At 36.2% G+C, this 144,179-nt stretch overlaps 1 protein-coding gene across 3 annotated transcripts; it reads right to left on the reverse strand.

Moving 5' to 3' along the window:
• Positions 1 to 7,000: 7,000 nt before the first annotated feature.
• Positions 7,001 to 116,747, reverse strand: LOC138699198 (transcription factor 15-like). Of its 3 annotated transcripts, none has more exons than XM_069825200.1 (5): positions 116,254 to 116,746; positions 115,915 to 116,075; positions 47,916 to 48,046; positions 17,832 to 17,956; positions 7,001 to 7,356 (listed from the first exon to the last, which is right to left on the reverse strand). In XM_069825200.1, the coding sequence occupies exons 2-5, from the start codon at positions 116,067 to 116,069 to the stop codon at positions 7,207 to 7,209; spliced, it is 561 nt and encodes a 186-aa protein (XP_069681301.1). In that variant the 5' UTR covers positions 116,070 to 116,075; positions 116,254 to 116,746; the 3' UTR covers positions 7,001 to 7,206. The 3 variants fall into 3 exon arrangements, with proteins under 3 accessions (XP_069681301.1, XP_069681300.1, XP_069681302.1); XM_069825199.1 differs by having other exon boundaries at positions 7,002 to 7,356; positions 115,915 to 116,107; positions 116,254 to 116,745; XM_069825201.1 differs by having other exon boundaries at positions 7,240 to 7,370; positions 115,915 to 116,747.
• Positions 116,748 to 144,179: the final 27,432 nt, after the last annotated feature.

Below are 144,179 nucleotides of genomic sequence, written 5' to 3' on the forward strand. Positions count from 1 at the left end.
GGCGGAGGCCCAAGGCCCTCACTCCCGCGGTCTAGTTATTACTTACTTACTGGCTTTTTAGGAACCCGGAGGTTCATTGCCGCTCTCACATAAGTCCGCCATTGGTCCCTATCCTGAGCAAGATTAATCCAGTCTCTACCGTCATATCCCACCTCCCTCAAATATATTTTAATATTATCCTCCCATCTACGTCTCGGCCTCCCCAAAGGTCTCTTTCCTTCCGGCCTCCCAACTAATACTCTATATGCATTTCTGGATTCGCTCATACGTGCTACATGCCATATCCAAAATACTTTGTTATTATTTTTATTAAATCCAAGTGGTATTTTCTAAGGAGTACTATTCCTGTTCTTCACCGACTTATACACACAAGTACACGAATAAATGGATGTAAACACAGAATACCGATGTAGCGTGAACTGTTGACTCATAACTTGCTCTCCGTACCGAGCGAAGCTTGTATGAACGACGCACACCTTACTTATGTTCGAAGTAATCAAACGCAAGGAGTAATGTTTGAGCAAGATCATGACACAGGGACCAAGAGCAATTGGATCGAGTTACGCAATAAGAGACCAACCGACAAAAATCTGTTTTCGAGATATTGCCACTGAAGTAAATCTGGTTATTTATTTAACATTTTACACAAGAAATATTATAAGTAGAACGCACCTTGGTTGGCTATGTACAGATCTCGGATTTTATCTCTGCCGGTGGGCGACGTCATAGTTTGCGGTATAGAGGAAGAGGGAAAGCAGCGGTTTACTAGTCTGTGAAAAAAAGTTCGCCTAAATGCTTAACCCTGAGTATCTCAGTATTTTTACAATTATTTTAACATTAACTGTATTAAGAGCTCAATATTACGAAGCATTATTATGGTTTTCGCAATATGAAAATTAATCATTGTAGACCTACTAAATAAATAAATTGCAGTAAAGCATACCTGTACGTCTTCTTTAAGGATTACTGCAAATGTGCAACTCCATCCTCACCATCACCGTCCTGCTCTTCCTCCAAGTTCATAACAGTCTTACGACGTTCGCGATTTTTATCTCATGTTGTCTCTCTTCTCCTTTCTCAATGGCGGATAGTTCTTGTTTAATCATAGGCCTACTCACCGTTCTCTCTGATATGCCTGTGGCAGCTGCTGTCCTTTCTTGTGATTTAGCGACAGGAATACTAAAGTCATCACGATCTGCTTCATTCTTCATAAACTTTAATACATTAGCCACCAACTCCCGACTTTGATCACTCAGTTTTTTGTTTTTAACTTTGGACACGGTCGGTGAAAAATTGGAAATTAAAATGACTACCAGTACACAATTTACAACACTTCGAACTATTAGTAATTACTAGACTTCGTGGAATTGCCACGAGAATCGCAAGGTTTACTGCGCTCGCGGTATAGACTGTATGAGAAGGGGACGTGCAACGGATGGAGTATGCCTCTGATGTAAATACTGAGCAGTATACTGCGGTTACAATAAAACCTGTATCCTGCATTCAAGAAATATAATGAATGATCATTGAAGTAAGAAATGTCTAAACATGTAAATATACAATTATTTAATAGCGAAATATATTAACTCTTAAAAATTTAATATAAGATATTCACATCATCCTTGAATATGTGCATTGCAATGAACAGTTACTACATTTTGAGCGACTGCAAAGTAACCTCCTCCGATGGTCACTTAAACAGTTGTTATTTTGGTAAAATGTACGTTCAACATCACACGATGTAATACGTACATATTTGAAGAACGGAAAGTCACTACTTTTTAGTACACCAACTTCAGATGTCTTGTCGTGACCTGATGGTACATCATTTATAATACGAAGTTGTGAATAGGCAGAATTTTTAGCAATAATGTTTCTCAACTTACATTTCACTTTTTCTGAAATTAATGAATTTTTATTTTGGATAACGGTTTGTGATACTTTATCCACTATACGAGGCCTGTCTAAAAAGTATCCGACCTTAATTTTTCCCGCGTAAAGTTGTGATTCTAAGGCGGCGCCACTGTGCATGGTGGAAGGAGGAACCGTAATGCGCATGCTTGAATTTTTTCACCGCATTCGCTTGTGCCAGTCACTGGCTGGTGGTCGCCAAGTAAGGTGCTGTTCTAGTTGTTTGTCGGATTTAGTTTTCTCGCAAGATGACTGAACGAATTGAGCAAAGATACTGCATCAAATTTTGTCAAAAGCTTGGTGATTCTCAAAGTCAAACAATTCGTAAGATTCAGCAGGTGTTTGGGGAAGATGCGATGGGTGTAACACAAATTAAGGAGTGGTTCAACCGATTCAAAGATGGCCGCACATCAGCGGAGAGTGAGCAGCGTTGTGGCAGGCCCCAAACTGCTCGGAGTGCAGCTGTTGTTGAGAGGGTGCGAAATTTGGTCATGGCAGATCGTCGTTTGACCGTGCGGGAGATTGCCGAAGAGGTTGGAGTGAGTAAAGATTCTGCACATGCAATTTTGTGTGATGATTTGAACATGAACCGAGTGGCTGCGAAATTCGTGCCGAAGTTGTTGTCCCCGGAACAAAAAGACCTCCGTCGTGACGTTGCACAGGACCTTCTGGACACCGCCAACACTGATCCTGGGTTTCTGAACACCGTGATAACTGGAGATGAGTCATGGGTGTACGGGTACGACCCAGGAACAAAAAGACAGTCGTCGCAATGGAAGCATCCCGAGTCTCCAAGGCCGAAGAAAGCGCGGCAGGTGCGAAGCAAAATCAAGGTGATGCTGACTGTTTTCTTTGATGTCCGTGGAATTGTGCATCACGAATACGCACCGGAAGGACAAATGGTGACAAAGGAGTACTATCACGATGTTCTCTGGCGACTCCGTGATGCAGTTCGGCGCAAAAGACCAGACATGTGGACGGCGAACAACTGGCACTTGCATCACGACAACGCCCCCGCACATTCATCCCAATTGATACACACTTTCTTGGCCAAACATGGAATTACAACCGTTCACCAACCTCCCTACTCTCCAGACCTGGCTCCTTGCGACTTCTGGTTGTTTCCAAAATTGAAGACACCACTGAAAGGATCCCATTTTGAGAGTAGAGAAGAGATAATGCGGAATGCGACGACGGAGCTGAACACCATTCCAAAAGAAGACTTCCAGAGGTGTTTCCGGCAGTGGAAGGATCGGTGGGCTAAGTGTGTGCAAGCACAAGGAGCCTACTTTGAAGGGGATTAGGGTCCCAACCCCGTCAGGTATTTGAAATATTTTTTCTGGCTAAAGGTCGGATACTTTTTAGACAGACCTCGTATTAAGGGCTTTTAAGAGTTGTAATTTAGACGATTCTAACAGGATGATGCTTTTGGACACGATTTTAAAATTAGAATCAATGAACAGAATATCTTTCAATAGCTGTTCAGAAGGCAATGATTTTACAGCTGCAACAGCGGAACTGTCTGTGCTATCCAATTCATCAATTACTCCATTATTTTTGCCGTAATGTTCTGCATAAGAATTAACAACATCCAACTACGTTTCCCAACGGGTCAAGACTGGCTGCGGGGTAAGGGTATTCCAGGGGCAAGTATTTGGAACAGCAACACTCTCATTGTAGTATGTTTGACTGCACTGAACAAATGTTAAGCTTTGACTATTCCAACAACAGTAATGCAAAAACAAGTGCTTACATAGGTATACATTAGCTGTAGCTGCTCTACCTATTTAAACCGGTCACAACTCTTAACATGAACTGCTTATACTACGAGACCGGGCGGTCGCTCACCTCCTCTATACTACCGTACATCGGCAACCTGATTGCATGCTGCGTGTGGCAATTCAACGAAATCTAGTAATTACGAAACTAAAACAGTAACTGCTATAAGCTAGACTTCTATAACACTATAATAATAATAATAATAATAATAATAATAATAATAATAATAATAATAATAATAATAATAATAATAATAATAATAACTCTGGCAATATTGCAAACCCGAATCGACTTCCGACACACACATTACTAACAGGAAAAGAGTTCTGTTGGGAGCAAGGCGACCAGATGTTTTTTGTTTTGCTTTATTAGTACTCAACGCCCTCAACCATGACAAGCGCTTGAATCCCAACTGTCATTCACCGGCAGAGATAAAATCCGAGATCTGTAAAGATTCAGCAAAGGGAGAGTTGACATTGACGTCACAGCCGAGTAGTATCCGTACAGTAGTCTACGTTTCAGTACACAAGGAGACGTGCAGTGAAAAGGAAATGAAGCTCAATGAATCACATTCATTCTAAGTTTAAGCTGTGTATTACTGAAGTGCAGTGTAATACGACGAAAACGATGCCGAAAACAAAAACCGCAAAAATTAAGCGTTAATAGAAGAATATGGTAGTGAGTAGGCGTACCTTAGAGGAAACGAGGAAAATATTACTTGTATATTATGCAATATAGAAATACAGGTTCACGAAACAAGATTTTTACGTAGACATTGTACATACCAAAAACATATGGCACATATTGGTTTACTATCAGCAAAGGAACAGAGAACTGAAATGCCATCCACGTTATATTCGCTGTCGAATGAACAATCAGAGTTCTTCAGAGACTTAGGTTAGATGTTAATAAATGCAAAAATTCCGTTGCATAAAGTAAAAAATCCTCACTTTAGTGGATTTATTGAAAAATATACAGGGAAGAAGGCTCCATCAGAAACAACTCTGCGTCAAAATTAATTGCCTTTCTGCTACGAAAGAGTTGTTAGTAATATTCGACAAAATATAGCAGATAACAAAATTTGGCTCAGTATAGATGAAACCATCGATGTTATCGGTAGGAACGTGGGAAATGTGCTTATAGGAATTCTCTCACCCAATGACCATGGCAAGAAATATTTACTCACAACAGAGGTACTGGAAAAGATTAACTGTGAAGTTATTATGAATCTGTTTAATAAATCGATGTCTATTCTCTATCCCATGAATGTCAAGCAAAAAAATGTGCTGCTTTTTCAAACCCCCCCCTTTTACTTCCAAATTATATTTTATATGAGACTGCATCACATATTCGACCAATTTATTGCAGGTTCATCACTATACCATGTACAAGACCTGTAGAATTTAAAATAATAAGATCATATGGCGTGCCACAGAAATTGAGTTAGGTTGTCATCCGGTGACAGGTTCGCCATCCCTACCAGAGCAATTGTATCAATATATTATGTTTGCTATACTATAAGAAGCTTATAATATGCTGATATTTCAATCTTTATCTGTCACGATTATTGATGTGTACACGTTTTCTTTTCACTTGCCTATACAACGTAGATCTGTGTTTACGAATTACCTAGCGACGACCTTGAGGTCGCACAGTCAAGAGTTGCCGGAAGTATGTGTGCAGTGTACCTTACGACTCGTCCAACTAAAGTGCGTTCTTTACTTATTACACTCATACTATTACAAAACATACCACAAATAATAATAAAAAAGGATAAGCGATTTTTAATAACAGACCAGCAGTTGATTTAATATTGCAAAGCAAAATAAATAAATGAATTTTATGCAATAAAAGAATTTTGCTTATAAATGTCAGCAGAATGTAGATATCGCATTCTTGATTTTTTCTGAGTTAAATAATCAAGTCAACAACAGATTTATGCAAATATCTCCATTTTTTTTTCAAATTGTCGGTTGGTCTACTATTGCATAACTCCGTCCAATTATTCGTCATAAGGGCTCGAAAGCGCCTCCTTTGGAAAGCTTAAGACATTAAAATGAATATTAATCTCATGAATTTTAAGGTCATTTTATAGAAAATATATTAAATCGCAATATGTCTTCAGTTTAGATAACAGAGAATAAATATTTTTAGCATTCATGTACCTGGGCTGGACTTCCTTGCATACTAGAACGTATAAGGGACAGTCAAGAAAAGCTGGTTCGAGCTACGCGCTCGATCCACATGCGAGCACAAAAGTGTATTGATGCAGAAGGCAGTATATTTAAAAATCTCTGTAAGCACTGCTTTCGACTACAGTAGCACCAGGTACATCATGTAACTGTCAACATAAAGTGTGAATTTTCTGGTTATGGACTTCTAAATGTGATTCAGAGCAGTGAAAGCGTGGCTGTTCTGTAGATTAATATAGCCATAGTTCTGAAGCGGTTCGAAATCAGACTCAGACTCATATCAACTTCTTTTACTTAGTTAGCACTGCTTCAAAAGTATTATTCTAAAGTTACGACCTTTCCTCGCGATTCATTCTCTGCATATAATATTTCATTCGTGTAGCATTTCTATAGCGAAACGGTTTCAATTTACTTAAATTGCAATTACGTACACAGTGGTCGAGAAAATGGCGTAACCGTTTTTATTTCGCAAAGATTTGTGTTGGCGTGTTAGTAACCTTTGTAACCGTGCAATGGGAATAAAAACCGGTATCGCACAACGGAGAAGTTGCGAGCAGCTGTAGAAGATGCCTTCAAGTACGCACGTGGCTCCTATTTATCTATACAAAACATCTGCCTGATTATGACGCAAAATTCACTTGTACTACGACAATGACGGTCTCCATACCGTACCCTTAAACCATGGTTAAGTGTCCATATTAAGCATTCAATAGTAGGGTAACAGTCACTGACATAGCTCAGTCGGTTAAGGCGCTTGCCTGTCAATCCGGAGTTGCACTGGGGTGTGGTTCGATTCCTGCTTGAGCTAATTACCTCGTTGAATTTTTTCTGAGGTTTTCACCAACCGTAAGGCAAAAGTCAGGTAATCTATGGCGAATCCCCGGCTTCATCTCGCCAAATATCATCTCGCTATCATCAATCGCATCCAAGCAAAAATAACCTCATAGCTGATACAGTGTCGTTAAATAACCAAGTTCAAAAGTATCTACAAAATATCGCAAATAAAGGGAGTATTCCCAATTCTCGGCCAATCCGTGGTGCAACGCTCAAATATATCATACTTAGGAATATTAATGTTCAACAATAGACTAATGTCATGCGTAATAAAATCGACTGATTTTTTTTACTAGTATTATTAAGAACTGAGAAGAAACACAAACATCAGGTGTTCAAAGAGTGAAGTTCCAAAACAGCTCCGTTCATTGACAAACTGCTGCAACTTGAAGGATTTGAATAAACAGAAAACACAACATAGTTCTTTTCCTACAATGTCTGGTATTTATTATTTTATCACAATTAACGCAAATAAGAGTCTCATTGCTTCTTAGTAGAAGAAAGTGTTCATCTCTGATGTATCAATGCTTCCTGGTGTTTGAGGTGGGTAGAAGACAATTGCCTGACTGCTAACCAGGGATGAATGCGTTGGCACTGAGAAGCTGAACTGCTCCACTACTCCCTGGGCCGGGGATGCTTTCTGAAAGAGAACAGCTAGTTGGTATTTATTAATAATAATAATAATAATAATAATAATAATAATAATAATAATAATAATAGACAGGAAAGAAGGACAGTCATGTTCTATCATCTATTTCTTAGGCGAAGCAATGATTTATATAGTGGACTGGTAACAATTACGCAGATGTCGGATCTATAAGAATTCTGGTACACTGAACAGCTTAATAACTTTTTCTTACAAAAGGAGACCGAAAGTTAATATAAGGTGAGTGAAAAAATATTTCGTTAATTCAATATACATCGATAAACTTAGGGTTGCCATACGTCCTCGATTGCCCGGACTACACAATTTTACACTGTGTCCGATGGTCCGGGGGCAGTTGAAAGAATTTCGTCGATTATCATCGAAACTTGCAGAATTAAATATTAATTCTGAGTTAAAAGAAATAAAATCAAAGTCACTAATATCCTGTTTGTGAACCGTACTGATGACAATATAAATAAATCAATGTCATTTATTACAAAAAAAGTACATATGGAATACCTTAAACAAATCCATTAAAAACTATTATACAGCGTGTAATAAGGCGCAATGCACACAGAGAAGACGTGGCTCGGACATCGGGCGGAGGCATTATGCCTTTTCGAGTCTCTCATATAAACAAATGTATCAATGCACACAGAGAGGACGGGATGGGGGAGCGCCACTCCGAAGTCTGCGCTACGTCTTTTTTCAGTCACGAGCGACCTTTCAAAGCGACACGTGGCGTCTGACTTCATTACAAAATGTGCTACGATTTTGAATTTAATATTCAATTTTGTGAAGAGATTGAAAAGTATCCACTATTATATGACTTCAATCGCTTAGATTATTGTACAGGACAAAGCATGGCAAAACGATCGCAAGAAAATTAAACGAAACAGGTAAGTTTATTAACAACTTATTATTAGTTTCATTGAACACAAAGCATGAATTAGTGTTTTTTTTAGCAGAAACATCACAAAATGCAAGTGTTTAATCAAACGCAATATCTATCTTGTAATGAGATGAGAGCGCGCTCTTTGAAGTATTTGCAAAGATATTCCCTGATGTATTGCGGAGTTAGCCTTCTTGGTTGTGGTACTTTCACGGAGTTACTTATTATAACATTGTCATTACCAGGTCTTGAAAATGTTTTATCACACTTATGACATTGTGCAACACGCACATTGCTTGGACGATCACATCAACTTTAGAAGAGTGACAACAAATGGAGGTAGTCAGTGCTCTGAATTTCGATGTCGACATACCGAATGTACATTCTATGGATTTTCGTCCTCTAGACAACCTAGTATTAAATATTCTTCGGTCGTCCGTTAATTTATTGTTTCCGAGAAAAAGGTTTCATTACATTTCTTCTAAGTGGGAACGCTTCATCTGCTGCAAAATAATAAGGAATATTTATTTTTCTCCAGGTAGTGGAGCTGATTCAGGTAAATGGAGACGTTCTTGTTGCATAGCTTTCCAAATTGACTACACTGAAATGCCCGTCCATCACTGTTTCGTCCGTATTCACCAATATCCACGTCACAAATAGGCCATCCGCATCTGCCACTTCTAGCAATAGGCCTACTATAGAAAAGAATCCTTTATAGTTCACAAAGACAGAACCTGAATTTGGCGACGCTTTCATTCCAATGTGCTTTTCATCTATACTCCCAGTACAATTCAGTAAATTTTATAGTCTGTACTAGAAACGTTGAGCTATGTCCACACATATCTCTGTAGTAGGTGTAGGCATGAACTCTGGCTGTAATTTGTCCCAAATAACCTGAGAGGTTTCATGCGCAATGTTTCGTATCGTCGACTGTCCTTTGAGAAAACAGAATGATAGTGCTTTAAATGAATATCAAGTCGAATAGTACCTGCAAAGGAACGAAGACTGTTATTTAATTAATTATTAACACATTTTAAAATTTAATAGTTATTGATGTGTCATTCTGGCAAAATAATACTTAAATTAATTTGTCGATCCTTAAGTGAATTTAATTTGTTTTCAGTAAGTGACAGCAAGGAGCGCTGGAAAAATATTAGATGACGGTACTGCAAATATGTATAATAAGAAAAGAGCTCAGCCCTCAGGTTCTAGAGTTAAACCAGTTTAAGGCCCAATTGTATAAAACTCCCTGACTAAAGATCAACTTTGATCGAAGATCGAAAAGTGAACCGAGCTCAGACACTTCTTCTATTGTATAAAACTTTTCTGCGATCAAATTACCTTGCTTCAAATGCAATCTAAGTTCACGTGAAAAGGATTTGGCAACATCGCATAAACAGGTGAAATACGTGATGCGCGGACCATGTTACACAGGTTTGTTCAGTGTTGCCAATCTAGTGACTTTAACTCTTTTTCAACTACAATTTCTTTTAACTTTTATATTTCTTAAATAGGGATTTAGTGACCTTTTTAGCATCCCATAGTGACAAAATTTGATCTTTCTTTGTTGATAATGAGAAATCTAGCGACTTTACAACTACTTTTTGGCGACTTTCCGTATTACATTGTTGGAGACACTGGTTTTTTGTGCTATGTAAATAATGGCGGACAATAAGAAGGTTGGCTGTTCTCCAAGTTGTTATCATGTTATGGTGTTTGATAGTGCTAAACATAATAAAGCTTTATAAAACGACAATTTTCCTTTAGTAATACAGTTAATTGAACATTTATGAATGTACCTGTCATATCCATTAATAATTAATGGTTGTTATAAACATAATATAATTATAGGTTATGTTATTTGATACTGCTGAACACGATAGAGCCTTATAAATATAAGAATGTTTTTGTATTAAGGCAAGAAATTGAAAGAAATATATATAAATGTACCTAACATATCTATTAAAATTAATAATAATGGATATTTTATTTGCACAATCTGTCACTCGTATATTTCAAACAGAAAAGAAATAACTGAACTTGGATCATCTAACTTAATCGGAGAAATTTCTGCAGTCAAAGTTGACTTTAGTTTGAGACAAATTAATCTCAGATTAGACTTTATACAACACAAAATTCCAAGTTCAGCTGAAACAAGGATCAATTTAACCTCTGATCTAAGATTAAATGGTTTATACAATCGGGCCTAAGAGTATTATCTGGCACCACCACACACTTTTTTAAATCTCGCCCTTCCAAAGACAACACAATGGCAAAACAAATGCAAGAGAAACCAAACGACGAAGAGGATAACCATGCAGTCTTCCACGACGACGATAATGATAATGATGAGCATGATCCGTTGCCCCAATCTCTTCTTCCAACAACATCATTTGTTTCTCCTCGGATCGTTCCTCCTAGAAAGTCGTCTCCATCAGTAGCCAGTGATAAGTATAAGAAGAAAAGAACACGAACTTTGAGTGATGTAAATGATACTGCTTGTAACAACTCTGAAGAAAGAAGAAAGATTTTGTTGAACAAGAATGTTACCGAACATGATCCAGATATGGCATTCTTGCAAAGCGTTTTACCAGACATAAAAGCTTGAATTGTCATCAAAAACGGACATTTAAAATGGGAATCCTGCAATTAGCAGAACAAATTATTGAACAAAATACTTCTAACTATTCCACGGACAACTGTACTCTTAGCAGGGAAGTGATCGCTCAATCAAGTCATAAGTTTGGAATCAGTCAACGCAACTCCAACATACTCGTATGCCACTTTATCAACATCGTTTGCAAACATCACTGCTTCAGGTCGGTAAATATAAGAAGCATTGATTTCTATGCGGAAGAATATGACAGAAAATAGTTTCAACTTCAGTGAATTTTTAAGTTATCACGATTAAGATGTGTGAAAGTTTGCTCCTCAGAATACTTTATTGCTTCCTAGGAGTTCAGAGATGCTGCAAAAATATGGTATGAGACTTATAATTTGTAGAAGATGATACATTCTGAAATGTGCAACTTTCTTTTGTCAAAATAATGGAATAAAGTAAAAATAAGTATTAGGCTGATAGTAACATAAAAATATGTCAATTCTTATAGTAGTTAATATAATATTTTGTTTATAAATTTACACCTCTAACCAAACAATTCTAAAAAGTAGGAATTTCACCCATCATCTCCCTTAAATGGGGCTTCCAAGATTTCTTGTATTATGTAATATAAAAACAAAATATTTGGAAATTAAGGGTTTTTTTAACTTATCTCAATGTTATCAAAAATCTCTCCTCTGGAAAAATAGGCTGTCTCCAATGTGTAGCTTTTTTAAGGCTGTCCGTTAATTTGTGTAATATGGTATACATGGGACATTCTATAAAAAGTCTGGCAACTATCCGGATAGATGTTCCATTCTTTCATCACATCGAATATGCCATATTTTCTTCCCTTTTTCAACCACAAAGGGTCCACCCAAAACCTTCTCTGTGTTTGAATATTTGCAAATTGTGAAAGGTCCGGGGTTCGGTCCCAGGTGGAGACAGGATTTTTTCTCGTTGCCAAACTTTCAGATTGGCCCCGAGGTTCACTCAGCCTCCTGTAAAATTGAGTACCGGGTCTTTCCCGGGGGTAAAAAGGCGGTCAGAGCGTGGTGCCGACCACACCACCTCATTCTAGTGCCGAGGTAATGGAAAGCATGGGGCTCTACCTCCATGCCCCCCAAGTGCCTTCATAGCATGTTACGGGGATAGCTTTACGTTTTTACCTTTGTACGACAGCCAGGGCATCCTCATCTTCTGAAGAAGACATTACGAAAGCTGTGCGACGCGCAAGTGTCGCAAGACTTCTGACTCTTCAGTATGCTTTGCTCACGTCATGTCCGCGTCGTGTCTCCGCCAGACTACCGAGCCACGTCCTGACCACGTCTTCTCTATGTGCATTGCGCCTTAGGCGCAACTCACACAGAGAAGACGTGGCTCGGTCATGGGGCGGAGACATGATGACTTTTCGAGTCTCTCCCATGTAAACAAATGTATCAATGCACACAGAGAGGACGGGATAGTGGCACGCGACTTCGAAGTCAGCGCTTCGCCTCTTTCGAGTCACGAGTGGCCCTTGAAAGCGACACGTGCCGTCTGACAGTGAAAGAAAATTCGCGCCGATTTTGAATTTGACATTCAATTTGTGAAGGGATGGTGTAATATTATATATTCTATTTTTTATTTTCAGGTTATTTTACGATTCTTTATACTTTTTAGGTTATTTAGCGTCTGAATGAGATGAAGGTGATAATACCGGTGAAATGAGTCCGGGGTCCAGCACCGATAGTTACCCAGCATTTGTTCATATTGGGTTAAGGGAAAATCCCGTAAAAAACCTCAACCACGTAAATTGTCCCGACCGGGAAACGAACCCGGGCCACCTGGTTTCGCGGGGAGACGCCCTAACCCAGCGTTGTCAGACACAGCCTAAACGGAGCGGAGCGCTCCACTATAACTCGTTGCGTGCTCCGGTGCTTCCACAGACATAAGCAAGTTCACGCTCCGACTAGGCGCCTCTAGCACCACAACCGGTTTCGTAGCTTACAACTCTGACACTACTGCTCTAACCATTAATATGGTATAGAAGCATTGGTGGGACATTAATAAAAATTCTGGAAACGGTCGGGATACATGTTCAATTCTTTCATCACATCTTCTACTCCAAAATATCTGAGAACTCGCTTTGAATATGTTACAACTTTGCGGAATCAACATAAGACTTCATTATCTATTCCTCGTCACCGTACCTCTTTCTATTCATTCTCTTTCTCCATGTCAGTTTGTCCCCAATGGAACTCTTTACCTCTTCATGTCAGGGATTGCCGAACAGTTAATCAATTTAAATTAAGAATTAAAATTACATACTTTTACATGGAATTGATTTGTGAGTGTTAGCCGAATTTGATAGGTTGTTCTATGTATTTGTATAAATTGTCATTTAGGCCTATTATAAAGTGGCAATAGGATATAAATTGTAAATAATTATGTATCATGTTTAGTCAATATTTCATTATACAGTATGTAAGTGCCTTAATGTGCATGGTAACGAATTTATATATATATATATATATATATATATATATATATATATATATATATATATATATATTACTACGTTTTATTGTTTCAATGTATAGGCTGTATTTCACTTCTGGTAGTGTGGAAGAGAAAGTCCCATGGCCTTAACTCTACCAGAATAAAAAATAAATAAATGCGTGCATAAATAAGTGCATAAGTGCATAAATAAATGCATAAATAAATAAATGAATGAATAAATAAATACATGCATGCATAAATAAATAAATAAATAAATAAATAAATAAATAAATAAATAAATAAATAAATAAATAAACTTGCATACATAAATAAATAAAACAAATAAAAATAATTATTAGGTTATTTTACGATGCTGTATCAAGATCTCAGGTTATTTAGCGTCTGAATGATATGAACGTGATAATGCTAGTGAAATGAGTCCGTGGTCCAGCATCGAAAGTTACCCAACATTTGCTCGTATTGAGGGAAAACACCGGAAAAAACGAAACCAGATAACTTGCCCCGAGCGGCATTCGAACTCGGGCCAAATAAAACGAGTTAAATAAGATATGGCATACATTCTTCCTTTTTTCAAACCACTAAGGGTGCACACAAAATCTTATCAGTGTTTTTTAATATTACCAAATTGTACGAGAGCCAGGGCATCCTCATCGTCTGAAGAAGACATTACGAAAGCTGTGCGACGCGCAAGTGTCGCAAGGTTTTTTGACTCTTCAGTATGCTTTGCTCATGTCATGTCCGCGTCGTGTCTCCGCCCGACGTCCTAGCCACGTCCTGTCTACGTCTTCTCTGTGTGAATTGCGCCTAAGGGGTATAAGTGTCATTATTTTAACTGATGATTATTCACGTCATGAGGAAGAAAAATGTCCTCACATTTTTTTTCTAATTGCAATATTTAACTAATTATTAAAGTTTACAATATTAGGCGTTTGACAAAGTTGCTGGATGGGGAGGAGGGAGTTTACAAGTGCACGGTCAGTTCAGGCGGATACAGACATACCGGTACAAAACAGATGCTCTGTTCTAATGCAGGACGGACCGTTGTTTACATAAAACAAACAGCAAATACAAACTTTCAATCTCATTAATAGAACTTTACGGTAAATTTCTATTTTATTTAACAATATTGGTCCATTTTTTATTGTACGTCTAAAAAATAAACAATAATGGTTTACTGCACAAAATCACACGAACTTTTTTTAAATGCAACATTTTAATCTCTTCAGCTTCCATAAAGCAATACTATTTTAAAATAAATTTCTGTTTGTGTGATTTTCGAAACGAGATAAGAGACTTCTAGTTTCTAATATTCGTTGAGAAACCGCTACAAAAATTCGCCGAATAGGTAACCTTCGTTGCGGAAAATATTGACGGTACATATTCTTGCCTCACTTGAATTACGACGACTTTCTCCATAAATTAATAACATATGATATTCCTAAACTGTGAATGACATTGTAACTTATTTATCGAATACTTAGTACCAAACTGTCATCCGCTCGGCAGTAGACATATGGACAGGGAGCTTGAACTCAGCTGACATGTACAGTTTCCCTGGAAAAGGATGAGACGATTGAATATTCCTAAGTCTCAGATGTAAGACACTGCGCATGATCAGAGACCAGAGCACTGATACACAAGATAACGAATATTGAGTTACTTATATTCAGGCTATTTGGTTTGTTACTAGCATCGTCCCGAAATTCACTTCAAAAACTGCAAAAAATATGATAATATTACGTAAATAAAATATAAATATATACATAAATCGTGTAGTTAAATCGACAATGGACCTTCATGACTAGATCGACACTTCGCACAGAAAGAAAAGCTTTCATGTCGTTTCAATAGCTCAGACGGTAAGACTTCTGCGTATTGTGTAGAAGAGTGCGAGTTCGATTCTTAGTCTACACAACGATTTTTTTTGTCTAAATAACGTTGAAATAGCTAAGTAACGTTGAAATAGAGTTTTACAAAGTCCTGAGATTAAGTGTTAATGATCGCAACAATACAAAATTACAAGTTATAATATTATAAACGTTAATCTAATGAATGCATTTATACACACACATATACAATGTAAATGCATATATATTAAAAACTAACAATTAAAATGAAATTTAAAAATATATATAATAATAGACAAACTTTTACAAAGGTTTAGAGTCCTTAGGCTATGTCATTTGTTGAGTAATTATTAGAATATTTTATTAATAGCTTTTCCATATGTGTAAGAAATGCACTCGCACAAAACAATTTTTGTTAAAAGTATGGCTTTGGATTATTTCATTCTCACACCTTCAGTTAATTTTAATTATTTTATCTACGTGTTTGCAATAGTGTTTAATTTAATGTGCATTCAATTTGATTCTTGTTATGATTGAATGAAAAAGCACTGTTGCAGTTATTGACTAATTACATATATTAATACTAATTATTAAATGCATCTGTTAAGTAACCAATTGCAAAATCTTTAATGTTTAAGTTGTCAATAATATTTCTGTACTATATACTATACTACGTTAAAAGAATTTGCAATATATTTGGGATCCTCTACTTTATAATCATTGGTCTTAATGAAAAAATATTTTCTTTCTTAGGATACCTACAAGTTTAAATTTAATAATACTCCGAATAGGTTTAATTGCATTATCTGAATTTTGTACTTTTCTATTCAAATATATTTTATTTCCCTCTTTCATAATTTTTGATAAATTACACTGTACTTCTTGCAGTATTTAAGAACATGAGGATCATTACATTGCAACTCGTTACATATAGATTCTTCTTTTTAATACATGAGATTTTGAAGTCCCTGCGTTATCTACATGTTTTTACTTTTGAATTTTTTCACAACATTGAGTGGAGAACATCTACTGAAATGATTATGAAATTAAGTGAAAAATTCAATACATTTACTCTTAATATCAGTAGTACCAGTTTCATATATGTTTTTCCAAGATTCATTTTGTAGACATAAATGTAAATAATCACTAGATACAGCATTTACGATCCTTTCTTAGTTTTTAAATTAAAGGGATGGCTGCAGAGATAGCAGTTGAAAGCTTGGAACATTCCATAATCTTAACTCGGCTGATATCCCTCGAAACCATATTAGCGAACCAACGCCGAGAAAGCCTCAAATCATACATATTTTGAAATTGTTCAGTGACATTGGAAACACTTAGAATTTGTTTATTATGTTCAGACAAGCCATTGATTATAGGTTCTGTCGAATAGGAATTCAGTCTATTTCTGTGTACAAAAGATTTATCAATGGATGTGCTACTTCAGCTTAGATTTAATTTGATTAGTTTCGCAACAATTGGACTTCCCGTTATATCCTGTTATTTAGATATTTAATTTAGGGTTGATTTATTAACTCTTACTATGCAAGATGCCTCTTATTTCAATATTTCTATATCACGTTAAATAGTCATTGTCTACACTAAAGTATTATCGTCATCCCTCATTTGTTCTCTGCAGTGTAAAAAACTAGTTACCTAGCATATTGAATATACACAAAACTATTAATTAAACTGAGTTACCTAGCATATTGAATATACACAAAACTATTAAGGCTTATTCTGTAAATAATGGTGTAAACCTGCTCGAAATGCTTTAGGATCGAAAATGTATTGATAGTGTAATATTTATTTCATATTTTGCCAAAATGTTCTTCATATTGTGCAGATCTCTACACTCTTTATCTACACTCTTTATCTACAAACTTATGTAGTCTTAACAAGATTTGCTTGCAGACATTTTCCCTTAACGCGGGGACTTCGTGGATGATAAACCGCCCTCAAAAGTTTATCGTTCTAAAGGGCTTCATACACACAGAGACTTAACTGGACAGAAATCTGTACAAACTTAAACCCACAGACAATATTTTCCTCATGTATCGGCGAAAAGTAATGAGACTTTTGGTCTTGGGGTAAGTGTCCAGAGTTCTGCAGCTGCTTGAAGTTTTCTGACTGTCGAGCTCCCCAAATTAAGCGGAGAGAAAAGTAAACATAGAAACAAACGATACTGCTATCAGGTGGTCATGACTTCGTCATTGTTTCATTTTAAGCCAGTTCTCTATACCGAAATGACGGCAAGCTATGAAAGTACAGACTTGAGAAGCTATTCTCAAGCATTTCTATTAATGTTAAATCATTAAGGAAAAGTAGTTCTCGAGTAATCATATTTCTCCACTGATAATTATCGATTTCAATGACCTCTTATGGACTTCTTACTAAACTATAAATTTAGGAGGTAAGTTTGATCCTGTATGGACAATCATCCATTTCAGATATACTTCCCTGACGTAAGTCTGTACAGATAAGCATCCTCTAAACCTAACATCGTAACAGTTCGACCAACGAGGAAAAAGGAATATAAACAGAATAAGTACAAGAGAAAAAAATACGTTAATGGTAAATGTTCAATTTTTAAGTGATAATGTACAATGGTCTCTTAATGATAACTTACCATTTTCTTTTGACTCGCAAGACAGAAGGTACAAACAGGAGATCGCTGAACTCCCAGCACGTTGTGCTCGGGTGAGAAGTCCTGTGAGTGGAAATTAGGTCTTAGGCAAGGCTGATCAACTGGTCCTATAACACAAAGCAAATTTCAATTACATTTTTATTTCCTATTAACCAGGGTCGGCTCTAGATGGGAGTAACAAGTTAGCGCTACCTCCAGAAATTTTATAAGTAAATAATGCGTGTAATAATCAGTGACGACTTACCAATAGGCCTATATAGGGCCTACTTTTCTAAACATAATATGAAATGCCCCTATTATCTGTAGAGGACTTGTATGTCCGTCTGTACTAGCCTTGTTAACTCTGTGTCTGCTAAGGGACTCGAAGGCTAGAGGGGCAGGTGCGGGGAGGAACTCTGGAGGCGTGCCTTTGCTTAAGGTTATATACTGTATATGTATACCTTACGGCCTTAACTCTGCCAGCTAAAATAAATCATTATTATTATTATTATTATTATAATTATTATTATTATTATTATTATTATTATTATTATTATTATTATTATTATTATTATTATTATTATTATATATTTTATTTCAAGGAGTGCAGTTCGGTGGCTCCTTTGAACACCCACTTACAGATTTATGACTTCCTACACAAAAATTCCATCCTGTCCCCTCGTCCCAACATTGCACAGTTGCCACAATCCTGGTGACCTTCGAAATTACGCAGTGAAAGTGACGGGATTCTTGAAATTCGGAAAAGATGCGGCAACTCTGCCTCCACGTGGATTTGACGGGCACCTGTCAATTCTTCTGAACGAGGGTTGTGATTTGTTACTAACAAGAGAAGACAAGATTTCCGTCACAGTAAGGAAGATATTTATTTATGACACTTATTTATTTTTTTCACAACTCCGTGCTACAGTATTGGTGTTGAGTTGACAACACTGGACTGCAAGTGCAAATAAACTGAAGAAGGTTCAAAATTGTGAGTAGTGGGGGAGAGAAAGGGAGAGAGATGAAAAAGAGAGAGATAGGAATGCAGGGAGGGAAATGAATTACCGAGGCTGAGAAGGAATTGGGGTTCAGTTCGCATATCTTACGGGGGCACAGATCCGTTGGTCCCACTATACAAGTGCAGTTATAGCAGGTGTCAATCCTTCAAGTGATAGGAACGAAACATTTAAGAAAAAGCTAAACACAGAAATTGTGAAAGAAATTTTGATATCTTCCCAACCTAGTGATGTAAATGATAACTCCGACAAAAATGAAGTGCGTTTTGCAGAAAACGCTCTCGAAACGCTTCAAAGAAATTATAATGATCTATTACAGGAAAATAAAAATCTTAGGGACAAAATAAAGAAATTAGAAAGCGACTTAGACTCTTTATCTGCCCGTTATTCGGAACTGAACAATATGATGAACCTAAAACAAGACGATTTTAATAATAGAATGAAAGAAACACTTTCAGACTTCCTTTTAGAAAATCAATTAGAAATAGTAACAAAGAAGAAAAGCAAAGCAAGGTGGTCGGATGAAGAAATTTCCAAGGCCTTTACATTACGATATTTTAGTTTAAGAGCATATAGATATGTAAGAGAAAAACTGAAATATCCCTTGCCAGGAATTTCTACCTTGCAACGTTGGGCAGCAAATTTGTGTTTGACAGACGGGCTTCTCAAAAATGTGATAGAGATTATGCATATCACAAGTGCAACTAACAGCACCCGCGACCGTGTCACAGTGTTATCATTCGATGAAATGAAAGTCACATCTCTCCACGAATATGACAGAAAAGAAGACAAAATCATGGGGCCTCATAATTATATGCAAATAATAATGGCCAGAGGCCTGTTAAGTAATTGGAAACAACCAGTTTATATAGGATTTGATAAGAAGGTAACAAAAGCCTTACTGAATGAAATCATAACTGTATTGCATGAAGTCAATTACAGTGTAGTTGCCTGTGTCTCGGATTGTGGGGGAGGAAACATGGGGCTATGGAAAGAGCTAGATATCAGCACAGAAAAAAACATATTGTTTTCATCCTGTCACTGAAGACAGAATTTTCTTTTTCGCTGATGCTCCTCACCTACTTAAATTAGTAAGGAATTAGTTTATCGATACAGGCTTTTGTCTGGATGATGGAACAATTTATTTCAAAAGAGCCAGTAGTTGACCTCATTAGGAAAACGAATTCTGAAATCAACAGCTGTCATAAGCTCAATTCCCATCATTTGACTTGCGAAAGGGTACAACGACAGAATGTGGATTTAGCTACTCAATTATTTTCATATGACACGGCAGTGGCATTAAATAGATATTTGCCTGGGGACAACCATCAGCTAGCAATAAATGTCGGGAACTTCATTCAATTAATAAACCACTGGTTTAGCATTATGAATACCTACTACCCCATAGCACAAATGCCACTATCACAACCATATGGCAGGAACCTAGAGGCCCAGGATGAGGTCTTGAAAAATACAACTAACACTATATCTGGAATGAGATGCTTAAATAAGCGTACAGCACAGATATTTCAGAAAGGCATATTAATTTCAATAAACTCATTAATGTCATTATACGCAAGTCTTAAGGAAAAGTATGACATTATCTACATTCTTACATATCGACTAAACCAAAACTGTCTAGAGAATTTATTTTCTCAGATACGTACACGAGGCGGGCTCCATGACCACCCTTCACCCTTGAATGCCGTATATAGAATTCGTATGATTTTACTGGGTAAGAATCCTGGCATTGTACAGAAGAATACGAACACACTTCATGATGCTAATTCAGACTTAAGTGAAGAATATTTACTTTCAAGAGTTCTGAAAGAAGCAAACATTGAAAGCAATGTATTTTTTGGCGATCTACCAGGTGGAGAGGAAGAAATGGAGACAGAAAATCCGGACAATTCTTTGGATATTTCAGAACCATCAACCAGCCGTGCCGGTACTAATATTTCAGAAAGCGATGGACTGCAATATATCGCTGGATACTTGGCAAAGAAACATTTAGATAAATTTCCAGAACTGGGTCTTCACACATACAAGGCAGCAAATAATTTTCACTCCTACAGCATGCCTTCATGGGTCAGGAGTTTATCATTTGGCGGCTTAGTTGAACCATCAGATAACTGGTTAAAACAATGTGAAGAAATGGATATGCTATTTTGCAAGTTTCATGGTGATTCTTTCAAATCAAGCAGGAACATTGTAATGAAAACAGTTAATTTCCTTTCTTCGAACAAGCCAAATATTCCTTCTGTATTAGTGCGGAGCTTCGCCAGACAACGAATATTCATTAGAATCTGTTATCTGAACAAGGTTATGAAGGACAGAATCTCCACTACTTCTACGAAGAGAAAATTTGATGGTGATTCAGGAAGAAAAATAAATAAGAAAATTAAGAAAATTATTGGATAAAATTCTTGTTGTAATAGAAAATGAAATTATTGTAATGTTGTATCCTTTTTATGTTGTATATAATATTTTAAAAGGACTGTTTATTGTGTTAACATTGAACACTTAGAAGCATTATATCGGTACTACAGTATTTCGCTCACCAGAACTAGGAAGCGTAGCAAAACAAAACTCAGTGAAAATGAGTTTTTATAGTGCCTCGGCTGACTTCAGTGAAAAATCTCAGCAGAAGGAATCATTTGGTAAGTGATTTGAACGTACAAAGTATGTTTAGTTGCATGTTAATTGTTATTATCGTCATGCGAATTGAAGTTCAATACACTTCAGCCGAGAAAATTCAAACGCAGCATACTGGGTGACGTTTTCCCGCCAACGCTCTCATTGGTCAAAAATTATGACACACACACACACACACACACACATATATATATATATATATATATATATATATATATATATATATATATATATATAACCTTAGCCTTTGCTAGCAAACAGTTTATGACTTATATACACAATGAGTTCTCGCCTTGAAATCACTACCTTCTGGATCGTATTGATATATGTACGTTATACCGCGTTTTATGCTTCGGGTGTGTATGAGTTTCTCTTATCTTGTTTTTTTTGTTTTTTACTTGGTTACTTAACGACGCTGTATCAACTGCGAGGTTATTGGTGATAGTGAGATGGTATTTGGCGAGATGAGGCCGAGGGTTCGCCATAGATTACCTGACATTTGCCTTACTGTTGAGAAAAACCTCGGAAAAAACTCAACCAGGTAATTAGCCCAAGCGGGAATCGAACCCGCGTCCGAGCGCAACTCTGATCGGCAGGCAAGCGCCTTAGTCGACTGAGCTACACCGGTGGCTTCTTGTCTTGTTAAAAGTGATAATTATAAGAGAGTAAGTAATTGCTAGTGTACAGAAATTAATTCCATTAGTAGTTTACAATCGCAACCATTTCTTTTAGGTCATTAGAGGTGAAAATAGAGAAATAAAAATACTTGGTAGACCAACATCTGCTATTAAGCTTTCGCAAACAATTTCTACGAAGGGTAGGACTTTTAACAGAATTTTTAATGCTAATATGTTCGAAAAACATGACTGGTTATGCAGCTGTGATGTCAAGAATGCTTATTTTGTTTTCTGTGTGTATTATTTAGTGACGAAGAAGTGCGGTCTGAAACAGGAATGATTGATGTGCGTCATCTAAATGAAAGAGTTAAGAAACATGAGTCATCGTCAACCCACGTAAAAAATGTCCTTAGTTTAGCCCTCATGGGAAATGTAAATATTACTGCTCAGTTGGACGGTGTCTATAGAAGAAACATTGAACTTCACAATCGGAAAGTAGCCAATAATATATACGCGCTAAATACCATCATCAATTGTATTAGATTCTGTGTCTCCTTTGAATTAGCACTGAGAGGTCACGACGAAATGGATTCGTCTTCTAATCCAAGCATAGAGGAAGGTTGCCTATATTGGACCAGTTTTTTGTTTTTTAATCCCATGTCTTTAATAATGATTAAATTAAATCAAAATATGTTCTAGTACATTCTACATTCTATGTACTTTCATCCTATAGTGTTATATTTTAAATTACACAATTCCTAATAAATATAAAAAGGTAAAACCAAAATCATGGAAATGGTCCAAATTGGGAAACCGGTTGCCTAATTTGGACTCATAGTGTCCCAATTTGGACCTCGCAAAAATACATTAGTAATAGTAAACAAATAAGTAGAAGAAGGGTATTTATTATAAATATCTTTAATTCACCAAATTTTACGTTAAAAATGTATCAGCTATTAACATTTGGCGAAAGAAGTTACACAATTCTCTGAAGGTTGATGAGAAATTAAAGAAAAACAAGATAAATTAATTACAGAAACACTATTGCATTCAAGCTGATTGTTACAGTCATAATATTTCTCTTTGTACTGAAGTAGTTTTATATTAGTTGCTTGTCTCGGTTACATAGCCTATTTCAAAATTAGAGGAAGACTCATAGGAAAAAAAAAAATGCAAAATGTTACATAGAATTGGAAAGTCCCTGTGAATAAGGAAACGTAGACATAAAAAATAAAAAGCTGACATGATTTCCTCTTGCGTTTGAAAGTCACCAGTGACAGTATAAAGAACCCTGCCGCATTGACAACACAGACTACTGTGGTGTTTACACCTCTTTCATCACTTACGGTTCCAACTTGGTGTTTCTCTTTCTGAGCTATAACTTTCTGTTGCCTCTTTTGCACCGTTGTATATCCAGATTCGTCAACTTTGAACACAGTATTTGCTGTGATACCATTCTCATCGACAGTTTTTTTTTCAGCAGGTCGGAAAACTGGATAACACTGTCCCTATTGAACTCCTTAGCTCGGGCCATTTATGCTCCTTCTGGGTGACGGAAAGAAAGTTTTGAGTTTCGCTTCATAGAAGCACAGAACCACTTCTTTCCGGTCATTTTTTCTTCTTGTTAAAAGTGTAGGGAACATAATATTTTCCTGCGATATCAAAAGCAAGCTTATGTATATCTTTGATTGTCAACCCATAAAACCTTTCTTCAAACAAGAGAATGTGGTCGGCAATAATTTTTTCCATATCTCAATTGAAGGTTGCTTGCCTTCCGAAGTACTTCATTGGAAAACGTTTTTGCAATCAGCATATATCTTTGCTGTAGTCTATGGCACTCCATATACGCGAGCACACTCGTTGAGTCCATAGTCGCCATTCCTTTATGCTGCTACCGCCATCTTCAAAGCATCATTTCATTTCCGGTAAGTTCCCCTTTTTGACATCTTGGAAACATAAAGACACAGAATCCCCCAATATGCTACTTTTTCTTTAACGTTGACCATAATATAATGCTTTATATTCATGTTGAAAAAAAATACTAACAGTTTCCTAAATTGGACCAGTCCAATCCAGGCAACGCGCAGAGGTCCAACCTAGGCAACTTGTTCACTTATGCAAATATACATCACTAAACAAACACATGAAATTAAAAACTAGTTTTAAAACACGCAGATAGTAGCCAATGAAAAATACTTGTAATGTATAGTATAGAAATTGTTATTTCTTACTCCTACTTTATATAGAAGCTTAAGTTAATCCGTAGCGTAAAAATTGTAAGCGAAAACACCAAAACACGTTAACGGCAATCCTATTCGCTAATATGGCTGCAACTCACTGAACTTCAAGATGAGTACCTCAGGCAGCGTCAGCAAGCAGTGGTGCCAAATGAAATGTTTGAAATACTTCTATATATGGAAATACAACTGCGGTCCAATTTAGGCAACGGTCCAAATTCGGCAACGGTCCAAATTCGGCAACGGTCCAAATTCGGCAACTCTCCCCTATTTCGTGGTCTCATAAATATTCAGTGCTGAGCTAGACAACGCTCTAAAGACCCACCTAGAAAATTCAACGGTTTTCGAGGGGACGTCAAAAACCAATCAAAACGAACTTTTGGCCTTTATGCTAGAAGTCTGTCACGAAGAGATTTCAGGACAGATAAAAGCTACGGACTTTCTAGCTATTATTGCAGGTGAAACAAGTGATGTCTCCAACAAATTTCAGATATATGCACAACAACAAACCTGTTGAAAGATTCTGGGACTTCATTGTTCCTACTGGTCATGATGCACCGTCTTTGGCTGAAAGCATAACACATGAGCTTGATCGTCATTTAGGAGTTTGTCTCAGAAAACTGATCGCTCAAACATATGATGGTGCTTAAGTCATGAGTGGTTCATTACGTGGTGTTCAAGCATTGGTCAAGCAAACTTATCCAGACGCAGCTTATGTTCATTGCTTTGTGCATCAGCTTAATTTGATCATGAAAAATGCCGCATCAGCGAATTGCAATGTGAAAATATTTTTTGCTAATCTTCAGGGCCTCTGTACATTTTTCTTATGTTCTCCACAGCGCACAGCAGTTTTAGATGAAGTAATGAAAAAAAACGACTACCAAGATCTGTTCCAACTAGATGAAACTTTCAATCAAGGAGTGTGAATACCGTATATGAATACAGAGATTATCTTATTGACTGTATGAGGGCAATAATTCAGGATGAAAATACATTATCAAACCCTTCTACCATTTCACAAGCCTTGGTTTCCAAGACATTTTCAAGAACGGAAATTTTGTATTCTAGCTTTCATTTTTTCTTCGAATAATACCTCATATTGACATTCTTTTCAATCAAGTTCAGAAGAGAACTTGTGAGCCATCATATCTCCATAAACAAATCCAAGCATTTAAGCATGTAGTTTCTAGCATCCGGGACAGTGCGAAAGTTTCTTTTGTGCAGGAGAGTACAATGAAAAAAGGAGGATTGAAGATAACTCGGAAACAAAAAATCAGGAGGCCAAAGAAATCTGTGATATTATAGTACAACAAACTAAAATTCGTTTTGAATTCAAAGGTCATCTTTCAGCAGCTATGCTATTTCTACCTGACAGATTTTCAGAATATAATACTGCTTTTCCTGAAAATCATCTACAAGCAGCATACAGGAATTATAACTTCTTGGACATGAAGAAACTCCGTACCGAATTAGCTGCTATATACGAAAGAGAAGAATTTAGGAAAATTACGGGTGCGATTGTCCATGTTTGACTTCATAAATGACAATAACTTAAATGAAGCATTTAGTGAAAGCGTAAAACTCCTAAGTACTGCTCACCATTTCCATGACACATCCGAGGCAGAACGAAGTTTCTCTACTCTGAAGAGAATAATAACATTTCAGCGCAACACAGTAACGCAGGAAAGACTTTCGGCCCTTGCCATGCTTTGTGTGGAACGAGACCTTATTATGCAAATATCTGATTTCAATCAAAGAGATATTGACAAATTTGCTGCCAGCAAGGATAGGAGAATGGATTTTCTCTTCAAATAGGTGTCATATAGATCTAAGTCTACTTTTGTTAAAGTAAAGTAATTAAGATATTTACCAAATCAAACTGCATGGTGCTCGACAACCACTTAGCGTAGTTGTAGTCAGGAACGTATTTAAGGGGGTCCGGACTCCCCAAGTGTATTGGAATTTCAATAAATGAATAAATAAAAAATAAATAAATAAATAAACTAATAAATTAATTAATCTATACTAATAATAAATCTGTAGCCGAAATTTTTCTGGTAATTTTCGATTTTCCAAAAATAATTGGTCCTAACATATATAATTAACCGCCCTGAAACCGAAAATCGCTTTTTTGAAATTTTTGTTTTTATGTCTGTCTGTCTGGATGTTTGTTACCTTTTCAAGCGATAATGGCTGAACCGATTTATATGACAATTGGAATATAAATTAAGTTCGTTGTAACTTAGAATTTAGGCTATACGGCATTTAAAATATTTTATTTAAAAGGGGGATTATAAGGGGGGTTTGAATTAAATAAATCGAAATATCTCCCTTATTATTAATTTTCATGAAAAATATTACATAACAAAAGTTTCTTTAAAAATAATTTCCGATAAGTTTTATTCTATACAAAATTTTGATAGGATTGATATTTAATGAGATAAATGAGTTTCAAAATTACAATAACAACACCATCTAAGGCAGTGTAATGAAATAAAAAACAAATGACTTCGTCTATAAGGGGCTTTGGACAATAACAATCGAAAGCTATGAAACATAGCCTACAGAGAATGTTTCTGTGTTTGTATGAAGTACTATCGGAAGCTAAATTAACCGATTTGTATAATTAATTATTAATTCACCATTGGAAAGTGTAGTTTCTCTAGATGGACATAATGCTATAATGTTATTACAGTACCTAATTTCTGAGTGAATCGAGGACAGGTAAGATTAAAATAGATTCTTATGCACAGAAAACTTGATAGGCTATTCTGTACATTCGTTTCCTATATTTCCTAAACTAATTTTTATGACCAAATGAGTGGTCTCTGGAACAAAATGATCGCATTTTAATTTTTTTAATTCAATTTAAATTAAGTAACATAATAAACGATTTATCCTTCTATCAAATACGAATGTTCCCTGGATCAAATGTCCTATTTTAATTATGTAATTACTTTATATTTATTTCTAATGGGTGCAGCGGAGCGCACGGGCACGGCTAGTAAATAAATAAATCTATACTAATAATAAATCTGTAGCCAAAATTTTTCTGGCAATTTTCGATTTTCCAAAAATAATTGGTGTTAACATGTATAATTAACCATCCTGAAACCAAAAATCGCTTTTTTGAAATGTTTGTTTGTATGTCTGTCTGTCTGTCTCTCTGGATGTTTGTTACCTTTTCAAGCGATAATGGCTGAACTGATTTATATGAAAATTGGAATATAAATTAAGTTCGTTGTAACTTAGATTTTAGACTATATGGCATTCAAAATACTTTATTTAAAAAAGGGGTTATAAGGGGGCTTGAATTAAATAAATCGAAATATTTCCCTTATTATTAATTTTCGTGAAAAATATTACATAAAAAAGTTTTTTAAAAATTCATTTCCGATAAGTTTTATTCTATGCAAAAGTTTGATGAGACTGATATTTCATGAGATAAATGAGTTTTAAAATTTGTATAACAACGCCATCTAAGGCGCTGTAATGAAATAAAAAACAAATGACTTCATTTATAAGGGGCCTTGGACAACAACAAACGAAAGCTATTAAACATAGCCTACAGAGAATTTTTCTGTGTTTGTATGAAGTAGTATCGATTAAAGGATATGTTGTTGTTATTGTTGTTGTTTTCTAATACCAGGCGTTTGACAATAAAGTCATTTGACCTCTTGCACTCGAATATTTTTCAAAGATATTATCATGACCAGCCACTGAAGCACAGATTCTGAGGTGTTCCGAATCCATTTCTTGGTTTGAGTTGCACAATGGGCAGTTAGGGGACTGATATATTCCAATTCTATGCAGGTGTTTAGCCAAACAATCATGGCCTGTTGCCAATCTAAATGCAGCTACAGACGATTTTCGTGGTAAATCGGGAATTAACTGTGGATTTTGATGCAGAGAGTTCCATTTTTTCCCTTGGGATTGTGTTATCAAATTTTGTTTGTTGAAGTCTAAGTATGTAGAGATTTAATAAATCTTTTCACAGAGTAATACGTAGATTTAGTAACAGGTCTGTAAGTAGCAGTGCTGCCCTTCTTTGCTAAAGCATCCGCATTCTCGTTTTCCAGGATTACACAATGGGATGGTATCCATTGGAATACGATTCTTTTATTGAGTGATATTAATTGAGAGAGCATTTTAGTTATTTCTGCTGTTTGAGATGAAGGTGTGTGTTTAGAGACTATTGATAGAATAGCTGCTTTGGAGTCTGACAATATAACTGCATTCCTAAATTTATTGATGTGGCATAGAAGATTCCTGAGACTTTCATTTATTGCAATGATTTCACCATCAAAACTTGTTGTTCCATATTCAAGAGATCTATAAAGTGAGAAGAGACAGCACGTAACACCTGCACCGGCACCTTGTTCTCTGGAGATCAAGGATCCGTCAGTGTATAAACGAAGCCAGTTTTGTGGAGGGTACCTAATATTAATTGTCTCTAAAGACAATTGTTTGAGTATTTCAGTGTTTACTTCTGATTTCAGTATTTCTTCTGTTAAATTTAGATTATATTCTATATTTAATAGAGTTAAAGGGTTTGGTTTAATTTGTAAGTTTTCTTTCAAATTCAGGATATTGATTTTCTGTTTTAATTCTTGAACAATGGATATGAATGTTTTTTTAGTTTTCAATCTAAAAAGAGGACTGTATGAATGCCAATTGTTTCCTGGTAATCTGATAAGTTTTTAATATAGAATCAGTGCTTTTTCTTCTATTGTCATTTTGATGCTGTTAATATTAGTGAGGAATCTCATAGAATCTATTGGAGTTGTTTTGATTCCACCAGTAATGAGACTGAGAGCTTGGTTTTGAACATATTCTATGTCGTTTATGAAAGGTGAAGTAATTAAAATTTCTCCGCAGTATGTCAGCACTGACTGTATAAACATTTTGTATGTAGTGTTCAAAGTATTCCTAGAGCATCCCCATTTCTTTCCTGCTAGTCTTTTTAGAAGGGAGAATCTTTTACGAGCTTTTTCAGAAATGTATTTCAAATGGTTGCTCCATGTTAACTTACTATCGAAAATAACTCCAAGATATTTGGATTCATAAGTCCTAGGAAGGTGTAGGCCATTGTATTGGATATTGAATTCTCTTTCTTTTTTACCGAGTGAAAATATTTGGTAGTTACTTTTGCTTAAATTGAGTGTCATCAAATTTGATGTATTCCATTCATGTAGTTGATTTAGAGCTTTAAGAGCAGAATTTTGAATTTTGTCTCTATGTCTGTAAGATCCGGAAGTCCACAAAACTAAAGGATAAAAGGATATACAAGACTTTTAAAATAACAATATACTACATTTTCACAGCCGCCTTAGATTATAGCGTTGTTGTTCCTGCAATAACTCCTATGTGCAAAATATAAAATTTTTGAGTAGGAAGAAAAAATCACATTTATTCATTCCATGGAAATGGTACATAGGAGATCATGAATTCTTACATTTCCGAAAGAAAGAAATATAATTACATATCACTATATATGCTGTATCACTATTTAAGTTATTTGAAGGGTTCAGAACCATAGTGGGCCAAGCTCCATTTACTGAAGACGTAGAAGACAAGGGTTAAAATTAAGTTATTACCATAATTCAATGGAAACATATAGGAAGTAATAATAAGTTTACACATTAAAACTAAATGATATGTCAATCTTCATTAAACTATGGTTGCATCTAATAACAAATAAGAAACATGTTAAAGGAATTGTCATTGCACCAAATGAGTGATATCTGGACCAAAATGATTTCATTTTAATTATTTAAATACAATTTATAAATTAAGTAATATATTAAACGATTTATCCTTCTATCAAACACGAATGTTCCCTGGATCAAATCTCCTATTTTAATTATGTAATTACTTTATATTTATTTCCAACGGCTGCAGCGGAGCGCACAGGTACGGCTAGTAAATAAATTATAAATAAAACAAAATAAAAAGAAAACCAATTTTCAGAAATAAAGTGAAAGAACTTATTCAAGCTTCCCATCTGCCAATCCTGCTCACATCAGTCATGCAATTTCACGGGTTGTGCGCGAAACAAAACAGCAATAAAAGACAAAGTTTCCACTCTTTCTGGCTGGCATCCTTCCTTTTAAAACTTCCTGACAATAACACCCCTACATTGCAATGCATACGACTTCTTTTCCTCAGCAGCTTCTTGTTCTAGCTTAAGAACGTGGTGCCACGTGACAATAAGTTGTGAAGTTGTTTTCGTGCTGTTTTAGTTAATAATAATTTTAAAAGTGGTTCTGAAAATATGAAGAGGAACACCAAAATTGGCCAAGACTAGTGCTTTCAATGACGCAGAATCTCTAGAAGTTAATTCTGTCGGTGAAATGTGTCGTGATATAGTTAATTAGGAATTGAGTAGTTCTGCACAGCATACTCGTACCGGTAGTGACATTGGCCTGTTGGTGAAAGAAACGAAGTGTATTAACATTTTTAGAGATGTTAATGTTGGGTATGAAACCCTGACAATTGATATAAAACCTGATAGCTCATATGTATTTCCTGTACGTCTGCATGGGTCTAAAAGACTTAAATTTCAAAATAAGTGGCTGGATAGGTGGAGGTGGCTAACATGTTCAAAAGCGCAAGATGGTGCTTATTGCCGTTATTATGTTCTGTTCTGTAAGCAAGGCGTAGGTTAAGGTGGTCATCAGAACTTGGGCTGTATGATGACAAAGCCATTTTGGAAGAATGCGTTAGAAGCATTTAATAATCGCCAGGCAACTGCTTATCATAAAGACTGTGTCCAATCAGTTGAGCGATTTATGGCAATTAATGACAAGGAAGAGGATGTAGCATCTCAGATCAATAGTCACAGGTGAAAAGAAATTCAGGAAAATGGAGAAACTCTTCTCTCAATAATAAAAACAATAATATTTTGTGGAGAACACGAATTGCTTTTGAAAGGCGATGCAGATAGTGATCTCTTTTTTTTTTACTAGGTTATTTTATAACGCTTTATCAACAGCTTAGGTTATTTAGCATCTGAATGAGATGACGGTGATAATGCCGGTGAAATGAGTCCGGGGTCCAGTACCGAAAGTTACCCAGCAATTCATATTAGGTTGAGGGAAAACCCCGGAAAAAACCTCAACCCGACCGGGAATCGAACCTGGTCTCGCGGCCAGACGTGCTAGCCGTTACTCCACAGGTGTGGAGGATAGTGGTCTCTTAAAATTTTCAAAATCTGAGAAGAAAGAACATTTCGCTCTCGTTTACATTTCCGTTTGGTGACAAAACTTTAGAAAATCATGTGGCTAATGTGAAAAAAAAATCCACTTACATAAGCCATATAATTCAAAATGTTCTGGATATATGCGGGAAAATAATACGAAGAAATCTTATCAGTGATGTAAATGAAGCTAAATGTTTTAGCATCATTGCAGATGAAACTTTAGATATTTCAGGAACGGAGCAGTTCTCTATTTGTGTACGATATGTCAACTTCAGGTATTTGCTGAGAGAAGATTTCTTACGTTTCGTAGGCCTACCTATATATTATGACCTCAGTGGTAAAAACATTGCTCAGACAGTAACAGAAGAGTGCATCAACTTCGGTTTAGATATGAGCAACCTGGTGGGACAAGGGTATGGTGGTGCGTCATCTATGGCTGGAAAATTCAATGGAGTTGAAGCTAAAGCAGGGACGTTGCTAGGGTGTGCGAAAGGGTGAGTAAGTACCCCATAAAATATCGAAGTAGCTCTTTCCGCACCCCAAAGGGCATTTAAAGCCGTGATTTGGGGAATTTACTTAAAAAAATACTATGCATAAGTTATTTTGAAGAACAAAAACATATTCCTGTAAGAGTGTAAAACAAATTTGATTAGACGCGAGAAATAAAAACGAGCCATTATTCAAACTGTACATAACATCTGACATTTTACACGATTCACAGTTAAACGCAAATCAACGGTAATCTTGTTTTTATTCCATCACTAACTAACGTTACATCTGCTTGAACATCGTTCGCATTAATATGTATTGGTGCAATGCAGTTGACTCGACAATGAACATTCCCGGATGTCAAGACTCATTATTGGTAAGCCTATAAGCTATATTAATTATTTTTCAATATATTTAACATTTTTATTAAATGAAATTAACATGATTATAATCTATGTAGAACAACAAAACTATTTGTGAAGTTTCAGGAAGATTGAATGAATTTGAATTTTCATATGACGTCATATTAGCTGTGTTACGAACTGAGCGCGTATCACGACAATAATGTATTATAAAATCGGTCTCATGCTTAACATTCGGCAGGTCTTTGAGCGGCCTCGTGCGTAACATTCGGCAGGTCTTTGAAATTTAATTGTATTATTGTTTTGAATTTCTTGTGTCGCCGCTCCAATCACTCGCCTCAATTTCACTGTTGCAACCAATAAGCTATTTCCATTATAAAATGACACCTACTTGTCTAATTCACTTGGACTAAAACCGAGGTTGCAATGTTTTGCGAAATAAATAATTAGTTTGCTCCAGACTAGTGTCCCGATGTGAAATGCGAACATGTGGAGGCCATGGGAAATAAATAGTGCGTCAAGTAGTGTTAATGTTTCAAATAATGTTAATAATAATAATAATAATAATAATAATAATAATAATAATAATAATAACAACAATAATGCTCTCAGTGCGAGTGAATTTGTCAGTGAACAGAGCTCTAGCAGCAGGCAGATCACAGGTGTATTGAACAAACAGTCTCAGCGAATTATATGCAACGTAGCCTATATGAATATATTAAAAATTCTCTGCCATAAAAGGGACCAATAGTTGAAACTGCAAAGCCGGTAGGACTGAGTAGACAAAATGTCATTAAGAAGAGGGCCTAAAACACCTCAGAAAAGCGCAACAAAATGCAGAAATTGAGGAAAAAATCGATAATTTTACTTGCGATATAGTTCGTAGGGAAGTGCCTCTGGGATAGGGACCTTGCATTTTATCGATGGCGTCATGGATCACCAACAGTATATAAACATACTGAAGACCAATCTTCATACATCTGCAGAGAAAATGGGGATTAGACAAGATGTTGTATTTAAGCAAGATAATGACTCCAAGCACACCGCTTTCAATACGCGCTTATGGATTCTGCATAACAGGCCAAAGTATAAAGAAATGCTTGCACAGTCTCCGGACATTAACCCCATTGAGTATTTATGGGAACATCGGAAAATAAGAATTTGTTCAAGGCAAATTTGCAGCAAGCAAAACCTGAAATACGGTTTAGAAGAAGAATTGAGAAATATCCCTGTTTCAGTAACTTAAAGTTAGTCGAGTCGATGCCACGCCGTTTGGAAGCCATCTTGAAATCCAAAGGGCTTCCTGCAAAGTATTGAACTCCGAAAATAGAGACAAAAATAGCCATAATAAGGAACTGTATCAATATTTTTTGTTCGTTGATTTTTGTTATTAATGTATAAATTATTTTTACGTGTTATTTATTGTGTTAAAACAGAGGAAACTGCGTTTATTTGACTTTGTAGAGTACAATTTATAGGTGCATATTTTTGTTATTGTATAATATAGTAAATAACTAATTACATATATTAATTACGTCTATCTGTAATATTGTTCAGTGTATCATTACTATCTACACTCACTGTATAATACTGTTTAGAGTTTAGACAATTATCTCAGAATTTTCGAATTTAAATACAAACATTAATTAAACTAATAAAGGTAATTAACTTAATCTACCTTTTCCAAAAAGTAAAAAACAAACATTATAACACTTCATCAGAGTATCTGATATTCAATTATTTTCATGTTGGCTACATTCCTGCACATTCTCAAGTCGTTCTGTTATTTCGATGAAGAATTTGCCTGAAAATCCGATATCTAGTAATAAGATATTTTTATATTTCCAAACATTTTCTTTCTTCATGATGCAGTAGCACATATTTTGTGGTCTTCAAGGACCCCAGTATTTTTACAAAAAATACTGTGGTTATAAATTATCACTTCATTACATTCATTAAGGAGTTACTTATAGTTCGACTAATGTTAAACCAGAAAAAGATTTGTCACGCTTATAATGGCTATCAAATAATAATACATAGGCCTACATCTTACGAGTGAATTATACGTTTCTATAGGAGAAAGACGTTTGATGAACAATGATAAAAACATGATGAAGAAATCTAACTTTGAAAATGGCCAAGGAAACTAGAGAATATTGAAGGCGCCCGTGCATTACAACTGCAAAGTGTACGGCTAGGATTGACTACAAGAACAAACTATTGTATGTCAGAGATGCGACTCATTAAAGATACTATGCTGAGATTTTTAATCAATTTGAAAAGAAATAATAAACATTTTCTTGTTATTTGAAAGCGTAAGTGGTGCTTGCAGCTGTTAAATGTACACCTCGCCACTAACTGTAAAACTATCTTTTTATATTAGAGAGATTTTGAGCTTCAAGTGACTGTTCAGAGAATGAACAAGCAGTATAATAATTTCACTTTTTTTCGTAGAAACATTTAAGAGGACACGTGTGATTTTTAAAACTTCTACAATTTTTATCCAAAATTTATTAATTTTAAACTACATGAACATGCCTACAATAGGCTTACTATCATCTGTACAAGATTTGGTGCAATTAGGGCTAATAGTTCTGATATATTTTTAAATATATATTGACGTCACTAAAAAGGCTTCTTGCGACTAAGTTTTCAAAATTTTTAGTTCATATTGGCTCAAAATCTTAAAAATATTCATGCGAATATAAACTAATTATCTTTACGAGCTCAGTCTAAATAGAGTCACAATAAATTTTAAGTGGATTTTCTTAATTTTTCAGCATAGTGTTCCCTTAATAAAAATTTCTCTAATGGAGATTTTTTTGTCTCATAAAATAACATTTCACTGGTTCTCAGTTTATATTACACCCTCAACTGCAAGTAGTACTAATAGTTTCAACATACCTCAAATTAAGCGTATATTCTACTTTGATAAATTCAAAGAAATCGTTCAATTAAAGTACAACCAAGGTCTAGTACATACAGTCACGAAACTTGAGGTGATTTTTTGCATTTCTCGCGATACAACGCTCCAAGTGGTTAGCAACTGAGAGTACTAGGAACAATAGACTGTGCGATAGTAGCGACCCTAGTGGCTAGAAACTAAAGTTCAACTTGTCATTGGATGCATATTCCCTACGTATTGAGCTTCGTGACTGTATGTATTAGACTGTGGTGCAACTACAGTATCATTGCAGAATGACATAAGTAAGAAAGAACTTTGAACTATACAGTTTGCTTTCTTCATGTTAGGCTGTTTTTCTTGTAACTTCGATCTTTATCAAATTCAGAGATGCGTTGTCGGCATAATATGCAAGTATTTTCCCTAGATAGAGACTGTTTTTGTTTGCAGCACTCAAATTTTTTTTGGTAATTGCCTTTCAAGATTTATCGCTAACTTGATTTTTTTACTTGGTTATTTAACGACGCTGTATCAATTACGAGGTTATTTAGCTTCGATGGAATTGATGATAGCGAGATTATATTTGGTGAGATGAGGCCTAGGATTCGCCATAGATTACCTGAAATTTGCCTTATGATTGGGGAAAACCTCGAAAAACATCCAACCAGGTAATCAGCCCAAGCGGGAATCGAACCCGCGCCCGAGCGCAACTCTGGATCGGCAGGCAAGCGCCGGTGGCTCGCTAACTTGATTAAAGTTCAGAAAGCAGTATTTTGTTCCCTCATTTTTGCTAAAATACCTAAAAGCATTTAGGCCTAATTGTTCTTTTGTTACAAGCATCTGTTGAGAAAAAAAGAAGATAATAATCTTTACTTTACAATATCAGAAGTTAAAAAATATGCAGGAAATTGAAAAACAACGTTCTGGCAAAGAAAGTTCTTTCCCCATAAGGTTATTTCACTAGTAGTTCCAAGCAGAAAATATTTCGCTATACAATTTGGCTGTACAATCTAAATACGATACTTAATTGTGTTATATGTTAACGTTAGACTGGAGAGCTGGCGAACAAAGAGTAGTTACTACCACCTCGAGAAACAAACTTCACTAAATTTTCTCGGCCTTTTAAGATAGGCCTGCTTAAAACTATTACAATTTTCACTTACTAAAATTTTGCTTTCCTCATATTAAGCTTAAGTAATTTGCAACCTCTTCTTCATTGAAGGCTGTTAAAGTGACCTTAGGGCAGTATTAGACTACTAACATTTCACGAGATATGAATGATCACCAGACCTCGGTTCAGGGTACCGAAACTCATAAAGTTATGAATGCACGAACGTCAGTTGCTCGATAGAGCTGGTAGTGAACACATCGCTGGTGCCGTTCAGTGAAGTGTAATGTTGTGAGAGTTTAAGTACATAGTTATATTCAGATTCATAGAATATAACCCAGAAACATACAACAGTTCTGTTATTTCTTGTATATTATATTCTTATTATTATTTTTATTTATTAATTTTTTTTTTGTATTCTCAAGTATATTGTGCAAAAACAATGGCTACGATACAAAGGAAAAATACAGTGAAAATAGTGTTTACAAGTGAAGTGCAGAGACCGACGGCTTTAGAAATCCATAATTGGATTGATGAAACATTACAGATCACAGCAGACCAAATTGAAATGATTCAGCTGAATACACTGGAAAAGTCAATATATATAAAATTGGTATCAGTGATTCATTACGATCGATTGATGAATAAATATACAGACCCAGTTAACTTTAGATATGACAACGGAACAATAGTTAAAGTGGCTCTACAGCGTGCGGATGTCAACACGGTTACAGTGCGACTATTTAACTTACTCTCAGAAATAGACGATAATACAGTGATCCAGTCTCTCTCATCATACGGAACTGTGAAACACGTTCGTTCAGAGGTTTGGAGTACACAATATAAATACTCTGTACGTAATGGTGTTCGAGCGATTCGTATTGAAATCAAGAAACATATACCGATCAAATTGGTCATTACCGGCTATGCTGCCATACTACATTATCCAGGACAACCCCAGCTGTGTCATATATGTGGGGAAGAATCACATAGACTACGGTCACAATTTCCGAATAAAATGTTTAATCTGCCTGTTAACATTACAGGAAGGAAACCCCTGCTAAGTGATGTAGTACGAGGTGGGTCATCTAATGTACTGGAGCCAACACGGGTGACTGAGGAAGAAGAAGCCCTAAGCAAAGAAAGTAAACAAGAGAATATGGATACGAACAAGGAAGAGATTGTGGAAGAAGAGACCGACACGTCCTCGGAGACCGAAATGGCAAAATCAGCGGCACCTACAACTATTCATCTTACACTAGGCGAATTAAACCAGACACAAGATACAGAGATTGAGAAGGAGCCCACCACCAGACAAGTATAACAACTGACGGTTGCATGGAAACAACTTCAGTCCCTACAATAGTGCAACCGCCCCATTCTCCTGAAGAACTGTCACCAAATGCAGATCGCAGTAAACAAGTGGAACAGTCTGAAGAAACTCCCGTTAAGAAAATGAAACAAACACAACATGAATTTCCACGAGACCCACGCCTCAGAGGACGTGAATCGGGGCCTAATGTTACCTCCACAGAAAAAAATATGTTCGCGACTCATACCAGTAATAAAATGAAAGCCACCCAACGCCCGCACCCATATGCGATATATGGACGCACTAAAGACGGAAGCAAGAAGGACAGCACTGATGAAAAATCCGCTCTCCAAGAAGACCGGCGAATAATGGATACAGATGAAACTAAAGCTCTGGAAACATCCCAAACCTAACGAAGCTGAGGGAACAGGGAGATGCTGAAAACGTCACACAGGTTAAGATTCTGGATTACAATGTTTATACCAGGTTAGTGTTCTCTTAAGAAACAACAAATACGATATGTTTTCATATTCGTTTAAGAATTCTATCTTTCTTCTTCTTATTATGCATCTAATTCGCAACTATGCCACTCTTAACATAAACTGTTTACGAAGCCTCCCTAAACAACAGTTGTTGCGTTCATTTATATACAATAATGATATTGATGTCAACATTGATAATTTCAACTTCCTGCAACCAAATTACAATGTTATAAGTAATGTGGGAGAAGCAAATAGAGGAACAGCAATAATATATAGAAGCGGGTTACCCATCAAACAATCTGAACTGCATTCCAGTGGTAGAAGTTTATCAATTTTAACAGAAGCCAATGAACTGATAGTTAATGTTTATTTACCATCAGGAACAAATAATAGAACGGAACGGGAACGCGTGATTTCTGAAGATCTTCCTTTCTATCTTCGACACAAATAACAATATGCTCATCCTAGGAGGAGACTTCAACAACGTACTTAATGCTAAAGACCAATTAGGCGCCTATAACCCGTCCCCAGGTTTGAAAAGAATTTGTGAAGACTTACAGTTGCTAGATTCGTGGGAAGTTTGCCATTGAAACTACGTAGAATTTACATTCTACCGCGGTAACTCGGCTTCCCGGATAGATAAAATTTTTCGTTTCTAAACAACACAAAGAAAAAGTGATTCATGCGCGTGTAAGCCCAGTGGCCTTCAGTGATCATCATTGCCTCATAGTTAAAATGGAAGTGAATAATACTATTCCTAAATGTGGTCGCGGATACTGGAAAATGAATGCTGCGTGGTTATATGACGACAACATACGAGATGAGTTTCGCGAAAGAAGGGAAACAGCAAAAAGACGAGCATTGCACGCAAATATGACTGAATTACAAAAATGGCTTAGAATTTATAAACCCTCCATTAGTTCTTTTTTTTTCAAATCAATTGGAAAGGAGAAGGCCCAGGAAAGAAGAAATATGAGCGACTTCTACAACACTTTACTTCAGCAACTAATTATGAAGCAAAGAGCTGGACAGAACGTCGAAGATGAAATAAAGAAAATAAAACATCGCGTTTTGCAATTTCAAGAACACATTATGGAAGGAGTCAAAACTCGATCACGTACTAAAACAACCACGGAGGAGGAGAGAGCATCCTTATACCAGATTGCGACAGAAAAGAACAGAGGTCAAAAGAAATATATCTCCAGTCTCACAACAATAGATAATCGTCATATTACATCATGTAAAGAGATACTACATGAAGCAGAATTATACTACACTCTGTTATTTGGATATAAACCGTCTGACGAAAAAGAACAAGTTACAGTACTAGAACACATAACAACTTGCATCCCGGAGGAGGAAATAAATCTACTAACAAACCCCATAAGTCTTGATGAAATCTCACAAGCTATAAAAACTTCCAGTAAACACTCTGCACCTGGGCCGGATGGAATTGGTTACAGCTTCTACAAACAATATTGGGACTTCATTAAACAGGAAATGCATCGACTGATGAACGAATTGCTGTGTACGACTGATTCTCCCATGGGATTTAACGAAGGAATTATCATCCTAATACCCAAGAAGATGACTCCAACAATCATTAAGGATTTTCGTCCTATTACACTTCTGAATGCTGACTGTAAATTATTTTCAAAAATAATAGCCAATAGAATCCTGCCGTATCTACCATCACTCCTTGGAAATGAACAGAAATGTGGCGTTCCTGGCAGGTCGATTATAGAAAATCTTGTAGTAATAAGAGACACCATTATACAGCTTGAAAGTGGAAACAAGGAGAAAGCAGCTCTATTATCTTTGGATTTCCAAGGAGCTTTTGATAATATGCATCACCAATATATGTTTCAGATCGTGCGTAGAATGAAAATACCCTACTTAATCATAAATGCCATCAATTTTCTTTACACGGAGGCACATTCCAGAGTACAAATAAATGGGTACTTCACGCACCAAATTAAACTTCAGAGTGCTGTAAGACAAGGTTGCCCACTGTCCATGTTACTGTACTCTCTTTGCTCAGAACCGTTAATTAGGATGCTACAGGCTTATCTAACTCGTTACATACCGCAAGACAATTTATTCTCAACGATAGCATATGCTGATGACATAGTGATACGATTAAGACACCCCAATCAAATGGCAGACCTTCAACGCATCCTTAGGAGTTACGAATTAGCATCGACAGCTAAAATCAACCTTCAAAAATCCACATTATTACCACTGGGGAATTGGCCTGTCGACAGATCTTTCGCAGAGATACCTATAAACGATCGGGTCAAGATACTTGGGATGATTATCCATGCACAGGGGCGGACGCAGGATTTTTTTTCGGGGAGGGATTTGTGGAGATAGTAAAAATGGAGTAATGAGAAATAAGTTTATATACTCACAATTTGTTTCCGAGTCACAAACATTTACAAGTTGGCCTAAGTAGCGTAGTCGGTATAGTCTTCTGTGCTCCAAGTTGCAGGTTCTACCCCAACCCAGCTCGATTCATTCATTCATTCATTCATTCATTCATTCATTCATTCATTCATTCATTCATTCATTCATTCATTCATTCATTCATTCATTCATTCATTCATTCATTCATTCATTCATTCATTCATTCATTTATTTTATTCCATAGATCTTACATGAGCAATGAAGCTTTAAGATGTGGAACATGTCAACATTTTACAATATTACAATTACAATTTTTACAAATTTTTATAGTTTTACAATTTAGTAATTTTCTACAATTTTTACAATTTTGTACAGTTTTTTTACATGGCATTTAAGTGTGTTTAAATGCGACAGGCCTCATATCAGTCGATTTACTGGCATGTAAAAGAAGTCCTGAGGGAAAAAATTCCGGCACACCGGCGACGCTGATACAACCTCGGCAATTGCGAGCGTTGTTAAATAAACCATAATTTTTTAATTTTAACATTTAAAATGACTGCAATACAAAAACAATGCCATTTACAGAAGAAGGCGACGAGGCTTCTCAGACAGTTCATCCAGTACTTCATGAGCTTTTACTTCTACATTTATATATATATATATATATATATATATATATATATATATATATCAAGGCCAGTCCATTTAATCTGTCTGCTCCCATCGTGCTCCTCAAGTAAGTCTTCAAATACCGCAATGTTGAGAACGACCGTTCTGGTGTTGCTGTAGTTACAGGCAACGTGCAGAAAAGTTTCAGCATCTTGCGAGTGCAGGGAAAAATAATTTCATTGCACCTGTTCAAAGATGATATAAAATCAGTAGGTATTAGGTGAAGATTTTTCTGATCAAGGAAATTTCTTCTCCACATCTTCAATTCATTGAAGAAAGACTCTGGTGATGCATCAACATCATTGGGCCACTGATTTACTATAGCCTCAACAGCAGTTTCTAAATCTTCATCTGATGCTCGCACTGTGTTTTTAGGCAGCAATGTTTGTATGGACTTTAGGATTCCCTTATGATTTAAAAACCTGTCCTTGAGCTGACTAAAGAAATAGTCTAAGAAGAGAAGGAAAATTACAAGCCTAAAATACTCTTCATGACTCTCTGTCTTGAAGTAAGAACGCTGTGTTTGTCTTCCTGCAGTTCTTGGAATTTAACATTTTAGCAAAGAGAATTTACGTGGAAAACTCTCTAATTCCTATGTACATTCACGAATTAAAATTAATATTATTTTGGTTTCTTGTTTCGTATTTTTCTCAAAATTTCGGGAGGGGATATATCCCCTTAATCCCCCCCCCCCCTTGCATCCGCCCCTGTCCACGCAGATATGCAAAAAAATGCTGGAACTAAATTGGACACCATTGTTGACGTACATACGATATACTCTAGCTCAACATAAATATCGAAATTTAAACTTATTTCAGAAAGTCTGGCACATCAACTTACTTGTTCTTTCTAAGTTATGATATCTCAGTCAAGCGTTGCCCTTGCCTGTAGAGATATCTCAACGTATTGAACTGAGTATTAATTACAACTTGTGGTCCGGGCATTTGTATAAAATAGCTAAAACACAATTATGGAAACCAATAGAAGAAGAGAGACTGGGTCTATACTGTGTTAAAAAAATGCCAGGCCCTGCTCATAAAAAGTATATTCCGGACATCAGTCACAATGTCCGATAGTTTATCACAGCATTTTATATTCAGACGAATTAGGACAATAATTGAAAACCTTCCAACTTCCGTGATACAGAATGCAAAACACATCACAACCAAGGATATTTACTTATATTTATCGACACTACAAAATAATCCTGCTTCAATAGTGATGAAATTTCCTAATTTCAATTGGCATAGAATTTGGAAAACTTTTAAAATATCAACGATACCAACGGAATGGAAAAGCAGTGCTTACAAATGCATAAATGACATTATATCAACTGAAGCCAAAACATTTACTCATAATGTTAGTCATTCTCCTCTGTGTACAAGGTATGGAAACATAGACACCTTACACCATAAACTGACTATTTGTGTACCAAATTTGTGGACATGGATATACAGTACCATTCAAGATGCAACGAAAATAGACAACCCGAATGATGTAAAACGAATGGTACTCTTCTTAGATATTCCTCCACACCGTAATAGAAGTTACATTATTTGGCTCAGTATGGATATCTGAACCATGTTACAACTACACAACAGCCCACATTATCAGGGCTACAACTGATGTTAATTCTGCAAAAATAATTGTGAAGAAGAAAGAACAAAATGCTTAGTCCATGGACAGAAGAACATCATACTTTGTATAACAAAATATAATATATAAATACAGTGTCCCCCCCCCCTAAAAAAACTCACAAGTGATAACCGGCAGGGTACTGCTTGTGGGGCAGCTTGCCTGGAGGTATGGGACAGAGTGGGGATCCCTTCCTCACCGTTGTGCACATCGCCGATTAGATACATACCTATACATTTAGGAAACAGAAGAAAAGAAAAGGAGACGGAAAGAAAACAGGGGATTTTAAATCAATGACATTAGAGGAAAAACGGCCTGTGAACGGGAGAAAAAAAAAGTATTGTTTATTGTTGACATTGACCTTATAATAATAAGAAAAAAATAATGATAATGATAATAATTAAATAATAGCTTTGATGAGCAGTTAAGGGGTGATGAGGAGGCCACAAAAAAAATCGACTGTGTTGTGTAGATCATGAGGAATGGGGGATGGAGCTTGCAGTTACTGTTACTCTTTGCCTCAACATGTAACAGTCACAAATATTGCACAAAATAAGTGTTCATGTTTATATATAATATATACAGTTCATTTCTAGTATGCAAAAGAATTGTCTACCATTACATCTTTCAATTTAAATTATCCTCTGCATGTTTTAATAATCTAAAATAATAATTTGATTTTCTATGTCTCATTTTGATGCTGAATTCCTGTCTTGACTGTAGTTTAATATTTTTGATGTGTTTTTTGCTGTTACGGCTTTTTTTAAGAAACCGATTTCTATCTGCCCTTATATATTTTTTTTTGCACAATTTGTAAAATGTAGTGTTTTTTCCTTTAGTAAGAAAATATTCCTTTCCGAACTTCTCTGTAAGTTCGTTCAGAAAAAAACGCTTGGTGCATTTAATTTTCGACATATTCCTCAGTACTATGAATTTAAAAACAGCTAAATTAATACTATAAAGTAAATAAATAAATAAATAAATAAATAAATAAATAAATAAATAAATAAATAAATAAATAAATAAATAAATAAATAAATAAATAAATAAATAAATAAATAAATAAAATATAGTCTACTTATATAGCCACAGAATCTAAAGTACTTATGATGATCGCAGGGACTCACGTCAAGCAGCAATAAGAAAGACGGTAATATACTTTGTTGTGTTGTCCAAACCTGTGGAGTAACGGTCAGCGCGTCTGGCCGCGAAACCAGGTTGGGTTCGAATCCCGGTCGGGGCAATAACCTAGATGTTGATACAGCGTCGTAAAATAATCCAATAAAAATATATATACACTTTGTTACGAAACCAACTGTACTCTCACAGTGCCACCGCACCCCCCCCCACAAGTCATGACGTCATTTATACTCCGTGCGTTCCAAACTTCAATCTGGTGACTCGGTGACCCTAGACGGAGGACTGATAATCACTGATTATACAGAGTGAAGTGAAAAAACCCTGCAGGGTGAGAGGGACGGTAGGGTACACTTAAATGAATAGAAAACCATATTATGTTTTGTGATTAAATGCACGGTTAATTAGAAAATTAAGTTGAAAGTTTCAACAGTCTGGCAACATCGCCGCTAATACAGTTGTCTGTCTTCTCCTAATAAAGATGTAAGAGGTCAATGAACTCAGATGTCTCTGTACGGAGCATCCCTCTCTCGCTAGTAGTTCCAAACTCAAATCTGACTGGACAAAAGGTATAAATGTTTGAGCTTCAAAACAATATAAATACTATAATCCTAAATAGTCGTGTATCTACGATTCATATTCAGTTTTCCATAAAAATAATTGTGGTCTGCGCAGGAGCAGGTAGATGTCAAGTGTTCAGCACAGACATACCGTAAAGTGGGGTGACTTTGAACGCTGAGGTGACTTTGAACAGTAATTTAGCGCATTTATAAATTAATTGCTGTACCCAATTGCGAAAAAACTGTTTAAATTGTCAATAAATTAGTTCAGTTTCTTCGCAATTGGGTACAGCATTTAATTTAGAAAGGCGCTAAATTACTGTTCAAAGTCACCTCGGCGTTCAAAGTCACCCCACTTTACGGTACTGTTCTCGTTAGCATCGCCCGGCAAGTTACCTTAGGAACATCGATGTCTGAAGATATAATATATTGCCAATCCCCTTCGAGTTTCGATGAATAAAACTACAATTATTTCCCTACATTTTTAGTGCATTTTCGAACTTTAACATTGTGTTATTTAGTTATAATACTCATTAATACACAGAAAAGTGTTCCATGAATATTTTAAAAATTTATTTGCTGTAGCAGGCCCGCAAAAGCAAAGGCCACAAAAGACCATTGTCAAAGCAGGTTCAGCATTTACATTAGTCATTTAGGTATGTAATTATAAAGGTTTTATAACCAACTTCAACCACCTTCTCCTTTTATTTATATTTTAGTGATGGTGGACGGAATTCTAAGAAGAAAACTAGTTGACATTTCGTGAAAAGAAAATAATATTTTAAGAGTGTGTTTGAGTATGTATTAATTAAAATGGTTTAGGAGATTCTGAGGGACATGATCGTAAATTAGTGCAGAAAAAATTGCTGAATTCTGAATGAAACTTAAAGAGCAATGGACTAATTGCCTCTATGTATTATAAAATTTTCTTAAGGAAATACAAGGAATAGTTAAGTGTTAAAATGACTTTTTTAAAAAATAGACTGTGTCTAGCAACGAAAAAACAAAGTTCGTCCACAAAAGCCGTTTCATGAATGTGCTGAGAAAAGGAAGCTGAAGCCATTGGTGGAAACACACTTGGTAGATGAGATTGCTTTTATCGCATAAATGGATTTGAGATCAACAGGCAGGCCTGATGCAGCAGAAATGGTAAAGCAAGTGTTAAGTTTTTACTCAGAAAGAGCCACGAAAATGAATGAAAGAAAAGAAAACAAGATCGTTTACGTAAAGAAATGGGACTTCTTGTCGACATTTCCAAACCAGAATTTGGTACGGCTAACGACGGGATTAGCGCGTGGAGGTTCTTCAGGTTTGGCATCAGAAACTACTGGCGTAGATGAAGGCTTAATTCGGTGATTTGGAACCATCTTTGAAACCAGTGGTCGTCATTTCGTAACTCGCGAATCAACCCCTTAATATACAACCAGGGCGGAGGGGTAAGGCATGATTTCCCTCCCCTTAGCCAACACTTGTTCATTCAACGTTAAGCAATATGGATATCCTCCTCTCCTACATTCCCCTTTGCTGTGTATTGCGGGCTGCATTTTATATGACGTATTCTTTGCCGACCACTGCTTAAAACAATCATCAGTGGGTACAGCATTAATATTGGAGAGTTTGAAAAAATACTGTTTGGACACTGTAGAATTATACATCAGAAATATAAGTGATATTATATGCCGCAAAGTGTGCATAAAATACTTATCCATAGTGCGCAGTTGATAAAGGAAGCCATACTTCTGTTGGGATGATGTCCGAGGAACCCCAAGAATTCCGATATAAAGATTACAAGAATTTCAGGGAATAAGCTTATCACGCCCGCAAGTTTTGTAGAGCCGATACGACGATGGATTTGATGGAATTTGCTCTGGCCGATGGTAAGCAGTCTTCGTATCTAACCGCAAAAGAGTAGAAAAAGTGTATCTTCTGTTGTAGATCTACTGAGACTGCTCCAGGATCACGATGGTGATGATGGTGATGATGATGATGATGATGATTATGTTTGAAAATTAATAGAGTTACAATTCTCTAAAATATTTGTAAATATTTCAAATGTAGGTTTATTTAATCAGAGTTAGTGGTTTTGTTAAAATTGCATTAATATGTAGGCTATTTTATTAAAAAATTAAATGATATTTGATTCAATATGTACGACTGTTGTGTATTTTTAGCACCTTTCACACAGTAAAATTAAATAGAAGTATATAATGCATTTGTCATTTCGTTCCAATCCCTGCGAAAATCAATTTTGTAAAATTATTGTAATTCTTTAAAATCCAACTCCTGTGAAAGGGTGGTTTATTTTATCCAATCGTAATCAGAGTTTACATGCAAATGCAAAATGCCAATTGTAACTTGCATACAACATTTTATAAAAATCTGGTAGAAACTAGGAAAGTTATTAATTTTGTCCTGCTAGATTTGTATTTGGAACCACTGTGCGACGTTGCAATCTGCTCGCATCATTCAGTGGCTTGAAATTGATGGCTTTTAAATTAAATTTACATGAAAATCGCCCAATTTAATGAAATACACCACATTCTTTATTAGATTTTCTATCGATATGGACAAAAATCACGATCCTACTCGCAATAGTTACCGAATAATAGGGTATTAAACATTTGTTAAAAAAAAAATTCTGAGAAAACTATGAACTTTCCACCAATATAGTATTGCACTTTTTTGTTGCATACAACATGAGCTATTCGCTCTGAAAATCTCCTGGGGTATTTTACTTCCACCCTTTATTACTCTCAGTTTAGTTCTTCTAACACTTTGTACAGTGCGTGGCGTAAGTCTCTCCGTAGCGAGGGCGATGCGCTAGCACTCACAGTTATAATCAGTTACATTGGCAATGAATTTCGCTAAACTTAGCGACGTATATACGCGTACTAAATTAAATTACATTAAGCTAGATTAAATTGCTGCTCTAGGTCAAGGCCCACACCGCTGCTTCTTCGCCTTATCTTAGTGCGCCAACTTAAGCTCTCCCACGCGCCTCTGAGTTTACTGCGGAGAGACTTTTGCCACGCACTGTGTTATCATACACAGTAGGCTACAATTACCAATAGTATATAACGAATATTATCTAACGAATACATTACTGAATAAATACATTAAGATGTAACTTAAGTAGCATACATTGCGAACACGCACATTTTATATAAATAAATATACGCAAGACATACACAAGAAAAGCTGGACCACTTTGAAAGGTAAACTTCCACACGAAACCTCATATAAAATAGCAGAAAATGCATTGCAGCCTATACATAGTACATTGAACGAACTATACATACCTGCAAGCAGTTGGGTGCCCAGGTGGGAGATATAGCTGGATGCAAGTCTCAGGGTCTCTATCTTGGACAACTTGCGATCTGCAGGCTCTGTGGGGATTAGCGTCCGTAACATCGTGAAGGCGGAATTGACACTGTGGGCACCAAAATGAGTATAAAGAAGAGGTCGCGCTTATTGTAACGCAACTTCACACACCAAATACTGTATAAACAAACAAAACACTCTTAACAGTTCACTTTACTGCATTCCTTAGTTCATCCTCTTATTGTCAGCATATTCTATAACATCAAAACCACCACCACTACAACACAACTACTATCTAAGGCTCTATAACTACTGAGTGTAATCGTCCGCCATTTTGATTCTTTCGTTGCCGTTCGCAGCAACCACACGAGAACGATATTTACCGCACCGTTAAACATTATCATGTCGTAGCTCCTATGAGAGTCAGTCAATCGCGCTGTAATTTCTAGGATTATTAGATAAATATCTAAGGAAAGCATAGGAAAAATCGAAATCAATATCTTTTTTGGAAAGTAAGAAAAAATACTAACTTCGAAGTGACCTGTTCAAAATAGACATTGACACCCACAAAAGTTGATACCGGTAAGCAATAAATTTTTTATTTTTCACTTTAGATGAGGTGTCAAAGCGAGCGAAATGTTTAGAAAAAATGGAAATTACTTTTAAAAGTGGCTGCTACTCAAAATGTTTACTAGTTTCCGAGTTACGACGAGTTAAACAAAGAAGCGTTTTTGCTTCGCGGAAGACTGAAGACTCAATTTTCGTCTGTTAAAGGAGAAAGGACGGTTGCTTCTTACAGAAATCTTCGCGTTGTTTTCAGTGTTTATAAAATCGTGGTCTGAGAGAGGCAAGGTTCTATTGAACATTTTTGGTGAAAACGAGTTTCTTTTATCGAAATGAATTATACTTCTCATGTATCTTTAACACACAGAATAATAGTAATATTCGTTATTTTTTGCTTCTATTACTATTTTGCCAGATTTTTCACGTTATTTGAGAAATACTAGGTTCCAGTTCAATCTTTATTTCATGGGCAAGGTGCACAACAATACAAATTCTAATTCCGCGCTCTTTTAGGTGGATTTTATTAAAATTGCATAATATCTAAAGCCTTATTCTCGGCATTTCATACATTGAAAGTATGACCAAGTTATTGCTATTTAGTATGTAATATGAGTATATTATTGTGTTTACCTCAAAGTTTATGGCGACCCAGGATAAATCTCGGACTAAAACTTTTAGTGCATATATTGCACTGTAAGCTAATAAACGCATTCATATTTCCATACTTCTACTGCATATAAACCCCCACAGAAATAAATATATTTCTATCTTTTTTCTGAGCTCAAGACTAAATAATATGAATGATATTACAGTTTCTTCAGAAGCATTGAGACATTGTTTGGCTGCGAATGGTTCTCATTTTGAGTATCTGTTGTAAAGTTTGGTCAGTGATATTGTTTTGTTTAGTTTATGATCTTCTCAACATGATTTTACATAGGCATACTTATTTGTCTCAAGTTGGAAATCCACGAAACAAGTTTAATAAATAGTTAAAATACATGAAATGCGTGAATGGGTAAAATTTCTACACATTCAGATGTAAAATTTAATAGAGATTCGGAATATATCAATCTTAATGTGGGGAGTCATTAAAAATAAAGTTTACTGTCACACCCTGTATGTCTGAATAGCTAACTTTTTCCGAACACTGGTATCATATTGTATGGTTTATCTCCAATAGCTTTTAGTATAAAACCTTTTGTATGAAATTAAAATTTAAGAAGTTATGAGTAATATTCCATACTTTTTAACACTCTGTATAATTTACATATTCACACAAAAATTTCGGTCTTCCAATCAAGTGCTGAGACATAATTTATAAATCGTTTAAGAATTAATTACTGTATATTTTCCCCTCTTAAAATTACGCTTTCATAACTTGAAGGGTTGTACACTGTGCTAAGTCTTTCGCTTCGCGCTAGCTAATATCTAATTGTTTGGATAGTCAGATGACGTGGGAGATTAAGCAGTCTTCAGTTTCTAGGGGACATGGCCCTTTCGATAGTACCTAATTCTGAATCGTCCGAAATGGTAAGTGTCTGAATACTGTCGAAAGCCAAGTCGAGAAAACCTAAAACAATATCAAGTGCAGTACAATTTATATTTGTTTTTGGCTACCGGTTAACACTAGTGGATGGGACTAATTTAATAAGCCAGACAAGTGTTAAATCTATTACGATAGTTCTAATTTAAGGAGAGGAAGATCGGGAAAAACAACGAAAAGGAGATGAAGAAAAAATTATTGTGGAACTAAATTGTTCATAGAAATCCTAAGCCACACATACAGTATTATGTTCAACACAATCCCCACAGAATTTGCTGCAGATTGAATGCTGACCCTTCAAGTGAGTAGCTACTAGTTTATTTTACTGTAATGCGGTTGGTCACCAATAATGTACAGTGCACGTGCAACACAAGGTGCGTTAAAGCTGTTGAGTTTTCACATTAAACAGTAAATTCATTCTGTACTACGCACCAACTTATATGGGCCAATGGTGCCCAAGCCCACCAAAAATTTACTATTATTATTATTATTATTATTATTATTATTATTATTATTATTATTATTATTATCTGTTGTAATACGTCAGATACGTGATGGATTGGTTATTGAAATCAATATATAACAGATCTTTTAAAACGAGTAAGGATGCATTATTGGTGTGGACTTCATTCGTCTCTCTTACCACTAATAGGGTACTAAAGTCCCGTCGCCCTAATTTCCGGCAGCCAATCACGCTACATTTAAACGTGTGCGTGTTCTGATTCGCTGATGAAGACGTCATGAATTTCCTAAGGCTGGATAAATACTTAATATAATCGCCCGCCATTTTGGCTCTTTCGTTGGCGTTCGCAGAAAGCACATGAGGATGCTATTTGCCGCTCAATTATTTGCTGAATTACAGTGCGTTTGATTTATTATAATAGGAGCTACGACATGATAATGTTTAACGGTGTGGCAAATAGATCCCTCGTCTGGTAGCTCGGCAACGAAAGAACAAAAATGGCGAACGATACTACCTACCTAGACTTTATAGATCCGTGACTTCCTAAGACGTAAGCAAAGAGAGGGAGTCACGCCGGGAATAACAGCGTCGCGACTATAGGTAAGAATAGTGTTGAAAAGTTGGACTTTGAAGATGTAAGTATGTGACAAATTTGTAGGCGATGTGTAGTCAGGAGAAACATTTGCGACACGCTGTGCTACATAATGGTGAGACCACGTACTATTATTTATTTTTATTTTCGAAAGAAGTCAAGTTAAAAAAATGTTAACATGATTATAACGTTCTATTTAATTACTATAACTGAGTAATTATGCAGAACAGCTACGCACAAAATATTGCGGAGATTTTTTGTTTATAGTTACTATTGTGAGAAAGAAATTTTTACTTGTTGGTCGAAATTGATATTCACAGAAAATATTTTTAAAATATTACCCACAAGTAGCCTAAATGGAACTTACTATAGTAACCACATACAGTACATTTAGAGTTGCCAACTTTTTTTGAAGAAAATATGGGAGACTAAGGAATCGACAAAATTTCACATAGAAAATAGACGAATTATTCAGTTCAGTTACTAAAAAACAACTTTATCCTACACTTCGGCAATTAGGCTTAAATTAAAACTATTTTGAGACAGATTTTGTCTCGCGTAATAGTTGAAGTCGACTGCAGTTTTCAGTTCTGATTTGATTAAATGTGTCGTGCACATGTTTCGAACATCTGTACAATTATTGTTCATGAAATGAAACACCCTCTTTGTATGAGCATTTTTTTCTCTCTCTCTTGTACGGAGGATTACACTGCAGCTACAACAAAACTAGTCAGTTTTTCAAGATTTATAACATTAACATTGTTTGATTTTAAACGTGTAAGCACTAAAACCCATTTCTGGCAAGCATTACTTTCTATAAACGCTGTACATTTTAATGCATCTCTTGAACAACAAAATTCATCATATAAATCATCATTCACGGCAAAATCAAATGATTAGAATAAAAAAAAATACATTACGCAAAAATAAGGCAGAAAAATGTTCAAAGAGAAGAATAATACGGGATCTGGGAGACTGTTAAAAATTAGGGGCAAATACGGGAGATCCCGGGAAATACGGGAGAGTTGGCAACCCTAAGTACGCTTTGTTCTCAGATCTCCATTTTGTCATTTTTATCATTCTTCTTTCCACATACTATCCGTAGTCACATCAATATTATGAAAATGTATATCATTACATGGAAAGAAAGATTTACGGGATTTTTAAATGTGAACTTGTTTTGAAGTAAAGTGTTTTTGAGCCCACCCAATGTTTTTCAAAAGTTGGCGCCACTGCTGTACTACATCAACATGTAACTAACGTTTTAATGTTTCACAACTTCAGTGATTGAAAACTGAAAACAAAACGAAACTCAGAGACTAAGAATGTAGGTTGAAAATTAAAACATTGGTCTACAGTTCCAATTTCTTAACTTCAAGTTAACTTGAATCACATGAAATTTTATATTTGTGATTATGATGGTAATTTAAAATATACATTACATTTGTAAACACTTTCAACTGTAAATTTTAATATAAATGGAAATTTCACTGACTTGCTTAATCAACTTATGTCTAATTTATGGTTCCACTACATTTGTAGACTTATTTATTTCTAAAATTACGTCTTTTTGAACTTCTTTAATCGTTAAAATTTCATTATTGCAATACGTTAAAAATGCAATATTGAAGTTTGGGAAACCAATATTTTTTCCAATTGCAATACTGAAGTAATGTCTTGGTAATCATACATAGGGTAAGGTTGCCTATGTCGCACCACTTCAGCATTTATAATTTTTATTGAACAATACAGTTTTTATTTTCTCCATTCCTTTACAGAGATAGATTCCCAGAACATTTATCTTTGATGTAAAAAAGAATCCTTGAATTTGATTTAATATTTTTTAATTAAAATGACATTTTCGAAACACATGTCAATGGTGCCATTTAGGCAACTTGTTTCCTAAATAGCACCTGCGGTTTCTTAAAGTGCACCTCTTTATCTGCAGGAAACAGGATGAAGGAAAGCTTTTAATATTGAACATATTGAAGAGTATTTGAATGAGTAATGTAATAAATGCAAATTACAAGTTTATTGAAATTAATGAAAGAGAGTAACGCATCTTCAAATGAAATTGAAAAAATAGAGCGTAAATTACTTAACATTTAAACTTTCTGAATGCGTTTTTTATTGTTATACATTTGCCATGTGCTTCACCAGGCAGTTCAGACTGTAAATTGCGTCACCTTTTCTCCACGATTATCTCGAAGCTACCTAAGAACTGCTTCATGATATAGCTGTCTGAAATGATTTGAAGATTGAAACATCTAAAGGCTGGGCTTCTTGAGTATTATGACGAGGAAGCTGAAACAGGAGCATACCATTTTCCCGAGATAATCTAGCTTCTAAATTTTTGGAATGGGTCGCATAGGCACTTTTTTCTATGGCAGGTTTGAGTGGCAAATAAAATGTTTGAGCTATTCGACAAATAGTTCACTGTTGATGTAACCTGACTCAGAGCAAACAAATAACGATCCTGGAGGAGCACCAGCTGAGAATGAAGGATGCACTGTTTGACGTTTAAAAATTATCACAGGTGGCACAAAATACCTGGTGCGCTTGTACAACACACACGCCCTTTTCACTACTTGATATTGCACCCACCTGATGCATTCCTAGTTCATTAAAAATTTTTGGGGCCTTCTTTTGTACGGTTAGAATTGCTACAGTTGCTCATATCCCACCGGTGCGAATTAGGCACCTACAAAGTGGTGCGAATTGAGAAACTGCGCCATAAGTTATTATTTTCTTCATTCTAGCCTATAATCACCACATGTTCGAAAATCCTACAAAGTTAAATGTTCTTTAATACCTGTTTAAACGAATAACGCCTTAAGATTATGGATTCCTTTGCATACAAATCCGTTATTTAGTTACAAAATGTTAGTTAAATATACATCCACCTGAGCGATTATATTAGATACACTATCACCAAGCTGCTGACACAAAGAAGTGGTAGAAATCAAGTGACATGGTGGAAGTTCATATGGTAGATTGTAACAATAATGCCACACTACTATAGTAATTTGTTTTAAACTAGCAGTGGTGCGATTTAGGAAGCGGTGCGATTTATGCTGCTCTAACCTACATACATACATACAGTTCCCAAAAAAAGAATGAGACGACTCTTGATCGTCAAAAGTTTAAGTTCTACAGCGCTGTTCACGCGATATCGACGTGGCCAGGAAGACATCTGTCGCACATACGTAGGCTTATTTTCATCCTACTCTAAAGTATACATCCGTGCAAAATGTTATCATTTGTCTGTCTATTTCTGATGTAGGTCTCTTTTTAAGTCCTTGATCGTTCATCTTTTATGAAAGTTTGAAATATACCGTGTAACACGAAAGTCACTCGCCGAAGTGGAAGAACAATATTAATTTTGAAATGACAAATGTAGACCCACGGCAAAGACAGCAAGAAACATTGTATGAACAACGACAAAGACAACAAGGACCACGACAAGGACAAAGATCAGGACCACGATGACATACAAGAAACACGACAAACACCACGAGAAGGATTATGATAAATACCACGACATGGACCACGATAAGGATTACAAGGACCAGAACCACGAAAAGGACTATTAGAAAAAACAAAGACCATGATAAGGATAAAGATGAAGACCACGATAATATACTACGACAAGAAACACGACAAACACCACGACAACGATTACGATAAATATCACCACAAGGACCATGATAAGGATTAGACAAGGACCAGAACCACGAAAAGACTATTAGAAAGACAATAAGGACAACGATAAGAACCACAACAAAGATATCGACAACCTTCATAAAGACCACGAAAAGGACAAAGATATGAACGACAACGACCACAATAAGGATCACGATATGAACCACGGTAAGAAAAACAATAAGGATCACAATATGGACCACGACAAGAAGCACGATAAGGACTACGACAAAGACCACGGTAAGGATCACGACATGAAACACGACAAGCTTCAAAATAAGAATCACAATAAAGACCTCAATATGGACAACGATAAGAATCACATCAAGGATCACGATAAGGTTCATGACAAGGTCGACGATAAGGATCACAACAAGGACCAGGATAAGGATCACGGCGTGAACCGCGACAAGCACCATGATAAGGATCATGATAAGAATTCCAGCACAGGCCACGATGAGGATCACAGATATGGATCACGATTAACACCACAACAGAGTTCACAATAAGAATCTTGACATGGACGACGACAAACAAAACAAGAATAACGGTAGGAACCACGACATGGACTACGATAAGGATCATGACAAAAACAAGAAATGCCACTATAAAGACCATTACAAGGACAACAAGTGGAATGATAAAGAAAACATTACAATAGCAACAAGCATTATGATAAGGACAATGGAGAAAATTACAACTGCTATAACGGTTGCGATAAAGACGATAACCACGATAAGGATCACAACATGGACCATGATAAGTACCACGACAACGATCACGAATAGGACTACGACATGGAAATGATAAGTACCACGATAAGAATCACGTCAAGGACCACGAAAGGACTATGATAAAAAACCAAGAAAGAACCATGAAAGGACCACGAAAGACTCACGAAATGATCGCGATAAGGACTACTTCAAAGATAACAAGGACCACGACAAGGACAAAGCAAAGACAAGGACCACGATAAGGATGACGATATGGACCACGAAAAGCACTTTGATAGGGATCACTATAAGGACCACGACAATGATCACAAGGAGGACTATGATAGAGATCACAAGGACCACTATTGCGATAAGAACTATGAGAATGACAAGGACCACAACATTGACAAAAACAAGGACAACGATAAGGACCACGATGAGGATCATGACATCGACCACTACGAGCACTACGAAAATGTTCATGAAAGGGACCACGACATTGGGCCAAGATACGGAAAACAAGGAACGGAATTGTGATAAGTACTATGAGATTGACAAGGACCACTATAGGACCACGACAATAACAGAGATAGGGACCACAATAAAGATACCAACATTGACCAGCCACCGCGTGGTTCAGTCGGTTAAGGCGCTTGCCTTGGGGTCTGAAGTTGTGCTCGGGCGCGGGTTCGATCCCCGCTTGGGCTGATTACCTGATTGGAATTTTCCGAGGCTTTCCCGAACCGTAAGGTGAATGCCAGGTAATCTACGGCGAATCCTCGGCCTCATCTCGCCAAATACCATCTCGCTATCACCAATCTCATCGACACTAAATAACCGCGTAGTTTATAAAGCGTCGTTAAATAACTAACTAAAAAAAAACATGGATCACGACATGCTCCACGAGAATGACCATGATAAGGATCATGTCCCTCGGCGACGATGAGGGCGTTAGTGTTACAATGAACAACCATGTACACACTTGCAACTAAAGTAGTTCGAAAAAACTGTTCACTACGAATTGAAAATGCACTGTGATTCCTGAGTTCGTTTCGTAGGGAGAGACCTGATCACGAACCGGATTGTACATTACCGCACAGGTAAACAAAACTCGACGCGTCATCTCACTCCATCTGTACTCCATTGCACTGTAGCTTCACATCATTCTTAAGTTGTCTCGAATCCTAAGCCTGTTAATCAGCGTGCTTTTTCATTAGGTAAAATGAAAGCATATTTTTCTCACATTGTTGAGGGAAACGTCTTTTTGCTGTAGTAGCTAGCCATTACCTACATAAATCCGTCACAATGCGAAATAACCAGGGGCGGCTCGTCCATAAGAGCTGCGGAGCTCCAGCACTCCCTACTTTGACAGGAAAATAAAAATATTTATTTTAATTTGTAGAAGAGTTGTTACAGCTTTTATTGGTAAATTGCTTTATATTTCATCTGGCCTGGAATATGTACTATTATCTTATGCATAATCTTTTTGCGCGTCGACTCTACTGCAAGGTCAGGGGGTAGAGAGGTGAAGGGAAGCAGAGAGAAACTGCCACTGTTTAAAACCCATATTTCGCTGCAGTGACTTACAGAGCCAGGCGACAAGGGAAGATCTTTCCTCCCCTACCACACCGCTATTGTAATGCTACGTCAAATGGATTCTTTATTCCCTTGAAACTTAATGAAAAAATTTTTATTTTCTCTTCACATACTTATTGTTGTAGAATCTTATCGAGTTAATATAACGAAATTAATATTCTCTTTTTCCTTATTATTACGTATATATCCAGCCTCCAGCAGAACCTAATATTTGCTTTAACTCAAAATGATTGCACGGGTATAATCCTTTTAATATAGCACGTAAAATACGAAAGAGACTTCTTTTCCAGTTTTAGAATATTGTTGACCATCAGTATATATGAGTGTTGCTTTGGTGTGACGTTTTAGTACCGTAATTTAACCAGTGCAAATGTGCAAGCATGAGTGTGTGTGAATTACAGGATATTAATTTTATTTTTCTCAACTTTCCCTTGCGGAGAAAATTGATGTAATGAAGTGAAATTAAAGGGTCGTTCGTTACCCGACTTAAATCTTACTCAAGCTTCATCCAGCCGAAATAGTGCATATATTATGTAAGGAAGTATAACAATGAAATTTACGCTAAGCATTTGTGGTTGCCTCCTCTTCGGTGGTGATACTGCATAGACTAGGAGTGGTGTGACAGATTTAGGACATTTGCCCCTAAAAATAAAAAAGCACGAATCTTCGCAATCTCACCTGAAAAATGCTGTTTCATTGGCTATGTCAGGCAAAACTAATATTGCTGAGCAATTAAGTGAAACGAACAGAACAAACATTCTCAAACATAATCAAGAAGTGAGAAAAAATCGTGAAATTATTTTTAAAAATATTAGTTGTAACAAATTTTGTGGCCAATATGAACTTCCCCTTAGGGAACATGATGAAAAAATAATTCGAAGAACTCTGGTGTATTTCGTGGGTTGATACAGTCCGTGATTAATCTAAACGAGCCTCTCAAAAATCATTTGGAACATGCCAATGTTTAAAGGCAATTCTAATACAATTCAGAATGAACTGGTAGATTGCAAGTTGAGTGTCTGTCGATCAGAAATTCAGACTGAAATCTATGGTATTAGTTTTTTTTTTAGCGATTAGCAAATGATGCCACAGACGCCTCCCAACTAAGTCAGAAAGTTTTGGTTTTTCGATATGTAGTGCATTTATTTTTGTCCTATACTTATTAGTAATGGTATCAAGAAGTGAAATTTGTATGTACCAAAATCTACTGCAGCTTTCCCAATCCACAAGTTCACGAGCCGCCACTGGAAATAACTATGTGACAAGGTGGGTTTCTTGTGTACTTGCTGGACGGAGTATAAGCATCTGCGGTGGCTGAGTGGTCAGACCTTCAGCCTGTCACGCACACGGTCCGGGTTCGTGTCCCGATGAGACTCGGGATTGTTCATTGAAAAATCCACAGTGACACAAAGTCGCAGATGGGGTTTTTCTCGGGTTTCCCATATTAGGCACCTACATCATTCCATCACAATTTCTCCATTTCGTCATCATTCCATAGCATTCCCCGGCTGGTGACGCAAGGACGAGGCTGGCCTAGGGACGAGTGTGTTTGCCTGCTCGAAACCAGCAAATCTTAAAGAGTGAGTTTGGGAATGAGCTTAGGTTGAGGGTTAGCGCAATAGATCGTGGAAGGTCACAGTGCTGGTCATAGTGCCCCCTCCCGAAAATTCCATTCCATTCCATGAGCATCCTCGTCGGGGAAGTGGTGTGGGACTTCATCTTGCCACTCGTTGACATGGCTGGGCTAGTTCTTTAAAGTGTCATAAATTAACGATTTCTCTTCACTTTGGTTCCTTTACCTTTCTTTCCCTTCACTTAAAGAAAAGGCATGCTATGGTTTTTTTACCTATCAACACCCTTTAATTTCAAGCAGTTATTCTTTGAGGTACTTCAAACAAAAAGGTTTAATACAATCCTGCTCGTTTTTGCTTCCTATTCGAGATAAAAATTGTTTTATGTGCAATATTTTATAGCGTGTTTCGGGAAAGCCATTGATTTAATTCCCAATATGTTCAGTCAGTTTAAGAGAGCAGGGTCCTATGATAATAATTAATGATTGAAAGAATTTTAGTTTTGTCTTTTAAATGTGCAGAAATTTGGTCCAAACAAATGTAACATTGTAACATTGTAAAATTCCTTTTCAGAACGAAAAGTTACGTTTATTCAAATCAAATTTCTGCACATCTAAAGGACAAAACTAAAATTATTTCAATCATTTAGTATCATAAACACTGCTCTCTCAAATTCACTAAGCATATTGGGAATTAAATCAATAGCTTTCCCAAAACACGCTATTAAATATTTCATATAAAACAATTTTTATCTCGGGCAGGAAGCAAAAACGAACAAAATTGTATGAAAATATCTCAAGGAATAACCCCCTGAAATTAATTACAGTACCTACAGTTCACTCTATATATTACAAGTGCAATAGTCCTAGAAACTGATAAACATGAAATGTGAGATAGAAAAAAAGAGTATAATATACTGTAGTAGAGCATGAAATACATTAGAGTAGAATGAAGTAAGAATTAAATGGAAACGATGCCTTAGTAGAGCAGAGAACTTCACTTGTTCCCATGAGTCGGCTGATTCACAGCCTGCCCGTGGTTTTGTCATCAAGCAGAATAACGTCATCGTAACAAAAAACACACAGCTGTTTGAATCCGGCTTTGGTTTGGTACCGGCGAGAAGTAGTTTCCTCAGTTTCCAGTTGTGATGGAATGCCAGACCAGCAATAATATGAAACAAGATGCCGTATTGGAACGCCGATGTAGACGAAGCTCAATTGAATGCCCCATTTTACATATGAGTGACCTCTATGTTACATGTATGCATATAATTTTGAAAATGAGGTGTTGTATCTCTGGGTTATTTAAGATTACTTGTACCAAAACAATGAATTCAAGTTAATTACGTATGGAGTTTCGCATGACATCACGTTCTTGAAGGGTTGTGCATATTCTCACTACGAAATAATCAACACGTAGATATCTTCATCCCATACTGCTCACAGCTGTCATGTAGCTCCAATTGCATATCCCTTCGTATAGTCTCCTCTTCTGCCAACAACGCCATATCATCAGCAAATCCTATGCACTTTATTCTACTTCCTCTTACTATCACCCCTCCTATGTTCTGAAAACAGTTCTTCACTAAATCCTCCAAGTAATGTTGAACAGGACAGGCAGTAAAGGGTATTCTTTTCGTACTCCTCTCCCTATTTCATTTCCCTCAGACATTTCTTGTCCTGTCGTGACTTTGACTCGATATTTCATATAAAGATTACTGAACAGCCTCCTCTTTTTCCAATCCACACCTACATATTTTCTTCAGGATCCTCATAAATTTGTTCCAATCGACTCTGTCAAACACCTTTACTAGGTCCACAAATATTAAATACACTTCTTTATTCTCCTCTAGTATCTTTCGCCGATTGATCCAAGCAGTCAAATTGCATCTCTCGTACCTTTTCCCTTCCTAAGCCAAACTGCTCATCTTTCAATTGTCCTTTTATCTTAGAATATAAACGTCGATTCAGTATTCGCAGGAGAATCTTCGCCGAGTGCGATGTCAGGCTGATAATCCTGAACTCGTTACATTTCTTGGCATTACTTTTCTTCGGTATTGGCAACAACACTGTCTCCGTAAAATCTTCAGACCATTTGCCTTTCTCATATATTTCGTTGCATAATGGTAGAATTTCCTTCTTGTCTTCACCCAAGCATTTCACTAATCCAACGGGGATTCCATCAACTCCTGTTGCTTTCCCGTTCTTCATTTCCCTAAGTGCTATTTCAACTTCTATTAAATTATAAAATCCTTTTACTTCTTGTGATACAGCTACTTCGTCTTCTATAACTAGAAAAACTAGGAGAGAGAGTGAGAGAGAAAGAGATAAAAAGCAATCCACATCAAAAGAAGAAATGCCACCCACATACGTACTGTTAGTTCGCTTACGTTTTAGACCAGTGGTCGTCAGCACTCGCTGAAATGAGTATTGGGTAAAGAGAGCAGGGAACCCTGCACGTCCGTGCATGCATCGAGGGAGGGAGAGGGAGGAATCTGGCCTTAGCTGATGCGGACGATCAGTGGAGACTAGAGTACCAAGTACAGTACTATAGACACTTGTGGGTGGTTTGTGTACGTACACCATGGTAGAAAGTTCAAATAGTGATTTACGTAGATATTCCACCCCTACGTTGTTTAACCCTTAATGGGAGGAGGCATTTTTTTTACAGAGTTTTAAAATGTAGCAAGATGTTTAATTTGCAGTAAGATCACAATCTAGTATATACAGTCGCGAAGCTCAATACGTAGTAAATATGCAAACATTAGGTAGTTGCTCACCACTAGGATCGCTAATATCGCCTCATTACAAGCAATGCAAAATAGTACCTTCACAGTCTATTGTTTCTAGCACCCTCAAAACTCAAGCTTCGTGACTGTATATAGTAGACTGTGGTAAGATACTCAGTGTGATAGATAAAAATATAACCTGCAGCGTCACTATGACAACTGTCATGCTAATGAATACGACAAATTAAAGACGACGAAAGAATCGAAATGGTGGAACAGTTAAAAACACCAATATAAGACAGGTATTATTATTATTATTATTATTATTATTATTATTATTATTATTATTATTATTATTATTCCGATACTGATGTGCAGTTAGTCAGAGAACGTTTCTCTAGGCCCGCAGAATACTGGATCGGACATCGTGTCTTGGACGAGACAGTTTCGTCTCGGACCGTCTGACACTGGACAAGACTGTTTGGGTCTTTCTAGAACTGTCGACAGTTTCGAACAAAGTTTCTCCACGACGTACGTAGTTTGTTTTCCATACATTGCTATTCTCAATTGCGACCTGATAGCAACCGACGACAAAATCGTAGCAATGATCGATTATTTTATGCGTTTAAAAGAAGAAAACACATAAATAGAAGTTTAAGTACATAAATTTCTTTCAAAACTTCTTTCCGTTCTTTATATATTAGATTTCTCCTAATAATATTTTTTTTCAATGTAAAACAAAAAGTGGGGGTTCTTGCATGCACATAACAAGTCTATCCATTTTTAATTCAATTGGAAAATGGTTGTAAATACAATGTAACAATAAAATTATATTACCCACGCTGGACGTACAGCAAATCACGTGAATGAGTGAGTGTACAGCAGACTTCACACATGCGAAGAATGAAATGTGCGATCTTGTCCGCTACTGGACGAAACTTCAGGTGACATTACAGGTCGATATCGTGTCCGTGGTTGACCGGGAAGAATTTTCATGCAGTATGCTGCCGGCCTTGCTCACATTAGCGTTCTTGAGGATTTTTTTAGTAATTTGTGTTATTCACAGGAAGACGTTCATGAAGATGATGTCAGTGTTCGAGTTAGTTACAAAACTGCTCTGCGTCTTGGAAGAAAACTCCAACCATTCACAGATGGTGATTTGTTGGAAGAATGTATAATAAACGCTGCCGAAGAACTCTGTCCTGAGCACCTACCTACCATTAGAATAATATGTTGTCATAGAATTTAGTCCGGAGAAATTATTTCCTCACATTCCAGTGAAATATCAGGATTTATGGCTTGTCTCCTCCTTTGATTCGACTCCACAATTTCAGAGGTGACTTTTTTAAATTGTTTGAAATTAAAAACGGAAATCGTGAGTAGGCTATTTATTAACTATGTAAAATATGCTTACTTAAATACGCATGTGAACATTGGGTGCTTCATTACACTATTAGTACTATTGAATTCCACTGAGTTACGTAATTTATGGTACGAACGAAAAGCCTCCACTGAAATATTACTTACCCGTCCGCTCCGATAAATGCATTAGAGGGCTAGCGGGTAAGAGACAGCAGCACGAGCGTGCACTCTGCTGACGACGCCTGTTTTAGACTGTGGAAAGAGGTAGTGTCTGTCCAGGTTGCAGCCAGTGAAGCATATCGGCACACGACACTTAACAGGAAGCCAGGCGCTGTTGCAATACGTTATTTGAGTAACAGGCTAGTTCTTTACTTACGAGATGAAAGTAAGTTTCGTGTTGGGATTAAAGTAAGGTTACCAGACATCCTCATTTCCCGGGAAAAGTCCTCGAATTTTTGTTTTTTGTCCCCGAACAAAAATCGTCCCCGTAATGTTCCCGAATTTAATAATTTGCCTCAAAAATCCCCGAATATTAAGTGTTAATTATTGTAACTGTATGAAAATACTGTTGAATATCTCAGTGCCTGGGGTATTCATTCACAACATGTCTGTAGGGTGTATATTGCTGAGATGTCTTCTACAATTAGAAAAATTTGAAGAGACAGTCCATTACTTTTCTTTCAATGTAGATGGACTTGACCTAGATGAAATAACTTATTTTATAAAATTTCTTGCTTGAAGAAATATGTGACTTCAGAGAAAATAGCAAAGTTGAATGAAGAAAATGCTTACTTTTTCTCAAAATGGAATGAAATTTTTAAAATGTTCCGTGAGAAAATATTTTCTATTGAGGAGTATTTGTGTGAAGTGTGGTCACTATACTGTCACAAGTTATTTCAACAAGAAAGAAATGGAAATATCGTGGAACGCCTTAGCTACATATATATGGTTAATGCCATCATACAGTATCGGTACTTTCATATATCTGTACTGAATTTTAAAATTTTTAGTGCATTAATTAATTGTAATCGTTGTGCAACAGAATTAAGGCGGACCTCCACTAAAAATGACAACTTCTTTCCTAATCATTTTCTTTTGCAACCAAATTTTCAGAGCATGTTTACTATGTAAAGGACTACAAAACCAAAATTTTTAACTCCCAAGTGTTTTTGGATTTTGATTTTTTGATTTTTTTTTATTTTCTTTCAGAAATATTTTCAAATCCAAGTTTTTAGTAGATCATCTCAATTTTTAAGCTTCCTTTTTTCTGGTTACTTCATAAGACATAGAGAAACATTCCTATACATTCAGTTTATTCGCTTTCAAAAAGTTTTTTTGAACTTTCGAAAATGTTATTTTTTCTGCAGTTCACGAAAAAAAAATATTAGTAAAATAAACTAGCAGGTTTCTTACAAAATAAATACATAGAAATATGCAACTACCTCATAAATACATACACTAAAAATTTGATCCAGATTGACTAATATTTGCCATAAAAAAGTTGGTGATGGATCAAGAAAAATAAACTTACGGAAAAATATATTTGAAAGTGAAATAAATATTTGTGTAACACATAATTACCTATTGAAATTCTCCTCCGCTACATTCATCTAGTAACTTCAAGAAACCAACTTTAGAACAAAATGTTACTGGATTTGTAATCAGAAATTTATATATAAAAAAGAATTCTTTAATGAAAAAATAATTTTGGCACCTCTTTTTCATTAATTAAAAAAACTTATATATTTGTAATCAGAATTGAACTAAATCCATTTGGGGTATGAAAATATACGTTCTAAAGAAGTGAAATAGTCAATAAAAATATTTTGGAAATTTTTTTGATTTTCAGTAGAGTCTTCCCTTAAGGTTTTGTAGTAAATTAGAAAATTTGCTCAATTTGTGAATGGTTTCAAAATTCCAGTTTTATTAATATAGGAAATGTCATTTTACTTGCAATTCAGAAATTTAACAAGCTATAATTAATTAGTATTTGAAATACATTACCACAAATACTGTACATATACCACAAATTCTCTACAGGACACACACACTTATTCTCATTTAATTTCATAGATCGATTTATTAAACAGCCTATTGTGCGTCCCATATCCATCATTACAAACTTGATTATTATTTTTATTTTATAAAGATTACTTTAATTTGAAAGTTTCATGTGTCTGGATCTTGGTTATTGCCCAAAATCTGGTCGCGCTGAGCCTAATTGTTTCACTAATAATAAATAATCGATGCATTGTAAGGGGCAGAAACATGAACGTTACGACGAAGTGAAGAGAAGTGACTAGAAGCATTTGAAATGTGAATATGGAGAAGGATGAAACTTGTGAAATGGACAGAGTAAGAAACGAAGCTGTGTTGGAAAGAGTGAGTGAAGAAAGAATGATACTGAAACTGATGAGGAAGAGGAAAAAGAATTAGCTGGGTCACTGCCTGAGAAGAAACTGCCTACTGAAGGATGCTCTGGAAGGAATGGTGAACGGGAGAAGAGTTCGGGGCAGAAGAAGATGTCAGATGATAGACGACATTGAGATTATATGAATCATAATTATGTGGTGACTAAGAGAAGGGCAGAAAGTAAGAAAGGTTGGAGAAAACTGGGTTTGCAGTGAAAGATCTGCCCTTGGGCAGAGAACTATGGATGAATGGTCTTTATTATTAAGAATAATCTTTATTCGACTTCTACTAACTAGTGGCTGCCATAAGACAAAAAGTACAAACAAGAGAGAAATGTATGTACAGCTGTCAAAAAAAAAAAGTGGCCGCACTCGTGAACAGCGAATATTTTCAAAGTCCACTTCGGGTCGCGGCGATGTTACACGATGCATGTGCTTGTACAAGCAGTTCCGGAACTATGGAAGTGTTCCATATCTGCGCCTCGTAGACCAGCGGTAGAGTGCTTGTTTAATGATTCAAAGGTCGTGGGTTCGGGCCTTCTTCGAGTTCTCATTTTATTTTTTAATCGTTCTTTAGCGATGTAAATGATATTCAAATTATCATTTATATCCAGTTATCGTTCTTTATGGATATCACGTTATTTATATTTTGTTATCGTTCTTTAGAGATATGAATAAAATTCAGGTCATCATTTGTATTCTGTTATCGTATTATAACGATATGAATAATAATTATTATTGTATCTCCAATGGGGGTTAGCCCTATTTTACATATGTATGTTAGGGTTATAGTTTTATACACAAAAAAAGATAAGGATAAAGAGAAATGGAAAAGAAAATTAAATTAGCTTACGCGATGTAAACAAAACATAAACAATCCGTAAATTAGGCATTGCGATTGCAAAACAAATATCAGGTATCAATTTGAAACATACAAAAACATTAACAACACACATACGTAACACTTCTGTAACACAAATATGCAGCTTTCCGTACCATACATCATAAATTAATACACAATAGTCACACAAACACAATCAAACTATAATTACGACATTGCGACGACATCAAGCATCCCATAACTGACTCACATACATAACAAATCAAGCATCCGTTACAACACATACACTTCAACATAGTAACCACACTTTTAAAAGTTACAAATTTGGCTCCAAGAAGAATAAATAGGACACTGTTACTAATTACTATTCTTCTACAATTTCTTAAATACATCTGTAATAAATCTGTGAAATTCCGATATGAATAATATTCACGTTTTTTATATTGTTATCGTTCTTTAGCGATTTAAATAATATTCAAGTTATCATTTATATTCTGTTTTCCTTCATTAGCATTATAAAACAATATTCAAGTTATTTATATTGTTATTGTTCTTTCGCAATATATTAATTAAACAAACCGGTATTTATCATTTATATTCTGTTATCGTTCTTTAGTGATACTGTATAAATAATATTCAAGTTATTTATATTGTAATCGTTCTTTAGCGATATAAATAACATAAATTTAATATTAGGTTTGGAAAAATCCAGTTGCATAATACTGGTATTAGTTTTTCTTTTTGTATTATTACATTATACTATCTTGAACCACAATAAAATGAAAAGGAGTAACGAGGAATTGAACCTGAGAAGTTGACATCTAAATTCCGACGTTAGTCCGCTGAGCTACGAGAGCAAAAGTGTGGAAACATTTTCGGAAAAATTGGCCCAATCACACTCTAAGATTTTCTGATGATTCGTAGAAGCTAGTCCAGGATGCGGGGGGCAAAGGCTAATTGAGATTTCCCGGTCTCTGACCGGGTCAAACATCCTGATAGAATTAATATTTAACCCTTGCCGTGACTTTCGGTGAAGTCCGGAGGGCCCAATTAGTCAAATCCACTCTCCTCATCTCCACGCTTGGGCCTCGTGGAATTTAATAAGATGCGAAAGAGATAGTGGTGTGCGGAAAGCAACGGAATGTTACCGCATTTAGGCCTATCCTTCCCAAGAAAACTGCAAACATGAACAAAGGAAGCTTTTAATAGAAGAAGAAGAAGAAGAAGAAGAAGAAGAAGAAGAAGAAGAAGAAGAAGAAGAAGGATCTTCTGCGGACCTCTGGAAAAAGAACTAAGGAAGAGACTAGTGAAGTGCTTTGTGTGGAGTGTGGCATTGTATGGGGAAAGAACATGGACATTACGACGAAATGAAGAGAAACGAATTGAAGCATTTGAAATGTGGATGTGGAGAAGAACGGTGCGTGTAAAGTGGACAGACAGAATAAGAAATAAAATTGTGTTTGAAAAAGTGAGTGAAGAAAGAATGATGCTGAAACTGATTAGAAAGAGAAAAAGGAATTGGTTGGGTCTCTGGTTGAAAAGATTATAGACGACATTAGGATACGTGGATCATATGCGGAGACTAAGAGGAAGGCAGAAAATAGGAAAGATTGGAGATTGCTGGGTTTGCAATGAAAGACCTGCCCATGGACAGAACATTTATGTGTGTATGTTCAGAATGCCTGGAATATCGTGTCTAAGAACAGTCGCTATTTGCAAAGACTATCAATTCCATGCCCACTCGACTGCAAGATGATCGAGATAAGAGGAAGATAGACTAAATATTGAATTGTGGCTTTTTGTTTTGTTTTTTGAACGCTTAATTGTTTGAATGTTTTAAGGCCGACGCCAGTAAATTTGTTATGTTTATGCCACGAAAGATATTTTATTGAGAATAAAATCTTTTTTCTTTCCATTTGCAGCCACAATATTATAATGATAATGATAAAGTCATGGCATAATATATTAATGAACCTGATGTTAATTACTAAAATAATCATAAAAGAGAAAGGAGCCATTATGTATAGTTTGTCTCTCTCAAAAACAGAACAAAAAAGGACATAAAAAGCACGAGGTTGTAGTCGAACGCAGGACCTCATGAATAAGAGGCCTGAGCGCTCCATTATGCTATCGAATAACACACAGTATACTTCAATTATAACTGTAGATATCAGGCAACGTGGTCCAACAACATGTAACATCGCCTGTCTCCGAATTGTAGCGAAGATACCCGAAGGGAACTTTGTTTCAGGAGAGCGGCCACTTTTTCTTTTGACAGCTGTACATACATACTACATAATAGACTACATGCTGAGAAGTTAGTTGGGTGACCAAGGTTATTGCAGGCGAACATGTTTGGGTTGACGTAGAAGGTTTGGCAATGAATATACAAGGAAAGATTGAAGTATTTGGACTATTGTTCAGAGCAGGGGGAACAATTTCAAAATTCTCAGTTGAATGTTTTAAGTCTTTTGGAATTCCTTTAAATATTTTTAAAATTATTGCTATAGACGTAATGAAATATTCTGTTCAGATTTTCCGTAATCACCTGTACACCTAAATTTCCTTATATTCTATTTGATTACTAATAATTATTTATTGAATAAAAGTACTTTGCCAAGGGTAGCTTCTATTTGAAAATAAAAATCGTAAATAGTGATAACGCAAATGTTTATTTTTATTTTATTTGTTTAGGATGCTGTGTCTTTTGGCAACCCTTACTGAAGAGCAGCTACCCTTGTGGGATTTATATATAGGCTATGTTTGAAGTGCTGAAGCAGGTTTAGGAATTCTCGTCACCGGAACTGTCGCCATTGTATTATTTAGTCAGCGATTAAATTTTCGCCACCGGCCACATTACTTTTTTAAGAGTAATAGGATTGTTAAGTTATTTCCAAAATAACACAGTTAAATTTTTCGTTTGAAAGTTGAATTTATTACTTATTTTCGGCTGCTGCTAAATTATTGTAGCAATGGTACTTATGAAAAGAAAAACTAGGCAAGCATACGAAACACTTTTTAGGCCTACATCACTTAGAGAAGAAGTAGGCCTACACCAGCCATGCCGAACTCACTTGAAGGGAAAAGTACTACGTCAACCTCACTCCAAATCTTTTAGATACGATTGACGTTCATGAATCGCTCTCTATCTTAAACTTGCTTCAGTGGGGGATCGTACATAAACTCATGTTGTAAAAACAATCACCACTCTAAACATAAATTAGGATAAACTGATAAGTTCACACACAAGCTATTGAACATTCATCTATTTAGTGGTTAACTGATTGCTGAACCCCTAGTTTTCAATGACTGTACCACTATTCGACCGGATTGTGTTAGTACATACAGTAGATACATAGACGCAGAGCAGAGACAAAACGATGATCATTTAACCTCGAGCATGCAAATGGTTCATTTAAAAAAAAGTTTTCACAACAGTATGTCGACTCAAACATTTCAATTATACGACCTGCAATATATTTCATGTTAGAATACGTATTTTCTATTGGCAACTGGTAGACCTATAAATGTCTACCACTTTTCTCTGATGTTTTTATGAAACTGGTGGCAATAAATCGTTTAACCATTTTGTCATTAGGTCTAAATGAAATTTAAAAAAACTCAAATAAAACAAAATTCCATGACATAGGCGATACCATGATAGTCGTAATTTTACATAATTACGCACCAGTAAATTTGTTTTTCCCCTGATCTTTACCATGAAATGAATTATATTATAATGCCGTTTGTAACGAAATTGAACGGAGCACAATAGGCAATTAGCTTTATCAGGCCTATTTCTTTTAACAACAAAATAAACAATTTCCATTCCTTATTAAAGCTGTGGGCCTATCTTGGTGCTTTAGAAGGTAGGTACTATTTTCAAATATTCTGTAAACTGCTCGCTACTGAATATTTACATTCTGCAGCTAACGACTGACTAAACAGAATGAAAACAGAATCGCGGACAGGGGGTGGAGAAAGTAGGAATAATGGTATATATTCTTATTAGAGGACCTCGCCATCCTCTATGGAATATTGTGTGATCAGTGACTTTATGTAGCCATCATGTGGATACTTATTAATGGAGAAAAATTCGTTTCGGCACCGTGAATCGAACCCAGGACCTTCAGCTTGGCGCGCTGAGTGCTTTTACCATCTGAGCTATGTCGGGATCCGATTCACAACGCCGGTCGAACTCTCTTCCTTTGTATCGTCAAGGGCATTTTAGACATAGCTTTAGGATATATCATATAACTATATATTCCATTAATAAGGGATTGTAATATTTGCCCTCTATGGAGCGCATGTTTGCCATCCCTGACCTATACCAACGTTTTTAACATCAATTTCAATCTCTATATGTGTAGAAGTAATGAGAAAAATTATCTCATAAGATTCATCAGTAACTTAGAACTTCTTATTCTTAGTTATTGCGGCGTTATCCTTTTGCGAGATTTGTTCTTTACATTTTCCGTTACGGCTGAAAATGCAGTGAAGTACTAAATCTGCATCACAAGACTTTAAAATATTAAACTCTCTATAGATACCAACTCATCAAATTGGCAACATTGGTCAGTGTTGTTAACGCACTAGCTAACCATTCGATTTTTAAATAACAGTTATAACGTTATAAGTAGACCTCGGACTTTTAGGTCCTAAAAATCTTAAATTAGGTACCTAAAATAGGTTCTATCACAATTCACAATAGGTTCTAAAATTACAAAAATAGGTGAACAAAAAATGACATTACTTCATTTCCCATTACAAATTAGCCGAAACATTTGACATTATTTCATTGTACATGTCCATAATTGGAGCCAGAGTAAACAACTAACACCTTTTCTAAGGTTTCCATTGACAAACTGCATCGCTTCTCAGATAACACCATCTTATATGCCGAAAATGAGCGTTGCACATCAACTGATGACACCAGAGCATATTTAAATGTTCATATTAGATGCAAGGGAACAGCACATTCATGTTCAGGTGTCTTGCCAGCCAAGATGTCAGCAACTGTGCGGAGAACTGTCAGTCCTGGGTTTTTTGAAGCACTGATTTGAGTTTTTCAGAAACTTTTTCACCAACATAACCAGGAACCAAGTTGATTTTTTCTGTCACCTCTTCTATCAATCCCAGTTGCGTGTAGACCGGTTTGCCTGAAGACTCTAGAGCATTAATAATGGGGACCAGAAATACATAATGTGATTTGATGAATGCAATATCCCGGGCAATTGTTGGGTCCTGCAGAAGTTTTTTTAGCTGAAGTAATGCTCACTGCATCCTCCCCCAGTTTCAAAACAAAGTTCTTAATGTCCTCCGAATGATTTCTGTAATATTCCACGGCCTGTAACCATGTTCCCCATCAGGTAAGAATAGGTTCTGGTGGAAGTGGCACATTGGGAAGTTGCTCTCGAAATAATTGAATCCTCGTAGGTGCTTTAATAAAAACCTTTTTAATTGTGGAAACCAGCTTATTCACTTGTGGATATTCAAGCCGTATCGTCTCAGCTACGCAATTCATAGCATGGGCAAGACAAGTAATATGGAGCAAGGCAGGGTAAAATACTTTAAGTAATTTAACGGCAGCAATCATGTACGGGGCTGCATCAGTGTAGATTACTAGCTGCGATTGTTCTCAAGGCACGATTGGCATACAGAATTACACAGCGTTTCCATATTACCAACTGTAGAAATTGGAAAATGTAAAATTAGGTAAAAATAGTTTCTAACGTGAAATTAGGTATTTTTAGGTTGTATAGGACCACCATTTTCGAACATATATTTCCATAATTCATATATATATATATATATATATATATATATATATATATATATATATATATATATATATATATATAACTTTTCTTTTGTATATATCAAGAGGAACAAAATAGGTTTTTACCTAAAATCCGAGATCTAATTATAAGTTATACGTACAATAAGTGCAAACAATTCAAGTCTGAAATTTATTGTTGTCGTTATTATCATTTCCGGAGTCTGGCGTTTCATCTAATAAGTCCCATTTAATATTTGAAATAATAATAATAATAATAATAATAATAATAATAATAATAATAATAATAATAATAATAATAATAATACTTACTGCCTTTAAGGAACCTGGAGGTTCATTGCCGCTCTCACATAAGCCCGCCAATAATAATAATAATAATAATAATAATAATAATAATAATAATAATAATAATAATAATAATATAAGAGAATTGGTGATAGCGAGATGGTATTTTGGCGAGATGAGATCAAGAATTCACCAATAATCTATACTAATAATAAATCTATAACCGAAATTTTTCTGGTAATTTTCGCTTTTCCAAAAATAATTGGTATTAACATGTATAATTAACCATCCTGAGACCAAAAATGGCATTTTTTAATTTTTGTTTGTATGTCTGTCTGGATGTTTGTTACCTTTTCACGCGATAATGGCTGAACCGATTTCTATGAAAATTGGAATATAAATTAAGTTCCTTCTAACTCACATTTTAGGCTATATGTCTTTCAAAATAATTTATTTAAAAGGGGGTTATAAGGCGACCTGAATTAAATAAATCGAAATATCTCGGTTATTATCGATTATAGTGTAAAATGTTAAATAACAAAAGATCCTTCAAAAATGATTTTCGGCAAGTTTTATTCTATGCAAAATTTTGATAGGACTGATATTTAACGAGATACAAGAGTTTTAAAATAACAATACGTTTCATCACCGCCGGCTAAGACTAATAGGCTATAATGAAATGAAAACAAATAACGCCGTATATTTAAGGCGGCCTTGCACACAACAAACGGAGAATATTATTCATTTAATACTATTTTATACGGATTATTTCTATTCTATGTTGGGAATATAATTGTAAATGTTTATCAATATTAATATACAGAGATTGTTTGTGTGTTTATTTGGGTACTATAATTGACAAGGATGGTGGAGCCTTTGAGGATGTAAAAAACCGAATAAAAATGCAAATAGTGCATGTCCAGTTGTACCCAATATGGAAATCTTATCATTATATCTAGATCTACAAAAATTAAAATCTTTAACAGTAATGTGAAATCAGTCTTATTATATGGCTGTGAGACATGTAAAACAAGTAAAATTATACAAAATAAACTGCAAACATTTGTTAATAGATGTTTACGAAGAATCTTAAAAATTAGATGGCCAGATATAATCACAAACTCAGAACTATGGAAGATAACAAATCAGAAAGAAATCACAATAGAAATCAAAAGACGAAAGTGGAATTGGATAGGGCACACAATCAGGAAAGAAGATAGAGCAGTAGAAAGAATGGCTTTGGATTGGAACCCCCAGGATAGTAGAACAAGAGGAAAGCCAAAAAATACACGGAAGAGAACAGTTTTGGAGGAAATTGCTAGGGAGGGGAAAACATGGAGCGAAGTGAAGAAGTTGGCTACAAATAGGGTCCGATGGAGGCACTTTGTGAATTCCCTATGCTCTTCATGAGGAGATACAGGAGTTTGATTGATGGATTGATTGATTGATTGTGTGTTTGTATGAAGTAATCTCAGCAGCTAATTAACCGATTTGGACAATTCTTTCTAAAGTTTTTCTAAATGGATGTAATGCTATAATAGGACTGAGGTAAGACTAAAATAGATCTTTACGCACAGAAAACTTGATATTCTGTTGAAATATTGTATACCTTGATTATTTAAACTTTATTTGGAACACATAAAATACTCTACCTTTATACACTTCAGTTTATTTTTGTCCACAGAACATTATAGTATTTTTAAGAGTTCTTTCTTAAAGATGAGTATTTTCGATACAGTCAATCACAATATACTTTTGAATAAAATGGATAGATTGGGAATTAATGGAATGGCTTTAAAATTATTTAAATCTTACTTAAGAAACAGAACTCAAGCAACTAAAATAAATTATCACCTTAGTGAATCATGTAACATTGATATAGGTGTACCTCAGGGGACGATTTTAGGTCCTGTTTTGTTTTTAATATATATCAACGATTTACTTAAAATTGACATTGAGAAATATTCTGGTACTCTGTATTCTTATGCTGATGATACTGTGGTTATATTTAGCGGTTCGAGTTGGAATGAAACTTATCAAAATTCTAACAGTGGTATTAACATTATTAAAGAATGACTGGATGCTCACTTACTTTCTTTGAACGTTTCTAAAACAAAATTAATACCATTTTCATTAACATTACATGGCCTTGAACAACTAAAAATAAATAATAATAGAAGTGTAACAATACATTATTGTAACCTACCTACTTGCTCATGTAACGCTTTGAATATATCCTCACAAGTTAAATATTTAGGCATTATTATTGACCAACATTAATAATGAAGAGTCCACTGCAAGAATGATGGATGTCACTTTCTTGTCGAAAATGAACCAAGACTGTCAATGCATAGCTTAAGACATATAGAATGTACATAGAGAGCTATATGGCATTAACAGTGATAGTTATTGTCCAGTAATGATCGGAAAATCACAGTTAAGCTTTGAGCGGTAAGCATTTCAAACTTTTAATTGATTCTCCTGAAAAATGTGTTCCAAATGACATCCATCATTCTTGCAGTGGACTCTTCAAATGGGATAAGCATATCTCCTGCCTGTGTAACAGATTGCGTAAAACAATCCACAAATTTTACTTTCTACGCTCTTATTTACCTGTTTATGTTCTGCGTACTATGTACTTAGCTCTGTTTCAATCAATAATTCAATATGGTATATTAGGTTGGGGAGGAATGGCAAAAGCGACTCCATCCTTTAAATTTGCTCCAAAAAAATTATAAAAATTTGTCTATATAAACCTTTTGATTATCCAACAAAATTAATTTTTCAGGAATTTGGTGTATCAAATCTAGAACAAATTTATAAACAAACATTGCTGATTTACTTCCATAAAAAATCACAATAAATTTAAACTTGATCCTCATGAATACCATAAGAGACAAAACTACAGTTTCCTTCTAAATACTCCCAAATGCCACACAACTGCTGGATTAAAACACAGCAGAAATTTTGGACCCAAAACATATAATGAATTAATTAGAGCTTACCCTGAGCTAAGTACACTTAACACACATAGATTTAAGAAACAAATCAGATTAATTATTCAATGTTTAAGCAATTGAGTTAAAAATTGATACTCTAATATTCATGTACTTTTGTATATTCTATTTGTATACAGATTCTTTTATTGCATGCTGTATGTATTTTATCATTTATTAATGTTATTGTGCTCAATGAACTCTCTTAATTTTGTGATATATTTTGTATAACTGATCTGAACTGCGCCCGAGCACGAGCTTCTGCTCTTTCGGGCTGCAATGCCTAATGTAGCTCAAGTGTAAAGTATTAAATAAATCAATTCAAATTCAAATTTTTACTGGACCAAAAATACAGCACATGGAGTAAAAATTATAATTTTACCGTTGAGCTCACTGGAGCTGAGTTATTTTAAAAAGTGTCACGAAATGGTATTCCAGCGATCATAATTTACCCATATTCGTTTCCTGTGTGTCTTAAAATAATATTTATGTACCACATTCATTTTCATTTTTTATTTACATAAACAATGAGCGAGTTGGTTCAGACAGTAGAATTTGAGACTCGCATTCGGGAGGTCACGAGTTCAAACTCTGTGGCCGACCAATGTGACTGGGATTTTTCATGGTTTCCCTTAGTCATAAAGGCAAATGTCAGATTGAAAATTTACATGCCATGATTCATCACCACCTCAATTACCATTACGATAAATATTAATCAAAATCTATAATCAGTTACGTGAACACAAGCCAACTACAACACACTACAGAAACAGGAACTCAACAAGAGTAAAAACGGCCTACTGGTATATCCACACATTTTAAACACGCGACATGACCACAGATGTTTTGTTGTTTAGTCAACTGTCCGAAGACAGATTTGAACCTCATAAGTGACACCAGTAAGGCATTACTCATAAGCAGGCTTCGAGACTTTGGACCCGATATAATAAGTTTACTGTGCATGCACTATAGGTTGTTGACTCGCTCCATATAGATAAGAGATGTGTTGAGGTAACAACGTTGCTATTTAGAGCAGAGTACGGTAGTATGGGGAAACACATATGTACATTCTGAAAGTAAATATACATAACACAATGATAATGTCAAAAGAATGTGAAAAGCATTTATTCTCCTGTCTTTTATAAGCATTTGTGTTTAATTATACACAGTGTTAATGATGGAAATAAGCATGTAGCAATATTTTAATTTTTTCATTTATCCTATTGGTCGTCTTTAGGAAGTGCAGTTACAGTACCGAATTGCAATGTACCTACTACATGATACATTCCCAGTCACTCAAACGTAAATCATTTTCGGTTATCTGCCAAATTTTGTACTGTAAAAAGCTGCGCTCTACGTCGCATGACGTGATAGAAACAAAACGATAAAACCTAACATCATTGCAATCTCTAAGAGACAGTCCTTTATTCTCGGGTGACTCTATGTCCACTAATTTGCTGTTTATAATACACAATGTTCCATATCCGTTATTTTTACATAAAATTCATTTCCACTTCTGTTTTACACGTTCAGTAACCGGTGTGCTTGTTGTCTCATTAATTCTCTGCATCATTTTCTAAATTAATTTGAGGGCTTCCGGCATCTCTTGCTCTGACTTTTCTAACCGTATAATACTTTCAGACACAGTTTGTATGAAAACCAAATTATTCGTCAGAACCTTCAAATCCAGAGCGTTTTCCTTTGCGTATTTGTTGTCATTCATTCTACAGTACCCCCACCCACTGTACGCTTTACCACTATACTCAGTACGCCGTTATGCGGATTTCACACTGAACTGGTCTATTGGGTCCGAAGTCTCGAAGCCTGCTCATAAGGCAACTAGGCCAGGAGACAATGGGGTAGGGTAGCCAGTTCCTTTCCCACTCCATTGCATACAATCGCCGATTATCTACATATTAACATAAAAAATTATCTTCGTACACAATCCACTCTATATTGACATTAATTTGGAGTGATTTATGAAAGGATGCAGTCAAGACTAATTTAGAAAAATGTTGAAGGAATTAGCCTTGCAGCAAAACGGGTGTTCTGTGAACCAAATGATCGTATTTTAATTAGGCCTATTTAAATACAATTTCAATTAAGTATAGCTCGCGCAAGAAACGATTATCGAAAACCAATGGTGGCGTTGCTGTCTGTTTTGACGTGTGTATGTAGGCACGCCGAGGGGGGGGGGGAGGTGCGAACCGATAGAAGTACTGTCTCGTCCAAGAACATGAACAAATGAGGACATCGCTGTGGAAATAAAGAACGTAGCAAGAGAAAAATTCGAAGCTAATTAAACGCACAGCATATGTTTACGAATCTATACTAATAATAAATCTGTAGCCGAAATTTTTCTGGTAATTTTCGATTTTCCAAAAATAATTGGTCCTAACATATATAATTAACCACCCTGAAACCGAAAATCGCTTTTTTGAAATTGTTATTTGTATGTCTGTCTGGATGTTTGTTACCTTTTCACGCGATAATGCCTGAACCGATTTATATGAAAATTGGAATATAAATTAAGTTCGTTGTAACTTACATTTTAGGCTATATGGCATTCAAAATACTTTATTTAAAAGGGGGGTTATAAGGGAGCCTGGATTAAATAAATCGAAATATCTCGCTTATTATTGATTTTTCTAAAACACGTTAAATAACAAAAGTTTCTTTAAAAATGATTTCCGATAAGTTTTATTCTTCACCAAATTTTGATAGGGCTGATATTTAATGAGATAAATGAGTTTTAAAATTAAAATAACGCCATCTAAGACGGTGCAATGAAATAAGAACAAATGACTTCGTCTATAAGGGGCCTTGGACAACAACAATCGAAAAAGGGGCCTTGGCCAACAACAATCGAAAGCTATTAAACATAGCCTACAGAGAATGTTTCTGTGTTTGTATGAAGTAATATCGGAAGCTAAATTAACCGATTTGTATAATTAATTATTATTTCACCATTGGAAAGTGTAGTTTCTCTAGATGGACATAATGCTATAATGTTATTACAGTAACTTCTGAGTAAATCGAGGATAGGTAAGGTTAAAATAGCTTCTTATGCACAGAAAATTTGATAGGCTATTTTGTACATTCGTTTTCTGTATTTCTTAAAATAATATTTATGTACACACTCATTTTAATCTCAGATAATTAACGAACAACGAGAGTGTGTTGATTTAGTATGCAGTAATAGTACGTTTGCTTAGCATTCCATTATTTTATAATTCAAATTTTAACTATGTTCAATTGAATCGTATTAAAATACATAAAATATATATGCAATAAATGCAATGCAAAACAAATTGGGTAATGAGCCAAGCAGATTATGTTGCGCTGTTGTAAAAGTTGTTCCTTCTGAGGTTCAAGAGCCCCCACAACAAATTAAAAACTTACTTATCGGAGTACATCCGTTATCAACGCACTTTTTATATAATATAATATAATATAATATAATATAATATAATATAATATAATATAATATAATATAATATAATATAATATAATATAATATAATATAATATAATATAATATAATATAATATAATATAATATATACTAATAATAAATACTGTATGTAACCGAAATTTTTCTGGCAATTTTCGCTTTTCGAAAAATAATTGGTGTTAACATGTATAATTATTCATCGTGAGACCGAAAATCGTTTTTTTGAAATTTTTGTTTGTATGTCTGTCTGTCTGGATGTTTGTTAACTTTTCACGCGATAATGGCTGAACGGATTTCGATGAAAATTAAAATGTAAATTAAGTTCGTTGCAATTTAGATTTTAGGCTGTATGGCATTCAAAATACTTCATTTAACGGGGCCTGAATTAAATAAATCGAAATATTTCGCTTATTAGTGCTTTTTTCTGAAAAATGTTACATAACAAAAGTTTCTTTAAAAATGATTTCCGATAAGTTTTATCCTATGCAAAATTTTGATAGGACTGATATTTAACCCTTTCGTTCACCGCGTCTACAATAATTATACACGCCTTTTTCAATGTCATATAGCACTTGGTATTCCATGTGGTAACCTCTTGTTCACTGTGTCTATATTTTGGTCCAGTCTGCATAGAATTGGAATATATCAGTCCCCTAACTACCCATTGTGCAACTCAAACCACGAAATGGATTCGGAACACCTCAAAATCTGTGCTTCAGTGGCTGGTCATGATAATATCTTTGAAAAATATTGGAGTGCAAGAGGTCAAATGACTTTATTGTCAAACGCCTGGCATTAGAAAACAACAACAATAAATTTTGGTCCAGTGTTGCTGTGTTCACTGATATCACTTACGATGCGATCTGTGGACGATTTGGTGTACTTCAAGAGAATCAAAGTAGCCATGAAACCCTGTAAGAAATGGAGGAATGGCAAGCTGTTACGTATTTTGCTGTTTATAATTTCATATACTATATTACGTGAAAATAATTGCTAAAACGTTAACAAATATGTTCCATCTTAAAATTAAAGTGTTTATTTTAGCTTTAAATTAACCGGTTGTATGTAAAATTACAGTGCGAAATACCATGTGCACAATTGTAGACATACTGTCTGCATGGTATATGTTCAAGGGAAAACATAACCTTGCTTTAATTTCTACATTTTATTGTTAGTATGAACGTTTAGTGTTTTGGAATTTCTAAATGTATGTTTGTGTACCTAGTTATTGTGTCCTTTTTCACAGGGCTAGGACCAAGTCAAATTCTGGATCTCATTGATGAAGCGACCGTTCCGATGTCGAAGGGTTTGAGAGTGAAGGAGAAGGGGAAAAACGTGATGACGAATTGTTTGAAACCAATAAAGTGTCTGGTTAGTATTTAAACATTATTTATTTTATGTCTTATGTTTATTTATATACAGTGCATATACTATATAGGCCATGTATTTTTTTTTTCAGAAAAAGATGACCGAGTTGAGAATAAAAGTAGTGCAGATAATGCAGAACCAACAGAAGAGAATGGTGCAGATGATGCAGATCCAAGAGAAGATAATGGTACAGAATCAGGAACTGATGCTGAGAATGATCAACAACCAGAGAATGAACTTTTGGCAGAGGATGAATATGAATGGATGAATCTTACATCAAAAGACAAAATTCAGTGGCGACGCAGTGTAATATTCCCAGGAACTATCCCAATCTGGCAAGATCATAATGGTGGAGAAGACATTTTGGACTTACCTTATCCAATAACGTATTTTTCAAGATACATTCCTATTTCAATGTTTGAAAAGTTTGTAGAGATGACAAACATATATGCGAACCAATTTGGAGAATGTAGGTTACGTGGCAACCAATTTGAATGAACTTACTACTCTCTTTGGGTTACACATAATAGCCAGTAGTCTAAGATTCCCCCTATAAGAATGTATTGGGACACAGCATTAGGGATAAACATTTTTACAGACAATATGTCAGTCAATAGGTTCTTCAAACTCAGGAAGTTTCTCCATTGTGGCAACATATTAGACGAACCAGCAGATTCAACAGACAGATTCTGGAAGATTAGAACTTTATATGATTCACTGAGAACTAGGTGTAAGGAACTTGTTGTAGAACATGAAGTAGGTATGTATTCATGAACAAATTTGTCCTTTCAAATGCAGCTTGATGTAAAACAATACATGAAAGGAAAACCCAATCCTTGGGGAATCAAATTATTCTTATTGTATGGGAAAAGTGAGCTTGCTTATGATTGTATACTTTACCAGGGTGCCACTACAGAAATAAAACAGTCACTGAAGAATAAATTCGGCCTTGGAGCTTCTGTTGTACTTCATTTATGTGACAGACTTTCAGCTGAAGGTCACCAATTGTATTTCGATAATTATTTTTCTACTTACAATATTTTTGAAGCGCTAAAAATGAAAGGGATTTCAGCAGCTGGTACTATAAGATTGAAGAGGTTTGGGCACCCACCTCTAATTTCTAACAAAGATTAAAAAAAAAAAAAAAACATCGGGGTTCATGTGATCAGGTCTGCTCCCGTGATGGTAATGTGGTGGTCACAAAATGGCGAGATAATAGGCCTGTACTTAAGGCTTCCAACTTCGTAGGTGTTGGAGAAACAGATAAGGTGCGAAGGTGGGACAACAAAAATAAAAAGTATATTGATGTGTCAAGATCAAAGGTAGTGAAATTGTATAATCAATGGGTAGAGTGGATAAACTTGATTTCCTCATTAGCCTCTACAAGATAGTCATGGATACTCGAAAATGGACATTGAAACTAATTTTTCATGCTGCAGATTTAGCGGCATGTAACAGCTGGCTTGAGTATCAAGCAGATGCAGAAAATTTGGGTATTTGTAAGAACAAGACTTTGGATCTCCTCCATTTTAGAATGAGGATTGGAGAAGCTCTTATAAAGCAAGAGAAGGAGATAACTACAAAAAGAGGCCGTCCTTCGAACATCGACCCGAAAGAACCTCAAACTACAAAAATCCTGAAAACAGAGGTAAACTCAATCGATGAGGTGAGATTCGAAGCTGTAAACCATTTGCCAGTACACAGTGAGGCAACTTTTCCAGGTAGATGCAAAAACAGCAACTGTACAGGAAAGTGACGTTGGCGATGCCAGAAATATGCAACATTTATCTTTGCCTGAATAATGTTAGAAATTGCTTTACTGACTTTCATGGCAAAAAATGATTGAGATGGTTTTTAGAATTAGTCGATTTCAATTATAAATCAGATTTTAAAATAAGTGTTGGCTCTCTGCAACCAAACAATGTAAAATATGTACACATTTGTAGTAAAGAGAATTTTGGTACCATTGAGTAATTTTGTCTACATTCGTGCACACCCTATATCTTCCAAAATAACAAACCTTTCTTTTTCTAACTTTGTACAAATATCTTTAGTATTACAAAATGATCACTGGCAAAAAATTGGATTTTTCCTTCCATTAGAAAAAAGTCGTGATTGAAAGGGTTAAGGATATACAAGACTTTTAAAATAACAATACAATACATTTTCACCGCCGCCTCAGATTGTAGCGTTGTTGTTCCTGCAGTAATTCCTATGTGCAAAATATAAAATTTTTGAGTAGGAAGAAAAAACACATTTATTCATTCCATGGCAATGGTACATAGGATATCGTGAATTCTTACTTTTTCGAAAGAAAGAAATATAATTACATATCGCTGTTTATGCTGTATCACTATTTAAGTTATTTGAAGGGTTCAGAACCATAGTGGGCCAAGCGCCGTTTACTGAAGACGTAGAAAACAATGGTTAAAATTAAGTTATTACCATAATTCAATGGAAACATATAGCAAGTAATATAAAGTTTACACATTAAAACTAAATGATATGTCAATCTTCATTAAACTATGGTTGCATGTAATAACAAATAAGAAACATGTTAAAGGAATTGTCATTGCACCAAATGAGTGCTCTCTGGACCAAAATGATGGCATTTTAATTATTTAAATACAATTTCAATTAAGTAACATATTAAACGATTTACCCTTCTAACAAACACGAATGTTCCCTGGATCAAACGTCCTATTTTAATTATGTAATTACTTTATATTTATTTCTAACAGGTGCAGCGGAGCGCAAGGGTACGGCTAGTGAAATAATAATACCGTGCGATACAAGATACGCATTCACATGCAATGGAACAAACTAAAGTCGTAATGTAACTATCACAACGCAAGACTGATTCTATCGATGTCATTTCTCTTCCGACTCTACTCTCGAATATCATTCAAGTTATCTCGTGACCTTTCCTCTCGCCCGCTCTTCCTTATCGCAATGTTTGATTCGCATTCCTTCCTTCGGTAATCCGTGTTTGCGCACCTTTAACATGTTAAACGATTCATTCTTACAATCAAATACGGATGTTCCCTTGACCAAATGTCCTATTTCAATTATGTAATTATTAACGATTAGGGAAAACACGGAAATTTTACTTGAAGCAAGTAAAGCGATCGGTTTGGAAGTAAATCCCGAAAACACAAAGTATATGATTATGTCTCGTGACCAGAATATTGTACGAAATGGAAATATAAAAATTGGAGATTTATCCTTCGAAGAGGTGGAAAAATTCAAATATCTTGGAGCAACAGTAACAAATATAAATGACACTCGGGAGGAAATTAAACGCAGAATAAATATGGGAAATGCCTGTTATTATTCGGTTGAGAAGCTCTTATCATCCAGTCTGCTGTCCAAAAATCTGAAAGTTAGAATTTATAAAACAATTATATTACCGGTTCTTCTGTATGGTTGTGAAACTTGGACTCTCACTCTGAGAGAGGAACATAGGTTAAGGGTGTTTGAGAATAAGGTGCTTAGGAAAATATTTGGGGCTAAGCGGGATGAAGTTACAGGAGAATGGAGAAAGTTACACAACACAGAACTGCACGCATTGTATTCTTCACCTGACATAATTAGGAACATTAAATCCAGACGTTTGAGATGGGCAGGGCATGTAGCACGTATGGGCGAATCCAGAAATGCATATAGAGTGCTAGTTGGGAGACCGGAGGGAAAAAGACCTTTAGGGAGGCCGAGACGTAGATGGGAGGATAATATTAAAATGGATTTGAGGGAGGTGGGGTATGATGATAGAGACTGGATTAATCTTGCACAGGATAGGGACCGCTGGCGGGCTTATGTGAGGGCGGCAATGAACCTTCGGGTTCCTTAAAAGCCATTTGTAAGTAAGTAAGTAATTATTTTATAGCTTATTTCTAACAAGTGCAGCGAAGCGTACGGGTAGGGCTTGTAATAATAATAATAATAATAATAATAATAATAATAATAATAATAATAATAATAATAGGCTAATAATAACATGTTATTTAACCACACTGTACTGGATTATTTAACGTATATGAAGTTGATGATAGTGAGATGGGGAGATGAGACAGAGGTTTCGTCAATAACAACAACAACAACAACAACAATAATAATGATAGGTTATTTAACGATACTACTGAGTTATTTAGCGTCGATGGAATTGATGATAGCGAGATGGTATTTTGGCAAGATGAGGCCGAGGATTCACCAATAGTAGTAATAATAATAATAACAATAATAATAGTAATAATAATAATAATAATAATAATAATAATAATAATATGTAATTTAACCACGCTGTACTGGGTTATTTAGCGTATATGAAGTTGATGATAGCGAGATGGTATTTTGGGGAGATGAGACCGAGGTTTCGTCAATAATAATAATAATAATAATAATAATAATAATAATAATAATAATAATAATAATAATATGTTATTTAACCACGCTGTACTGGGTTATTTAGCATGTATGATAGTTGGTGATAGCGAGATGGTATTTTGGGGAGATGAGACCGAGGTTTCGTCAATAATAATAATAATAATAATAATAATAATAATAATAATAATATGTTATTTAACCACGCTGTACTGGGTTATTTAGCATGTATGATAGTTGGTGATAGCGAGATGGTATTTTGGGGAGATGAGACCGAGGTTTCGTCAATAATAATAATAATAATAATAATAATAATAATAATAATAATAATAATATTAATAATAATAATAATAATAATAATAATACTTACTTACTGGCTTTTAAGGAACGCGGAGGTTCAATGCCGCCCTCACATAAGCCCGCCATTGGTCCCTATCCTGAGCAAGATTAATCCAGTCTCTATCATCATATCCCACCTCCCTCAAATCCATTTTAATATTATTCTCCCATCTATATCTCGGCCTCCCCAAAGGTCTTTTTCCCTCCGGCCTCCCAACTAACACTCTATATGCATTTCTGGATTCGTCCATACGTGTTACATGCCCTGCCCATCTCAAACGTCTGGATTTAATGTTCCTAATTCCAGTACATCAGATGGAGAATACAATGCGTGCAGTCTGTGTTGTGTTACTTTCTCCATTCTCCTGTAACTTCATCCCTCTTAGTCCCAAATATTTTCCTAAGCACCTTATTCTCAAACACCCTTAACCTATGTTCCTATCTCAAAGTGAGAGTCCAAGTTTCACAACCATATAGAACAACCAGTAATATAACTGTTCCAAGAGCGTTTGCAAAGACTCGTCCCATGTACCTTTTAGTTTACTTTTTCCTGCTTTTCTTCCTCATTGGTTCATTGATTAATTCACTGTTTATATTTTTTTAAGTGAAATGGATCAGGTTGTACAGTTTTTTTATTTGGTTATTTAACGACGCTGTAGCAACTACTAGATTATTTAGCGTCGATGGGATTGGTGATAGCTACATGGCATTTGGCGAGATGAGGCCGAGGATTCGCCATAGATTACCTGACATTCACCTTACGGTTGGGGAAAACCTCTGAAAAAACCCAATCAGGTAATCGGCCCAAGTGGGAATTGAAGCCATGCCCGACCGCAACTCCGGATAAATAGGCAAGCGCCTTACCGGTACCGGCTGAATAGTTGCAGAGCAAAATCTTAAATAAATCTTGGTTAACCTTATTCTACTTAATCATTACTATTCAATTTCTTTGGTAATCCATGTTCTTGCCCTCTGATTATAGTACTGTATTTTATATTTACTATGTCTTGTACAGCTGTCAAAAGAAAAAGTGGCCGCTCTCCTGAAACAAAGTTCCCTTCGGGTATCTTCGCTACAATTCGGAGACAGGCGATGTTACATGTTGTTGGACCACGTTGCCTGATATCTACAGTTATAATTGAAGTATACTGTGTGTTATTCGATAGCATAATGGAGCGCTCAGGCCTCTTATTCATGAGGTCCTGCGTTCGACTACAACCTCGTGCTTTTTATGTCCTTTTTTGTTCTGTTTTTGAGAGAGACAAACTATACATAATGGCTCCTTTCTCTTTTATGATTATTTTAGTAATTAACATCAGGTTCATTAATATATTATGCCATGACTTTATCATTATCATTATGATATTGTGGCTGCAAATGGAAAGAAAAAAGATTTTATTCTCAATAAAATATCTTTCGTGGCATAAACATAACAAATTTACTGGCGTCGGCCTTAAAACATTCAAACAATTAAGCGTTCAAAAAACAAAACAAAAAGCCACAATTCAATATTTAGTCTATCTTCCTCTTATCTCGATCATCTTGCAGTCGAGTGGGCATGGAATTGATAGTCTTTGCAAATAGCGACTGTTCTTAGACACGATATTCCAGGCATTCTGAACATACACACATAAATGTTCTGTCCATGGGCAGGTCTTTCATTGCAAACCCAGCAATCTCCAATCTTTCCTATTTTCTGCCTTCCTCTTAGTCTCCGCATATGATCCACGTATCCTAATGTCGTCTATAATCTTTTCAACCAGAGACCCAACCAATTCCTTTTTCTCTTTCTAATCAGTTTCAGCATCATTCTTTCTTCACTCACTTTTTCAAACACAATTTTATTTCTTATTCTGTCTGTCCACTTTACACGCACCGTTCTTCTCCACATCCACATTTCAAATGCTTCAATTCGTTTCTCTTCATTTCGTCGTAATGTCCATGTTCTTTCCCCATACAATGCCACACTCCACACAAAGCACTTCACTAGTCTCTTCCTTAGTTCTTTTTCCAGAGGTCCGCAGAAGATCCTTCTTCTTCTTCTTCTTCTTCTTCTTCTTCTTCTTCTTCTTCTTCTTCTATTAAAAGCTTCCTTTGTTCATGTTTGCAGTTTTCTTGGGAAGGATAGGCCTAAATGCGGTAACATTCCGTTGCTTTCCGCACACCACTATCTCTTTCGCATCTTATTAAATTCCACGAGGCCCAAGCGTGGAGATGAGGAGAGTGGATTTGACTAATTGGGCCCTCCGGACTTCACCGAAAGTCACGGCAAGGGTTAAATATTAATTCTATCAGGATGTTTGACCCGGTCAGAGACCGGGAAATCTCAATTAGCCTTTGCCCCCCGCATCCTGGACTAGCTTCTACGAATCATCAGAAAATCTTAGAGTGTGATTGGGCCAATTTTTCCGAAAATGTTTCCACACTTTTGCTCTCGTAGCTCAGCGGACTAACGTCGGAATTTAGATGTCAACTTCTCAGGTTCAATTCCTCGTTACTCCTTTTCATTTTATTGTGGTTCAAGATAGTATAATGTAATAATACAAAAAGAAAAACTAATACCAGTATTATGCAACTGGATTTTTCCAAACCTAATATTAAATTTATGTTATTTATATCGCTAAAGAACGATTACAATATAAATAACTTGAATATTATTTATACAGTATCACTAAAGAACGATAACAGAATATAAATGATAAATACCGGTTTGTTTAATTAATATATTGCGAAAGAACAATAACAATATAAATAACTTGAATATTGTTTTATAATGCTAATGAAGGAAAACAGAATATAAATGATAACTTGAATATTATTTAAATCGCTAAAGAACGATAACAATATAAAAAACGTGAATATTATTCATATCGGAATTTCACAGATTTATTACAGATGTATTTAAGAAATTGTAGAAGAATAGTAATTAGTAACAGTGTCCTATTTATTCTTCTTGGAGCCAAATTTGTAACTTTTAAAAGTGTGGTTACTATGTTGAAGTGTATGTGTTGTAACGGATGCTTGATTTGTTATGTATGTGAGTCAGTTATGGGATGCTTGATGTCGTCGCAATGTCGTAATTATAGTTTGATTGTGTTTGTGTGACTATTGTGTATTAATTTATGATGTATGGTACGGAAATCTGCATATTTGTGTTACAGAAGTGTTACGTATGTGTGTTGTTAATGTTTTTGTATGTTTCAAATTGATACCTGATATTTGTTTTGCAATCGCAATGCCTAATTTACGGATTGTTTATGTTTTGTTTACATCGCGTAAGCTAATTTAATTTTCTTTTCCATTTCTCTTTATCCTTATCTTTTTTTTTGTGTATAAAACTATAACCCTAACATACATATGTAAAATAGGGCTAACCCCCATTGGAGATACAATAATAATTATTATTCATATCGTTATAATACGATAACAGAATACAAATGATGACCTGAATTTTATTCATATCTCTAAAGAACGATAACAAAATATAAATAACGTGATATCCATAAAGAACGATAACTGGATATAAATGATAATTTGAATATCATTTACATCGCTAAAGAACGATTAAAAAATAAAATGAGAACTCGAAGAAGGCCCGAACCCACGACCTATGAATCATTAAACAAGCACTCTACCGCTGGTCTACGAGGCGCAGATATGGAACACTTCCATAGTTCCGGAACTGCTTGTACAAGCACATGCATCGTGTAACATCGCCGCGACCCGAAGTGGACTTTGAAAATATTCGCTGTTCACGAGTGCGGCCACTTTTTTTTTTTGACAGCTGTACATACATTTCTCTCTTGTTTGTACTTTTTGTCTTATGGCAGCCACTAGTTAGTAGAAGTCGAATAAAGATTATTCTTAATAATAAAGACCATTCATCCATAGTTCTCTGCCCAAGGGCAGATCTTTCACTGCAAACCCAGTTTTCTCCAACCTTTCTTACTTTCTGCCCTTCTCTTAGTCACTACATAATTATGATTCATATAATCTCAATGTCGTCTATCATCTGACATCTTCTTCTGCCCCGAACTCTTCTCCCGTTCACCATTCCTTCCAGAGCATCCTTCAGTAGGCAGTTTCTTCTCAGGCAGTGACCCAGCTAATTCTTTTTCCTCTTCCTCATCAGTTTCAGTATCATTCTTTCTTCACTCACTCTTTCCAACACAGCTTCGTTTCTTACTCTGTCCATTTCACAAGTTTCATCCTTCTCCATATTCACATTTCAAATGCTTCTAGTCACTTCTCTTCACTTCGTCGTAACGTTCATGTTTCTGCCCCTTACAATGCATCGATTATTTATTATTAGTGAAACAATTAGGCTCAGCGCGACCAGATTTTGGGCAATAACCAAGATCCAGACACATGAAACTTTCAAATTAAAGTAATCTTTATAAAATAAAAATAATAATCAAGTTTGTAATGATGGATATGGGACGCACAATAGGCTGTTTAATAAATCGATCTATGAAATTAAATGAGAATAAGTGTGTGTGTCCTGTAGAGAATTTGTGGTATATGTACAGTATTTGTGGTAATGTATTTCAAATACTAATTAATTATAGCTTGTTAAATTTCTGAATTGCAAGTAAAATGACATTTCCTATATTAATAAAACTGGAATTTTGAAACCATTCACAAATTGAGCAAATTTTCTAATTTACTACAAAACCTTAAGGGAAGACTCTACTGAAAATCAAAAAAATTTCCAAAATATTTTTATTGACTATTTCACTTCTTTAGAACGTATATTTTCATACCCCAAATGGATTTAGTTCAATTCTGATTACAAATATATAAGTTTTTTTAATTAATGAAAAAGAGGTGCCAAAATTATTTTTTCATTAAAGAATTCTTTTTTATATATAAATTTCTGATTACAAATCCAGTAACATTTTGTTCTAAAGTTGGTTTCTTGAAGTTACTAGATGAATGTAGCGGAGGAGAATTTCAATAGGTAATTATGTGTTACACAAATATTTATTTCACTTTCAAATATATTTTTCCGTAAGTTTATTTTTCTTGATCCATCACCAACTTTTTTATGGCAAATATTAGTCAACCTGGATCAAATTTTTAGTGTATGTATTTATGAGGTAGTTGCATATTTCTATGTATTTATTTTGTAAGAAACCTGCTAGTTTATTTTACTAATATTTTTTTTCGTGAACTGCAGAAAAAATAACATTTTCGAAAGTTCAAAAAAACTTTTTGAAAGCGAATAAACTGAATGTATAGGAATGTTTCTCTATGTCTTATGAAGTAACCAGAAAAAAGGAAGCTTAAAAATTGAGATGATCTACTAAAAACTTGGATTTGAAAATATTTCTGAAAGAAAATAAAAAAAAAATCAAAAAATCAAAATCCAAAAACACTTGGGAGTTAAAAATTTTGGTTTTGTAGTCCTTTACATAGTAAACATGCTCTGAAAATTTGGTTGCAAAAGAAAATGATTAGGAAAGAAGTTGTCATTTTTAGTGGAGGTCCGCCTTAATTCTGTTGCACAACGATTACAATTAATTAATGCACTAAAAATTTTAAAATTCAGTACAGATATATGAAAGTACCGATACTGTATGATGGCATTAACCATATATATGTAGCTAAGGCGTTCCACGATATTTCCATTTCTTTCTTGTTGAAATAACTTGTGACAGTATAGTGACCACACTTCACACAAATACTCCTCAATGTGGCAAAGTCATTAAGGAAAGAGGCAGCGCACGGGAGGGACGGATGACAGGGTAAATGCATGCACATGTTCCCCTCTGATCTAAGTCAGTTCCCAGAACAAGATGCGCGTACTTGGATCTGCAGACGACACTGGATTCGGATTCGAAGGTTTTATTGCCGGTAAAATACAAAAGGTAGCTATACACCCGGCAGCTGTTATAGGGACTTATTTGAGACAAAACATGGAATATAAGGAATTTTAAAAGGGACAGTAGGTTCATAGGGCCTGTGATTTATCTATATGACACTTGTGAGGAAAGAGAAAGTTAGCAAGAGAGTCTTATGGTGGCGAATGGTGATCCTGTGCTGGATTGGGTCTAGGAAAGAGCGTTCTTAACCTTACAACTAACTTTCCAGCCACAACCGTATCAAAATCAAACTACTTTGCTCTAAAACCAGTTACATATGAAACTTTATACGTACCGTGATTGATTTATAAGTTATAATAATATGGATGTATTATTATTATTATTATTATTATTATTATTATTATTATTTTATAAGCACTTTGTATTTTAATGATCAAAACTACTGAACAGAAAAGTAAACAAACAAAGAAAGTGAAGTTTAACGAGAATTTGAATTTTGTAAAGAACACGTCTTCCTTGGTTTAGAGCGTGGTGGGAATGTAATGGTGAAGCAGTGCGCAGTCTCGCCTGTTCTCCTACTACGTGATGACGTCACGCGGGAAGCATTGCAGACTCTCTCGCAGCTTGCTAGCTTAGCTTAGCTCAGCTCAGCTCAGCTCCGTAAGGTTTTGGAAGTGGGATAGGTTAATTGATTATGAATACCAAGAAGCTGTATTAACTAATCCCTTCCCTACTAACGTCTTGTCAGGAACGTGATGCGCTCCCAAAGCATAGCCGTCTAGACATGACGTCTTTGTGACCCTGCGACTTTTATTGACAGTTTTCATTCAAGTTGTCAAATGCAGTTTTTTATAGCTGTCTGTTTAGAGGGTTGTTGTATGTTGTAAAACGATCTTTCGTGAAGAAGAGGAGTTATTTTCCTCTAAATATACGCGAAAGGTTTTCCAGAATTCTAACTGTTTGAATAAAAGTGCATTGAAGTTCTGTCCTGCATTCCAAGTGGAATGAACAAAGTTTAAGAAAGGGAGTCAGAATCGAGGTCTTGTAAGAGTTATTGGCAGTAAAGTGACATGACAGAAAAGGTCTGTCTACGAAGCACAACATTCACATGGTCAACATAAAGGAAAAAAGGGTAACAATGAAGGGGAATAAACAGTGGTGAAACTGAAGGGCGTAATAGAGTACAATAACGTTATGTTGTGGGTTGACTGGCAGGTCAGCGTCAGAATGAAGTCTTATATCCCTTCTCCATTATGGGAAAATAGGTAAAAAAAAACTACAGAAATGTTTATGGTACTTTTCAGCTTTTAAATGTCTACGTAATTGCATGTAAGACCGTGAAGGGAAGCAAACCCAGGAAGGAAAGGATCTATACAAATCTTCGACTAGACCTGGAAGTAGGCATTTTATAGAGGGTTAACCTTGCCTATAACTGCAGTGTTAGTGAAAGGGGAGGGGATGCTGGAGTTACGTCGACAATATTACAAGCAAACTGTTGGGCCTATTCCTCCCCCCTCTCGTCATATACCTACCACCCACAGAAAAAGAAGCCAGCGAAAACCTGCAAAGTTTGTAAATCTCACAAGAAAGAAGCGAAACAACGTGGGAGTGCAAACAATGTTTTGTACTGGAGTCTTTCGAAGCTTAACATACTGTTCAAATTGTTACCAAATTATGAGTATAATAACACAATTGTAGTAAAAGACCCATGTTTATTGCAAACGACCTCCACCTGCCTTTAAATGCCACTTACCGCACACCACCAACATCACTGTCTGCGCGTGGAGATTTAAATAGAGCTTCCAGGCAATAAACCCGTCCTTTTAAATCTTACTGCATGAACTTAAAGGTAGCAACAAGCAAACTTTAGAAAAGAGTCAATAATGAACATTTGTTAAAGACAGGCGTCGAATTAATTACGTTCATTCTGGTGTACTGCTTTCGTTAGAAGATATCTTAAGTTTATGGACTTAACTCGGTTTGATCCATTCATGGTGATGTACAGAAAACGTTCTGAATCAGACCTTCGATTTCAGGCTGGCTTTAAAGAGGCTAAAAATGTGAATTGCAACAAATGTTAAGTGTAGCACGATGAAGTGTCCCTAAAAGAAGGCAAATTCGGAAAAAACGCATTTTCGATCAAATGTGGACTTAACGCGTTTTGATTCCGAGCTCCTCAAATACGTTCAATAAAGTTTCATCGTCAACATTTTTACATTACTTAAAAAAAAACACATCATTCCAGTGATTCTGCATATTTCTTTTAGTAAAATGCTCCTGCACACAATTTTAATATCTGAATACTTTTTACACAAATTAAGTTCACAATTTCCACATCTGACATTAATTTTCGTAATGTGAACGGCTTTCTTGTTAGCAGCCAGTACTTGAAATAGACCTTGATTCACCCTCACCAACCACTTCTGTATTATCATCCTCACTACCACTTTCTTTCTTCAACTCCGCCGGTAAATCAATTTCCAATAGCATTATAATATCACTTTTACCCAAAATATTAAGGCTGCTATTATCCACAAAACAACTCATGTCTATGTTCTGTATCCCTGAATACAAGTAGATTTGAATAAACACCAATAAAGAAAGAACAAATTTACCAACTCAAGTTTCTACACTGCAAGTAAATGTGGAGAATTGAAACAGTAAACGACTTTAACGACATTACAGACAGTTACAGCAATGGACAAAAATCACACAATTCAAACTTGAAAATGTTTAAAAGTGTAGGTCATATGAAATGCCAAGAGTGGGTAAAATCTGTCCACCAACAAATACTTCAAATTATAAGTCTGCTATATTTGAAATCTAAAACAGAACACATGTGTGTATACTTTATCATGTTTGAGACAAATAGAGTAAAGGTGAAAGCTGTCAGATTTCATTAATTCGAAAAAAAATTTAGGAAGGAAAAAGGGTATGCAATTTTTTCCCAACCGTGATAATGCTAGGGTTAAGCGAGAAAATAATTAGTTTATGCTCATTGATTGACGCCTTTTTTGCTCCTCTATTGACATTCGAGACAATTGAATCCTTCCATTTACTGAAGCCTTTTCTGTCTGGAAGTTGTTAAAAGATACCACAGCTTTAACATGTTATGAGACATGTAATTAAGTCCTTTTAGCTTAGAAAGTTTTCAAGAACTATGAGAAAATTATTCTCTTCTGCGGAGCGACTCATATGTGAACAATTTTAACAATATGATACACAGGAACATACCAGTTAATAGTTATTATAATTATATAATTGCTGTAATTACTCACGTTTCGTTATTTAGGTCTAATGCACTATCTCTAATACATGTTCGTCTGAATTGGTTTTGGAAGTGGCCTGAACATACATGAACTATTGGCAATGATGTCATGAATTTCTTTTCTCCTTCTCCGTTTTTCACATCTGTCCAATCTCAGATTATCTGTTGATTTTCGTTTCAAGCAAGCCTGTGCCAGAGCTTTTGTGGGTACAGCGTCTACTTTCAGATTACGACTGCTTTTGGTTCATAATTTAGGAGTTTCTGCTTTAAAGGTACTTCGTAACTTGACTCCTCAAAATGAAGTGAACATATTCGAGCTGAAACAACATTAAGTCTTAAGATTTTTACCCCCTTTCTTTTCCCTCAAAGCAATCTATGGAATAAGTCAAACAATAAATTTAACATGAAAATATATTTTGCAAATGAGTTGCGAAGCAAACAAAATTTAGTAACATGCGAGAAAACTCATTGTGCTGTAAATTGACTTCAGCCTCCCTTCTACAAGCATTCAACCATTGTCTTGCCAAGTCTTCATTCTTCGGAAGCCTATAATATTTTAAGTCAGTTCCTTTTGTTTTTCGACTGCACATCCAGGCATACTAATAGCATGTGTCACATTAATAGCATTACTGATACAAGAATAACATTCAATATAATATATATAAACGAAGAATTAACACCGTGCACGTACACACAACAGCTGTTTGTTTTGTTCCTCGAGCACTGCGGTGCGAATTAGCGCGCCGCTGCTGCTTCCCAAGTGACGACATGCGCAGTAGAAAACAAGTTTGAGTCAACCGTCTGCTACACCATTATATTCCCACCACGGTTTAGAGTAACCAAAGATCCAGAACGAAAAATTAGTACTGAAGTCTGAATGACAGCTTTTACAGTACACGTAACCTACTTCCACAGTATACTGTGATAAAACCTTCAAAGTTAGAAAATAGGTCTTTTGTCCAAGACTTCTGACACTTTCACTGGGCAGCCCATTCAAGGTTTCAGTTTAGAAAGTACAACCTAACATTTCTTTTATCACAAGAAAGGTTTTCGAATTGTTTTCTCCTTCTCCATGACTTTATTCATAACTTCTCCTTTTATGACCAGGTTACTCTAAACCTTAAAAAATATCGCAGTTCTTCCTGACCAGACATTCCTTTCATGGTTTGATTTGGAAGCTTGAGACTCATCATTTTTCATGAATGTATCCAGAATCTTTACAAGAGGTTTAAAAAAAAATTGTCTTCCCTTCATTCCCCCCTTTTTATGACCTGCTTTGAACTTGCCTTCTTAAAAATTTACCATCTGAAGCATATTTAAAAAATTGAGCGATATTTTACTGTGGTCAGGTGGTCGAGTCTCGAAACGGCTACATTTTGTCATCAAGCTAAGCCGTCAAGCTACCAGCTACGGGACCTTAGATCCTCCTGCGTTTAGCCAGTTCCAGCTACGGTTGGCAACGCTTTAAGGGACTAGAGTAGAAAAGGAGGAGCAATGAGAGAAGTATCCTCAGTTGCTTAGAAGAAGTCGACCTGTATGCAAGATCAGTCGATACTTTTTAAATTAAAATATAGCAGGCCTACTGAAAGTGGATGAACACGAGAGATCGTGCCCAATGTATACAATTTTATGAAGGAATTATCAAAGTAGTAAAAAATAAGGTACAGAGAGTAGCAGAGGTAAACAAGGTGTTTCTACTGTCTAACAACAGAGAAGAGGATTTTACATGAACAAAAATAACATGAAGCTGAAATAACATCAATGACATACCATGGAAGAAACGTCGGTGGCAGAAGACTGCTACTAATATTGACGACATTACAAATGCATGATATGACGAACGATTCACGAAGTAGGGATCGATGTTATCCAGGCTAAAGGGCCGTGGTCTGTTGGCGCTGTTGCTACCATACGTTTCGTCTGCTGCGTACCACGTATGGTAGCAACAGCGGAAGAGTTTAATTTTCGTTACTGAGTCATACCAATTGTCGGTGTTCTGTCGTAGCTATTGTTTTCGTAGTTATTCCGGCGGCACGTGTATTTTCATACTACCAACTACGTTCAAAAATATTTAAATTTCGCTACGAGATCCGGAATCTCCCACGGCAGTGTTTCTTCTTAGCACACTATCGTAAGGAATTTAGGTTTTAAATGTAAAGACATTAATGGCTGCATGGTGTTAATGGAGAGAACTAACATTATCTTTGTTATTTTTCATCATTCCTCATAGTTCTGTAAAACAAAGTTCTACTTAAGTATACTTCATAAAGTCAATATATATATATATATATATATATATATATATATATATATATATATATAAATCACTGTCCATATTTTGAGTAACGTAACTTCATTTAGCGACATGATTGCGAAATAATTAATTTATTATTCAACTTGTAGGGTCTCATAAATAGGATCACTATCATATTTCGCCATATTTAAGTCATCGGGATAAAAATAAATAGGCCTAATTGATTCCGAGTCATTATTACTGATACTAATATCTGAAACGCCTGGCTGAGATGAACCATACGCCTCACTATTTCTTGCATTGTTCCTCACATTATGACACACAGATTTATGTAGGCCTGACACTTTTGCATGAAACATTAGCTGATGTAAGGTAGTCTATGGAACTGAAAACTTTATTTTTTCTTATAACTTCAAATTTAGACCTATAGCTTGAAATCTTGATTACGGTTTATACTATGGGTACACAGTTATCATTTGCACACTGCACCATATTCACATTCACTCACTGTTTTATTATTATTATTATTATGTTGTGTATATCAATTCTCGATGCCCGTGCGTCCTACTTTAAATGGTTCAAACCTACCCGCGCAAATGAGAGTCGCTGCTTTCTCTCTCTCAGAAAGCAGGTTGGCTCGCTTTTTTCCCTCTTGTGAGGGAGAAAGCAAAGATTGCGCGGCGACGAGTCACGTTGGCAGTATAGATACCCCCAGGCACTGTGACGTCAACGGCGTCCTCAACCACCATTGTTCCGAGGGGTATAAATATGGCTTGGACACAAGACCCTCTCATATCTGGCCTCGGCCAATATGATCCTAGGTTACGGCGTAGACACCAGACAGGTCCATTAGCTATACTATTGAGACAGGAGGACAGGGAGGCTGGCGTTACTCCCAGGTTTTGGTAGCCACGACTCAACTCCATGAGACTCCTTGGATAGTGCAACCGCTTTAAAATGACCTTGTCTTAACTGGGCTAAACAAAATCCCTCCCTAACAATATCTACTTTTGTGGATAGATGGAAGTATCATAGAGCCAATTGGCTAGTATATATCCATCGATTCATAGAGTCATTCAACCTAAGAGCCAACTGGCTAGTCTCTGATATTGAGACAACTCATCCTGCCTAAGGTTTTTCCGTGGTTTTCCTAAGGCGCTAAGACAAATGTCGGGATGAGCCCTAAAAGAAATGGGCCACGGACCTGCACTCATATCCCCATTAATCTCCCTAATTACTTTAAATTAATCAACTAATTACATCTCTCCCCCTCTTCGTAATTGAGCCATCATATAGCCAAATGGCTTGTCTCAAAATTGAGACGATTCAACAAGGCTCATGACAGCAATCACCTCCTACATAATAGCCAAATTGGCTAGTCTCTTATACATGAGACAACTCATCTCGCCTAAGGTATTCCGTGGTTTTCCTCAGGCGTAAGACAAATGTCGGGATGAGCCCTATAAGAAATGGGCCACGGACCTATATGCCCTTCCCCATATATTCCACTCTTATTATAAACGATGTATGCCCTAGTTCGGATAATATAAATAGTCTATTAAATATACGAGGTAACTCAATAAGTCGCAAATTGAAAGGACAGGGAACTCTCAAATTGCAGATTAGATTTCACGGCGCTTCTTCCGACGGCCTTCACGTGCTTTGTCATCGAATAACAGATGACGGCGTCTTGCTATTCTAAAGGCAAACACCAGCCAACTCCTCCTCGCCCCGTTCCGTGATCAATTGATCAAAGTCAGTCCCCCCCCCCCCGCGTATGTGGTACCTAAGAGGTTACGTCCAATTTCGGCTTCCCCTTCAAAATTTTCTAGAGCTCCCTCAGGGGAGCAGCGTAACCCGGAGTGAGACTAGTGGCCAACAGGCTTGGAGCTCACATATTTAGTTTTGTACAGCCCCCGACCCCTTGCAAGGACGCGTTTTGCGTACCTTTTAAATTTTCCTCCCAATTCTCCATCGATTTTTCGATTTTTTCGAGACCAGGGCACTCGCGTATGTGGTACCTAAGAGGTTACGTCCAATTTCGGCTTCCCCTTCAAAATTTTCTAGAGCTCCTTCAGAGGAGCAGCGTAACCCGGAGTGAGACTAGTGGCCAACAGGCTTGGAGCTCACATATTTAGTTTTGTACAGCCCCCAACCCCTTGCAAGGACGCGTTTTGCGTACCTTATAAAATTTTCCTCCCAATTCTCCTTCGATTTTTCGATTTTTCGAGACCAGGGCACTCGTTCGTCAGATGGCAAAGAGGTAGCTCTAGCGCGACCTCCGTCACTGACAGCAGTCTCCCAACCAGGCCTACGCTATGGTTGTCTTTTGTTCGGACGTGTCTGCACACGGCCACCACTCCGGGAACAGGGAGCCAAGCTGCGCCCCTGTCTCCTGTATTCTTTCCTACACTAGCCTCACTTCTTACGTATTCGAAACTTATTTTATTCTAGTCTCGCTACAAGCCTCATCACCACCTCCAACCCGCACACTTCTCTCCCCTGATCACCCTTATCTCTCACCATCCTGACTTCGACTCCCAGCTCTTAAACCACAACCATCTCCTCAGCCCCCCCTCTAGAGTCGGTAAGTCGCGAGTGCGCTCTGTTGATCCGTCGATGATAGAGGTCACCCTTCCCCGTTCCTGAAGTCGGTAAGTCGCACAGCACGCTGTGTTGATCCTCCGATGCCAGGAGCTTGTTCTCGAAGTCGGTAAGTCGCACAGCACGCTGTGTTGATCCTTCGAACTAGAGAACTAACCTTCTACCTCATTCCATCTCTCTCGTTATCCTGCCCCCCCACAACACACCTGAGAGCAAGCCGATTTTCCCCAGGCACTCCCGTTACCCCTACCTCCCTCTCATTCAAGTCGTACTTTACTATCACCCCTCATAACTCTCCTCGCATCGAAGCCTCAGGACGAATTTCTAAACTATCAATTTCTATCACGACTCTCCCGTTACCCCTACCATAGAACTAGGAGGGAACCACAGTTATACTTTCTTTGTTAGCCTATTTCTGTAATAAACAAATGTTATTTAAAAAAAAAACAGCCTTTCCTTTAAACTTCACCACAGTTTCTTATCATCACCCCACCCACCAGCTGCAGCCATCTTGTCACGTCACTCTCGTTTCCCCTCCCCACCTCGACAACACGTCGGAGAGCGAAACGACCAGGAGTCCGGCGTACGACAATTATTATTATTATTATTATTATTATTATTATTATTATTATTACTACTACTACTACTACTACTACTACTACTATATTTGTCTAGTCAAAGAGTTCGTATAACACAAATTCACGATTTCGTATCAGCTGTTCAGTTCCTACTCGGCAGGCAGGTGACGCTATCAATCGCACCGTACAACTTCACAACGTCGCTCCCTTCCTGCGTATGAGAGAGAGAATTGTCACTACCTTTCTAGTTTTGTATAGACTGTAGTTTAAAGAGTATTTTAAGAGAATTGGGGTTCAAGCAGCTACAAGAGGACAGAGAAAAATAGAAGTGTACTGATCGAGAGGCAAAGAATATCGTCTCTGGTAGTTATAAAGGTTAGAGAGAAAGGCTGATCCATCATCTATGGCAAAGATAACTATAATTTATACATAGAAGCCACAATGATAGATGACAGGATGCAGAGCATAATAATAACAAATAACAATGAAAGCGGTAGTGACAGAGTTGTCGTAAAAATTTCTAACAGTAACAATAAACGCACAGTCTGTAACTTTTTAAATATTTGGTATTCGTGACTTACTGCCATTATAAGTAAATTTACATGAGTTGTGAGCGTAGCCTACTTCTAGTGTCACGGCGATTGCAGGCGGGTATCAAATTGGGAGCTGCAGCTGGTTGGGAGACAACATACAAGCTAGATAGTGGCTCACTTCTTTGCTTAGCATTTAAAATTTCAGGGACCAAAAAGATCTGCGATACTTATACATTAATGCAATAATATGGCATCGATATATTTGTAATACTCCTATTTTTATTATTATTTTTCCGTACATAATGCCTATTTTTAAATATTGCCTATTTTCAATATATATCAATATTTTATTTAAATTAAGAGATATAACTTCAGTTTTAGTTTCTGTATTAACGTGGGACATTAACGTGGGCATCTATTCGGGAAGAAAGTCGGTTATCATTTCTGTAATATACTACTGTATGTGTCTCGTGTTTCTTAGTGGGAGTATGCCGATGCAACCCGCAACACATAATTGCTCCTTAGTAGCAGGCAGCATATGCAGCCCATAATATTTATGTTTTTGGAAAAATGAACAGTCATGTTTCACGTAATTATAGGGATTCTATGAATCTTCTGTTTCCCTTTTAATTCCTGTCCATTTATGTTGTTTAGTCAAATGTCCGAAGACAGATCTGAAGCATACAAAGCACCACTATTATTATTATTATTATTATTATTATTATTATTATTATTATTATTATTATTATTATTATTATTATTATTATGTATAAATTACAAAATATCCTAAGATTATAATTTTAACATTTTTACAGAAAAATAAGGACTATGGCTTTCAGAGGAAAGAACATAGCGACCGTTCCAAGGAAGAACATTGTAACTGATAAAATGAACTTTTGCAGTAGAATTAAAAACAACTTCGGATGTCTGTGAAAAATCAGGATTTTTCATTAGACCTTTTTCTTTGCATTACCATTATTGAAATTGATGTCTTACTCCACTGTAGTGATAACACATTCTCTGAAATCATTCCTTATATGCGTATTGTTACTTACAATATTAGAAAGTTAACATAAATTCCCAGTAAGAACATTGTATGTGACATACTACAATAGTATTGCTTGTGAAAGAAGGAGAGATAATGTCACAGTTTACACTTAACAGAATTGTAACTACCTAACTACAAACAGGAATGTACATAAATATTTAAAAAAAGTATAGTAATTTGTTTTACAATGCCACTGAATTTAATGTTATTCATCACTGCCGTGATAAATGCCAGGAATATGGGGTGTATTTCGTCACAGAGATAGCAGATCTATGAATACTTTACTTTGGGAGATGGGTAGTGGAGCAATGTAATCATATTTTAGATTTATATCCTTCCAAGTCCTGAGTTTGACTTTGCGTTGTATGTCAATGCTACTGTATGTTCTTGTTCATCAATATGATTGTATTTTATGAATATTTTCTTGCTTAATTCAGGAACAATTTGAATTTGCTTCACTTTCATCGAAACACTTTTTCATTTTCTTCTGTCAAATTTCAGTTGTTCTTTTCGTTGGCGATTAGAGACTTCAAGTTTTTAAAATCGATTTGTGCTATTTAAGTTACCTCATAGGGTTTCCACTTGCTTTAGCCATTTTCACTAGCATTATCCGTTGTTCAGAGTGAATACTGTTCGTCCTTTTTTTCTTCATTCATTTAAAGGATGGATTGAATCTGCTTTATTCCATGTGTGTTCTTTTTTCCAGGAATTTATCCTCAACAGACATATTATAATACTATTGTCAAATACAATGTTATCATCAGAAGTATCTTGCTCTGGTGCCATTTCCATTTGTTGCAGGTCAATCTGTGATACAAAATGAAATGTTACAATTCCATTGTTACACCCCAATTTTTTTTCTTATGAAATTAGCAACATTCAAAAAGCGAATCATGATTGTATTAGTTGAAGTAATAAAATACAATATTATAGTTAATGTTGGGTTACAGTAGATAGACTAAACGTTGGATCTAAATGAATAATCTGAATCGAAATATTCGCCCTCAGACCCAAGTATGGAAAATGTTTTATAATAGGCTACTCTGGAAATTTCAGACGGTGGAGGAGAAGTTAAAAACTCACCTTTTTCATTTAAAAATTATTTTAAAAGTATAGAACTCATTTATAAGAATATATTTAATTATAACTTAAAACCATTACAGAGCTAACTGAGCTTCAAAATAAAATGTCAAGACTGAGGTGCAAGCTTGCAGTTACTAACAATCTAGAATACAAGTAAACTGTAGATAGGTTTGTAATAACCGTGCCTTAATATTGCAACAAACCAGAGCCACACGGACTATATGCTGGATTATATAGAATCTATGGACGTCCTATATTGTTGGTGCAAGGAGAACTTCTCTATTTTTAGTTATGAATGTGGTCACACGATAGTTATTTGGATATTTCATTCTTAAGCTAAAGTTTAAAAAAACACACTATATAGTAAGTAACAAGAAAATATAGCAAAATCAAACTTACCAGGAACATCTTCTTCTGCATCTTTACAGATACACCTCCTTCGCAAACATCCTGCCTAGGACTCACGTTACGGAATGCGCGCTGGTTCGAGCCCTCATGGGGGAAGAAATTTTCTCACGAAATTTCGGCCAGTGTATGGAACCGGTGCCCACCCAGCATCGTGATGCACTTGGGGAGCTACGATAGGTAGCGAAATCTGGTTATGCAAGCCAGCTATAACGGCTCGGGGGATCATCGTGTTAACCACACGATACCTGCATTCTGGTTGGATGATCATCCAAATCTCCTTCGGCATGTGGACGTGAGGCCAGCACCCGGCTGGTCTCATTGTTCATGGTCCTTCACGGGCTGTCGTGCCTCGGATTATTATAGGTTTACATGTTGTTGCAAAATGCAGATACAATACTTTTAAATTACATACACTGATTCAATTATTCATTCGGAGAAGACTATGGTAACTGTGTCACTTACAATAGTTTTAACGGACATTATTGCGAAAGGAGGCAGTCGACAAATTCTTAAGTGAGATACAATACTATTCTACGTATAACATTTATGAATGTTGGTTACAATATTTCAATATAGCGCGATTACTGCCCAAATATCCAGCCGATTTTAATCATATTTATTCCACAGGTGGTCTGTTATGAAACCTTCAGGTTTACGATTGAAACTCAAATTCTTCAAAATGTCAGTTACAATGTTCTCCTAGGGACCGTCGATTAGTAAATTGAAAGACAGCTTTAAATGATAAAGTAGTAGAACAGGTTGGATAATTTAATTATTTGGTTGTAATGGAACATATAAAAGTAACAACGAACAAATAAAAAAGTATACCAAATAAAATTCAACACTTTTGTTCAGTATTAGCAAAGAGAGCAAAAGAAAGAAATTGGAAGGGAAACAAATCTAAAATTGTATAAAACAATGGCTGTTCCAGTTTTATTATATTCTTCTATAACATTGACTGGGGCCTATATGGAAGACAGATTGGAATCACATAGGTTACAAGCAGCAGAATTTAAAAACCTTCCAACAGTGAAAGCAAGTACCAGATTAGACCAAACTAAGAATGAAGATATACGAAAACATTTAAAAATAATTCCGTTGAATAAAAAATTATAACATACAGAGAAAAGTGGAAAAATCACCTCTTGAGAACGGATAAAACCCGCATTCTACTATAAACATAATAGATATCAACCTTCTGGCTATAAAAATGTAGGAAGATCTGTAAGAATGTGGCACGAAACATGAGGTCGGAACAGGAGAACTCTCTTATTCCTTGAAGAGCTGATGATGATGATAATGATGATGATGATGATGAATCCCGAAGGCAAGTACATCACTTAGACAAGGCCGTGAGTGTGATAACCACGACCAACGTAAGTTTTATTGGACAAGGGTGATAACTGTGGTGCTTCGCTATTGCCTTCGGCAGTATGGGAAGTGAATGAACATCGAACATCACTTAAACTCCATCCTGCACACAGGAAGAGAACTTTCCACAACTGAAGAATCCCCAAAACGGCAGGTATTGCATCCGGGGCCCTTGGTATATCAGCAAATTTCCATTCCTATATTTCATATAGGCCTACGAATACAATATTTTGTTATATAATTTGTTTAAAATGCCACATTGCTGCGTATTACGAAATAACTAATATCAGGTAAAATAACTAGCCTTTCTGAATCTTGAAACTTTAATTTTGACATAAATGAAGTTTATTCTAAATGGGCATTGATCGTTATTTCCGAACACCCTTCATTGTTCTTCCGGATATATTGCTGAAGGGAACTTATGATCTTTTAACATATACTATCTTATTTACATAATTACAAATCGCTTTAAAAGAACCTGGATGTTCATTCACGCCCTCACATAAGCCCGCCATCGGTTCCTATCCTCAGCAAGATTAATCCAGTCTCTACCATCATATTCTACCTCCCTCAAATCCATTTTAAATCTACGTCTTGGCCTCCCAAAAGATCGTTTCCCCTCAGGTCTCCCAACTAACACTCTATATGAATTTATGTATTCACCCATACGTGCTACATAGCCTGCCTATCTCAAACAACTAGATTTAATGTTTCTAATTATGTGAGATGAAGAATTCAATGCGTGCAGTTATGCGTTGTGTAACTTTCTCCATTCTCCTGTAACTTTATCCCTCTTAGCCCCAAATACTTCCCTACGCAACTTATTCTCGAACACCCTTAACCTCTGTTTCTCTCGCAAAGTGAGAATACAAGTTTACAACCATACAGAACAACCGGTAATATAACTGTTTTATAAATTCTAACTTTCAGCTTTTTCGAGAGCAGACTGGATGGTAAAAGGTTCTCAACCGAATAATAACAGGTATTCCTCATATTTATTCTGCGGTTAATTTCCTCTTGGGTGTCATTTATAACTCCAAGGACTTGAATTTCTCCACGTTTTCAAATGATAAATTTTCAATTTCTATATTTCTATTTCGTACTATGTTCTGGTCACGACACAGAATCATGTATTTTGTTATTTACGGAGTTTACTTCCAAACCTATCTCTTTATTTGCTTCAAGTAAAATTACCATGTTTCTGTAATCCTTTGGGGATTTTCTCCTAACATATTCACGTCATCTGCATAAAAAATCAGCTGATGTAACCCGTTCAATTCCAAACCCTATCCGTTTCCCTCGACTTTCCTAATAGCATATTCTAGAATAAAGTTCAAAAGTAAAGGTGATAGTGCATCTCCTTGCTTTAGCTCGCAGTGAATTAGAAAAGCCTATATGGATTCTGCTTATGTTTCACTGAGACACATTTTCATTAATGGAACTAGTTTCTTGAGAACACAAAATTCAATAAGATTAGGGGAGAGTCGGGTTGTATCGGACATCGGGTAATATCGGACAGTGCGTTTCTTTCATCTACAACCATATGGTAGTACCTGAATGACATAGTTACGTTTCTCTATGCGACATCACAGAAACCATATCAATCAGATACTATCATCGTTTGATACTTACTTACTTACTTACAAACTTACTTACTTACTTACTTACTTACTTATTGGCTTTTAAGGAACGCGGAGGTTTATTGCCGCCCTCACATAAGCCCGCCATTGATCCCTATCCTGAGCAAGATTAATCCTGTCTCTACCATCATATCCCACCTCCCTCAAATCCATTTTAATATTATCTTCCCATCTATGTCTCGGCCTCCCCAAAGGTCTTTTTCCCGCCGGCCTCCCAACTAACACTCTATATACATTTCTGGATTCGCCCATACGTGCTACATGCCCTGCTCATCTCAAGCGTCTGGATTTAATGTTCCTAATTATATCAGGTGAAGAATACAATGCGTGCAGCTCTGCGTTGTGTAACTTTCTCCATTCTCCTGTAACTTCATTCCTCTTAGCCCCAAATATTTTCCTAAGAACCTTATTCTCAAACACCCTTAATCTCTGTTCCTCTCTCAAAGTGAGAGTCCAAGCTTCACAATCATATAGAACAACCGGTAATATAACTGTTTTATAAATTCTAACTTTCAGATTTTTTGACAGCAGCCTAGATGACAAAAGCTTCTCAACCGAATAATAACACGCACTTCCCATATTTATTCTGCGTTTAATTATTTGTTACTGTTATTTGTTACTGTTGCTCCAAGATATTTGAATTTTTTCACCTCTTCGAAGGATAAATCTCCAATGTTTATATTTCCATTTCGTACAATATTCTGGTCACGAGACATAATCATATACTTTGTCTTTTCGGGATTTACTTCCAACCCTATCGCTTTACTTGCTTCAAGTAGAATTTCCGTGTTTTCCCTAATCGTTTGTAGATTTTCTCCTTACATATTCACGTCATCCGCATAGACAAGAAGCTGATGTAACCCGTTCAATTCCAAACCCTCAGTGTTATCCTGAACTTTCCTAATGGCATATTCTAGCGGGTAGAGCAAAGTTAAAAAGTAGCGGTGACAATGCATCTCCCTGCTTCAGCCCGCAGTGAATTGGAAAAGCATCAGATAGAAACTGGCCTATACGGACTCTGCTGTAAGTTTCACTAAGACACATTTTAATTAATCGAACTAATTTCTTGGGACTACCAAATTCAATAAGAATATCATATAAAACTTCTCTCTAACCGAGGCATACGCCTTTTTGAAATCTATGAATAACTGATGTACTGTACCCTTATACTCCCATTTTTTCTCCAATATCTGTCGAATACAAAAAATCTGATCAACAGTCGATCTATTACGCCTAAAACCACACTGATGGTCCCCAATAATTTCATCTACATATGGAGTTAATCTTCTCAAAAGGATATTCGACAAAATTTTATACGATGTCAACAAAAGTGATATTCCTCGAAAGTTACTACAGTTAGTCTTGTCCCCCTTCTTAAAAATAGGTACGATTATGGACTCCTTATATTGTTCTGGTACAATTTCCTTTTCCCAAATTGCAAGTACAAGTTTTAAAATTTCGCTAGATAATGCCCTTCCACCCTCTTGTATTAATTCTGCTGGAATTTGATCAATACCTGGAGACTTGTACTTTTTCAAATTTTCTATTGCAATTTTGACTTCAGAAAGTGTGGGTTCCGGTATAAATGGCTCAGCAGTTTGTATTTGAATTTCGTCCCGATCATTTCTATTTGGCCTATGTATATTTAGTAGTTGCCCAAAATAGTTTTTCCATCTGTTCTAGATTGAATGAGAGTCTGCAAGCAAGTCACCATTCTCATCCTTGATCACGTTTACCCTTGCCTGATATCCGTTTTTAAATTCCTTTATACCCTTATATAAATCTCGAATGTTTTTATTCTTACTATTTGTTTCTACCTCATTCAGTTTTTCCTTCAAGTAATCTCTCTTTTTATTCCTAAGTGTACGACTTGCTTCCCTTTGAAATTTTCATTGAAATAATTATCTGTATTCTCCTCAATTGGATCCTGTAAGAATTTCAATTTTGCCTGTTTCCTTCTATCTACTACAATGGAACAATCTTCATCAAACCATGGTTTCTTTTTCTTAGTTTCATGATAGCCTATGCTCTGCTCAGCTGCAATTTTGATATTATCTCGGATATTGTCCCACACGTTATTAACGTCTAACTCTTCCTTAGCTTCGTCAGCAGTTGCTAAAGCAGCAAACCTATTTGAAATTTCAACTTGATAACGTTGCTTAGTTTCGTCGTCCTTTAATTTCAGAATATTGAATCTACTAATATTAGCTTGTTGCTCTACTCGTTTAGCTACTGATAGCCTTTCCCTTAATTCTCCAATTACCAAATAATGGTCAGAATTACAGTCTGCTCCCCTGAAAGTTCGAATGTCTATTATACTAGTATGTCTCCGTTTATCTATCAAGATGTGATCTATTTGGTTGTGTGTCATTCCATCTGGAGAAGTCCAAGTATATTTATGTATAGCCTTATGGGGAAATTTGTACTCTTGACAATTAAATTTTTTGATGTGGCAAAGTTGACTAACCTAACTCCATTGTCATTACTACTTATGTGTAGGCTCTCTTTTCCAATTGTTGGTTTAAAAATATCCTCCCGTCCTACTTTAGCATTGAAATCCCCCAATAAAACTTTCATCTGATATCTAGGCAAATGATCAAAAGTGTGTTCCAATTCCTCCTAGAAGCTATCCTTTATATGGTCGTCTTTCTCTTCTGTAGGGGCGTGAGCATTTATAACTACGATATCGCACCATCTACCCTTAAGTACTAAATACGATAACCTGTCACTGATAAATTCGACATTTTTTTACTGCTGATTTTATTCTTTTATGTACAAAGAATCCTGTTCCTAATTGGTGATTATCGTTTCCTTCCCCATAATACAATAAGTAATCGCCTACTTGTGATATGTCATTCCCATCTAACCTAACCTCTTGTACTCCCACAAAGTCTATTCTATATCTAGCTAGTTCTTTTGCTACTAATGTTACCCCTCTCTGTTCTATAAAGACTAGTTACGTTCCATGTACAAAATCTCAAAACCTTATTCTTTTGCTGTGGTCGTGCCAGAGAATCAGTCCCATTCCGAGGCTTATTTGAAGGATTCGTAACAAGCTGTTTTTTACGGTGATGGGTGATGAAAGAAACTTACTCTCTGATATTACCCGCTGTCCTATACTACCCGACTTTCCCCTATTTCATGAAACTTCTCTCTTAACCCAGTCATATATCGTTTCGAAATCTACAAATAACTGATGTAAGTTACTGTAGCCTACCCTTATACTCCCAATTTTTCTCCAATATCTGTCGAATACAAAAAATCTGATCAATAGTAGGCTAAATCTATTACGCCTAAAATCACAATGATGATCCCCAATAATTTCATCTACATAAGGAGTTAATCTTTTCAAAAGAATATTGCACACAAGTTTGTATGACGTCGACAAAAATGATATTTCTCGAAAGTTACTAGAGTTAGTCTTTCCCCCCCCCCTTCTTAAAAAAATAAATTATGGTTTATTTAACGACACTCGCAACTGCCGAAGTTATATCAGCGTCGCCGATGTGCCGGGATTTTGTCACGCAGAAGTTTTTTTACATGCCAGTAAATGTACTGACATGAGCCTGTCGCATTTAAGCACACTTAAATGCCATCGACCTGGGCCGGGATCGAACCCGCAATCTCGAGCACAGAAGCCAAACGCTATACCGACTACGCTACCCAGGCCGACCCGTTCTTAAAGGTAGGTACAATTATGGATTTTTTCCGTTGTTCTGGTACAATTTCCTTTCCCCAAATAGCAAGTATAAGCTTGTTGGGCGAAGGGCTAACAACTCATCAACGTAAAACAGAGCTTTTTTCGAAACCCAACAGATAAGTTACTATCTGCTGTGAAAATACACTATGCGCATTTGCCTTTCTCAAGAAAAACTGCAAAAATTGCATGATGCATCTTTGAGGCTGTTCAGTAACCTTAATATGAAACAACGAGTCAAAGTGAGGAAAGGAGAAGAAATGTCAGAAGGAAGCGAAATAGGGAGAGGAGTACGACAAGGATGCCCTTTATAATCTACCCTGTTCAACAACTACTTGGAGTATTTAGTGAAGAGCTGTTTTCAGAACACGGGATGAGTGATAATAGGAGGAAGAAGAATAAATTGTGTAAGAATTGCTGATGATTTGACGTTGTTAGCAGAAGAGGAGATGATACTAAGAGATATGCTACTGGAGCTAAATGACAGCTGTGAGCAGTATGGAATGAAGATAAATGCCAACAAGACGAAGACCATGGTCATAGGAAGAAAAGTAAAGAAAGTAAACTTGCGAATTCTAAATGAGACAGTAGAGCAAGTGGACAGCTTCAAATACTTGGGGTTTTCATTATGTATGAGGTCTCGTCCACCTCATTGAATATTACACGTCTACTATGAAGTAGCCAAGTGTATTATTACTATTTAATACGAGAAAAATTCGTACCGGCACCGGAGATCGAACCCAGGACCTCTCAGCTCTGCGCGCTGAGCGCTCTTTCCAACTGAGCTATGCCGGGACATGATCCACGGCGCCGGCCAAACCCTCCTCGTAATGTTTTTACGGCCTTACTACCTGCATTTGAGACGATACATGTCATGTATGCAGGAGCGCATATGTATATATAAGACTTTGAGGCCATATTCAACAACAGTTTGTAACAATTGTTAACGGTTAATACATCACATATTCATTATGTATGAGGTCTCGTCCACCTCATTGAATATTACACGTTTACTATGAAGTAGCCAAGTGTATTATTACCATTTAATACGAGAAAAATTCGTACCGATACCGGGAATCGAACCCAGGACCTCTTAGCTCTGCGCGCTGAGCGCTCTTTCCAACTGAGCTATGCCGGGACACGATCCACGGCGCCGGCCGAACCCTCCTCGTAATGTTTTTTACGGCCTTACTACTGCGCTCCTGCATACATGACGTGTATCGTCTCAAATGCAAGTAGTAAGGCCGTAAAAACATTACGAGGAGGGTTCGGCCGGCGCCGTGGATCGTGTCCCGGCATAGCTCAGTTGGAAAGAGCGCTCAGCGCGCAGAGCTGAGAGGTCCTGGGTTCGATCCCTGGTGCCGGTACGAATTTTTCTCGTATTAAATGGTAATAATACACTTGGGGTCTACTATAAACAGTAAAATGAGCTGCTGCCAAGAAGCCAAAAGGAGAATAGCAATGAGAAAGGAAGCTTTTAATAGAAAAAGGAGCATCTGCGGACCTCTGGAGAAAGAACTAAGGAAGAGACTAGTGAAGTGCTTTGTGTTGAGTGTAGCATTGTATGGGACAGAAACATGGACATTACGACGAAGTGAAGAGAAGCGAATAGAAGCATTTGAAATGTGGATATGGAGAAGAATGGAGCGTGTGAAATGGGCATAGAGAGTAAGAAACGAAGCTGTGTTGGAAAGAGTGGATGAAGCAAGAATGATGCTGAAACTGATCAGAAAGAGGAAAACGAATTGGCTGGGTCACTGGTTGAGGAGAAACTGCCTTCTGAAAGATGTACTTGAAGGAATGGTGAACGGGAGAAGAGTTCGGGACAGAAGAAGATGTCAGATGATAGACGACATTAAGATATATGGATCATATGCGGAGACAAAGAGGAAGGCAGAAAATAGGAAAGACTGGAGAATGCTGGGCTTGCAGTGAAAGATCTGCCCTTGGACAGAACACTATGAATGAATGAATGAATGTTTCTGTCTGGATCTGCTAGCTAACTAGCTGATGTCCACACTAATATTACACTACATTCCTGTGTACAGAACAAGTTCATATTTAAGTTTTGAATTCTATATAAAAAAGATGTTATCTTTAAGTTTCTCTGTTTTCATTTTTTTTCCGTATCCTTTTTCTTTTATTTTGTAATCCTATATTTTGTATAGTCTATCGTATATCTCAGCCGTTACATGTTAAGTGAAATTATTATCGTGTTCTTAAATAAATAAATTATACAAGTCTTAAGGCTCATTCACAATGAAAATTAAACATAACGTAACCGTTAACTTAAGGATATAAACGTTATGGTAAAATCAAGAAGTCATACCATCATTCACGATGGGAACATAAACATAACCGCAAACATACTTGGTAACCATGGAAACATAACAACAACGCCATTTCCTCATATTCTGTCGTATACTTCAGCGCTTCACGATTGTGTTCTGTTTGCAAATCACGTAAGCATAAGCATGAAAGTTTGGAGTTTGCAAACTTTCATGTTAACGTCTTACGGTAATGTTTATGTCAATGCTTATGTGAATCATTGTGAATGATCCTATTTGGTAGCCTGGGCGCAAACTTCTGTGTTTATGTTACGGTTATGTTTAATTTCCATTGTGAATAGACCTTTAGTGTTCTGCCCAAGGGCAGGTCTCTCACTGCAAACTGAGCATTTCCTAATCTTTTCTATTTTCTGCCTTTCTCTTATATACAATAATATATTTAAACACCTTGCATATATACAGTTTGAACCATAAGAAATGCCATCAATTTCAGTAGGTTATTCTTTGAGATATTTCAAACAAAAAAGTTTAATACAATTGCTTATTTTTATTTCTTTTTAGACAACATTGTTATAGGGTACAGAGGGGTAAATTAGATAGCGAGGTATATGGATAATGTTAAGGGTTTTCGCATGCTCTGTGGTTACCGACGACGCAATATTGTCGTTTTTAGCTTCACAGTGAATGAAAGAGTGTTGTTAATGTTTGTGGCTAGTTTGGTGTCAATTCTCCTATCCTGAGACAAGCAACGCGAGTTATTCTAACGGACGGTAAGTAACAAACATCTCTAGTATATGCAGCATATAATATTGTGCTCAGTGAACGTAAGCTTCATTTGCCTTCAAATACTAAATATCATGTCGCTTTTATCTATGATTGTGTCCGTGATATGTAACAGACCGTCAGACTGGATGGTGGTCCTATCTCTTGCATTGTCCAGTAAGTAGGTTCTCCTCGGTTATAGATAACCTTCGGGGCTATTTGGATACTTTTTCGTTGGGCTATACGGATAAAAATTCTTTTTCTCGTGCATAATTACTAAAAGTTACTTTCCATTACCGAATGAATATTTGTGACAGCAGCATTTCCAGGAACATTGTGGATCAGTAAAAATTCTTCTGATTGTAGATGTTCATTCATCCCATGCAGCACTTTCTGCTCTTGAATATTACCAGAACAATAACACTGAAATTCGTCTTCTCTCACACACAACGCATATTTTGCATCCTCTCGGTCGTTGTTTTTTTTTCAAGTTACTCAAAGCTAATTAGGCCTATCATTGTGAAGCAACACCACGGCTACACAGGAATACACGATCTAATATAACTACTGTAAGACCCAATTCTATTCATTGTTTAATGAAGCTTGGAAGGCAACTGCATGTGGCAATAAATGGGTTTTCCTGTATAGGAATTTTCCCCTTCAGATCTCAAGCAATCCAGGACTTCCATTTTGCAGTTCCTGAGACATATAGGCCTTCCACTGTCATTACCAAAGACATGCAAAACGATGAAGTAGTTCAACCTGAAGAACAGTCTAGTACTTCGCAGCCTCCTATGTGAATCGCTTCTTAAAATGTTAAAGCGTTTCTTCCTAGCCCTCGAGAAAACAACGCAAAAATATTCTCGAGCTAAACAAACAGCCTGTCACAGCATATCATCAGAGAATGTAGCAGCTGTTAAGGCAAAGAAAGAGGTCCAATTATAGGCCAAACAAACTCGACTTCAATTCAGTCATAGACCTGAGTTAGGAGAATGTCAAAGAAAGTGGAAGAAAAAATAAAGAAGCTAAAAAGGCAAGTGAAGAAAATAATGACTATAAATGATCAGTTACTACTCCAAGTCATCAACTCTGAATGGTGAATGGATTGGCTCCCAGAAATGTAAGGTATGGTTTAATGAGAAAGCAGAAAACAATTCATTTGTGTTAAATTCGTATAAAACAACCATGTAATTAATAAATTTGTTTCAGTGCATGAAAATACCAACATTACACAGCATTTACATTGCTATCCACATTACCCCGCAGCAGTATCCAATTAGTCCCTCTTAATTTCTTGATTTCCAATTTGTCGGGTAATTCGGATAGCTCAGTATCAATAGTAATTTCTCTTTAGTGAAATTAATTCCACAGTAAGTCAAAGTAATGTACTATTTGTATGTTTACTTGTTTGCTCTGTACAACATCAAGCTTTTTCTGAGTTTTAAATTTTCTGTTAACCTATCGGAATTACTCCTCTATATCATATAAATAATTTCATAGCTTGTTTTGGGAAAGCGATTCATTTAATTCCCAATATGCTCCACCAGTTTAAGAGAGCAGTGAATTATTGAAAGAATTATAGTTTTCTCCTTTAATTTAAATGTGTAGATATTTGATCTGAACAAATGTAACTTTTCTTTCTGAAAAGGAATTTCAAAATACAGTGATTGAAATTTAGTAAACTTCATAATGACGCCTTCAATGTCCACAGAATAACCTACGACTGTTTACCAGTAACCTGTTGCACGTAGTAATGAAATGATGTATCGCCGCCATTTTGACCACATCAGACGTCACGACAAACGGATCACTATTTAAATGTAAAACACGATTGTTAATTGTGTTGAAATACGATCTCTTTCGACAATAATCTCTATCTCCGCTGACATTGAAATGTTTTCTTGCTGGTGCGGTCCAGGCCCCTAACACCCACTGTCCAGGAATTTCATCTGAGCCTCTCGGACGAACTTAAATATTCCAATTACACGTCTCATTAGCATATGACATTATGGCGGCAATGCAACCATTCATTAATATGTACAACAGGTGAATAGTTGTAGATTATTCTGTGGAAAGCATTGGGTGTCGGAAAGTAAAAAATCTATTCGTAGTACGCAATTCATTGTTGAAGACAAAATAGTACTTTGGTCTAGTTCTCTTCTATAGAATTACCCTGATGTGTGCTTCATAAATTAATGTTAAAATTATACTTCTCATTTCTTTTAATATTTGATTTTGAAATCAGCAAACATGAATGAACTAACTTATGTATGAAGGGTACTGTTATACAAAAAGATAAGTGGAAAGTACTGTCCAGTGACGTAAATAAATTGACTCGAATAAACTTTTTTAAAGGCAATAGTGTTCTATGTTAGGTTTGTTGTTTTTTTAAATTGGTTATTTTACGATTCTATCAACTTCTATGTTTATCTAGCGTCTGAGTGAAATGTAGGTGATAATGGCGGCGAAATGACTCCAGGGTGCAGCTCCGAAAGTTACCCAGCATTTGCTCTTAATGGGTTGAGGGAAAACCTCGGACAAAAAACCTCAACCAGATAACTAGACTAGACGACATTTCGGAAGGCTGCTATATGCGCCGTAGCATTTCTGGTATGTGACGTCACAAGCTTGCACAGTAGAACCAATCGGAATCGGTCTGTAACAAGTGCTTCCCGAGTTCGTTTGTTCACGTGTGAATGTTTCAATACATTGAATAAGTAAAACTAACATTTACTGTGTGTATAAGATAAATAAATGGAAGAAGAGACTGTAAAAAGACAAGTACTGCACAGGCAGGCGCGGAAAATAGTATTTAAGGCGTATAATTATTTTAAAAACATTGACGAGCAGAACGCTGCCGGCCATCTTGATGCTGGCTGCAACGTTGCCAACGCGCAAGAAACGACTGCAGAAGCATGTGGTGTGGGATTGAGAACCGTGCAAAGAATATTGTTACTGAAGGAAAGAGGGTTTCTTTGGTGTCATGCTTACAGTAATCAACGGCTAAGGTCATTATTGTCTTTTGATAATTTAAATTCTCTCCTGCGCTATTTGTATTGCACGTGCACGTGAAGTACGATGTGGCAATGTTGTACGCTGCCTTGCTCTCTCATCTGTCTCTCTCGACGCAAACGCTAGCAGACTACCGCCTTCCGAATTGGCGTCGACTCTAGTCCAAACCAGGATTTGAATCCGGACCCGCTCGTCTCACGGTCAGGCAAGCTAATTATTACTTCGCAGCGGTGGAGTCTGTCTTTTGTTGACGTCCTTGTTTCAATGTTACATAATACATTATTCAGCAATTAACTTTTAACTTCAATTTCCTTACAAAAAAAAAAAAAAAAAAAAAAAAGAAAGAAAGGAAGAAAGTCGATAGTAAAACTGTCTCATAATTTCATTAAATATTTATGGCAGGCTTATGCACTCCTATCGCAGCAGAACTATACTATAAGAATGATTTCAAGAACGACAGTGACAACAACTAACTGCTTACAATGAATCGCAAGACTGGAATGAGGTTCAACACAAATTGAAATAAACAGTGTACCAACAATGCATCATTAACACGTTACTGTTGCAAAATCGATAAATAGCACTCCATACTCTTGGTGGACCTGTAAAAATAATGCACTCACACATTTTTTCATTAAATGTGATTACAACATCAAACAAAAAAGAGAAATCATAACTTACATGTTACATACCGAGTACGAGTATACTAATTTGCCATCCCATTGTAGATTGTGTCAGCGAGAGGAGAATGTGCAACTGGAAGGAGTACGGTATTGCAGGCTTTAGCCTGTGTATGCTACATACGAGTACAATGAAGAGGACTACCTGCAGTAAGTTCCTGTGGATTTCTTTAAGAAAGTAAAGCATTTTATTTGCTCGTAACGACATGATCTGACTGTTTACCTGTGCGTGCGATCCCTTTCCCGAGCGTTGGCCTGGTTTCGATGCTTTCCACCCTCCAGTTCTATCGTCCTCTGAGGCACCTGACGTCTCTTCTTGCAGGCAGGCAAGTCCTCCTCGTCTGGTTGTAGTGGTGAGATGATGTAATCGTTATCCATTTCCCTCTGCAACGCAGGCCTAACTGCAGCAACTCATTCTCGTTGCACAGAGACAAACATTTGTAAACCTATAGTTAGCAGTTTGACCACAAAATCGTCATTAAGACGTAATTCTTGTCTTTCAAAGCACTTGATTTCACTTGTAAACCGAAAGGCTTAATGAATTATTTTACTTTTTACTTACGGAACCGTTCACTTTCTACTCAAATGCGACGCTTCAAATTCTTGCTTCTACTCTCGCAGCTTTCAAATAGAGTTATTTTAGCTAGTCTTTGCAATTTCTTTCGACACTCGACTTTGGAAGTTATTTAGTTGTCTAACAATGAACATTATCAAATAGATGAAAATTTAACCTAAAAATAAAACTAAGTAAAAACCGTACATTGCCTACATAGTACATAAAGAAACATTCTGGAAATAAAGTTTTAAAACGTATGATTAGGTAAGGAGAGCAACTACAAAAACTTCATATTTTAATACGGAATGAACTCGACAATAATTTTTAACCAACGACTTGTGACACACTTGTGCACAATGTGCTGTAGAAAGATCACACACGTGTGGGGAAGATCTGGGAATGTGGCGGAGCGCTGAGGAAGCTTAGATTTCCGCCGTCTTCCACTCGTACACGCCTACCAATTCGTCACTGTCATCTCCTCCCACGACATCTCTTGTATGAAGCCTAGAACAGCAACAGAATCCCCAGGAAATGCAAGAACGGATAACGCAATGCCTACCAGTCCACTGCCAGTAGTAGCGAACCAAGCATGTGTTTTGTACAGAAATAGTAACAACATTGCGATCGTGGGTATGGGCTACACATGTTAAGCCTTCTCAAACTATTTCTTGCAGCTTCGAATATAGTGTATAGTATAATAATATAAAGAACCACCTTCCTCGATGGTCTAGCGATCAGCATGCTAGCCGTTAAATCAGAGGCATGCGGGTTCGAATCCGGCCAAGGGTGATGGATTTCAAAGAAATGTAGATTCCTCCGGCAGGAAAGGAAAACTGTGGATCGCAGATCGTACATTTGTGGCACGTAAAGAACCCCATCTCTGATAGACGGATTCAGGCAAACTTTGTAGATATTTGTCTCACATATTCAAATTCAGCTTTTAATACCTCTGCAATTGAAATTGAACCGTTTATTTAATAAACTCTCTATGTCCAGATGAAGGATGGGTGGAGCGGAGAAAAATTCTCTCCGGCATCGGAACTGCAATCCGGTGTGGCTTAGTGGATAAAGTGTCAGCACGTAGAACTGAAAACCCGGGTTCGAGTGTCGGCGCCGGAGAGAATTTTTCTCCGCTCCATCCATCCTTCTTCATGATAATGCAGAATTCCTGCAAGGAAATATCATATGTACTTCGGTACATCGCAATAATATTCCTATCTCCAGTTGATCATATTTTGAGAAAATGAATTTCTTCTGTAATAAAAAAGTAATTATTAATTTTAAATAATCACTTTTTAAACACTCCTATGATGTTGTCAAAAGTATTGTGTCTTTTTTTTCGGCCTCTGAAAAATTGTTTTTAAAACCTGCGCATATGGGGATTCTGAAATAAAGTGTTTTTCTAATGAATAATATTGATTGGTAAGAATATTAATACATTCATTTTAATGAGAACAAAGGGAAAGTTGATTTTCTGCGTATATCTATGCCACACAGGCTACTATTAAAAAACACTTGTTTAAAAATAAATAAAATAAAAAATGAACATTTTGTTCTTACAAAACTTCACATTGATAACTATTTTAGACAGAATGCCTATTGCCTACATTATGACAATCAGCATCTGTAATCCACCGCTTCAGTAGCCTGTGTTATCATAGAAATGTTAATTTTCTCGGATGTAATACAAAAGTTTCTGCAAGTGCTCCAAGTGTTTTCTTATTTATTGGGATCTTTCCACGAGGATAAGCCTTCTGCAATGGCATCCCAGGAATATTAGTAGTCTTCCGAAGAGATAGAAGACCAGGAGTTTGTAGACTGTTTGAACGATGATATCTTAAATAGATTTATTTAATCTTTTGGTACACCTCTTCCAGAGATTTGTCATTTTCTTCTAAGAAAGTGACCAGCAGCCTTTGAAAGATATGATTTCTTCAGTCGACAACTGAGGAATGGAGAAGCGACCGATTCTACTTGTTTGCCATGTTTGTGTAAGTTATATTGTTCAGGAGTATATATTCAATCAGCTTTCCTCAAAAGTCTATTGAATGAATCAAAATCGCGTATCAATAAAAGAGCGAAGTAGTGCTGGCTGCCAATTGTACGTATTTTAGAGCAGAAATACTGTATGTGTAGGCATTTGAGGGGTTTCTGTACCAAACTCGATTTTCAAAGTAATGAAACGGGAGTGTAGTCCAAAGCAATGAAACAGGAGTGTAGTCACGGATTATATGAATCTTCTACATTCAAAACCCTCTAAAGATCATTTCTTCATCATTAATTTATTCCCAAATATTGCTTGCTAAAAATGAATTCGAATGATTAATATAGTTTCAATGCAAAAAGTCAATGAATTTAAAGCGAAAGGTTTGTTAAAAGTCACTGTTAGGTCGAAAATTCCCTCTATTTGCCACCAGTTACTGTTAAAATTCTTCAATTTCTGAAAGTGGATATAGGCGATTTTGAACCTATAGAATTCATATAATGGATTTCTGCACTAAACGATATAACCATATATCTATAAACAGTATGAATCTAAACTTAGCCCCATTTTTCCTATTTTGTTCGATAGGGGGTTTCTGAAATAAACGGTTCAATCGTGTTAAATAAAATCTACTATTACTATTACTACTCTTGTTACCACTGCTACTACTACTATTGCTACGGTATTACTATTACAATATTTCATTCATACAAATTACATAGAATCACAATTTACTCGAAATCTTATTTAACGATGTTCTTCTTTACATAAGAAATATTCTGTTCTCAAAAAAGTTATTTTTACGTGGCATATTTTAAATGTTCGGTTCAGGCTTCAGGGGCATGTGTCCTCCGCCCAATAGCTTTAATATACTCTAATATATGCTGTATGTAATATATTTATGTATAAGATAATGTAATTTTTGTAAAGTTGACTTATGAAAATTGTTTCTCTATTCAGTTGTTTGTTAAAAAGATTGAAGACCGTTGCGTTGTTTGAGAACAGCATTCATTATTATTATTATTATTATTATTATTATTATTATTATTATTATTATTATTATTATTATTATTATTATTGTTGTTGTTATTATTATTACTTATATTGTTTGTTGTTCAGTTAACTATCCGAAGACATGTTTGAACCTCATAAGTGACACCGATAAGGCATCATTCATGAGCAAACTAAGCCAAGAGATAATGAGTATGTTGGCCAGTTCCTTTTCCCCTCCATCTTATTGAAGTGAACAATGTAATTAAACAAATTACGACCGCAATTTGAAAACATTTTAAACAAATATATGCATATATTTTTTCTACAGTGCTTATTACAATGTGGCATATCTTTTGAATGGCTCAAGATAATAAATAATTTCGGTATGTAACGTTCTCCATATGTAGTGAATCATTTTTTTGCGAAACAAGTTTCATCCTAGGTCAATTTCTAATGGAGTTAGGTCGGTTCAAAATTGTATTAACTTTTTACAAAAACATTTTTTCTTTGGGCCCTCAAATTCGATTTTCAAGTTTGAATTATATAAATTGCATACTGTAGTTTACTCCCGAGAATCATGCCACCAATGTTTGAAGGGAAAATACAGGGACATCATTTTATTTTCACTTCAATTTCTATTCTACCTGAGTTTTTGAATGTACTTCACTCCCACCCCTTCTAGTAACGGAGGTCCAACTGTCCTCCACACAGAACCAAGGCCGCATATACGAGTAAGCAGTACTGAGTTACTGAGTATAGTACGTTTCAGAAATATGTTCGCGTTTTCCAGTGACGAAAACTTTCAATATTGAATCATATTTTTGCACACGTACTGTCGTCAGTTTGTCTACGTCGCATCTCGATTTTCCCCACCTGCTTCTGCTCGCTCCACTGTAAAGATTAGTGGCTGGGCTGTTTTAGCTCTTTTCTGAAAACATTAATTTCTGTTAGGACTTAATTGGACGTCTACGTAATATTATGCAACTGTTTAAAATAACTTAAATAAAAGGGCCTCTTTAAGTAATTAACTATCACGTGATTTCTCCCCTTTCTACGATCCTGCTACATAACCACTTGGACGGACAGTAGATAGCATGTCTGAGTAATTTTATCTGTGCGGATCGGGCAGAAGTGAAGACTGAATTTACATTACGTAAGGTACTCTTTTATAGAGTAGGTACAGAATTATTTCAACATGAGTTACTAAGTATGAAGGACGAAACTGGTAACTGGAATTAGATGCAATAGTCTATAGTGCGATAATATGCACAAAAGAACTGAAGCCTGTATCGAAATGAACGGCCACCATTTTCAAAAACGTGTTTAAATATCCATTTTATGATTATGTTTCATTTTAACTTCATTCTCTATATTGTACGCTAATGTGCTGTAGACAGTATAATATGCATTGCATAATGAATACGTTCGCATGGATAACTCAGTTCTTGAGTAAAAACACTTATTATTAACATTGTACTATAACTATTTTGATTAAACAAATGGAAATTATCAAACTCAAAATTGCGATATTTCCTAGTTTACGTAAATGGATGAACTACTTTTCTTCCTCTCCTATACCTGGTAAAGTGATTTGTTTGTATTTTACGCCAATATCACCGAACTCTAGTCGTGGAAGGGGGTAGCAAACGGTGTTTCCGCGTCTCAACCATTAAATCAAAGGTATAGCCAGGTTAATATTAAAAATGTTAGTAAAAATAAAATGATGCCCCTATATGAATTTTTGTCCTAAGAGTCGATGAATATATTAGTTGGTCCCTACTAGCAAACTCCACGGGCTGCACTGACAGTGCAGATTCTGGCTTGTCTTATCCAGAAGCGTTCTCCCCCACTCTGTCAGATTGCCGTCCAGATGCTACAAGCAGGAAGGACACAGTCCGAACCGCATACAGCTTGATGATATATTATATTGGAGGGCAACTATCTACACGAAAATTATAGCGGAACTCAAATACAATAATTTATTCATATAGGCCTTTCATTATTAGAGAATGTGTACAATGTCAAAAGAAAAAGTGGCCGCTCTCTAGAAACTAAGTTCCCTTCGGGTATCTCCGCTACAATTCGGAGACAGACGATGTTACATATTGTTGGATCACGTTGCCTCATATATACTGTTATAATTAAAGTGTTCTCCGTGTTACAGTTGTAGCGTAATGGTAGCGTTTTGGACTACTATTCGTGAGGTCGTCCTTTCAAACACAACCTAGTGTTTTTATGTTTTTAAGAGAGAGAGAGAGAGAAATATATAATTCCTCCAGCCTCCTTTATGACTGTTTTATGACTTCTGTCTCAGGTTCTTGAATGTATTATGCCATGACTTTATCATTATTTATTATGACATTATGTCTGCAAATGGAAAGAAAGAAATATTATATTCTCAACAAAAATATCTTTCGTGGCATAAACAGAACAAACTCACTGCCATCTGCCTTAGAAAATTCAAACAATTAAAAGTTAAAAAAAAAAAAACAAGAAGCCACGATTCAATATTTAGTCCATCTTCCTCTCATCTCGATCACATCTTGCAGTGGGCATGGAATCGACTAGTATCTTTTCAGTTCTCAGTTATGGCATTCCAGGCATCTTGGACGAGCTTCAACAAATCATTAGGATGTCTTGGATGGGGATAGCGCCAAAGTCTCCGCATATGCTTCTTCACTTGTGCCCCGTAGCTCTGTCGGAAGAACGTCGAAATTTAGATACTTTAGTTGTCACTGTTTCAGGTTCAAATCCTCGTCACTTCTTTTCATTTTATTATGATACAGCATAGTATAATGTAATAATATACGAAGAGAAAACTAACACTAGTATTATTCAACTGTATCGTTTCAAATCTAGCATTAAATTCATATTCTTTCGCTAAAGAACGATAACAGAATAAAAATGATAACTTCAATATTATTTATATCGCTAAAGAACGATAAAAGAATACAAATGATAACTTGAATATTATTTATATCGTTAACGAACTACAACAAAATAAAATGATAATTATTATTTGTAATGCTAAAGAACGATAACAGAACATAAATGATAACTTGAATATTATTTATGTCGCTAAATAACGATATCAAAATAAAACGATAACTCGAATATTGTTTTCATCCTTAAAGAACAATAACAAAAATAAAATCATAAATAAAACAAGGCTGGAAATCACAACTTTCGGATCATTAGCCAACACAGTACCGCTGCTGTAAAAGATGCAAACGTAGGCCTAAATAACTCCTGCTTAAACACTTTAGTTCTTAAACTGCTTCTATAAGCGCATGCAACATATAACATCCCTGTTATCCGAAGTGACTCAGAAAATACTCGCTTTACACGAGTGCGGCCACGTCTTTCTTTTACAGCTGTACATGATTCTCTGAAAATTATTCAAATATCATAGTTAGCTTCAACTCCCTAAACGCGGAGGAAGGTAAGAATAAAAATATTCCTTTAAACTTTCAGATAGTGTGAGCAGCCTCAGTGTCATCAACTCCTTCACCGAGGAGGAAGGTGAGAATAATAATATTCCTTCAAAATGTCAGAGAGGGCGAGCTGTTTCAGTGTCATCAGCTACTTCACCGTTACTAAAGATAAGAATAAAAATATTCCTTATAAATTTCAGATAGGGCCAGCTGTTTGAGTGGCATCAACTCCTTCACAGCGGAGGAAGGTAAGAATTATATTTCTTCAAAATTTCAGATAGGGCGAGCTGTCCCAGAGTCATCAATTTCTTCACCGTCGAGGAAGGTAAGAATAAAAATATTCCTTTAAAGTTCAGATAGGGCGAGCTGTCTCACTGTCATCAACTCGCGGAGGAAGGTAAGAATAATAATATTCTTTCAAAACTTCAAATAGGGGAAGCTGTCTCAGTGTCATCATCTCTTTCACCGCGGAAGAAAGTGGGAATAAAAATATTCCTTTAAAATTTCAGATAGGGCGACCTGCCTCAGTGTCATGAACTCCTTCACCGCGGAGGAAGGTAAGAATAAAAATATTCCTTCAAAATTTCTGTTAGGGTGAGCTACCTCAGTGTCATCAACTACTTCACCGCTGAGGATGTAAGAATAAGGATATTCCTTGAAAATTTCAAATAGGGCGTGTTGCCTCAGACTTCACCGCTGAGGAAGATAAGAATAAAAATATTCCTTTAAAATTCGAGATAGGGCGAACTGCCTCAATGTCATCTCTTCTCCGAAGTTCCGTTTGAAAACTGATGGACAGTAATAAAAGATAGACTATTCAGTTCAGAACGGAGAGACACGCTAAATATGACGGCAATAGTGCCACTATTTAGATCTATTCTTGGGCGTTCTGTTAACACGAATTACTGAAGACATTGCGGTCCGGTAGAGGCTCTTACTCATGTGTTAGGGAACTATTCTCATGGAGGTTCCTTAAGAATAAAACGCTACAACATCATCCGAAGTACTGTGCTAAGTTCTTTACGTTACAAAAATCTAGAGGTGTATGAAGAAGTTTTTTCTCTCACTGAGGGGGATAGCAACAGAAGAATCTATAAAATAGCTATCAGTATCTATAAAATAGCTAACAACAGAAATAAATAATTTACTGAAATAATTGGTCCTAAAGTTAGATTTAAAATCTTTGCTAGACAATCACATGAGGTAGATGAAGAGAAGAAAAAATACATGACCAAGCATTAAATTGATTTTTGGAAAAGTATAAACTTAAACAAATGACAGTGACTGGCCTGTTCTTTGGTGCACGCGGTACCATTGCAAATGTTTTAGTGCATTGAAGAGGATTACCAAAAACTAGTGACTTGTGCAGCAAATGCTGCAAATTCATTAGCAGTTGAAATAAAAAAATAAAGATTTATTTTCAATGAAGAATACCAGATATTTTGAAACTTATTTGCCTCCATAATAATGAAACATATTCTCTCTCAATGGCTGTTTTATGCCAAATACTTTTTCTTGAATCTATTCATCTTCAGTTCTTTGAGTTTGAATGCGAAAACGCAAGTAACAATATCAGAATGATCAGTGGGTTTTTCATACGGGAGTAAAGCAGTAGCTATTACAAATCATTGCGGATTGTAGGTGGGAGTTAAGAAAATATCACGTTTGCCATGTTTTCGGACCATAGACATAGCATCTTGGTATAAGCTGCTACTGCATGTTTTGTGAACTACCTTGAAATATAGTGAGCAAAATCACATTTTCCCGCTAAGTGATCTTGCTGAGGTGATCAGGAAACTACAAAATCTTGTAGGTCTCTTACTTTATCAGTAAGTAATACCTCTTTTGTCTTTCCTTAGGAACTGTAATTTTTGCGCTTCCTCCAAACAATACTGGTTTACCAAATATTGCAGGATTAACTTGTGTGATTAATAAATGTGTGAGAAGTGGCTACGAACAGCAATCCAAAATGGTACAAACTGAAGTAATGTCATTCTGGTGAACTTGTTTTGCTGGCGTGGGGCACTGTCTTACAATTGTGATTCATAAGGGAAAAAGAGGGAATATAACGCAACATGATCAACGAAACTTTTTTATTGGGTTATTTTACGACGCTGTATCAACATCTAGGTTATTTAGCGTCTGAATGATATGAAGGTGATAATGCCGGTGAAATGAGTCCGGGGTCCAGCACCGAAAGTTACCCAGCATTTGCTCGTATTGGGTTGAGGGAAAACCCCGGAAAAAACCTCAACCAGGCAACTTGCCCCGACCGGGATTCGAACCCGGGCCACGTGGTTTCGCAGCCAGACGCGCTGGCCGTTACTCCACAGGTGTGGACTAACGAAACTTAAATCTGCAGATCGCACGTTCTCTTCATTACCAATATTTGTCTTACATTTTAGCAGGAAAGAGCATAAAGATTGTTAGCAACAATATCGGACAACGTTTGTAGCGTATTAGGTCCCTGTGAATGCTGGACATCATTTTGGTCATGTAAAACATGTTGAATCAATTATGTATAATTTGCCATAAGCTCGTGATGATTTGTTAATGATGGAAAATCAGAGACTTAAGTTATTTATGTTTTATCCAACGAGTCAGAAAGAGAATATATAGTGTGGCTGAGTTGTCGTTTACAGCGCTCTTTGCGGTGCCACCGCGAAACATGGCAGATATGAACTAAGCGCCTACCGTTGTAAAAATTCGTTTGCTACAACATTGTGTATAAGGAGGTAGAGCTACGAAAAAACAAAAGAAAACATACCTGTTGTGTGTGCTGCATATAACTGAATATCAAAAGGAAAAAGACAACTGATATATCATATTTCAGGTAAATTTTATGAAGTTAAGTCCATAGTTTTTTAATTAGCAGCATTTTTTTTATGCGTAAATGTGTAACAAAGCCCGGCATACGTACCGTGTGTATTACAGTATTTTTCTTTTCTTGCAAATTCTCTTTAAAAAAAAGGAACTAGTGAAACAGTGGGTAATAAATATGAAATGAGACAAATTGTGTCCCTCCGAGCATAGCCTTTTGTGTTCACAACATTTCTTGTGTCCTTCCTTACTGCTTATACAGGGATATCATTTTATTTTTACTTCAATTTTTATTGTACCTGAGTTTTTGAATGTACTTCACTCCCACGCTCTCTACTAGTAAACGTCCAACCGTCCACCACACACAACCAAGGCCGCATATGCATTCAAAGTCACCTTATAGTAAACAGTACATCAGCGGAGAACTCGTCCGCCGAGCCCACCGTGAGACCCAAGGTCATTCAGCCGGAAAGCACAAAGCAAGACGACACGTCGGCAACGTTCTCGCCGCGGTCCGCACTAATAACAGCCAATCGGCGCACAGCTCCTCGGCTGACTCCCTCTGGCACTATAAATTAAGGAGCTAGGTACCCTTAGACATCTTTTTACTCAAAAACATAAATTTCCATTCCAAAATTTCGGTTCATGATTCGTTAGCAAATTCAGATCATAAACCCGTTATAATTACGTTCCGAGCGCAACTAGAATTATCTCCCCCAAAAACTGTGCTAATGTACCAAGCAGCTGACTGGGACCTCTTTAGAGATAAGTTGGACGCTCTCACAGATGACTTGGTTCCTACGTCATCTGATGAGATCGAAGAAGCTGCTAAAATGCTAACGAACGCTATACAGGAATCTATGTCGGTAATTCCAACAACAATTATTATTCCGGGAAAATTAGAGCTTCCAAATGACACCTTAATATTAATTAGGGAAAGAAACGACTGTCGGCGCGCCTGGCAAAGAACGCGGGACCCTCGCCTAAGACCACGGATAAATCGTTTGAAAAGGGAAATTTCTCAGAAAATAAACGATCAGATTATCCAAGCCTGGACTCAGAAAGTTGGTAAATTAGATACCGACAATATGAGCGAGGTGTGGAAAATCACAAAATTCTTCACTAAGCCATATAGTAATATCCCTCCCATCCAGCACAATGGGAGAATATAACATAGTCCAGAAGAGAAAGCTACGGTTTTTGCGGAAGTCCTCGAGAACTCCTTCAATCCACATGGTGACTTGTATGACAGACAAATACATGACCAAATAACACAAGACATAACTACGTACTTACTTAACGTGGACCTCAACAATAACGACGCACCACAGATCCGTCCTGCTAGCGTTCACGAGGTAAAATGGCAAGTTAGACACTTGCCAAATAAAAAAGCTCCTGGCCCCGATGGCATACAGGCTGAAGTACTGAAAGAGCTATCACAAAAATCGTTTAAATTACTTACAAATATCATAAATGCTATCTTTCGGATAGGATATTTTCCTAACATTTGGAAACACTCGAACATTATTCAAATTCCTAAGCCAGGAAAGAATAAATCCGATCCACGTAATTATCGCCCCATTAGTTTATTAAATGTATTAGGTAAAATTGCGGAAAAGATCATACAAAAAAGATTGAAATCCGAACTCGGAAACAATGATCTAATCCGAAACGAACAGTTTGGATTCCGTTCAGGTCACTCGTGCACACAGCAATTGCTGCGCACAACGGAATTCATTACCACCGCATTCAATTTAAATCGAACAGTAGCGGCCATATTCCTAGATTATACACAAGCCTTTGACAGGGTATGGCATGCGGGCTTGATATACAAATTAATTAACAATAATTTAAATTGCCGACTAGTAAAACTGTTAGAAAATTATATTCGGGGCAGAACGTTCCAGGTTAAACTGAACGACGTGCACTCCACGTCGCGAGGTATTAACGCTGGTGTGCCTCAGGGCAGCATTCTGGCACCGACTCTTTTCCAAATTTATATTAATGACCTACCTTTTAATCACAATTTCAATAATAGTATTTTAGCACTGTACGCTGACGATTCGGCATTTCTCACGACATCGTGGAAGCCAACTGTCGCCATTACCAGGCTACAAGGTCACCTGCGTGACATTGAACCATGGCTCCTCAGATGGAGAATCAAATTAAATATATCTAAAACACAAGCCATCTTATTTAGCAGAAGAAATAAATTCAATAGACCGGGTATAAATCACACGAAGTTAGCTATAAATGGATCACAAATCGAGTGGAAAACTTCAGTTAAATATCTCGGAGTAACACTAGACAGACGGCTCACATTTTCATAACATATACTTCAAAAACTCAGACTTGCCAATGCTAGAATGGTGGAGCTTTACCCAATATTAAATAAAAGCAGAAACCTAAATATACACACAGCCCTAACTTTGTATAAAACATTAATTATGTCAGTAATATTATATACTTGTCCTGCTTGGGGACATGCACCTATTACAGTCCGTAAAAAATTACAAGTTTTCCAAAACAAAATTTTAAGATACATCACAGGACTTCCTAGAGTAACTCCTGTTAGATTGATTCATGAAGAACTAGAAATTTCGACAATTCAAGAATATATTTCAAATCAAGCCTTCTGCACGTACACAAAGTCGTACAGCAGCACAAACCCACTAATTTCTTCACTAGGAAATTACAACCCTGCATTAGACAAACATAAAAGACCTAAGAGCGTACTCCACCCTCTAGCTTGGAACGACAACGTACAAGACGAATACCAACTTGAACACTAAATAACCACTTGACTCTACACACAGACAAGGCTATTAATGCACTAATAATGTTATTTCTCTGTTTCAGGGTCATCACGTTATTGGCAGCATAGATGCATTGTTCTAATTGTTAACACTTTTTTATGGACCTTAAATGTATTTGTATATTGAATAATGATTAAATCAAAACCTCCCACCTGAACATATTCCGACCACACTATAGCCAATTGGCTTGTCGTCAGCACGACATCTCATCCTGCTCTAGGTTTTTCCGTGGTTTCCCTTGAGCAATAAGACAAATGTCGGGATGAGCCCTAAAAGAAATGGGCCACGGACCACTTCCCTTCCCCCACTCTTTCTCTTCTACTATCACAAAAAACTTGCTAATTTCTTAGATACAAACCCTGAATTATGATAATAGGGGAACAAAAATATATTGTAAGTTCACAGGGCTAACGGCTTCGAAGCTGGGTACCTGGTTCTAATGAAGTGCACTGGTAGCAATCTAAAACATGGGGGCATGAGATAGTTACAATGCCTGCCATTAAAAATTCACTTCACTAAATCCCCAAGGTAAAAAAAAAATAATAAATAAATAAATTAATTAATTAATTAAAAAAAAATTAAAAAAAACCTCAGATATCGCTTAACCCTGAAGATGAGGAAGATGAACATCCTCGAAACGTCGGTGGATCAGCAACTTATGACCTGGCTGGAAGCCCGAGAAAATTTCGAATTATACAACTATTTAAAGAAACTTAAATAAAAGGACCTCGTTAAGTAATTAACTGTCGCGTGATTTCCCCCCTTTCTATGACCCTGCGACAAAACCACTTGGACGGAGAGTAGATAGCATGTCTGAGTAATTTTATCTTTTCGGATCGGGCAGAAGTGAAGATTGAATTTACAGTACGTAAGGTACTCTTTTATAGAGTACGTTCAGAATTATTTCAACATGAGTTACTAGTATGAAGAACGAAACTGGTAATTGGAATTAGGTACAATAGTCTACAGTGCGATAATATGCACAAAAGAACTGAAGCCTGTATCAAAATGAACGGCCACCATTTTCAAAAATGTGTTTAAATATCCATAATATGATTATTTTTCAATTTAACTTCATTCTCTATACTGTACGCTAATGTGCTATAATCAGTATAATGTACACTGCATAATGAATACGTCCGAATTGATAGCTCAATTCGTGAATAAAAACACTTATTATTAATACAGTACTGTATTTTGATTAAACAAAACCTAACGAATATTATGAAACTCAAAATCGCGATATTTCCTAGTTTACGTAAATAGATGGACTACTTTTCTCCCCTCCTATACCTAGTAAAGTGATTTGTTTGTATTTTACACCAGTATCATCGAACTCCAATCGTGGAAGGGGGGGGCAGCAAACGGTGTTTCCGGTTCTTAACCGTTAATCCAAAGGCATAGCCAGGTTAATATTAGAAATGTTAGTAAAAATAAAATGATGTCTCTGTAGAAGAAGACGATGTGCTGTAGCTTATAAAAAGTAGGCCTATTTCGAAGATAAACGATAAATCAAATAAGTGGTTCACTAGTAATGGACTTAGTTTAAACACGGATAAAACCAGTATGCTACAATTCCGTTTCAAACCTAGTGAAAAAATAATAGCAATAAAATATTAAAATTGTATTTCGACACTCGCATCTAAAATTCCGCAGAACTCTCGGGTAGGCCATATTGTTCTTAGTATGTCGATTGGAAGGACATGAAAGAACATAATTGAGCACCCACTTGCAATAATGGGAATATTTCGTAACTACTTACCCCATTATTGGACGTGGGTGCTCAATTATACACTACTACTACTACTACTACTACTACTACTACTACTAATAATAATAATAATAATAATAATAATAATAATAATCTGTGGTGTCACAGGCCTTGAAGGGCCTAGACAGACCACCTCACAGACAGGCCTCACTTTCACATTTCGATAATTATGGTATGCACTACTGTAACAAAAAAAAAACAACTAAAAGCATGTTTGGTCATGTTTTACCCAAGTTACAAGCTTGGAGGTCAAGATTGTTTACTACAGTTAGGCCCTACTTTCATTCTATATCTTATGGTATAATGTATAGTTCTGTAACGCGTAGAGACTGGGAAAACAATTTACTAAAATCATCCGAATCATACTCGTTCATTTTATAGGCAATCTTGCAGGTCGTATTTAAAAGATCCTAGGAATATTAACATTTTCTCCAGTATATTTCCTAGGACTTCTTGTCATACGTACATGATAATTTTGCTTAGGTTATTCTTTTAGGCTTTCCTTCTAGGAATAGCTCAAGAGTTTTAAATTTAGCGTACATAAGTTCTTTATTTTAGATTAAGTTACTAGCACGTATCAGACGAAACATTAGGTTTTTCCACTTCAGTTTAACTGATTTATGCAAACAAAATTTTGAGATCTTGACGATTCTAACCTTACTTATCGCCACGCCCACTTTGTTTTGGGCACTTAAGCTAATGGCGGACGGTCGTTCAATTTTCTTCAGATATGGCGGCGCAATGGCCGCTCTATAATCTCTTTCTAACTCTTTGGTATTATCCACACACACACACACACACACACACACACACACACACACACACACACACACACACACACACACACACACACACATATATATATATATATATATATATTTGTGGTATTATCCCATGTACAGTATTTTCAGCAGTACAGGCTGTTGGGAGGAATTTATTGCTGAGATGCGGAAAACGAGGCGAATGCTATATCAGAGTTCTAGAATTTTATATGCGCCCTAAATTAATTAATTCTTCATCGTAAAATCATTAGCAGTTTTAGTATTTCATTCACTGCTGGTTGCGGAAAATAAATTAACTCATCACAGGAGCAAAAAGTGAAATGTCCTGCTATTCTTCCTACAAAAAAATGATATGCTTGGCAGCGATCACAAATCTAATCGATTAAACCAAAATGATACGGAATTAATTTTGATGTAGTTTAAAGACGCAGCTAAAATAGGAAGCATGATTCAATTACTAATGCCTCTTCCATAGTACTGCACTACAAACTTGTGGCTTTTAGGGAACCAAAAGATTTATTATCGCCCTCACATAAGCCCGCCATCGGTCCCTATTCTATGCAAGATTAATCCAGTCTCTATCATATATCCCACCTCCCTCAAATCCATTTTAATATTATCCAGTATTGCACTACTACCTAGAGAAATTAGAGAATCACACACATAAAAATCTACACCACACCGCCATAACCCTTGAGTTCCCAGTGTCACCTACAGGTGCAGACACTTCAAATTCATATAAATTGTTGTGCAAATAATATTTTTCTTTTTGGTATCAATGAAATTGGTGTTAAGCAACTTTCCACTGTTGGAAAAAACTATATAATTATTAGTAGCCTATATTCAGGCTTTAACAATAAGAAATAAAACATGACTGCGAGTGAAAATAGCAATTCCGACATTTCTTGTTGTTCTAGAAGTAAGAAGTATCTATAATGATAAGTGTAAATTTTTAATATACAGAGTGTATAAGTTCCATTATATTAACTGATGATTTTTCATGTCATAAGGTAGAAAAAATGTCCTCACAATATTTTTTTATAATTGCAATATTTAACAAATTTATTAAATTTTACAATAATAGCGTTTGGCAACGTTCTTGGGTGGGGACGAGGGAGTTTACAAGTACACAGTACAGCTCAAGCGGATACAGACATACCGGTACAAAACAGATGCTCTGTTCTAATGCAGTGGCGGACCGTTGTTTACATAAAGCGAGCAGCAAATACAAACTTTCAATCTCATTTAATAAAACTTTATGATAAATTTCCATTTTATTCAACAATATTGGCAATATTGGTCCATTTTTTATTGTATACTTCTGAAAAATAAACAATAATGGTTTTCTGCACAAAATCACACGAACGTTTTTTTAAATGTAACATTTTAATCTCTCCCGTTTCCATAAAGCAATACCATTTTTAAAGAAATTCCTGTTTGTGTGATTTTGGAAACGAGGTAAGAGACTCCCAGTTTCTAAAAATCGTTGATTTTTATTTATTTTATTGGGTTATTTTACGACGCTGTATCAACATCTCAGGTTATTTAGCGTCTGAATGAAATGAAGGTGATAATGCCGGTGAAATAAGTTCGGGGTTCAGCCCGAAAGTTACCCAGCATTTGCTCGTATTGGGTTGAGGGAAAACCCCGGAAAAAACCTCAACCAGGTAACTTGCCCCGACCGGGATTCGAACCCGGGCCACCTGGTTTCGCGGCCAGACGCGAATAATCGTTTAGATACCGCTAAAAAAGTTGGCCGATTAGGTAATCTTCATTGCGGAAAACATTGACGGTACATCTTCTTGCCTCACTTGAATTACGACGACTTTATCCATAAATTAATAACATAATATAATATTCCTAAACTATGAATGACATTGTAAGTTGTTTCTCGAATACTTGATACCGAACTGTCATCCGCTCGGCAATAGACCTATGGACAGGGATCTTGAACTCAGCTGACATGTGCATACGTCTATACAGATTACTGCCTGCTCAACACGTTGCCACGTCTCTCACGCCAGAATATTAACAAATTTAAGCATGCAATTTTATTTAATTTCACGAAAACGTAATAGAACACAAATATGTATTTAAAGTAATATTAACTCTTTGCTAGATAGGCTATACCTACTGATGTAATTGTTTTCGTAATTTTACTAACGATATAAGCAGTATAACGCGAATAAAATAAGAGAAGAAATATTTCTTGTGGGAAAACTATCAAATTTGACCCTATGTTGTATGGACATTTTTTGATCCTGCAGACCGTCCCCGACGACTGTGAAAAGGACGGCACTTATACCCTTTTCACCCTGTATACGTAATATTTGAGTTGAAATTATAGTTTAACAGTGCGTAGAAAAAAAAATAGCAAGATGTAAAGTTTGTAAGAGAAAATCGAGTGTCACCTTTAGGTGATACTGGGCATTGTATGAGCTTCACGTTATATTATTCACTGTTCTTTCTTTACAGCCTAGAAGTTTGTAAACTTGTACGATGTTTGATGGGATCTTCAAACTGAAAATTTACCTGTTAAGGACATAACCTTAATTCCCTCTCCAGAAGGCGAAAAGACTGATGAGGAAAATGACGATAGTGCAGAACTAAACCTGAACCATCTCTCTGGATGCAAGGATGGCTGTAAATGTGACATCCCCAGCGGATCATGACACTAAAGTAAAATTCACTTAGTACCGATTTTCGATCTTCACTTCCTGGCCAAAGGAAGAAAAGAAGAAAAATTAGCACCAGTGCAACACAGATAACTTTTCCATTGCAGAAGATGAGGAAATAGAAACATACGTACCGGAAGTTGTAAAGAAAAATGGGTATTTGATGGGCGCTTATTTACTCAGATCAGGTAGAGATGATAAAAAAATAATTGTTTACAAATAGCAATGAGTCTAATCTAGTGGTGGCCAACTCAGCTGTTCTTACGAAGCTCTGTGTGTACCCTCGAGAAAAAGAACAACTTTGGCAATGAAAGTATTGCAACGATCTGCTTTCACATACTGCATGTTTGCAGCGAAGAGTTCTCTTGCAAAAAGAGCATGACTTGGTCACCACTGGTCTAATCGATCTCATTTTCAATGCTCCAAACTCTTATTCATAGATGATATTTTCGATATGATTGTCGAGATGTCAAATAATGTGTACTCTTTACAACAAAATCACACATTTGACATGACTGCATGAAGTGTTAAAAGTTAATTAAGCAGTTCTATTACTGATTAGTTACTTCACATTTCAATACAAACGCATGTTATTGGAAAGTGGACTGTTCTGCCCTGATCTGTAAATAAAACAAATGTATGGACAGAGTTAATCCTTTCGACGAAAACGTAGACTCAAGAGTTGGTCACTAAGGGAAAAATGGTGGCTTCCTGTATTTGCATTTAGACGGGATGTAGCTCTTTGCCATAAATGCATGTGCAAGAAGTGTCAAGTTGGTCTTCACTTGCAATGTTTGTATAAATTTCATACCAAAAAAATCAGCTAAACATTCATGCAAAAAATAATGAATTCAATTTTTTATTATACGATATAAAAAACACAATTCTGTTGTTTATGTATGTTATATGGGATATATTTGGGATGACTGCACTATTAGACAATATTGTTTCTATCATAAACGACCAGATTGTTTGAAATCCTACCTTTAATACCCAGTGTCACCTACAGGTATAAGGGTATAAATATTGAAGTTTCGAAATAAAAAAACATTTTAAGAGACTATCTGAACCCTTACTCGCACATATAACTGAAAATAACTCAAACGGTTTATTAAAGTCCCAATTGAAATTGGCGTGTTAAACATATTAAAAAGATCCACATCACTTGATTAATAACTATAAAAACATTTAATTTTAATGACAATATTGCTATCTTAAGTTTTGTAGTTTTCAATAATATATATACCTTTGCATATATATATATATATATATATATATATATATATATATATATATATATACATACTACATAGCCGTCGATCAGTAAATAATTATAGAAATTACATAATTTAAGATATTCTCTACGTCTACTTATATAACCCAAAAAGTTTCACTTTCATATCATCAATATGCTGTGTAAGTGAAACGTGTTCCTGTCAGTGAAGCTTTATTGTTTATAGTGGCTGTGCAAAGTATTTGAACAGTGAAATGCTTTGAAGTGTTAGTGAAATCAGGATAGAATCAGTGAAATGTGTCGTAGTTCCAGTGCAGTGAGTGAGTTGACAGCGAAATGAGTGTAATGTTGAAAGGTACTTGTGCAGATATGAACATATCATACTCTTGGGTTTTAGTTCGATCTTAGTTTTAAGATACAAATTAGAATATTTCAAATGTTATTTTAAGTGATCGTTTCATTTAATTTAGTATATTCCCTGTTGTTGTTGTTGTTGTTATTATTATTATTATTATTATTATTAGTAGTAGTAGTAGTAGTAGTAGTAGTAGTAGTATTAATTATTAGTATTATTATTAATTGTATTTTTAATTAATAAGTTTATTATTGTCATTATTGAGTGTAATTAGTTACCACTGCCACCGGGTATATACCCATTGCAGTGTGAATAAATACATACACATACATACCATTAGTGTGTATAATTAGTGACAAATACATCTTGACATTCACTATAATAATATTACATTTTTAATGGTAATAATGCCATCAAACATTCTTAAATTTTGTAGTTTTTAATATAAAATACTCAGCTGTACTCAGAAAATTACACACCAGAGAATCATACCTGTAAATTCTTTTTAGTAAGTCTTAAAGTTTTTAATAACCAATACTGCAGAAACGTTCTGACAAAATTACACAAATGAAGATCGATATATTGACATTATGATGTCAGAGAATCTGAGATCTAAATACGTCAGCAATCCTGCAGGTTATGGCTTTCATGTTATATTGTTTATTGTAGTGTGTTTGTGCTTTGTTTTTATCTGAAGACATTATTTCTCAAAACTAACGACAGATGCTCGTGTGGGGTTGCTAGTCCCCCATCGAGCGCCTCCCCAGGTGGCGGATAGGGGAGTACCTCCCAGATATGGGTGGTACCGGGGAAATTAAATACCCGGGGCGGACCAAAACTAGTAAGGAAGGAGGAGGATGCCCAATGGCTTTGGTGGCGGATGAAGAGTGTATCTCTCAACGGCGAAGAAGGCAGATGGGGCAACCTCCAGTTAGGGAGCTGCTGCCTTGCAGGATGGGAGTTGGGTCTCCAAAGGCTAGGGGAAGAAAACCTCGAGTAGAAATTACCTGGTCCTCCAGGTTGGGGGTTGGGCGAAGGGCCAACAACCCTTCCCCGTTAAACCATTATGTTGCGAATCCTCAACAAGTGAAAGCCGGATGGATAATTGGAAGACGGGTAGGCAAAGGCGAAAAGGATTTACGAGTTGGCACGTGGAACATACTTAGTTTATATAGACCTGGCGCTATTAGAGTGTTGGAAAATCAACTAATGAATTACAAAACAGATATAGTGGCTGTACAAGAGATGAGATGGGTGGGGGAAGGAATAATGGAGAGAAAGGATTTTAATATATATTATAGCTGCCATCCCACAGATCATATTTTTGGTACTGGGTTCGTAGTGAGTAATCGAATAAAACATTTGATTATAGATTTTAAAGCTGTAAACTATTGTTTGGCATATTTGAGAGTTAAGAGGCAAGTTTAATAATATAAGTATGATTTGTGCACATGCCCCTACTGAAGAGGAAAAGGAGGAGTTCTATGATCAAATAGAACAAGCCAGTATGAAGTGCCCGAAACATGACGTCAAAATAATTTTAGGGGACATGAATGCAAAGATTGGCAGGTAGAATATCTACAAACCAATAATTGGAGCATGTAGTCTACATGAGGAAACAAATAATAATGGACTAAGATTAATCCAATTAGCAGCACGCAAAATATGGTTGTAGGTACAACACTTTTCCCAAAGAAAAACATACATAAAACAACATGGGTAACCCCTGATGGAAGAACATGCAATCAAATCCATCAGATAATGATAGAGGCAAGGCACAAAACAAAACTAATTGATGCAAGAACATACTGTGGGGAAAATGTGGACTCGGATCACCATCACGTAATTGCCATTATAAGAGCACGATATAACAGACCTAAAATTAACAAACAACAAGCCCAGCGAATTGGAAAATACAATATAGATCAACTAAAACAACGCCAAATAAATGAGGATTTTCGAAAAGAACTAGAAAGCAGAATACAAAAACTAGAATTTATTGGGAAAGAAGAGGGAGAGAGAAATAGTCAAGAATATTGGGAGGAGATAGGAAGAAACATGAGAGTGACTGCAGAGAATATACTAGGGATCCAAAGGAATAATAAGCAAAACTCGGAGTGGTTTGATGAGGAGTGTAAGCAGGTCACAGACGAAAAAAATGAAGCGTATACAATCATGATTCAAGGGCCGAGAACAAGGGGGAAAGAAAATGGATATAAGGAAAAAAGAGGATAGAGAAACAAATACATAAAAGAAAAAAAAGAGAATGGATAATGAAGCAAACGAATGAAGTAATTGAGAATGCAGAGCAATCTAAGGTGAAAGAGTTTTATAGAAACATTAAAGATAAAAAAAATGTCTTTAATCCAAAAGTAGTGAGTTGTAGAGATGATAAAGGTAATATACTCTCTAATACACAAGATATTTTGTCTTGCTGGACAAGACATTTTAAGACTATTTTATCAGAAGAGCAGGAAGAAGAAGGGAGTTTTGTGTTAGAGTGGGGTTATAAGAGGGAGGAGGAACCCCCAGATATTATAGAAATAAAATTGGCTATTAACGAAATGAAAAACAACAGGGCAGCTGGGACCGAAGGCTTACAGGCGGAACTCTTCAAATGTAGCGGGATAATATTCTTGCAAAGGATGAAGGAATTGTTGAGTATAACATGGAAAACCGAAAAAATACCAACGGCTTGGAGCGAGGGAGCGAATGTCCAATATACAAGAAGAGTGATAAGCTTATGTGTGCTAATTACAGAAGTATAACTCTCTTAAATACTGCATATAAGACTTTTGCGAAAATTGTAAACAATAGATTGAAGTCCTATGTTGAGAAAAACATTGGAATGTACCAGTGTGGGTTCATGTCTGGGGAATCAACAATCAATCAGATATTTTCAATAAGGCAGATATTGGAAAAGTGTAACGAGTAGGCTATAACATAGGACTACACTTTTTGTTCCTGGATTTTAAAGCAGCTTATGATAGTATTAATAGAAACGAATTGTTCAAGGCATTGCTCGAATTTCAAGTTCCAGAGAAATTGATAAGATTAATAATGGCAACAATGGAGAGTAAGAAATGTAGAGTCAAAGTAAATGCAGAATTGTCTCGGAAGCATTTGAAATAAGTAAGGGATTAACCTCTTCCCTTATTATATATTTTACCAGTTTTGTGAAAAAAAGTGTCATATTTTTTTTTTTATTTTCGTATAGTTGTAACTTAATATTGCAGAATCACTCTTCATCACTAATTTTCTTACATACCCAAAAAATCACTATGAAATAGACATACATTCATACCTGAATTCTTATCCCGAGTTATCTCGTGCACCTTAATTCCAGCTCTGGTAGTTGTCCCACTTTGATTTTCTCCTGAACTATTTACCAACTTATGTTCTTTTTATGGATTAGTTTATGAGGTACAATACCAGTGCTGTTATCAAGGCGTTAAATGTTGCTTGTCGTGTGATAGACTAGAAAGCAGGGTATTACGCACAGTGGCACATTGCATTCCGGACAGTAGTATCTGCTCTCCTATATGAGAGCGTTTAGGGAAGAATGGTGTAGCAGTCATTGAATATTTGTACCAGTACAACTATTCTTCAGGTTTGTGAATAATGTTCTGCAGTATCACTATGCCCAAAAGTACACGTATTTCAGAGTCTGTAGTAGGCCGCCACGAATTATTTTCAGCATTCTGTGAACACTTATTAGCATGCCGAATCGTCTCCTCGAATATAATGTTGATGAGGTCATTATCAAAGAATAATTTAAAAAATTGAGAATTATAATTATCAGAAACAATGTTAAAATTTTAGGGAATGGGGACCTCGGAGGTGCAGAAGAAATGGTGCCAGATGTCTTCTATTCAAACCACTGTCGTAAAGACGCGACATCAACTGATCTGAATTTGTTTGTTGGTCTATAACTTCGTCTTCTGATGCCGATGTTTCATTTCCTAATCTTCTACAGGAATATATTCCTGATCAAAAGTTTCGGAATTACTAACTTGATCCATCTTTACACAAAACATCATAAAAAACACTAAACACAAACAGAAACCGCCAGAACTAACTACCATCTACTCACTACTGTGTACGAATACTATATGAGCATAGAATTCCACTTGCAAGGAAGAAGTACAAAAAACATCACCAGATATAGCAATATCACTAACTTCTGTAGCCATCTAGTGAGGAATAGGTTAATGAAAGAATGGAAACGTATATATTCGGGATATAATCCTTGGAAGCGAAAATGGGACTCAGACGAGTTAACTCGGGTTAATAAATTTTGACACAAGTTAGCAACCCGAGTTAACTCGGGTTAATCAGGGAAGTGGTTAAGGCAGGGAGATCCTTTAGCTTGCCTGTTGTTTAACGCCGCCCTAGAGAAAGTAATAAGGGCAGATGGAGTACAAACAACTAACACTATTTTTTATAGAACATCCCAGACACTGGCATTTGCTGATGACGTAGTTATCATTAGTAGAAACATCAAAAGTCTAAGTAATGAATTTGAGAGACAATGAAAAGGCTGGACAAATGGGATTAGCTATCAATCAAGAGAAAACAAAATATATGTTTAGTGAGTATTCTAGAATATCAATATCAAATGAGCTTAAGGTACATGAATTTACGTTTGAGAGAGTCAAGTCTTTTAAATATTTGGGATCAGTAATAACAGAAAACAATACTATGGATAGTGAAATAGGAGCTAGATTAATAGCAGCCAATAAGAGCTACTTTGGATTAGAAAATATATTAAAAGCAAAGAATGTTCCTTGTACGATTAAAACTAAAATTTATAAAACAATGATAAGACCGGTGTTAATTTATGGAGCGGAGACTTGGACCCTGACAAAAAGAGAGGAAAATTCTCTGGAAATTTTCGAAAGAGAGATTTTAAGAAGAATATATGGAGCGATTAAAGAGGGAGGAATATGGAGAAGAAGGTTTAACCGGGAATTATATCAGTTATATGAAGAACCGGATATAGTGGCGATTATAAAAGCAGAAAGGATAAGATGGCTTGGTCATCTCATGAGAATGAGCGAAAACGAAATAGCCAAAAAGCTGCTTTTTAATGAAACTGGAGGGATAAGAAGACCTAAGCTCAGATGGTTTGATGGCATGACAGATGACTTGGTGGCATTGGGAGTGACAAATTGGAGGAGGAAGGCACAGGAAAGACAAACATGGAAAAGAATTGTTGAGGATGCCAAGGCCCATGTGTGGCTGTAGTGCGGAGATGATGAACGACAGATGGATTTTGGAAAATAGGAAAATTACGTAAGAAAATTGACATTTCACTGAAAACTACTATTTTTCCGCATTCCTTTGTATTCCAAGATTCAAAATGAAGAGCCATTCATTAAAATCAGTTCAGCCGCTTTGCCGTAATTTCTATTACAGTTCAAATTACATACATACATACCTACATACATACATACCTACATACATACATACATACATACATACATACATACATACATACATACATACATACATACATACATACATACATACATACATACATACGTACATACATACATATTTGCGCTTTCCAAGTCAGCGAAACTGAACTGGGGCCTGAAGCACGAAGCGCTAAAAACAATCTACAAAGGCGGAATTTTACCTCTCCTAACATACGGGGCACCAGTGTGGACTAAAGCAATGGAAAGAGAATGTTACAAAGCTAAAATTACCAGAGTTCAAAGACTTATCAACATTAAAATAGCGAAAGCATACCGCACAGTATCAAACGAAGCACTCTGCGTAATCACTGGATTAACACCTATTATTATCAAGATAAATGAAATTGTGAAGCTGTACAAATATTTAAGAGGGGACGGAAATGCAGAACAAATGCTGGAAATAATATGGAAGCGAAGTACTGGCCTCATCCAGCGAACTCAATAAGACTCAACCCAGAAAGCCAGGAAGAAACACACAAAATACATATATATATATATATATATATATATATATATATATATATATATATATATATACTGACGGCAGCAAAAGCGATCAAGGAGTAGGATCAGGTATAGCCATATATGCTGACAACGAAATAAAACACAAGCTTAAATATACAGACTGAATGAAAGATGTTCCAACAACCAGGCAGAGCAGTTGGCAATCCTGAAAGCCTTAGAATACATCGAATCATTGGAAATAGAAGGACGAACAATAGCAACATATACGGATAGCCGGATAACACTCGAAGCACTTAAAAATAGAAAAAATCACACTTATCTCATAGAAGAAATAAGGAACAAGGTGGTGGGTGACAATGGAGGAACAAGACTGGAGGATACAATTCTACTGGGTTAAAGCACACGTAGGGAACCAGGGTAACGAGCTGGCAGACCAACTTGCAAAGGAGGCGGCGACAAGTAAGGACCTCCACGAGTGCTACAAGAGGATACCCAGAAGTTCTGTACTAAGTGAACTCAGTGAACTAAGTGAAACCAAATGGCAAAGTGACTGCAATGTAACTGAGAAAGGTGCAGTCACAAAACCATTCTTCACAAATATTGCAGACAGACTCAAACTGAAATTCAGTGTAACCCCTAACCTAACAGCAATGTTAACAGGACACGGCAAAATCAGAGCGTACCTACATAGATTTAAAATTACAAACAATCCAACATGCCCATGTCAAATTAGCCACCAAACGGTAGATCACTTATTGTTCGATTGCAAACTATTAGATCAGGAAAGAGATGCTTTAATCGCGGCCGTATTAAGAACTGAAAACTGACCACCTAACAAAGACGACCTCATAAAAAATATACTAGGAAACTTATACAATTTGTAAATAATATACCTCTTGAGAAAATTAGCCAGTTGTAGAAAAAAAAAAAACAAAATAGAATTATAAATACTGTTAAATGTAAATGGTAGAAATTGTAAATAATTGTAAAACTACAGTATCATAAAAAACAATAATTTTAGAATCTGCAATAACATCATAGTCTAACAGTAGATTGTAAACTATAAACGGTTGATAGCTATAATTAATTGTGACCTTAGAACATTTTTATAGAAAAAAAATAAGAGAAAATTGTGGAAAAGAAAATAATCCAAATCAGATTGTAAATTTCAAATTGCAGAAAATCAATATAAATGCAGCATATATTTTGAGAGAAATAAGTGAACGGCAAAAACAAAATCAACTGATCTTCAAATTAGATTGTAAACTTTGAATTGTTATAGATGATTGTAAATAATTGTAATATTATAAGAGAGCTCAGTGCATGTAGTATTATTCAGTGTAATGCAACTTGCCGTTTTTTAATAAATAAAAAAAATACATACATACATACAAACATACATACATACATACATACATACATACATACATACATACATACATACATACATACATACATACATACATACATACATACATACATACATACACAGACACACACTAATGTTTGTGGAAATTACAAAACCAAGAAGGATACATTTGACAAGTGAAATTGATACCACAGATTAGGTACATGACAATACACAAATGATTAGAACTACAGAACTGTACATGAGCTGTGACCGTGAGATTTCAGTATGGTGTGAAGCCTCCATGCGCTGCAATCAGAGCCCCTAAGCGTCGTGGCATAGAATCAAAGAGGGCCTGGATACGTTCCTGGGGAATCTCCCTCCACGCAGTTTCTATGTGAGTCCACAAAGCGTCAAGAGTGGGTGCTGGAGGACCATGGCGAACAAGTTGCCGAACAACCATATCCCAGACATGTTCGATGGGCGACATGTCTGACGAATGTGCAGGTCAGGGAAGCAGTGATATCCATCGTTCTTCGAAGAAGGCTTGCACTATCCTCGTCACATGTGGCCGGGCATTGTCTGCTCAAATATGTCATGTGGAGTTGCCTGAAGGAGAAGCACTACCTCGGGCTCTAAAACCTCCCTAATGTAGCGGTTACTGTACATATTTCCCCGAATACATAGGAAACGAGAACGCATATTGTATCCCATGGCGCCACAGGCCATCACACTAGGCGTTTGTCTGCTATACCGCTCAACAATGCAGGCTCTCAGATTGCGTTCACCACGGTAGCGTCTAACACGTATGCCGCATCATTGTAGCACAAGTTAAAGTGGGACTGGTCCGAAAATACTACATTTTTCCACTCAGCACGCCAGTGACGGCGTTCACGTGCCCATCGCAGTCTGAGGCATTGGTGGTTCCTGGACAATGGAAGCCGACGCAACGGCATGCGAGCCACTAGTCCAGACCTCAAAAGACGGCGACGAACCGTTGACGCAGACAGGTCCACACACGTTGCAGTACTCCAATGTCGACTTAACACTGTGGATGAAGCTGTACGGTCCGTCACGGCCATGTGGACAAGATGGCGGTCATCCCGTGCTGTGGTCACATTACGTGGTCCAGTACCCGCTCGTCTCTGTCTACGACTCTCTTCTATCCACTGGTTCCACACACGCATCACTGTCGCAGCAGCATGTCCTGTACGAGCCGAAATATCACGGTATGACAAACCTGCTTGCTGGAGACCAACCATTCTGCCCCGTTCGAACCCATGTGCGCCCTTCCACGTCGACAAGGTATACCTGCACTAGCTCTCACGTTGCCACTTCGTTTGGAAGCTCTGCACTGACTGAGCAAGCCATAACACTGAATTTTCTGGTAACACAAGAGAAGTCACTGTTGGGCCTATGTGTACGCCATCTCTCTGCAAACGTAATCAATTATTGGTGGTACACTGTTCTACACATCTCCCGAGTTTGGAGTCGTTCGGGCCATTCTTTCTGGGTGTTGCACTTTTCACAAACAGTAGTGTGTGTGTGTGTGTGTGTGTGTGTGTGTGTGTGTGTGTGTGTGTGTGTGTACAGATTGGTAAAGACATCATACAGGATAAGTTTTTATTAATACACCGTCGTTGCGCCTCGAAAACCTCTATGTGCAAAAATCGAAACACTTCAGCAGAAGTATAAAGCTCGATTCACATTTTACGGAACGTCAACGTCACGTCACGGACCGGCAGCGTTACATCAAAACATTGTACAACGCATTT

The sequence above is a fragment of the Periplaneta americana genome, chromosome 1, assembly GCF_040183065.1.
Source record: "Periplaneta americana isolate PAMFEO1 chromosome 1, P.americana_PAMFEO1_priV1, whole genome shotgun sequence".
NCBI lineage: Eukaryota > Metazoa > Arthropoda > Insecta > Blattodea > Blattidae > Periplaneta > Periplaneta americana.

Excerpts from the sequence above, each read along its gene's own strand:
- LOC138699198 (XM_069825200.1), bottom strand. The coding sequence starts at position 116,069 with ATGGATAACGATTACATCATCTCACCACTACAACCAGACGAGGAGGAC. Across the intron at positions 48,047-115,914 it reads GAAAGGGATCGCACGCACAG|TGTCAATTCCGCCTTCACGA; the intron begins GTAAACAGTCAG and ends TGGTGCCCACAG. Across the intron at positions 7,357-17,831 it reads TTGCGAGTCAAAAGAAAATG|AAAGCATCCCCGGCCCAGGG; the intron begins GTAAGTTATCAT and ends GTTCTCTTTCAG.